The 144,179-nt window shown below is 41.1% G+C and overlaps 3 protein-coding genes across 11 annotated transcripts in view; 2 read left to right on the forward strand and 1 right to left on the reverse strand.

Moving 5' to 3' along the window:
• Window positions 1-4,292: 4,292 nt before the first annotated feature.
• LOC120441240 (cytosolic carboxypeptidase 4) lies at window positions 4,293-77,664 on the reverse strand. Its single transcript, XM_039615576.1, has 21 exons — window positions 77,447-77,664; window positions 37,518-37,726; window positions 35,390-35,552; window positions 33,655-33,719; window positions 30,448-30,564; window positions 27,875-28,046; window positions 26,606-26,696; window positions 25,743-26,009; window positions 24,635-24,718; window positions 23,783-23,863; window positions 23,428-23,576; window positions 21,611-21,698; window positions 20,652-20,784; window positions 17,899-18,052; window positions 10,234-10,414; window positions 9,080-9,209; window positions 8,093-8,224; window positions 7,856-7,918; window positions 7,343-7,456; window positions 5,153-5,307; window positions 4,293-4,952 (listed from the first exon to the last, which is right to left on the reverse strand). Exons 1-21 carry the CDS (start codon window positions 77,526-77,528, stop codon window positions 4,658-4,660), a joined length of 2,925 nt encoding a protein of 974 aa, XP_039471510.1. The 5' UTR covers window positions 77,529-77,664; the 3' UTR covers window positions 4,293-4,657.
• Window positions 77,665-97,202: 19,538 nt separating this feature from the next.
• On the forward strand, window positions 97,203-102,170 carry ska1 (spindle and kinetochore associated complex subunit 1). The gene is made up of 7 exons (XM_031738554.2): window positions 97,203-97,295; window positions 98,520-98,605; window positions 98,702-98,817; window positions 99,279-99,373; window positions 100,012-100,137; window positions 101,056-101,225; window positions 101,820-102,170. The coding sequence occupies exons 2-7, from the start codon at window positions 98,524-98,526 to the stop codon at window positions 101,966-101,968; spliced, it is 738 nt and encodes a 245-aa protein (XP_031594414.1). The 5' UTR covers window positions 97,203-97,295; window positions 98,520-98,523; the 3' UTR covers window positions 101,969-102,170.
• Window positions 102,171-104,929: 2,759 nt separating this feature from the next.
• LOC116319266 (A-kinase anchor protein 13-like) overlaps window positions 104,930-144,179 on the forward strand; it is a 63,672-nt gene continuing 24,422 nt past the window's right edge. For 5 of the 9 annotated variants that reach the window (XM_039614525.1, XM_039614527.1, XM_039614526.1 and 2 more), the window contains exons 1-10: window positions 104,930-105,240; window positions 121,121-121,164; window positions 121,569-121,710; window positions 122,319-122,416; window positions 123,493-123,670; window positions 125,811-126,003; window positions 127,821-128,040; window positions 129,255-129,789; window positions 130,596-133,370; window positions 134,540-134,589. In XM_039614525.1, coding sequence (XP_039470459.1) covers window positions 121,132-121,164; window positions 121,569-121,710; window positions 122,319-122,416; window positions 123,493-123,670; window positions 125,811-126,003; window positions 127,821-128,040; window positions 129,255-129,789; window positions 130,596-133,370; window positions 134,540-134,589 — 4,224 coding nt within the window. In that variant the 5' untranslated portion in view covers window positions 104,930-105,240; window positions 121,121-121,131. Of the gene's footprint in view, window positions 105,241-107,461; window positions 107,482-121,120; window positions 121,165-121,568; window positions 121,711-122,318; window positions 122,417-123,492; window positions 123,671-125,810; window positions 126,004-127,820; window positions 128,041-129,254; window positions 129,915-130,595; window positions 133,371-134,539; window positions 134,590-144,179 lie in introns of those variants that run through there. The other 4 variants (XM_031738546.2, XM_031738548.2, XM_039614523.1 and 1 more) reach the window with 3 other exon arrangements.

A 144,179-nucleotide genomic window follows, 5' to 3' on the forward strand; every position in this document is an offset into this window, starting at 1 on the left:
AAATTCATCAGCACTGAGTCGGAGGATCCAATTGGCCGTCTGTCAAGACAATGGACGATCCTCAACCCAAATTAAGGCCGTTACTGGTGCCGATTGCAGTCCCATAACCATCAGACAGCATCTGAGACTGAAAGGCTTCAAAAACAAAAAACGTCTTCACCACCACATGACAAAGGAGTCTACCACAGCCCGCTACTCTGGCTCATCACCTCCACTGATGCATCCAACCACTGCAGAGTGGAGAGACATCCACCCACATCGCTGTCAGCTCAACATCTTCTCCCCTTTCCAGGAGAGTCGGGCTGATGGCTCCAATATCATGCAAAACCATAATCAGGACTCAAGCCTCCTCTTTGCCCATCAAAAATACAGAACCTTTTGAATTGGAGATTATGTATCAGAATTTCAGGAGCAGGACCACGCCTCCAAACATGCTCCTTCCGGCTGTCATCTATATAGGTTCCCCCAGTTCTGCAAGCTGCTCATTCTCGTTTACGTGCCCCACCCTCCCTCCCTCCTTGTTCTCTATTCTTTAACTTCTTCATTTCTATTTAGTGCATGGGGATCTGCCAGGCCCGGGAGCCATCGCCAGTCCCCTTCGAAGCCTTCCCCAAACCGCAGCTCAATTCATGTCAAAGCATTTACTTTTACCTACTAAAACGCTGTCAAACCTAAAATGAGGACGTGGGCCCAGTTAGTGAAATAAAAAGTTGGTAAGTTTTGCTCTTTGCACTGGAGATGGGGACAGTAGGCAATGAGATGTCCTGTCTCATGGCAGAAAAAGAATTCCCAGCTGGGAGGAGGAACGGGGTTTAGGTCATAAAAGCCCAAACTTGGACACACTTCTTCTGCTTCCCCCACCTAACTTTGTCCATAACAAATAATTAAATTAAAAATCTCCCTGTAAACTTTTTGACCACTTCTGGCATTGCTGCTTATTCATCTCCTGCAAGCGCAGTTTTGACCACTTGTATTTTGCATCAGCAGTTTCACACTGGAGCTCAAATGGATGGATATCAGCTGATTTGGCTTCCTGTGGGTGATCCTCTTCTCACAATAAAATTCTAAAGTTCAAATTGTTTTGTCAAAGTGGAAAAGATCCAATGTGATTTAAAGGTGCAAAATGACTGGAGGCACAGAGTTAAAAATAGCAGGAGCACTCACAGCAGTACAACATGTACAGTATATACAGTACAATGTACACAAAGAGACCACCTTAAAGGGAAACTGAACACATTTAAATCAGGTAGTTTTTGCTTTCTATGAGCTGACTCAGAATATTTTGATCACACCTCATACACATACCTGTGCTTCAAACATTGTCAATGGAAGTTGAAAAAATTCTATTTAATTACTTCCTGTTTAATTTAAATTCACACACCTAGCTTCCCAGCTTGAATAGTGTTTGTTGTATTCCTTGTATGTTCTTTTTATTTTACCTTGTGCTGACTTCCAAGCTTCACATCTATAATCTTTGGAGTATTTTTGGATTTTGCCTTTCCCTAGCTTTGCTGAAGTTATTTGCTTGTTTGCTTTTACTTGGATGTCTACTTTTGGATTCAAGATATAGATTTGGGGGTTTTATTGTGTTCCCTGTGTGCTCTGTGTTTGGATCGTCCATCCATGGAATGCACAAACTGTATAAATGTATAAACTATATCATTTATTGTACACTTGCACAAATTTAGGCTAACAGGCTAACCTGCTGGGTAAAAAAAACTCATGTACTTTCAGAAATTTTAGATTCCATCAGCATAGGCTTGTTTTAGCAAAAAATATTGGGAAAAAATTCTTTCTGGAAAATGTTATTATTTATAATTTCATACATGACACTAGAGAGCAGCATTGTGCCCTTGTGGATTACAAATCAAGCTACAACTGCTGTAAAGGCAGCGTAGATGCAGTTCTGTGATAATATTAATATTAATGTTCTTCTGAATAAATGGGCCATCAGTCATCAGAGGTTCTTTAACCTTTTATGAGGTTTGTTTGTAATGAAACTTGAAAAGATAAAACATGGAGTTGTGTACAGGATGTGTTCCTGGCAGGATATTAATTGTAAAGCAAAAGCACTGATATTTATTCAGAAGCCAAATACCACCCCTTGCCTTACAGTTTACACATTTTAAGTCTATAACATACAGCATAATATTTGAACTTGACATTTTGGTGAGAACATTTTGGGAAACATGCTGAATTCTTTCCTCCAAGCAGGTTAAACCTATTCACCTGTTTTTGTTTTTTCTGCAAAGGTACAGAAGGACAAGAAGTGTGAGGAAAGATAAGTACCAGTCCCCAGTATTTCATGTAATTAATACAACTAAGTTGAAGTTTTACACAGCAACAATCAAGTTTGTTCCAGTTTGCTAATTACCTACTGATAATCAAAGTAGTGCCTACTGTTGTACAGACAGAAAAAAGCCAGTCATAAAATGATGCTGGAACACTAAACCAAGAATTTATCTGATGTTGTGAATATTAACTAAAAGGACTAACACAAATTATTTTCACCCAATGACAAAGACAGGCAAAATGCAGATCACTGTTATTCTAAAGTTTATAGTGTTTGCTGAAAGACTATGTGACACTGGTTAGCCTACAAGGACTTTTAGAAAGAAAATGCATTTTTGTTCACTGGTGATATGTTATCAGTATCATTAAGACTATGCTGATGACCTTTTACATACAAAAATATTCAATAAGAACTGGTTTTAATCCATCATTCATTGAAACTATGGTCATTTCATCTCATAACTGATTGAGTTATGAGATTCCTTTCCTGAAAATTTAGGTCTAAGAAAAATAGCCTTTAGTCTTTAAGTCATGGCTGTACTTGCCTATACAGGTCCTTCTCAAAAAATCAGCATATTGTGATAAAGTTCATTATTTTCTGCAATGTACATTAGACTTTCATATATTCTAGATCCATGACACACAACTGAAGTAGTTCAAGCCTTACATTGTTTTAATATTGATGATTTTGGCATACAGCTCATGAAAACCCAAAATTCCTATCTCAAAAAATTAGCATATCATGAAAAGGTTCTCTAAACAAGCTATTAACCTAATCATCTGAATCTACGAATTAACTCTAAACACCTGCAAAAGATTCCTGAGGCTTTTAAAAACTCCCAGCCTGGTTCATTACTCAAAACCGCAATCATGGGTAAGACTGCCGACCTGACTGCTGTCCAGAAGGCCATCATTGACACCCTCAAGCAAGAGGGTAAGACACAGAAAGAAATTTCTGAATGGATAGGCTGTTCCCAGAGTGCTGTATCAAGGCACCTCAGTGGGGAGTCTGTGGAAGGAAAAAGTGTGGCAGAAAACGCTGCACAACGAGAAGAGGTGACCGGACCCTGAGGAAGATTGTGGAGAAGGACCGATTCCAGACCTTGGGGGACCTGCGGAAGCAGTGGACTGAGTCTGGAGTAGAAACATCCAGAGCCACCGTGTACAGGCGTGTGCAGGAAACGGGCTACAGGTGCCGCATTCCCCAGGTCAAGCCACTTTTGAACCAGAAACAGCGGCAGAAGCGCCTGACCTGGGCTACAGAGAAGCAGCACTGGACTGTTGCTCAGTGGTCCAAAGTACTTTTTTCGGATGAAAGCAACTTTTGCATGTCATTCGAAATCAAGGTGCCAGAGTCTGGAGGAAGACTGGGAGAGGAAATGCCAAAATGCCTGAAGTCCAGTGTCAAGTACCCACAGTCAGTGATGGTCTGGGGTGCCATGTCAGCTGCTGGTGTTGGTCCACTGTGTTTTATCAAGGGCAGGGTCAATGCAGCTAGCTATCAGGAGATTTTGGAGCACTTCATGCTTCCATCTGCTGAAAAGCTTTATGGAGATGAAGATTTCATTTTTCAGCACGACCTGGCGCATGCTCACAGTGCCAAAACCACTGGTAAATGGTTTACTGACCATGGTATTACTGTGCTCAATTGGCCTGCCAACTCTCCTGACCTGAACCCCATAGAGAATCTGTGGGATATTGTGAAGAGAAAGTTGAGAGACGCAAGACCCAACACTCTGGATGAGCTTAAGGCCGCTATCGAAGCATCCTGGGCCTCCATAACACCTCAGCAGTGCCACAGGCTGATTGCCTCCATGCCACACCGCATTGAAGCAGTCATTTCTGCAAAAGGATTCCCGACCAAGTATTGAGTGCATAACTGAACATGATTATTTGAAGGTTGACTTTTTTTGTATTCAAAACACTTTTCTTTTATTGGTCGGATGTAATATGCTAATTTTTTGAGACAGGAATTTTGGGTTTTCATGAGCTGTATGCCAAAATCATCAATATTAAAACAATGAAAGGCTTGAACTACTTCAGTTGTGTGTCATGGATCTAAAATATATGACAGTCTGATGTTTATCAGTACATTGCAGAAAATAATGAACTTTATCACAATATGCTAATTTTTTGGGAAGGACCTGTACATGTTTATGTTAAAGTCTGTTATGAAGTATTGATCATCATTGATCACATGCCTGGTATTTTCAGTCTTTAGTAATACATTCTAGTTAAGCTGGTTTTGAATTACATCCAGAACAGTCTGCTGTGTTTAAAGGACTACAGCTCATATTAGCTGATGCTCTCGTTACTATCATTAAGAAATTCAATTATTAAAAACAAACTTTTAACTTGTGATTTATCATTTTGCAATGCTCAAACCATTACGCAAGTCTCTTCTCTCACTAGGTGTATCAACGGATGGCTGCCAGGTTTGTGGAGGAAACAGTTGGTTCTTTATGCTTGACTGCTGAGACTGACTGATGCTGTCTTGCTGATGTTTTTGAGCACTGTGCTCTTTGTCATCCTCATCATCATCATCAACACGGGCCATGCTGCTGTCAATGTCTGAATCCAAATCACTGCCTTTAAGTGTGGGACAGCCACCAGAGTACTCGATCTCCTCAGCACACGGAGGCTCATCATCTTCAAAACAGCTGCATGAAAGAAGAAAGAATTGCTATGTTAAGTCTCGTTCACTAAAAACACCAAAGTAAGTTTTATGTAAAACACTGTGTAAACACACAGCTTGCTTGCTTTCTAAACATCCTTATTATAGCTCTGGATTCCATAGCCATTACATGTGGATATTTACTGGAAAACCCACGTTATAAGCCGCCCTAGAACGGTAGCTTACTTGTGAGACTTGTGGTCCAGCATGTTGTGATCCAGGTCAATATGGTTGATGAGTTTCCTGCTGTATAGAATCCTTGTGTCTTTGGTTACAGACAACAGACTGTGGCAGAACTTCAACCCCATTTCCTGGTGCTCCTGGGTTCCTGTCTGCAGCCCCTGTAACAACACACACAGGCACACACACAGACACACTCCCCTCCTGAGCCAAGTTAAGTATATTATACAGGCTGAAAATTTCTGCACACTGCCCAATGAGAGACATTTGTTAGGAACACGCTACTGGACTTTTGACAAACCCAATCCAAATAAAAGCTAGGATGCTGTGTAAAAGGGAAACAAAAATTTCATAAAAGCGTATTTTATTCACAATAGAGCATAGAGAATATCTTAAATGCTTAAACTGAGACATTTTACTATTTAATTAAAAATGCTAACTCTTTTTTTAATTTGATGGCCCAACATTCCTCAAAAGTGCCCTTTTGAGGCACAGCAGGAGGAACATTTTACATCAAATTGGAATAACTGACAAGAAGTCAGTAACATAATAGGACATAAAAAGAGCATCTTAGTCAGGCAAAGTTTCTCTGAAGCAAAGCTTATGTTCAATAAGGAAGATCTGTAATCCTATCCTGGGTTTTCAGCTACTAGCTATTCTTTACATTACATTTGTTTTATCATGCTGTCAAACTCAATTCTTACATCACTGCTCTAGCCCAGTCATCTTTTGTCCACCTTTTCTGAGAAAATCAGCTTCGTCTATGCACATTTTTAAATCTCAGTGCTCTTCTGTGGATGTGTGGGGTGGGTGCTTTCTCATCACTGGTGGGATTCTGTTCTGCTATGATGGGTCATTTGAGTCTAATCACCAAATATTTTAACAGAATTGTACAACTTGCATATCTGGAAAGGCTCCAGAAGATTAGCAACAGGTGCTTTTTCGGGGAAGTCCTTGCATGACTCAGCAAGACAACGCTAAACCTCATACTGTGGCAACAGCATTGCTCACTAACAGCAGATGATCTGGACTAGCCTGCCTGCAGTCCAGCCTGGTTTTATCCATTTGAAAACATTTGGAGCATCATATAATAAAAAACACAACAAAGAAGTCAGGGCTGTTGAGCAGCTCGAATCCTCTATCAGACAAGAACGGGGCATCCAAAAGTCCAGCAGCTGCTCTCCTCAGTTCATAGACTTTTATGGCCTGTTGTTAAAAGAAGAGGGCATGCTACCCAGTGCTGCTAAACATGCTAAACATCTCAATCTTTGGGAAATGACCATCTTTATGAAATTTGCATATCATTACATTCTGTTTGTCTAAAACATCAAGAACAAAACAAAGTTGCATACAAGTGTGAACCTTCATATCAGTAATGCAATCCAATGACAGTGCTCCCATAAAGACCTGTCAATTATTAATTAATTAATATGTGCATCCAGCCTTTACATTATTGCTATCGTGCGGCAGCAGTCAGCTATTGTCCCTGAAAACATATTTCAATCTCATAACAAAGTCTAGTTGTCTCTCTCTCTCTGAGGGTGTGTCCATCACCCATTAACAATTACTGAAGCTGGGCAAGCTGAGAGATCAGCAGCTTGTTTCTAGTGGTTTGCACAGTCGCATTGTGAATAAACCCCTGGTCTGTAGTGGTAAACAGAGGAAAGCAGCGTGCGAAGGAAAGTTGGTTTTCTTTGGCTGCTCTGAGATCTGTTACAATCTGGGTTTTGTAGAGAAATACACCTAGCATTAGCAAGTAGATGAGATTCAGTGATTTAGCATCGCAACAGATTTTCCTTCTGCTAACCACCCTTGTTCAACATGTGTCATGTAGAGAAGATGGTGTTTGGTGGTGTGACAATAAAAAAGAGGGGCTGGCAGTTCTGACCGTGTCTGGTCTAATAAATCAGGCAAGTTGAGCAGAGACACAAAGTATTCTATGCAGGCTGACAGCGACACACTTTACCCACTGAGGTATTATTGGCACAGCATGGTCAGAATCTCCTTATCAACACCAACCCTGCAACTCTGGAGCTCTACAGAGCTACAGTTATAAAACTGCTTTAAACTGGTCACATAGTTACTCCCTGTACACCTGACACCAAATGAATGGTAAAAAGTGCCAAAGTGCACAGTAGCATTCTATATTTCTATTAGAGTACCCTGATTCACCCAATCTCATACACACACACACACCTTGTATATTCCCTGGTTGCAGCCATTGTAAGTATTCTCCATAGTATAACTTCTCAGAACTCCCATTTCCCTCCAGACAACCACTCTGGCTGTAGCAGAGCGAGACTTCTCTACCTGACAGGTTAAAATCAGAATTAAGGGTAGGTAAGAGAATATGGCCCATATAATAATAAGAATAATGAATATAACTATTCACACATTAACAAATATAAACACTACACGACAATAACAGTGATAGTGGTGTTGATGAGGTAGGATACATGAAGATGGCTGAGATAATGCTTTATTTAACCTGCTGTCCCAGGCAGAGATATATATTTTATACAACTGACAGTGTTAATAATGAAGTAGTTAACAGTGATAACAAGTACAATTTTGCTTGCAATACTGAGAAGGATAACAATATGAATTAATTAGTAGTTGTATTTAGTTGTGCTGACAACTACGCTGTGGATTTATTATATGCAGTGATTTAATTATTATTAATATTATTATTAGTATTGTAACTTTTACCAAAAAGTTGCAGCTGTTGAAAGAAAAGGTCGGTGCGATACGATCCAAGGTCTTTGGAATGGTCTAGAAAAGCGATGAGAATGATAAAGACAGCGAGAGAGAGAGAGAGAGAGAGGAACAAAACATTTTATCTGGTTTCTCTGGTTTCAAAATTTGAAATACTGCTGCTGGTGAACTAGTAGAACAAAAACAGAAACCCCTATGGCCTGCTTGGCTTTGTGTGTGTGCTATTCTTACCCTATATCCAGGATCCTCTTTCAATCCTACAGTGTCAACTGCAGAGCCAGATTGCCAGAGAGTCTCCTTAATGCTGCAGCCGTACAGGAACACATTCTTTTTTCTAGAGTGCCCATGGTAGTCACAGAAAACCTAGTAAATATGAGCAAAGAAAGAGCTTATGCATTTGGACAATAAAATATTTTGATTTGTGATTTTGCCTCTGAAACCAAATAGTGCATTTTAAATCAAACAATTAATGTGTGATTAAAGTACAGACTTGTGGCTTTAATTTCACTGTTTAGATATTACAGCCATTTTTAAAACGAGGCTCTAAAGCAATTTAATTTCATGACTTCATGGTTAGGTGAGGCCTGTTTGCTAATTATTACATAATAAATTAAGCAGATGACAGATTGAAATTGATTCCAAGTGTCAGTTTGGCTTGTGGTAGCTGGAAGTGTAAACAAAAAGAGACGCGAGTGGAACAAAATGAATTTCCAACTTGTGGTCTTTATTATGAACAACCCTCTAAAAGTAACTGGCCCAGGTATTTGGAATAATCCAAGTCTGGCGTTAACAAAATGAAAAACAAAATCTCCACATAAACCAACATCAAACCAAAAGAAAAAGAAGAAGTAAACAAGCAAGCTTTGATAAGCTCTTCATAAGACTTCCTGTTTGTTTTTTTTAACACATGCTCCAAAGCCTTGGTACAGCATCACTACCTAATACTTAAACAAAAAATTCAGAATTTACAAGACAAGAACTGAAAGGCTGCGAATACTTACATACATTTTTTTTTGTATGGTACATTTTACAATGCATTTTTGATTGTATTTTTTTTTTTGTATTTTTAATAAAGCTCTGTGAATAATTTTTGGATGTAATGTATGCAGATTAACTAATGTGTGAAAGTGTGTCAAACATGCTGGACAGATATTTAGCAAAACCAAAGAGCTTAACATTTCAAAAAGAATACATTACAAAACAGCATGTGTATCTCACCACTGGAGTCCGTCCTATAATGTTGAGGTAGTAGAGAAAGCCTTTGGTGTGGTAGATGGTTGGACTCAGAAGAGGGTCTGGTTTACTCCACTGACGATTCAGATCTTTGCTGTTCAGGTCACAGCGATTTCTGGGGAGACCAACAAAAAAACAAATACTTGCACTGTAATTCATTTTAAAGAACCAGGTATGAGGGTAAATCTATGATATATACCAAATACTGTAACGTAATGTTAACATTCCTTCCACCATGTTTGACAGATGATGTGATGTTTTAGATTATTAGCTGTTTCTCTCCTCCTCCTTACTTTCTGGCACAAGTTCATCTGGGGATCTGCTGTTCATGGGTTGTTTTTTTTTTTTTTTTTGCTGTATTTACTTCCATAAATGCATCCCTTGATTGTAGACTTTGTAGGCTGACCATGATTTGGTTATCTCCTAGCCAAAGTAAAGACGTTATTATTTCTGACCAATTTTTTGTTTACCTCCTTCACTCCTTGCTTCATTTCTTTGGTCCTCATTGTGAAATGAGTTTTGAGTCTCTGAAAATTAAGGTTTGTGTATAGAGATTGATATATTTCTTGAACAGTTAATGCCATACTTTTCTTAAATCCTTTGAATTAAAGCTGATAGTGTGGGCTTTTCAGTTGCATCAGAACTGTTTGTACACCACCACAGTGGATTTCAGAGGTAAAATTATGAGAATGTTTAAACTGTCAGTAACCCGTAAAGCACAAAAATGACAAAAAACTATATCAACAGTGAATGTTATTGTAATATTGTAGGAGTTAAACTAGCATATGCTGTCATCTTGACCATGTCTAAATGCCTAAATATACTGCACTGCTGCCATGTGATTGACTCTTTAGATGTGTTAATGAGCAACTAAGTGTACCTATAATGAAGTGGCCAGTGAGTGTATATCCCATTTTATACATTCTTATCAGTATTGAATACTTATCATCAGCTTTTTATTACCAATCTTTGAAACACTGTAGCTCCAAAAGCATGAACACCTGCAGCATTTCATTATTAAGAAGCCTACTGTAAATGCAGTCAGAGGCCATTATTTTCCGGACATGTTTCAAGTAAAGTAAAAGTGTATATTATGTAATTTTTTAACCATTCCAACAATGTTCCTGCTTCTCACTCACGTGCCATTGATGACTCCATCTGGGTTGAGCATGGGGATGACCTTAAAGACGAAGGCCTCCCTGAGACTCTGGGCCAGCAGGTCATTGCTGCACAGAAACTCCAAGGTGCCCTTCATCACCCAGCTGGCATTGGACTCACCAGGATGCACACGGCTGGTCAGTACAATATAGGGGCGATTACCTAGGAAAATTATTATCACACAATTATCAGTTTGTCTAATGATATAACATATTGAATAAGGAATTTAATTTCTAGAGTTCAAGCATCTTCCCCTGGGTGTAGCCTGTATGAGGTCTGGCCAATAGCATTGCCTTGTTCTTTCTGCTTCTGACAATCTATCACCCTCTTTCTGTAACCAGCTCCTGGGTCTCGTTTCAAGTATTTTTATAAAGTATAATGTATTGAAGCAGATTAGAAAAATGCTATGTAACAAGGCATGTTAATGGCTCACATCTAAAACCAACTAATAATGATCTGTTGTCTATCAGGATAACATAGTTATCCAGATGAGATTTTTAATTTAACAAAATCTTTAGCTTTAGTTTCTGTCAAAGATGGTGAGACCCAGAAGCCAATTACAACTGCTGCGCTACAGTCGTAATTAACATACAGTTAACAAGCTGAGTGTCTGTGACTTTAATGTGAAAGATCTACAAAGAGCAAGCAAACAGATCTATGAAGTTAACAGTGCAACTGGTGCTTGTGTTTTGCTTTTCTACTCTTAAGTACTCAAAGTATGTTTTTTCCTCCAAGAAGGAATTAGAGTCTAGAGGTGAGAGTATGGGCTATGACTGGTAAAGTGAGAAAGGTGGCTGATATGAGATGGAGTGAAGGAAGTTGTATGCTGAGTCAAAGAAGACCAGATAGAGGGGGAACTGAAGGTGGAGTCCAACTGTTGGTTGGAAGATAGGAAGAGAAATGGTGCAGGGTGGGTTTTGATCATCAATTTTTGAAATCGATTCTAGCTTGAATTACGCTATATTGATTCATTAAAATCCTGGATCGATTTTTAAATATAAATTTAGTTTGCCCAAAACGCCAGAATCTCAGGTTAAACCTCACAAAATACAAAGCGCGGACCCGCTGACGCATCAGAATCTGTGAGATGGCGGCTTTCTCACCCGACGACACGGACACGCCGTTGGGGCTGAAAGCTGACAGCTCACGGATGTTATTAAAATTGATTGTGTTATTAAAATTGAGGGAGGATATGTGACATGAGACAACGGATGGCAGCACAGCACACCCAGCAAAGCCACATCAATGGCCCCACCAACTGTGGCCTATGCTACATCCAGCTGCAGGGTGATGAAGAGCAGACCTGTGTCAACTGCAACCCAGGGCAATGCCGCACCATAAGCCAGCACCCATCATCACCGCCGCAAAGGCTAGTCCACCCAGACTGGACATCCAGACGTGGGCCAACCCACCCCATGTGGTGGAACAACCAAGAACCAACCAGAATGGGCATTCCTGGGAACTAGGGCCCCAGACCTGGACCTACCCCACATCTCAAGACTGCAAGACAGCACCTGCACCCACCCCAGCCACCCATCTCCACCAGCAATCGAGGCAGACACACCAATGCCCCAAAACACCAACAGACCCTGCAGGAGACTGTCAGACTTCAACTGACCCCGAGTCCACCACCAGCCACTTGCAAGACACACAGGGAGATGTGACTACAGTCGACCAACCCCAACTAAGCAATGGAATTGATCAGTGGAGATCAGAGAGAAATAAATTAATTCAATTAGGTTTTTAAAGAGGCATGCATTTTCTACAAATGAATGGGATCTAGAAGTACATTTCTACATTGAGTAATACACAAACATTTTTTTTTTTATTCATGAAGATAATTAATGTTACCCAATTGTAGTGGTGTGGTGGAGGTGTTCTGAAATTTACAAATTTACAATTTAGGGGCACAAATGTCAATTTACCCCAGTTAGCAGAGTAGTCTGATATGGATGTGATTTTAGCTTTGAGTGTAATTGTCTTCAGAAGAGAGTGTGATCCCAAGGAAAGTAATACATCATCAGCATATAGGCTTATCATCTTGAGATCACTTGTCCTGACAGACGCATTTGGAGAGGTGTATAGTGTTTTGGTCCAATTTATACGGTGGCCCTGAGAGACCAAACGGACTGCAACTTAATAAAACACCAGCAATAAGAAAAACGCTGCAAAAGCACACAAAAAACAACAGAAATAGGAAAAACGAAAACGGAAATAGGAAAAAAGACAACAGAAATAGAAAAAACGGAAACGGAAATAGGACAAAACAGATTTCCAAACGCACAAGGGAAGTGTTTCTGGGGAGACAATAACCCGACGGACCAGTTGCAGGAACCAATACATGCTCGGTAAGTGTGTTTTAGTCTCATGATTCATATTATACTGATGACGGCTTTTTAGGCTAATAGTTAGGCTAACACACTTGCCTCTCATCTTTTCTTTCCTCACAAAACCGAAAGAGCCTCCACTTCTTTTAAGTGTCTCCCAGCGCAATTCTTAGCATATTTTGATATGAAGCAATAACCTATTACATTAATTAGTCTGTGTGTATTATTGGCTGAGTTTCTATAAAACCTGTTTGATCTGGATGTATTATGAATGGAGTGATTTTTTCTAGTCTTCTAGCAAGGGTTTTGCATTATTATTTTAAGTATTTAAGTATTTTAAGGTCTACATTTATGAGTGAAATTGAGAGTGTGATCATTCTGAATTTGAGTTACCATTCTAAAAAAGTAGGTGCTAGTGTAGGCCAAAATTTTTTGTAAAGCTCTGCTGGAAACCCATTTGGACCTGGGGCTTTATTGTTTGGGAGATACTGTAGGACTTTGTGAAATTTTAGATATTGAAAAAGGTAAATACAGAGTCACAGTCTGTCAATCATTTACTTTTGGTAGATTTATATATTTAAGAAATTCTTCTATGGCAGCGTCATATGGATCAATCTGTGAGGATCATAAACACTGATAGTGATAGAATGTATGTGAGTGTCTGTAATGTGTGTGTGTGTGTGTGTGTGTATGTGTGCTGTATGTTTATGTAGTAAATTGCAGCACTGAATGCAAACGAGATGTATAAAGTACAGGAAGGGAAAAGAAAAGTAATATAAAACAGTGCAGCTACCAAAGAACCATTCCAGTGACCTAAAATCAACCACGATAACAAGACGGAAAAAAAAGGAAAAGAAACAGGCTATGCTGATTAGAGTGGCATTAATTCTTCTATGTAGAGATGTCTTTTATTAAGAAAGGAGAGTGAAAAAAGAGAATCAGAGAAAGGTGTTTGTGTAGATATAGATCACATTACTCAGTACAGGCATTGTGTTGTTTTCTTGTCAGAATAAAGCTGCCCATTGATGTACAGTTTATCAACCACAATGACAGCTCAGGAGCCTCCTTGGATTAACTTTTTTTTTGGATGGGGAAAAGGACCTTGCGTCGCTCCAGGATCTCTTTAGGAAACAGGTCATTCATGCTGAAGTCTGTTCCTTTTAGCTCTCAGCCATGGCTCTCCGCCAGCTCTTCCTGTTTAAAATATTTAAACCCAGACTACAATCGTCATTCTCTCAGTGAGGGGTTTGACCAACTCTGTGAGGGCAGCGTTTTTGACAGCGAGGGTTTCTACCTGCTGTTAGCTGACCTCCACCGACTCACGTAGTGCATGAAAATCTTTATGCAGGATTTCCAGCATGGCCAGGCATGTGTCCAGACTGGATAGTTTTTTGTCTATGGACGCCAGAATGTCCAACATGTCACTGTTTTGTGAGGAAGCTGTTTCCGGTCAGTCTTTAGGTCGGCTTCATTTCAAGGACGTTCCATTGCCGCTGGAGTGAGTTGGTGCCTTGGTACCTGGTTTCCCCATTACAAAGCACTGGAAACACTCATCAGTATACTATGGCAAACTGTCCAGGTCTTCTTTGCGGTCCTCCAGAGTGGTGAAATTGATTGGGATGTAAATACAATTCCTATTTTTGTAAAGCTGTCAGGGAATAGACTGGCAGAGAAAATTAATGATTGAAATGTTTTCACTTAGTGGCGCATCATGTTCAGTGCTGCCAAGATTCTCGGATTTCATGTTATTAGAGCATAGCTGTCTTCACTTGCCTGTTTCACGTACCTGTCACTCATTGCCAGCGTTTTTGGATACGGGTCATATGTGCCAAAGAATCAGCAGGAATACCATAGGGGCAAAATACCAACTACTAGCAGATAGAGCAGTCACCTGAGACCGCAAGACCAGACTGACCAACCTGTGCACCACCAAGAATGCTAGAACAAAGATGATGTGAGCTGTAGTGACTACAAAAAATGAGCTATGCCATAAAGATATGGCCAAGACTTGTTGAAGCTAAGCTAAAAAGAGGTGACAATTAGTGAGCAGCATTATGGCACTACAGATGCAATGTTTGCTTTGAGAGTGAACTAAAATCAAGGTCAGAAGCCAGAGGAATTAGAAGTACTGTGCTGAACCATCACGATTGTGTTTAGGTCTGATGACTGTGGAAGCCAGGCAATCTGGTGCAGCACTCCATCACTCTCCTTCTTGTTCAAAAAGCTCCTACACAGCCTGGAGGTGTGTGTTGGGGTCACTGCCCTGAGTCGCTGCAGGATGCTGTGGTTCTCCCACACCATCACACCTCCTCCTCCTCCATGCTTCACAGCAGGAACCATGAATGTAGAGCCCACCTGTTCACCTTTTTTGCATCACACAAAGACACGACCAGTGGCACCAAAAGATCTCAAATTTGGACTCATCAGACCAAAGCACGGATTTCCACTGGTCTGATGTCCATTCCTTGTGTTTCTTGGCCCAAACAAATATCTTCTGCTTGTTGCTTTTTCTTAGTAGCAGTTTCTTAGCAGTTTTCCAGACTGACTGACTTTAAGTTCTTAAAGTAATGATGGACTGTTGTTTCTCTTTACTTAGCTGACTGGTTCATGCCATAATATGAATTCTAACAGTTGTCAAATAGGGCTGTCAGCTGTGTACCAATCTGACTTCTGCACAACACAACTGATGGTCCCAACCCCATTAAGAAGGCAAGAAATTCCACAAATGAATGCTGAAAAGGCACAGCTGTGAATTAAAAACCATTTCAGGTGACGACATCATGGAGCTCATTGAAAGAAGAGAAGGGTGTGCAGCGCTGTCAACAAAGCAAAGGGTGGCTACTTTCAGGAATCTAACATATCATATTTAGAGTTATTTATCCTTTTTTTGTTTGCTACATAATTCCATATATCTTCGCCGGTTCGAGCCCCGACTCGGACAGTCTCGGTCATTGTGTCCTTGGGCAAGACACTTCACCCGTTGCCTACTGGTGGTGGTCAGAGGGCCCGGTGGCGCCAGTGTCAGGCAGCCTTGCCTCTGTCAGTGCGCCCCAGGGTGGCTGTGGCTCCAACGTAGCTTGTCATCACCAGTGTGTGAATGTGTGCGTGAATGGGTGAATGACTGGATATTGTAGAATTATAGGGATTATTTTACATAACCATCATCTTGTCATTGCATTAATTATCATTTCATCCAAGCATTTATTGAAGCTGCTGGCATTATGTTATAATTTATATTATAGGGGTTATCATAATCAAATATTAACATGTTTATTACAGGTGCAGTTATAACTACTTTAAAATGATTGAGTTAAATATATGTATCATAACTCATATGCTGAGTATATTGGTACAGTAAAATAGTAGCTGAGCAAAGGCCTGAATGTATTCAGCTTCTTGTGGTATTTGAGTTTGCCTAGTTACAGGTGACGGAAGGATGTCCAGTCCATGGTGACCTCAAAGGCCTTAGGTCATCACTATATTCGGAAGAGTATGCCACAAGGAGGAACCTCTATGTTGCAGTTAATTCTTAAAATACATGAATGTTCTGTACATGCAAATTATGTGCTTGTAAACGCAAGAAGGGGCGTTACAATACCCTGATGTTATAAAAGCAATCTAGAGTGTATTTTGGGCAGAGATGTACAACTGCTTTGCAGTTTGCACCTCTCCACGCTGCGTGCATTCATTAAAATCAATTGTTTGAACGGCCTTTTCTGGACTATCATTGTTTTACTCTCATCCTCAATTTCGGACCCGTAACAATATGTAAAGCGCTTTGGGGTCCTTAGGGACTAGTAAAGGCGCTATATAAATACAGGACATTTACATATATTTGATGTCTTCAGTTTGTATCTACAATGTAGAAAGTAGTAAAAAAAAAGAAAAAAAACATTAATTAAGAATGTGTGTCCAAACTTTTGGCTAGTAGTGTAGCTGTCTCTATTCATGAAGCCAGATGAGACACATCAATTAAACTGCAGGAATGTCTTAAAGACATAAAAACCTGGATGATACAATACCCTAGGAACATGTGATTCCTAGGGTATTTCAAAGTAGAATGGGAGGCAGAGCCTTGAGCTTTCAGCCCCCACTTTTATGTAATCAGCTCCCAGTTTGGATTCAGACCTCTCTACTTTCAAGACTAGACTTAAAACTTTCCTTTGGTTACAGTTCAGTCTAGATCAGGTGAGTGTGAATTCTCTCTTAGTTACACTGCAGTAAGAGTGTTTCTTCTTTACTCACCTCTTTTTACTCTCCATGTCTTCATACATCACTCTGCATTTAATGATTAATTGATCTCTGGCTCTCTTTTACAGTGCTTTTTCTTTCTTTTATTTGTTCTGTCCATCTCCCCTCACTCCCAACTGGTCGTGGCAGATGACTGCCCCTTCCTGAGCCTGGATCTGCTGGAGGTTTCTCACTGTTTAAATTGAGTTTTTCTTTCCCACTGTTGCCAAAGTGCTTTCTCATAGGAGTTAGTCTGACTGTTTGGGCTTTGTCTTTATTATTCTAGGATCTTTACAATATAAAGTGCCTTGAAGTGACTTTTGTGGTTTGGCGCTACATAAATACAATTTAATTGAAGAAGACATTTGGTGATTCTTCTGGTTTCATCAGTAGGTGACCTCCACTGGAGCAGTTTGCAGCAAAGTATGAAGCAGCAGTAATGAGAATTATCACTTATAAGTCTGAGGCAATGACTCTCTGCTGTAAAAAGTCAGAATGCCTACTCTGCACATCTATGGGCAATTTAGAGTCACCAATTAATCCACTAACTGCGTGTTTTTGGGAGGAAGGCGGAGTACCTGGAGAGAACCCAGACAGATACAGGGAGAACGTTCAAACTCTACACAGAGGGCCCAAAGGTGCTCCAATATTTTCTCATGTAGAGAAGCATGACAGTATGCATATGCATCTCATATTATAACTCTGACTCTAACAACTGAAAATAACAACATTTCCTAGTGCACACATAACTATAGTGATAATTATATGTGAAAACATGTAAACATTTCTCCACACATCCAGCGTTGGTGAGTGAGGTTGACTGACTTTACTTACATGTATTTAACTTTAAACACAACTGCAACTGCGAATTCCTGAACACAACCTTGAAAAATGTGTTCACCATGAAATTTAAAAATCTGTTATGAATGTGTGACTGGGTGAATGACACTTGTAATAGGAAGTTATTTGAGTGCTCAAATTGAATAGAAAGGTCCAATATAAGTACCAGTCCCTCTACCATTCCAATGTGGCTGTGTAAATACCCAAGTACCCCTGGCACGAGTAGTTCCTGGACTAAGCACTACTTACGCAACTGGTGCAGGTCTTTCCACCTTCTGCTGACTGGACAGGCAGTGATGGTAACTATTGGACAGGAGTTTCCAGCCAAAGTGCTACAAAGAGTCTGCTGCTTGAAAAACACCTTGGCCGGATCCACTGATTTCTGCAGTATTTTCAAGTGAGCCTGACAAAAACAACAAATATATACTTAGGTCCATAATTATTTATAAAACAGATATATTTCTCTTGTAATTTTGCCTCTGTACACCACCAGAGCAGAGCTGAAGTCAAACAATCAAGATGTTTTTGAAATTCAGACTTTCAGATTTAATTTAAGGAGTTTAACAAAAGCATTACCTTAACTACTTAAGAATTACAGCTAATTTGTACAGTGAGGGAAAATAATTATTTGATATTTGATTGGTGATATGTTTTGGTTCATGTCATGCTGAAAGACCCATCCACAACTCATCTTCAGTGTTCTGGCTGAGGGAATGAGGTTCTCGTCTACAATTTTATGATACATGACCTTGGACCCAGAAAAACTGTCCCAAAGCATAATATTTCCACCACCATGACTGACTGTGTTCTTTGGGTCTGCATTTTGTTTCCTCCAAACACAGCACAGCTCAACTTGGTCATATCCTGCATCAGTTTTGATGGATCATGTCATTCATATCATGCCTGGTGAAAGAACTGTATAAATTACTCTGTATTTAATGTTTCACGTTTGTTTCCTCCACAGACTAATGGTCAAGTTGAGGGTTTGAATAGGGTTAAAATGGAGCTCAGGTGGAGACAAAGTTAGAGAGAAAAGGCTGAGATGATCAGGACACGTGCAGAGGAGAACTAGTAAATATATATACTGGATAAAACATGCTGAAAATGGAGCTGCCAGACTGGAAGATTTATGTAGTGAAGAATATGCAGAGAGTTGGTCTGACAGAGAAGGATACTATGATAGGATGAGATGGGGGCAGATGATCTGCTGTGGTGACCCCTAAACGGAGCAGCTGAAAGAAGAGATTTTGTATTGACTAGCCTGCTTGTGACATCTGAGATGGCAACGCATGATCTAAAATATAAAGAAAACAAGAGACAAAGATTTTTCTGGTAATAAAACAGTTCTTAGTAGCCATCATATCTGTCTTTGTAATATAAAATATTGCCATATTGTTCAGGTTATAGTTAAAATAGCAGAGATGGATTCACATTTGAAATTATTTAACTGTGCCATCTGCATGGCTTGATGCAGCTTTTCTCAATATGTGTATCTATATCTGTACACAAAGATTAGAGTAAGATACATACAGTCCAGATAGCAATTATCAACAAATTCCACAAGGAAGGTGAGCTACTATTGAAAAGACTGGCATTTTAAAGCTTATCGGCCAAAGGTTGACTGGAGGTGGAAAGTGTGCTGTGAAAGGATGCACAAGCAACAGGGATGACTGCAGCCTTGAACTGTCTATTAAAGAGCTTCCCGAGAAGTGGACTGAAGCTGGTGTGAGAGTATCAAGAGCCATCATGAACAGAAATCTGCTGGACAGGGACAGCAAATGTCACAATATCAAGAAACTCTTGAGCCAGAGAAAGAACTCGACTGTTGTCTTTTCAGATGAAAGTAAAACTTGCATTTCATTTAGAAATCAAGGCCCTAGAGTCTGGAGGAAGCACGGACAGACACAGGATCCAAAAGGTTTGAAGCCCAGTGTGACGTTTCTGCAGTTTAAGGTGATTTAAGGTGCCATGTCATCGGCTGGTTTTGGTGCTGCTTTGGTCCTCTGTTTTATCAAGTCATTGTAGGAGATCTTAAGGCACTACAAGAGTCCATCAGGTGACAGACTTGGATGGATGTCTTGATGCATTCTCAATCATCCAGGAAAGTAAATCTCCAAAAGTTGAATCTGTTCATCTGGACGTAGCGTTTTGTGGGAGAAACGTTTCGTCACTCATCCAAGTGACTTCTTCAGTCTCAGCTGACTGCAGGTTTCCCCAAACCTTATAAACAGTACATTTGCATAATGACTGGAACTAGCCCACTGAAGGAACAATGGGCTGTGAGGTCAGTTCCTTAATCATAATTATGCAAATTCCCATGACCATTGATCAACAATCACTGACCAAAACCCACTGATCAAAGAACACTGATCAATGGCCATGAGTACCATTCACAGAGAGTTGGGGAATGGCTGCAATCACAGCGTTGTAAGATGGCGAAAGATGTACCCTTAGGCCCCCTCCTCGATTCAGAGATGGTCTTTCCCTTTTCACGTAAATGGCCTCCTTGACTCCGCGCTCAAACCTGAAGAAGTCACTTGGATGAGTGACGAAACGTTTCTCCCACAAAACGCTACGTCCAGATGAACAGATTCAACTTTTGGAGACTTGGATGGATATTCAGGCTTTACTTTGAGTGATGTGAGTGATATGTTATAATCATCAAAATCAAACAATCAAACAAAAAAAGGTGTTGAAATATTTCTTTGTGATAACATGTCACTTTTATTATTTAATTTTCATGAACTTAATTAGATTCTTGTTTTTTACACTATATATGTCACACTTTTACATATGCTAGTATATAGAAGTGTGAATTATACTGTATTATTTAACTGAGACTTGTATGGTTTGCAACTCATCATAGTTTGTTTACATTTTTACACAGCTTCACAACTTTACTTGTGATTGGGTTATAAACATTCTACAAAAACATTAAGTTTAAACTCTGACCAAAGTAAATAAACAGGATTATTATATGAAAAGGAAAAATTAAAAAATACCATCAGAACAGAGTATGTGTAGGGATAATGGTAGGCCAGGTAGCAGACATCCTCACTGTGTTTGAAGGTGATGGTAAAGGTCAGGGTGTAAAAGGTAGTTCTCCTTCTGCCCTGTGCTGGACAAAAGTTGTTTCTGTTGGAGAAAATTGAGAAAAAAAAATGTTTTGTTATATGTAGACTATCTAAATTAGGGAAATTGATACAACATAGAATAGTATTTTGTGAGGTAATGCCGTAGTACACGTACAAAAATATCATGTTTTTCTCCAGTCCACCAGATGGAGCTATTGACTGTTTTTCTAGTGAGGTCAGTGTGACTGAAGCTTGTAAAACAGAGATGGAGGTATGAGAGGAATTCTTCTGTGTTTAAAGAAAACATGTGGCGTTATTTTGGATTTTTAACATGACAAGATAAATGTAATGAATGGATTTTGGAAAGACTGCTGCTTCCAAGTAAAACTGTACAATGGTGCAGCGGTTGGGACTGCTGTGTCAAAGCAAAAAGATCCTGTGTTTGAATCCAGTCTTGGGCCTTTCTGTGCAGAGTTTACATCTTTGCTCTGGGCACTCTGGCTTGCTCCCAAAGACCTGCATGGTAGGTTAAGTGCTGCTTCTAGATTGAGAGTGAATGGTTGTCTGTTTGGATGGATAGGTCTCTGGTGATTGCTACTGCCAACATCTGTTTTAAACAGCAGAAATCAACTGTCATTCAGAGTTAGTCTCAGTGGGGGGGGGTTTAATTAATGAACTTCTACATTTGAAGTCTCTCTTGGAGAATCACACACACAGTTCTGTGCTTGAGCTATGACTAATTTACACAAGTTTCAAACCTGTGTGTCTTTTTGCCCCTTATTAAATGTTTTTCAACCTGCCTTCAGCCGCCTGCTAAAGCTACTCTCCAACACTTGGATTTTCAACATCTCTCTAATTAATGAAAAAAATTTAAAATGTTTTCATACCTGAAATAACAAATTTCCGTTCCAGTTCGGATCCAGTGTGGTCTACCTTCCAGGGCTTCTTTTACTGAGTACAGGACCGGCTGCATTCCTGCAGTACACACACACACACACACACAAGCAAATATGAAATATGTATGTATGTATGTATGTATGGTGGTGTATTGGAGCAGAAAGCTACAGTCTTTGATGTCACATCCTCTACAGAGACTCCGTAAGTTTTAGGCTATTTTAATTTATCTTTCCAAACTTTATTCTCAGTTCAGTGTGAACCTCTGGATATTGTAATTGTTTGCTGAAATATAACCTTAGGCTCAGCCACTGCTCTACTACCAATTAAAAAGAAACCTGTAAAGGTGAAATCAAACCACTTAAAATTTGCCACATTTTCCCATTTTACATGCAACTTGCTAAGCTGTACCTTACCAGCAATAATGAAACCCAGCTGTAAAGTCACAGGAGTATAAACCATGTACTGCACTGTCACGGGAATGACAGTGTGTTCATTTTGTGTTGCAGAAAATTTATAAATGCTTTTATACTTGATTCTAATCTGCTGCTGAGTCTTTGATTATGCTGGAAACACAGAACACACAGCAAGAATACCTGTTTAACCAATCACAATATTCTCACTGTGATCTGATTTATCAGGCTGTGGGACAGGAAGCATTAATGTTTCCATGCTTTAATGTTTTCACAGCTCTAATGTGCATCTGTCAACTTAAAAAACAAACAGCAGCCAGGAGAGTTCACTCAGAAACAAAATCATTCACTGCATTTTCAAATCTTTATTTTTATTATTTGTGTGTTAATCCCAAGATTAATGACTTTCTGCAGCATTGATCTCTTTTCTCATTTGCATCAGTGTTAAGTTTTACTGTTATATATTTATGGCTTTTTACTTTTATCATCTGATGAGCACCCACTGGAGGAAGCAGCATATTTCACATGGAAGGTGAACTCTTTTTACAGATGCATGCCTTTAGTATCTGATAGAGTAAACCAACACAATACACAATTTTGCCAATTGTGTATTGTGTGTGTGTGTGTGTGTGTGTGTGTGTGTGTGGGGGGTATTTTTCAAATTGTGTAAGGGTACCAATAAATTAGTCCATGTCACACACTGAACCTGATGCACAAAAACCAGTGTAACAGAGAAAACTGATAACTGCTGTAAAAATCTCTCTGATCTTTTTGCATTTTTGCTAATGCAAAAAAAACCCCAGCTAGGTCAAAAGCCTCTGTGGAGACAGACTAGTAAACCAAACCTGTTGTTTCATTCTGTAATCGCTGTGTATGGAATATTCTGATTAGTGTTTTTATCTAATGGGCCCTTTCTAGTGTGACACAGTGGTCCAGCGGTTAGCACTGCCTGCTCACATCAAGAAGTTCCTGGGTTCAAATTCACTGGTCAGTGGGTGACTTTTAGTGTATAGTTTCATGATCTCCCCATGGGTTCTCCCTCAGTGTTCCAGCTTCCTCCCACAGTTTAAGAACATGCACACTGGGTAAAATGGTGATACTAAATCAGTTGTGATTGTTAATGACTCTCTCTCCAGCATGTTCTTTCAGCTTCATGGTTGCATAATCATGCAGTGTGGAAAGTTGCAGTCATGGTTAAATGCACATTAGTTTTGTTGTCACACATGAAATGAAATGATGCCACAGAGTGTGTATTTTCTCCACAAACACCTGTGCGCCTATTTGGAGAGTAAATAAGTACCATGTCACATCACTGATTTGTGTATAAAGCAATAATGATAATAGTGACAAATTAAGTTTATAAATGAGGGAACACACACGCACAAAAACCACCTCACCATAGTTGAACTGGCTGTTGCTCTTCTCACAGTTGATGACATTAAAACGGTATGGGACATCAGCTGTCATGTTACTAACTTCAAAGTAAAACCACTGGGTATGCTGGGAAGAGTTAACATCTGGATTCAATATGAGGTCATATTCATATCTAGAAGAGAAGAGAGGACACTGTTGTTTTGTGCTGCATCTGCATTAAAAGTTAACTATGATTTATTTTCTCAATAATTAGTAATAATGAAATATAAGCTGAGGTCTCCTAAACTTACTTTTTGACCTTGTGGTAATTGTGTGTGTGTGTGTGTGTGTGTGTGTGTGTGTGTGTGTGTGTGTGTGTGTGTGTGTGTCTCAACATACCTGCGGACCTGAACAGCCTTTCTCAGATTCCCAGATTCAAACTTGGAAAAAAACCTCAAAGAATCAGACTGAAACTGAAGACTGACAGACGGAGAAACAAAGAGAGACACAGACGGTCTTTAGGACACACACCACCCTGTTCCTATTTGAACACACACATATCTATCTGTCTGTCGCTTGCTGTGATTTTTACAAAAAAGCAAGAAGAGACTATGTCACACCCCCTCCAAAAAAAAAATTTAATTAAATTAAAATTAATGGTTGCCTTTTCTAGACCTGCAACAGACTGACAACCTTACCAAGCTTGTACCCCGCCTTCCTCCTTCTCCTGACCCTGAATTGAATCAGGGTGGCTTGAAAATGGCTTGATGCATAGATAAAAATAAAGTTTCTTTTAGTCTTTCCCAAGACAAATTGTACTAGATTCAAACATCACTCACACTCTCTTATGAGTGGTGAAGGAATTCTCTTAGAACAAAAGCAACAAATACTATAAAACAACACATAAAACTGTATTACTGTCAAATTTAACATTTACAAGTACCAAAATAGAAGTATTTATTTTCCTGAAAAATGCTCCCCATCAGCATTACATTGATCAGTATTACTGCTGAGGATGTTTATGGTTCGACAAACCTTCATATTCAATAAAATCATAGGGTTTGCAGAGGCTGTGCTGTGAGGACCACAACAGCTTTTAATCAGCTCAGAAACACACGTCTACATGTTGATTTAAGGTTTAAGGTTTTAATCTTTCAAGCTCAAATCGTCAACCAAGGTCTGTCCCGGGAAAACAACCAATTAAAGAAAGAATGGAGATGGGGAGCAGGGGGTGAGGGGAGGGTAACTTACTTGCTATCTTCGAGGTCAAAGACAACATGGTTAATGATGTCATCAGTTTTCAGAAAACGCTGAATATCTTCAAACACTTTCTGTCTAATAAACACACAAGCATAGTCAAGCATCAAATATTCGAATTACAGTCCTTGAAATATGTTTAAAAAACCTAGCCTTTATATTTACAGCAGCAGTAAATATCTGAGTCACTATTAAATACTTATTGCTTAAATACTTATATACCTCTTGCTGTGATCGCTATACTTCCTCTTTAGGCTGTAACATCAAGTCAGTCTCTCTGTTCTTTTCTTCTTACAAAAGTTTTTGGTCAGTTTATTCAGTCTGTTAGTGTCACCAGCTGTGATGGTGTAATGGGTAAAGCTAATCAAGTACAAAAGCAAAAAAAAAAAAAAAAATACAAAAGCAATCCAAAATTTCCCCTGCTGCCACCTCTTTCTGTGATTGGACATAGGTGTTTCACATCATTACACCAGGTGTTATTATGTTACATGCTAATAGTTTGCTGTTATCCAGTACTAAAACCCTGTTTTCTCTTTTGCTGCTTTTCTGGGATTATGGACTTCACTCTGAGTAGTAGGCCTACGATTAGTGCAATGTGAAGAAAAACCACTAGCAGACTTGTAAAACTTGACTTTAGAAATATTGCAAAATGAAAAGTACCAATCTTACCTTCAAATAAATGACAATAAGCAAAAAAGTCAACATCATCAGGTGATAAAAACATGAAAAATACTAAATATAATAATAATAAAAAGAGAAATAATAAAAGAAATATTAATAAGTTTAGCTGCCATATTGGCCCCTTAAACTGATATCAAAATGATATTAACCAGGTTCCCATATTTTGTTAGAATGATATCACCTGAAGTGCTTTAATACTGTGCCTTATATTAATCTCATATTGCCATATAATCATATAGTGTAGTATTACACTTTCAACATGAGTACCTGTTAGAACATACCATATTAGGAATACAGTTAGTGGTAAACATGTAGCCATCTGGAGTGAACTCTCCAGTCTTTTCAGTATAAAAATGTTTAGAGGTCTAACTTTCTACGTACCTGTTACATGAACTACATTATTATTGCATGTATCTAATACCTCTGTATGTTGGGTTTGCGTGGGGCCATGGGTTGATGTCCTGGTGGTGGAAGATGACCCCAGAAATCAGGAAAGGCCAGGATGCTAAACTCTGGAATGGATTTGGTTTTGGAAGCTAGGGCACAATACAGCTTGGGATCATGGTGGGGAATACCAGCTCCGTGCCGCTCCAGTAACCTGTCTATTATGGTATGATGATAAAATTCTTCTGTTCCATCTCCTTCATTATCTTGCTCATCTTCTCTCTGACATGGGGAGGCTTCTCCCCTAAAATTAAAAAGGAATGAGGTCAGACTCCTAAGATGATAAATCAAAAGCAACAGCAAAGTCAGAAAGATTTAAATTCTTCCAGTGATGCACACGGAGTTAGTCGCCGAACACCAGAAACCAAACCAAACCAAACCAAATAAAAGTTCGGCTGACGGGACTAGGGTGGTAGTACTGCTGGAAGAAGAATAATGATGTAGCCCATGAGGTAAAACCAGATCCTCTACTAATTGGAAGGTTGTTCCCTGTCTGCTCCAGTCTGCATCCCAAATATCCACGCGCAAGATACTAACCCCAAGCTACTCAAGTTGCAATTCCATTAGAGTATGTGAATGTTAAATAGAAAGCACTTCCGTAGAAAAAATGAAGGTGTGAATGGATGAATTAGGCGAGTTGGATTCGTGCATCATGTCAATAAATGCCAGAGTTCTGGCCTTGAATCTGCCTCATGCCTCTTGTCAGTTTGACAAGCAGTAGATTTAAGTTTTTGACAGTTTGTTTTGCATCGTCAGGATAATTTACATTTCAGTTATCACAGCTTGACAGAAGCTTAGTCCATGCAGTACATGCAGTTAGCATGAAGACTTTGAGCTTACATTGCCCCCCTAACCATGGTCCTGAACCCAGGGCTTGTGCCCAGGATGCTGCTGTGATTGTGGAAATCACACGCTTCTAAATGGGCAGCAGCTGAAGAGTGAGAAAGGGAAAATAATCCATTGAGTTTTTAAATTCCTACAAAACAAATGAGCTAATGCAGTGATGTGAAAGAGTTTTTGAGAAATGAACTTGTAATTCTGAGAAGAGGTCCCACATATTGTTTACTTTGGCAGAGCAAATAAAAATCAGTGGAATTAATGAGAATGAAAAGAAATGTGCAATATTTCTTGCAAAAGAAACAAAATAGATTCATGATAGAGTGAAAAAGACAATAATGTGTTATTTTGCAGATATTTTACCAGTAATTAGTTGCTGGCAGAATTGTAAACTTAGAATTTATTAGCTTAACGCATGGTCAGTAATCAACAGTAATCAGGTTACTAACTCAGTTCACTAGCTGTGAGGTCTTCAAGCAGACGTTTTTCTTTAGTTTTAGAGTCGATTCAGTATTTCATGAATGTCAACTTTTAAACTTTTAATTAAAGGCAATAATTTAATCATTAAAAACTGATTTTAAAAAATCTGTCAACAACTAACAATAATAAAGAATGAATTTTATAGTAGTAATGTGTCATATATATTATTGACCAAATGAATGAACGGGCTGCTGTCAATGCTTGTAGGGCTGGTGCACAGCATGTTCCACTGTAGAAAATTGAATTCTGTGTAAATAAGTTGCTTTAATATTTCTGATGAGGTTGTTAAAACCTCATCAGGTTTCTTTGCTGTGTTTTTTACCCTTTGACTGTACTGAACTGCCAACTTTGCATGTTTAGGTGCTATAAATGTATATAACTTATCGCATGCTGTCCTTGGCCAGGACACTCTTGTAAAAGAGATTTTTAATCTCAAAGGTTTTTTCCTGGTTAAATAAAGGTTAACATTAACAAGCTGTGTTAAAAACATTGTTATAAACATTCAAATATATCAAGGATTTTGCTCTTAAAAGATGGTAAAGAGCGCTACTGATTCTGCTTCTGTTTGTGAGTAGAAGAAGCATAAGCTGGAAATATGCATCACTTTCTCTGTGGGCTGATGTCATTATCCAGAGCTATCTTTTTGTAATTGATCATGGTTTTCAGTTCAATTCAATTTTTTACATAGCACAAAAACACAACAGAAATCTCAATCCAACTTTTCGTAAAGTAGAGACCCTACTTTTGGGCCAGTGTTGCTTTTATATGTTGTGTGTTGAAGCTGGCTCTGACCTGGCATGTCTCTTCTGGATATTTCCATCTCTGAGTAAGAACCATCAGAGGAGGTGGAGGAATCTCGACCTGCAGTAGTCTTTGCCCTGTCCTTGTCAAGCAGCACTACCTCATCATCATCTGATGATGATGCTGTTGAACTATCCCCTGTCTCTGAACTCAGATCCAGCTCCTGAAAAACACAGATATTCCTTTATAGTCATGTCTTACTCTGGCAAAACACCAACTGCACATTGCAAGACCTCACAAAAGATGCTTGATTTTTTCTGAAGAGGCTTTGTGTAAACATGTGGGCAGTTGTGAGCTAACCCAGTCACACAGGCCATTTCTGACATCTGACCGAGTGGTAGCCTATGTACAAACATACCTTGGAGGCCACTTGGTGTTTTGAAACATGAGTGATGTTCAGTTACAGATTCAGTGCTGCATCATTTATTTCCAAGGTGAGGTGAGTGTGGAACTAGCAAATACATAATAGAGAGCCTTTTGAACAAACTGTTACCTGGCTATGTGGCATTACAAGGCTTTGATATAAAGGAAATTATGTGGATAAAGTCTGCAAAAGTGGAAAAAAAATATGTTGAAATCATAATAAGTAAACAAGAGTCTATCTATTAGCCTCCTACTTCCACACTGAGGGTGATGAGATGACATTTCTAGACATCACGTTGTTTGCTGTACACATAGATCATACTATACATATATACAGGTAAACTGACTTTAAAACCTGAAAATACATGTAGTTGTTAAATATTGCAGACAATATTGTTGTCACTCGACAAAGACATTGTGTGGTGACGTCACGGTGACATCAGCTGCCAGTAAGAGCATTTATATAGTGCTTTTCTAGTCGAACTGGCCACTCAAAGAAGGTTCATTGGTGACTTTAAATTGGTCTTAGGCAGGAGTGACATTCTGCCTGTAGGTGTCCACTGACTGGAGTAACTTCATTTGTGGCTGCTGCGAGCCACAAATAAAGCCACAAATTCCACCTTTCCCCATTTTGTCTTATAGGTTAACAACTAGAACAACTAGAAAAGACTCCAGGGGTGATTTTTCTAAATTCATTTTGAGTTCCTGGGGGGAGGTGTTACACCCCTCTGCAAGCCCTACCTGCCTTTAAAGTGGCACTGCAAGTTGACTGGGTTTAATTGCTAATTGTCTGTACTTGACAAAGGGTGGACCTTGTTGTGCTCTCCTTATTGTTTCCTTTTTTCTGTCATTTTTCAGCTTAAATAAAGTTGTGGTTTCAGTCTCCATTTTATGTTGTGGTTTATGAGCCAGGTCATGATATGGCCCTGTGATGGACTGGTGATCTGTAGACAGTTGGCACAGGATCCCTGCATTCCTGAATTGGACAAGTGGTTAAGAAAATATCACAGTTTTTGCATCGATCTGTACCATTTTCTTACTTTCTACTTAATTACTTAGTAACTTATCAGTTTTATGGTTGTGTTTAGAGTTAATCTAGACCAGGGTTTGGCTTCATACAGAAAAATGTCGGCAGTGACAAAAAAAATACACCACACGTATTAATTTTATTAAATTAAACATGAAACCAACATCTTTTTCCTGTTTTTAAAAAAATAAACTTAGCACAAAAAGTAAGTAAGTTTGTCTTTGGTCATTTATTTCTTTGTAACAATGTTTCTTGGCAATGAATATTATACTGTTGGAAAGTCTGTTTATTTCACCTTAAATGGTGCTTGAGAAACTTGCTGAATCGTTGTTGCCAATGCCAAACAGCTTATTCGACTACTTTGTTTAATGTTGTTTATTGAATGGGATGATTGAAGTCCAAAGAAACAACGCATTTTGGGAATTTAAAAATTTATTCATTTAACGAACAGGGGCCTCAGTAGCATGTAGAAGGACCATGCACAGCCACAACAGCCTGCTGCTCCCTCATGCTGGTCACCAGCTTGGTCACTGTTATTGGATGGCATGCTATTCTTCAACCAGCATTTGTTGCAAGTCAGCTGGTGTGATAGTATTGGTCACTCTGGCACGAACAGCATGTCCAAGCTGATCCAACAAGTGTTAAGTGGGGTTGAAGTCAGGACTGTAGGCAGGGCATCCCGTCCTCTCCACTTCCAAATTCTGCAGGTAGTCTCTGACAAACCGCTCTCTGTGGGGGCGAGCATTATCATCTAAGAGTTTGCTCCCAGACTGTGGAGATATTGCCACTGGTTGCACATCTCGTATCAATATCTCTCTGCAATGAGATTGTCTCCAGGACTTGTCAGCACCTGGCACCAGAAGCTCAAAATAAGAGTCAGTAGCAGAATAGTTCTGTCAGGTTTTTCATGGACACAACCCGCATACTCAGTTCTGCTGCTCAACCCACAAAGGAATTTTCCTTATAAATGTGGCATCATTTAAGGGGAAATAAACAGACTTTCCAAGGGTATGAGATTTATTGCCAAGAAGCATTGCTACAACAACAATCAACAAAACACACATTTCCATACCTTATTTTATATAATCCTAGGATTGCTAGGGTTAATTCATTCATACAAACAAATGCACACACACACAAACACAAGACAGAGAGCGAGAGGAGAGGTGCATACCTGGAAATCATGTGACAGTTCAGGACAAAAGCAGCTGTACTGTGTAAGCAGCTCTTTAGGTCTGTCAGGGTCAGGAGGAAGACGAAGTTTGTTCAGGTCAGTCTCCAAGTCATCATCCTGGACACAGACGTACACAAATGCATAGTGACTCATGAATCTTCAATATATACTTACAGCAGCAGATGGCTGGCCCTCTGTGAGCCTGGTTCTGCTGGAGGTTTCTTCCTGTTCAAAGGGAGTTTTTCATTTCCACCGTCGCCAAGTGCTTGTTCATAATGGGTTGTCTCTTTGTTGTGGTTTTCTCTATTATTGTAAACTTAATGTTTGCTAACAACACTGTTACAAGCTTTAAAGGTGTTGGTATTTTCAATATGGAGTTTTTACATTTAAATGGGGGAGATGCATACATGAGGAGAGAGAGAAACATCCCAACTTTAGACTTGAGGCCGTACACAAGATGCTGAAGTGTTCTGGTCATAATTGTGAGTCTTGTTTACAGAATATTGATTGTTGAATTTAGCACTGATTTGGGAGGGCAGGAGGTTTATGTGGTTGGCTACTTAGGAGTTATGCAATTCTTGCAATGCAAAGGTTCAACTGGCTTATTTGAAAATTGAAACTGCCTTATAACTACTTCTCAATCTTCTGATACTATTACTACAATCATATAAAAATTAAAAACAAAATAAAGTCTAGCACTTTATGTTGCTCCACATAGAGAGATTAGCAACATAGACATTGTCACACTATTAGTCATTTAAACTTTGACTGACACTTGTATAGTCAAGTACGGCTTGTAAAGTGTGTAGTTGTTGTTCATATGATGAACAGGGTGCTTTGCCAACCAGAACAATCTTATTCTGATTGGTTGAAAAGTATGTTGGTAGTTTGTTTCATGATGGTATGAGATGTTTCCATTGATCCTGGCATTTAAGTCACCTACAATCAGTGGCATAACAGACTACAAACAACACTGAAGAGTTCCCGGTTAAATAGAATCTCACTCTCTGGCCTTTGCTGAGTCCTTGACTGCTGATGATATGAAGAGTGCAGTGCTGCCAAGATTATAGAAGCAATGCAATGTTCTTGAAGAAAACAGATATATTGACATCTGATTTGAATATGTTCAGCTCTTCTTGTGGAAGGATTTATGAGCAGTTCAATATGACATGATGAGCATGTTGAATGTAGAGAGGTGTCTCGTTAGTCAAGGATCAGAACAAGTTGCTTCTGTGTTATAATGAAGTGATGAATCTCAATTTGAAATGTTAGGTCAAATCTTCATTAATGTGCACTGACAAAGTCAGCAGAGAGGTACAACAGTGAGTTCACAGCGAGTCTGGTTTGTTGCTACATTTCAGCCAGTAGTGCTGGAGATCTTATCAATATTGATGTAATTATGAACACAGAAAAATATGTTTAGATTTAGAAACAACGGTGCAATACCATCTGGAAAGTGTGTGATTGGAAAAGACTTCTTTGTTCTGCATGACAATGATCCCACAATGCAATAAAACATAACTGAAAGAAACACAATGGAACACTGTCAGTCATGGATTGGCTTTCCCAGAGCCTGGACATTACTGAAGGAGTGTGGGATCATATTCACAGAAAATGGAACAAAAGGCAGACAACATCCAGAGCTTTGGATGTCATTCACAAAGCCTGGAGAACTATTCCCGAAGAGATTACAGAAAGCTACCTAAGAGACTTCAGAAGACATAAATTATTGACTCCAAGTTTAGTTCGTGTGTACAAACTCTGTTTTTGCCTTATATAATGAATTCCCATTTATGTTTTAACATGTTTCAATAAATCGCGGCTCCTATTTCTCATTGTCGCAGCAAAAGATAAAGAAAAAAATGCTGGCTCAAGACCTTTGCACAATACTGTACACAATTTGTTAACCATGGTGCTGTGCTTACAAGCAGCCTACTGCAGTAGAGCCTGCGTATTTTGTTATTTTTTTAAATTGTTTTATCACTTACTCGAAAGGAACCAGTCCTGTAAACCAGGAACTAGAGGCCCAGCCTCAATGCACAGTAACCACTGGACAATGGACACTGACTCATTATTCACCAACCTTGGAGGGGAGATTCAGGAAGGAAAGGTTTAATTTGAGATGGCAGTGTGCCCTGTGGGCAGTGACGTTTTTACAGCAGATCTCAAGTTAGTACTGAGGTATAGTACTATGAATCCTCCAAAGTTTCTCTGAAACTGCCAAAGCAGCACAATACTTGTATTGTAGGAGCAGCTCTTAACTCGCTGGGTACTGTTAAAAGCTTATGTCCTGTTGCAACATGATATGAAAAAGGAAAATAAAATGCCTACTGTTTTATTTACATGCACAAACAAAGACTGAAGCAATAGAAGAGCAAATTTTTTCAGGTAAAGATGAACTCTAAGCTTCATAAAACCTAAAATGTGACTGTGAAAAAAAAAAAACATTTATCAACCAAATGTTCAAACCAAACCGTTGTGGCCCATTTAAACTTTGAATAGCATTTTAATTGGAAAGTATGGCAGAGATTAGATCTCCAAAGCAGGCTGAGTTTTTCATTTAAACAGTTTCACATTTATTTCAAAAGTTTTTTGGGTGCACTTTTCTTTTTGTTTTTTGTGATTTTGCGAAAATGCAAAAGAAAGAAAAAGAAAAATTGCTAACAGAAGCCATAACACACCGTTCCCAATCAAGCCGGGCATATTGATATTGCTTTTGTGCAGTACTCTCAAAACTTGGAACGAACATCAGTAATCTCAGAAGAATCCTGGTGAAAAGTATAGAGTGTCCCTCACAGCTGTACCCAGTGCTACACATATTTACTCTGAGCACTCAAAGCACTTTCTGCTACAAGCCACATTCACCCAGTCATAAAAATGCTTTTTATCTAACATTCACACTCCAATGGATGCTTCAACTCAGTATCTCACACAAGGATACGTTGATATTCAGACTAGAGGAGCTGGGGATCAAATCACCAAACTCTACAACCAGTTCATAGATGACACACTCTTCCTCCTGAACCAGCCAGATAAAGTATTTCAAGTGCATGCCTTTGTACTGTGGAAGGTAGCTGCAGTACCCAGAAGGTATGCACAGGTAGTTCATGCAAACTCTACACAGCAACGACCGAAAACCAGGTTTCAAACCATAAACTTTCTTGCAGTGAGGACACAGCCCTAAGCACTCCACCTGCATAGACTCACATAGTCTCTGTTGTTGGCCTCATGGTTATCTTCAGCTTCAGCATCACTCTCATCACTGCTCTCATCTACAACACATATATACACAAGAGAAAACCGATAAGTTAGAGTGACTGTTGATTTCAAAGTAAAATTACAATGATAATGGCCATTTAATTTATATAGCACCTTTCATTATACTTAATCTTAAATTAGGTTTACTTAAACTAATGCACAAGGACAAAAACTATGTTGAAATGTTTTTGTCACACACACACAAACGCATCTACCTCATCTAGTCTATGTTGAAATCACTTTTGTTGATGAATAAAAATTAGATGAAAATGTTCTGGAGAGACAAGATCCAATCAAAACAAATCAAGTTGTGTAAAGAGGTGGAGTGAGCTTGGAAGTGATCCAGTCAGAAGTAATCTCCGTGTGCAGCAAGGTTGGATGTGCAATATTTGATCTGCCACCAATAAACAGGATGGGAGCAGGAGATGCTCCCATGACACCTGTTTTTCATGAAAATGTGACAAAATATCAACGTTTGAGAGGATGAGAAAAGCACATATATGGACACGTTTCATTTCATCTCAAGGAAAATAAGATGGTTTGTTACTTATACATTACACTCTATATTTTAGTCAACTGAATCAACTTCAGATTTAGTCTACTATGATCTTATGATATTTAGTCAACCAAAACTAGACTAAAACTAAAAGAATTTAGATGCCAAAATTATGACTGAAACTAAATTACATTTTAGTCCAAAGACTATGACATAAATTAAATCAGAATTTACTGTCAAAAATTACATTGCTGTACTGAACTGGAAGATAATGAAGTGACTTCAGTACTGGGGTAATACATTTAAATTTCCATGTATGTGAACAGAACTCTGGCTGCTGCATTCGTGCTGCTTACAGTCGTCCTGCAAATGGAGCGTTACAATAGTCTAACCAGCCTGATATGACTGCATGGGCCAAATTCTCAGAGTCATTTTTCTAACTTGAGATATTTTTGAAGTATAAAAAATTACTCTGGAAATGATACTGAGCAGAGCTGCAGTCTTACACGCCTCTCTGCAGCTTCTGTCTGCCTGTCTCCAAAACCCCATCCCCCTAAAGCCTGCATCCGCTCCCAGACAAAAAAACAAACAAACAAACAAACAAAAAAAGCTGTGCATGTTTGTTTGGGCCTATCTCTGTAGTTGTAATGTATAGAGATCAGCTCAGATAAAATAATTATTGCGGGTGATTTTAACATCCATGTAGACACTACACATGACAGGCTCAACACAGCATTTCATCTATTATTGGAGTCAGTTGACTAAAGAGCCCACCCACCACTCATATTCTACATTTTGTTCTGAAATATGGCACTGACACTGATCATTTAACAGTATTCCCCGAAAACCCTCTTATGTCTGATTATTTCCTAATAACATTTAATTTTATTAAATGTTGACCTTGAGGTCAAGGTCACCGGGAATCAATCTTGTTCATTTTCAGTAGATACACCTATGGTATAAATATCAAAATGCTACGTTACCTCCTTCTCAAGTTATTAAATCTACAAACCTGGGTGTCCACGCTGCCCACTCACCCAGTGGGGTGACGAAAATACCCCATTAACCCTTAATGGAATAAAAATGGCCAGTCTCAGACTATATAACATTAACTAAAGATTTAATTGGTCTGTTTGGGCTGCTGAGGTCTAAACAGGTTTTGGAGGTCTATGAATCCTGGGACTTTACCTGGTGTCTCACTAACATCCGGGAAAGCAGGTGTACCAGGCAGCAGAAAGCTATATGCGGACTGATCTGATGTGACTGGTAGAGGAATTCTAGGAAGACACTTCCTCATCAGCTGCACGGATGGCTCCACCAAACACTCCAGATTTTTGCTTAATAAACATGTCTGCACAGAAACAAACACAAGAAAATTGAAACAACATGAAAAACCCAGAAAAAGGTGAGCTAACAGATTAGTTTAATGTTAATTAATGAGCTATATTGTACCAACAGATATGCCAAAACCCACCGTCCCAAACTCACATTTGTCTTTCATTCATTTTGTCTTCTGTATATTACACTTTATCATTTTTATGTGATGTGCTTTTTCTTTGGATTATTTGGTTGATATTCTCCTTTATCTCTATTAAAATTAAACTACTGTAAAATTTGAGCATACTCATTTCTTTGTAAATGAGAAAGCTTACAGATTCCTCAGGGCATTAGTGAATCATTGCTGCCATTGTATAGCAAAAGAGCTTAAATAAATTTAATGGTATACAGTACAAAAAAAATACAATGTGGCAAATCAAATAATACCTGTAGAGAAAATAAAACAAATAGCAGTAAAATGCAACCCGGTTTTTAAAAGGACAGTATTAATGCAGCAGGAAATTGTTAATCTGGTGATTTAGCACACTGAGTGGTAAAAAAACATTTTAATTGTAGTCAATGACTTGGTTGAATGCGCTTCCAGCCCTGCTATTCAGATATAGCTGCAGATTAGACCTCTGAAAATTTAAACTGGATACATTTCAGCATTAAAACTTACTGTCCCACAGTCTGGTAAAGAAGAACCGGAAATTGCTGCAATTTGTCACAGACCAAAGTAAAACTGATGTGACTGGCTGAACAGGTAATCTTAGTGGATGTTCTATGTTTCCAGCAGTGTAAAACAGACTCACCGGCAGATCAGAATCATGTATAAATACTTGATTATACATTAAAATGATACATTTCCTAAATTGCCAAGTTAATATCACAAATATAAATATAAAATTACTGTAGGTGGCCAGGGGTACAACTCAGATGCTAAATTTTCAGAAAACATGACCTCTGACCCCTGACCTTGATGTCTAGGTCACAGAGATTCAAACTAGTCTGAGATTTTTAGTAGCTACACCTATGGTATCAATATGAAATTCAATTAAAAAAAAAAATCCATTAATTTGCTCTTGCATTCACAAACTTGGGTGTCCACATTACCCACCTGCCTGCCTACCTTGCAGGGTGTCAACAATACCCTTTTACAGCTAAGGAGTAAAAAACTTAGTCAACATACAAATTAAATATGAGATCAGCAAGTACAATGTAGGTGTCCTGTGTTAGGATCAGATATTAACCCAATAAAAGTGTTGTGTTTATTGCCAATAAAGTTGCATCTCCTGATGCTAAACATCATCGATATTCACTTTGGCACCATGGACACAACCTTCAACAAAGACTTAAAAATCTTTGGAATTTAGCATGGTCAGTGCATTTAGATTAGGTTGATCAAATACAAAGTTGATCTGATAAAATCTGACACGTATTCACAATTTATTCCGTTTTCAAAAATGCTTAGGCCTTTAAAAACTGAATTATTTGCTTTTGTAAAGAATAAATCTGATGATATTAAATGGAGTCTTTGCAATTGGACCTTCACACTGTAAGGCCCCAAATAAGAATTAATACCATCTACAGTCTACCACAATGTATTGTGTCCCATATCTTTTATACTAAAATTCAATCACAAAGAGAGACATGTTTACCTGTAGGATAATATACAATATACCCAGAGACCATAACTGGAGTGATCATTAGCCTTGACCTTTAGCCAAGACTTTTGTTGGTCTTTGATACTACTCCAGTTATATGTCCCATTATCACTGTTTATGGGGATATGTTGTGTCCACATATTTATAGTCCTTTAGTACCTACTCAGATCAGCCACGCACACTAGGTGTGCCTCAAATTTAATGGAAAACGAGTGGAGCCGAGTCGAGTCGATTTAAGTAGGTACTAATGGAAAAGGGACAATACTAACACACAAGCAGTTGGTTTCTACCTCATCAAGTCAGATTAACTTCACCTAGAAACAATTTGAACTCACCTGTGCAGTTTGATATAGGAGTCTGATACCTCCCTGGGATAGAAAAGCCTGCCTGCCTGCAGTGCTATCAGTGGCCTTAAGGAGGCAGCACAGGAGTGCATGACGGATTGCTATGGCAACATCTTGGGTATCTTTGCTATGCCAGTCCTCATAAAGCCACAAGAGGCCAGAGATGTATCCCTTAGATACCGCAGAACAAACATTTGCCTCTGTGAAGGAGAAACAGACAAAAAAGGCAGGAAAGGACATCAGTACATTAACGTCTTGGATCATTTTTTCTTAATATATACTATATTACTTCAGTAATAACTGACTGGAAGCAGTGCAGATGGAGAACTAGAAATGCATCTGTGTATTCCAGATAAACTAGAAAAGTGAGAATGCCCTTTGAATAGTCTGAACTATTTCTAGTCTTATTACAATGTGTAACTTTGTTCACTTTTAGTAATCAAAACAAACCAACAAACAAGAAAATCCACTTTTCACATAGTGCTGTGTTTTTTGCAGTTCTTACATTGTTTAACAAGACCACTGCAATTCTCAGAATTAGACATGCAGCTCCACATGATTCAATATTAAGTAAAATATTTTTTCTTACAATTTTAACTATTTCAAAATATATATATATATTCTGCTAGTGTGAATGCTTATATACTCTGTTAAATGCTGAAGCACTGAAATACTGTAATCGTTAGCCTAAATATTTTGCCTGAACAATTTGGACTGAGAGGAAAACTGTTTGGTTTTTTACTGATGTAACCTTCCTTTCACCCTGTGACAGTTGGGATAAGCTACAGCACCCCTGAAGTGAATAAGCGGATAAAATTGGGTGGAAGCATGGAAAAAAAAATTTTATGTAAAATAAATCACAAAAAAACTGCAAGCCATCAGGATCTCTGGCAGTGCAGTGACTGTCTAAAAGGCCACTGCACAAGTTCAGTTAGTTACAGCGACTTACACAAATGTAAACAATGACACTTGCTGAACTGAAGTATTGGCTGATTTCAATCTCCACACTGCGGGTTCCAATCTGAACCCCGAATCTGACTACTGAACCTGCTTGAAAATCAAGAAAATCAACTTATACAAACTTTAAGCCTTTTAAAAATATTTATCTGTCAGTGTGATCACAAACCGCACAGTTGTCATCCAGTAAGTGCATCATTCTCCAGTTTACAAGAAAACCCATAATATTTAAGATGCCATTCAGAATGTCAGTCTGTCCTTCTCTGGATCTTTCTGATGCACACATATCACATCTTGACAAACCAAAACCGCACACAGCAGGTAAATAAGCATTGGTCCAACTGATATAAAATTAATCCATAAATTTTGTAAATCCAAAATGTGTAACAATGAGAAATGACACAGGGAAAAGGTATTGAACACATGATGAAACAAAGGTGCAAAAAGGCATGAAAAGCCATCTGAAATCTATCAGTAATTAGAAAGCAATCCTGCCACCTATTACCAAGGTGTCACAACAAGAAATTGTGAATTTTGTGGACAAGAGGAAATGTTTGAACATGTTAGAATGTGGGAATTAGACAGGAAAGGCAAATACTCAAATCTGAATTACAGAAAAATAGAGTTCAATTAAGGATAAAAGAAATATTACAAAAGAAGTAGAGGAATACTCTCAAGATCTTTAAAACCTTATTGATTGCATTGGTTACAAAACAATTTCTGAACTACTGAAGGTTTCAGTGAGCACTGTTGGGGCCAAAATCCAGAAGTGGAAAGATCATTTCAACATAAACCGGCCACAGCCAAGTGTTCACCACAGGATTTCAGACAGAGGAGTGAAAAGAATTTTCAGAAAGGTTGTTCAAGAGCCAAGAGCTACAGCAACACCTGGAATCATCAGGTACAATTGTTTCAGAGGAAAAAACTAAGTAATGCACTCAACCACCCTGTATATACACTCGCCATGCAAGACTCCACAGCTGAAGAAAAAGGATACTGCGAACAACCGAACAACATTTAGACAAGCCTGTGAAATACTGGGAGAATATAGTCTGGTCAGATGAGACCAAAATTGAACTGTTTGGATGCCATAAAATGCACCATGTTTGTAGGTCAAAGGTCACTGCACATCACCCCAAAAACACCATACCAACAGTGAAGTTTGGAGGTCGAAAAATCATGGGGCCGTTTTTCAACATACAGCACTGGTTTGCTTCGTATAATTGAATGAAGGATGAAAGGAAAAATGTACAGAGACATTCTTGATTAGAAATCTGCTGCCATCTTCCAGGATGATTAAAATGAAATGAGTGTGGATGTTTCAGCAAGATAATGATCCCAAACACACAGCCAAGGGAACTCTCCATTGGCTTCAGGGAAAGGAAAAAAAAGCTGCTAGAATGGCCCAGCTAATCATCTGACCTGAATCCAGTTGGAAAATCTATGCAAAGGATTAAAGCTAAGAACTGGAGTTCATAGAAGGAGCCCACAGAACTTTCAGGATTGGAAGACTTATTGTTTTGTGTGGAAAAATGAGCCAAAATCACACATGAGAAATGCTTGTTACGAGTTTATCCAAACACGAGATGTCTTGAAGTTTTTGCACGAAATATTAAATAAATTATTTATAGGTATGTTAAATACTTTTTCTGTGTCATTTCGTTTGTGTGCTTCAGTGTGTTTACACTACAGTGGATTTAAAAAAAAAAAAAAAAAAAACTACAGTGGATTTGAAAAAAAGATCAACATGTGAATGAACTGAACACTTCCAGGTTTAATTCTGTGATTTTTAACACATATTCTATTAACTGCAAAAATTTTGATTAAATATCTGGAATCGTTTACTGTTGAACTTGGAATTGGCAGGCTGGAATTTTCAATGTGAGTCAAAGAGACAAGAAATTCCAATAGAGTGAATTGCCAACAGACTAAACAGCTCACCAACATCATAATCCCTGAAAGACAATCAAAGTGAAAGCAACCTTCAGCTGCTCCTTTGCTTCCTAGGCAAATGTGAGTTTTTGGCCTGCACTATGAAAAATAAAGTAATCAATGAAAGATTACAAATCTTTCACTGATTAAGAGAACGCCTTTCACATCATGTTGGAAATCAAGAACAGTTTTCAGGAGACAAGTATATCATTGAAGTCTTCAATCAAAAAATGCCGTCATGAATATAAATGAAGGGCATTTACGACAAGGTTTAAACCAATGGTTACACTCAAGAACAAAAAGCCTACATTTGACTAAGATTAATTGTGTTTATTGATGATGTGAATGTTGATAAGGATAGCTTGTATTCTGAAATATACAGGGCTATACTCAAAGAAAGAGAATATTCTCCAATTGCCAAGTTAGTCACCTGAACCCAACAGAGCATACGTTTCAGTTACTGAATATAAAACTAAAGACAGAGGCCCACGAGCAAAGCATCTCAAGGGAGGCAGCGCAGCATTTGGTTTCCATAGGTTCTAGACTTTAGGTGGTCAATGACTATAAAACAATACATGTATTTAATAACATTTAAGTTTGTCAAATTGCTTTTGTGTCACATTACTGTTGCTGCTAAACCACTTTAATAAAATATAACGTAATTAAAGTCTAAACTGTGGACATTTACTCTTTTTTTTTCGTCCCTTTATCGATCCCACAGATCGATAAAGGCTACACTAGGAACTGAAAGCTACAGAAACCTAAAACCTCACTAGGGCTGAGAAACACTGGGGAAGGAAACAGATGCTTTGTCAAAGGGACACTGACATAATATATGATATGCATAGGACGGTAATTAGGGAAGTGGAAACACGTGGGAAAAAACACTCAGCTAAACTGAATCTAAAGAATGAGAAGCCAATCTGAGCATAATGCACATGAGACAAGAGACTATCAAAATAAAACACAAAGTAACAGAACACAGGAACACAGACTTTATATGGTAATGTCTGTCCATAATACTACTGTTGACTAGTATTATGGAAATCATTATTGTGGGTCATGGAACCCCTATTCACCCTCTACCTAATCACACAAGCCATGGTGTGAAAACAGGTGTGGGTCACAGTCAGCCAAGGTTTCAGGTGGAGCCATTGTGAAACCTTGCCCAATCCTATCATGTGATTTATTGAGGTCAAATGGCCCAGGATGTGAGTGGATGTTAGTTCATGCAAAGATTTTGTAAAACCCTTTCAATTAAAGCTGAAAGTCTGCACTTCAATCATGTTGATTTACATTTACTGTGGTGGTTTACAAAGACAAAACTTCAAAACATGTTTTTCTGTCCCAAACATAATGAAGGGTACTGTATATATCACTCCACTGTTTCATTTCTCTGATTAGGTGAAGGGTCTTTGATTGTGTAGAGCCATTATCAGCTTTAGAAAAGCAAGTGCACACTTACTTTATCGTGCAAGTCAGATCCTAAACTGGCAAGCACAAGCTTAACTCTAGTTTTAGGAGAATAATACTTGTTTCCAGTCTGAATTTCAGCAATCAGTGGGACTCACCAGCTGCAAAGCCTCCTACCCTTTTATCAGCCCCTGAGGCATTATTTCAGAGAGGTATTTAGCAAAGATCATCCTTCAGTGCTGTTATGACTATGTTCTGGACACTTGGGTAAAGAGAGGGGCTGAGCTGTCAACTGATCACCACCTGGTGGTCAGTTGGATCAGGTGGCAGGGGAGGATGCTGGACACACCCGGTGCACCTAAACGCGTATTGAGGGTGTGCTGGGAACGCCTAGCAGAGGCCCCAGTCCGTGAGATCTTCAACGCACACCTCCGGCAGAGCTTCAACAGCATTCCGAGGGAGACTGGGGACATTGAGTCCGAATGGACCATGTTCATCATCTCCATTGCCGAAGCTGCTGCATTGAGCTGCGGCCACAAGGTGGTTGGTGCCTGTCATGGTGGTAACCCCTGAACCAAATGGTGGACACCAGAGGTGAAGGGGGCCACCAGGCTGAAGAAAGAGTCCTGTCGGGCTTGGTTTGTCACGGTTTGCGGGTGCAAGCCATGTGGGAATTAATTAGGACCAGGCAGCGGCAGCTCAAGTGCAGGTGAGAATTTATTAACAGTAAAGCAAATAAACAGAAATGGCGGGTGACACTAACAGGTAAACCTAAACTGGGAAAACTAACAAAGCAAACCAGAAACGAAGATGCAGGGAGGTCCGAGGAAACACACATGGAGAGATGCAGGGAGATCGAGGGGAAACAACACAGACGAACCAGCAATCACTAAGACAAAAGACACGACTGAAATACACTCAGAGAACACAGGGAGATTACACACAGGTGGGGGACACAGCTGGGAGAGATTAACCTGACGAGACAAGGGAGGCAAACTGAAAACACTCACATCAGACGCAGACCTTCACAATAAAACAGGAAACACATACACACAAAGACACAGACTAGCAAACGCGGACTTAACACAGGAGTAGACGGCAGAACAGAACAACACTAAACAGGAGGAAGAACAGAACCAAAATGACACTAATAGAAAACACAAAACGCTGGGTCAAAAGGACCCAGGATCATGACATGGTTAGCCTGTGGGACTTCAGAGGCAGCTGACAGCTACCAACAGGCCAAGCGGAATGCGGCTTGGGTAGTGGCTGAAGCAAAACTTGGGTGTGGGAGGAGTTCGGAGAGGCCATGGAAAAAGACTTTCGGACTGCCTCGAAGAGATTCTGGCAAACCGTCAGGCGTCTCAGGAGGGCAAAGCGGTGCTCTACCTGCACTGTGTATAGTGCTCGTGGAGCGCTGCTGACTTCGACTGAGAAAATTGTCAGGGGGTGGAAGGAATACTTCGAGGACCTCCTTAATCCCACTGACACGTCTTCCGAGGAGGAAGCAGAGTCTGGGGATGAGGGGGATGACCTGCCAATTTCCGGGGGCGAGGTCAATGAGGTAGTTAAACAACTACTTGGTGGCAGAGCTCCTGGTGTGGATGAGGTCCGCCCCGAGTTCGTGAAGGCTCTGGACGTTGTAGGGCTGTCCTGGCTGACACGCCTCTACAATGTTGCGCGGAGATCAGGGGCAGTACCCCTGGACTGGCAGACCGGGGTGGTGGTCCCCCTTTTTAAGAAGGGGGACCGGAGGGTGTGTTCCAACTACAGGGGGATCACACTCCTCAGCCTCCCTGGGAAAGTCTATGCCAGGGTGCTGGAAAGGAGAGTTCGTCCGCTAGTCGAACCTCAGATACAGGAGGAACAATGTGGTTTTTGTCCTGGCCGCGGAACACTGGACCAGCTCTTTATCCTCTAAATGATACTTGAGGGCACATGGGAGTTTGCCCAACCAGTCTACATGTGTTTTGTGGACTTGTAGAAGGCATTTGACCTTGTCCCTCGGGGTGTCCTGTGGGAGGTGCTACGGGAGTATGGGGTGTCTGGCCGATTGCTACGGGGCATTCGATCCCTATACAAATGTTGCAAGAGCTTGGTTCGTATTGCCGGCAATAAGTTGGACTCCTTCCCGGTGGGTGATGGGCTCTGCCAGGGCTGCCCTTTGTCACCGATTCTGTTCATAATTTTTATGGACAGGATTTCTAGGCGCAGCCAAGTGGCGGAGGGCTTTCACTTAGGTGGCCTCAGAATCTCATCTCTGCTTTTCGCGGATGATGTGGTTCTGTTGGCTTCATCGGGTGATGGCCTCCAGCTCGCACTGGAACGGTTCGCAGCCGAGTGTGAAGCAGCGGGAATGAGGATCAGCACCGCCAAATCTGAGGGCCATGGTTCTCAGCCGGAAAAGGGTGGAGTGCCCACTCCGGGTCGGGGATGAGTTCCTGCCCCAAGTGGAGGAGTTCAAGTATCTCGGGGTCTTGTTCGCGAGTGATGGGAGAAGGGAGCCGGAGATCGACAGACGGATTGGTGCTGCGGCCACAGTGATGCGGACGCTGCACCAGTCCGTCGTGGTGAAGAGAGAGCTGAGTGTAAAAGCGAAGCTCTCAATTTACCGGTCGATCTACATCCCTACCCTCACCTATGGTCACGAGCTGTGGGTAGTGACCAAAGAACGAGATTGCGGATGAGCTTCCTCCGAAGGGTGGCTGGCCTCTCCCTTAGAGATAGGGTGAGAAGTTCAGCCATCCAGGAGGGGCTCAGAGTAGAGCCGCTGCTCCTCCACATCAAAAGGAGCCAGTTGAGGTGGTTCGGGCATCTGACAAGGATGCCTCCTGGGCGCCTCCTGGGTGAGGTGTTCCGGGCACGTCCCACCGGGAGGAGACCTGGGGCAGACTCAGGACATGCTGGAGAGATTATATCTCTCGGCTGGCCTGGGAACTCCTTGGTGTTTCCGCGGATAAGCTAGAGGAGGTGGCTGGGGAGAGGGAGGTCTGGGCTTCTCTGCTTAGGGTGCTGCCCCTAAGCAGAGAAGCTGCCCTGGATAAAACGAAAAAAGTTGGATGGATGGATGGATGGATGGATGGATGGATGGATGGATGGATGGATGGATATGATAAAACCTTACCTTCTGCAAAGCTTTAAGAGGGCAACATAACATTACCATCAAGAACAAATGTGGCTCTACTCTGTTTTCCCACCAAACCCTGGTTGGCACCTGACTGTTACCTTATCAGTACGTGGAGTACTTAAAGCTACATCCACATCAAACTCTCCATCAGATTGTTCTGTCAGCAACAGTAGTCAAATTACTTTAGTCATAGAAGTAGCAGTCTTTAGCTTCTAGTGACTTATCTTGCATGAAGTTAAATAAAGTAATAAGTTTAATAAGTTGTTTTGCCAGAACATTGTCCTAAATTTTCATTCGGATTTTAAAAATTAAGGGAATAATGCTGCTGATAACTGGTTCTAAAGCAGGAGGTGCCATCAAGTATGATAACTGCCCATTAATTTTTCACATCACTGAGAAGGAATCTGGGCCCACTCTTCTTAATTCAGCCACAGTGGAGGGGTTTCAAGCATGAATTGGAAGACTTGTTGTTGTCCAAAATTATTATTATCATTATTATTATTTTTTGAGTCATTTAGAGGTGGACTAGTTGGTGTGTTTTAGATAAATGTCTTGCTTCAGGACATGAACTGATGAACTGATGGATTAGAATTCATAGTTCATCAATTACAGAAAGTCATCCAGGTCCTGAAGCAGCAATGCAGCTCCAGACCCTCACACACAACCACAACCATGTTTCACTGTTGGTACGATATTCTTTTCATGAAATGCTGTGATAATTTAATGCCAATGAAACACAGTCAAATCTTTCAAAAAGTTCAGCTTTTATCTCATCAGTGAACAAGAAGTTGAGTAAATTGTATTGAATCTAATCTAAAAATCTTACCGTTTTCCCTCTCTGTCAACTGCAGGTTGAATTTTATATGGATGTCACCCAAGCCATGGGTCTGGTCTCACTGTAAAACATTTCAGTGTGTATCTTTTAAATAAAAATGTGAAAAGCCATTTTTATTTACAAATTGTAAATCAATCAGCGAAATATCCACTTTTATGCTTTTTGTAATTTTAATTTTCTTCATATCAACAACCATTTGACTGTAATGGATTGAACTGACACCCCCACCTCCCCCCACACAGCAGATTATGGAGCTTCTCAATGGTTCATGAAAGTTTGCTAATAGTTTTGTCATAACTTACTTTGAAATGTAAGACATTTAACAAAACTCAATTGTACATCATCATAAATTAAAGTGGGCATTAAAAGATTACATCATTAGATTTATTTGCATCAGCAACAGATAACCAGTTTTGGATTTTCTTACAGTACTAATCTGAATTGTTAATAATTGGGTTAGGGTCAGGGTTCCTTCCTATTCTTTGTCCTTTATCTTCAGACTGATCCTCACTTTGTGAATGTGACTGAGTGGACTGGACCATATACTCTTACTCCTGTTTCAGCAGTTCCTGTATATATTGTCATCAGTCATGTCAACAAGTGTTTCACACAAATTCAGGTTCAAAAAAGAGGAAGCTTTCATTTTATGCACAAGAGTGGAAACATTGTGATGGCTAGTGTTCTTGCCATAAAGGCCTTAAAAGTTGGCAAAGTGCCTGAGCAGACCAAAGAGGATAATGAACCGCCATAGATATAATGTCATTCTGAAGAGTTTCTGTGTCCGTTGCAAAAGGCAGCAGAAGCTCTTGCTGTTCACTAGTGAGCAGTTTGTCTCATGCCATGTTAATGTGATCGTGTAGAACAGTGGTTGTCAAACTGTGGTACACGGGCTCCCTCTAGTGGTATGTGGGAAGTCTCCAGTAAAATTTTCATGATTAAATAATATACCATTTTCTGCTTGAGGGATTTCTGAAAAATTAAAACATACAGCTATGTTATCACTTCGGACATAAATGGAGACAGGAAACTAAACAGCAGTGACGTTTGTAGGATTACTGAAGTTAGGCTAGCTGGTATATAACGATGTGCTGCATGGTGACTAGCTACACAGCTATGGTTAGCATAATATAAACACTAGCACAGTGAAGATGGAGGATGAACGCTAACTTTTTTCCACTCGATAACAGTTGACGCGAGGGTTCCCGATGGTTAGGGACAAATGCAATCGCATGTCGGGATGATGTAAACGTACCAAACTTCAGTCAGGAGAGCAACTGAGATCATCCATCCACAATAGAGGTTAGTCATTAATATACTGCTGCATGGGCTGGGCTGTAGTTACATATAAGGTTTAAAATAAACAGTGGTAATAAAAACCGACAGAGGCCGACAGTGATCACTGCCTTTTTTAGGGTCTTGTTCAGATTAAATAGAACAAAATATAAAGCATTAAAACATGTTAAAAACACAACAGCCTTGATAAACGCAGAGTAGTTTGGACCCGGAAGCGGGATTCATACGTCATCACTTGGAGACTGCATAATCTACCTGCTGTGAATGTTTTAATGCAGTACAGTTGTTATTATTATCACTTGTCACATCCTGTTTACGACAGTTAAAATAAATAACATTCATATAAGAAATAAAATTGTCTCGTGTAAACTGTATGTGGTGTTAAATAGGCCTATACTACTGTACTTTAATGTTGGTCATAAGGGTGGTACTTCAAGATCCACATATTTTAATGAGGCGGTACTCATTGTGAAAAGTTTGAGAACCACTGGTTTAGAAAATATGGAAAACCCAACAACTCCCCAAAAGTGTCTCTATCGCCCCCTGGTGTCTGGCTGCAGTATAGTTCAAAAACCCCACACCCTCGACGTTAGAAGATGGAATGGGGACAAAGTAAAAGTTCTCCTGAGATAAATTTTTCCAAAAGATGGTTTCAGCAATTATTATTAGTTGTTCTCATTATGTTGATTTGGGTTTAAGGGGTCTCCATTATCATAAGTTTGATTTTAATTTGTTAAATTGATGCGAAACATCATTTTGATTGGCAGCTGCACTTACAGAAAAACTTGCATATATCTCTGTTCGGGTACTGAAGCTAGAATAGAGACGCTAAGCTGAGTTTAAGCATTTACTTTCCAAAACCACAAGTTTCTGTTTCAAACTGATGGCGTGAGGTGTTCTGCAGTAAACTGGACTAGAAGGACCTGATGCATCATTACTGGGTAAGTTAAATGTGTGTTTGGAAGCTAATTAATGTGCTTTACTAGCTAGTTAAGCAGTTAGCTGTCGGGGAAAGTTGTTGTTGGCTAGCTAATTCGTGTACATGAATGAATTTACCCTGACTGAAGAAATCACTGATATTGAATGGTGATTATGTTAGTGCAGTAGCTCAGACAAATGAAATGAGAAACAGAGAAAAGTCACAGAGCTGCTCATTCACTAACACTGTCATTACTTTACTTTTTTATGAGTATCATTGTGTAAGAGTAACAGGCTGTACTCTTCTTCAGTTCCTGTGCAGAGCTGATTATTAAATATGTGCAAACAGCATCATGTTTCCATCTCTCTCCACATCTGCAAGGACACTAGACAGTAACACCAATTTTTTTTCAGAAGTGTGGACTTAAACACCCCCTCATTAGTAGTGGGAGATTTAACACAGCATTAACGGAAGATGAATTACTGATGACTTAAAATGTTCTTATAGTATCCTTCACTTTCAAACTAGCTTTAATATCAATTCCAGTTTCTAGCTGATATTTCAGTTTGTTAACCCAGCTCATGTCCACAAAATAAAAGAAACAGAATTAATGGGCAAAAAACCCCAAAGCCTAATAAATATGTTCTGAGTGAACATATTTGGTTAATATGTGCATTGAAGGAAATATCCTGGTCAAAAAACAACTCAAAGATTCCTAACAGTGTTGCTGGAGTCCAAGATAATGCCATCTAGAGTAAGCATCTGGTTAGATACTGTATTTCTAAAATTTGCTGAGTACAATAACCTCAATAACTACATTCCTGCAATTGGTATTTGTTATCTGGCTTCATGGATAGATAAAACTGGGTATCATCTGCATAACAATGAATATGTATGCTATGCCTTCAAATGATACTGTCTCAGTGAAGGTTGAATAATGTAAGCAGAACTGGTCCCAGCACAGGACCTTGTGGACCTTACATGAACACGCAGAAGTCTAATAGAGAGACATGATTCAAATCACTGCAGAGCAGTACCTTTGATACCTACAGCATCTCTCTAACAAAATATTGTAGTCAACACTGTCAAGCGTGCTGTCAGATCATTTGTAAACTTTACTGCTGTTTATATACTGTAATGAATACCATGATGATCAGTATGTCCAGTTCTGGATATATGTATTTATGTAGTTCAGTGGATTAGACATGTTTTGAATAAGCACTGACATATATAAGGTCCTCTAGTTCACAATTGCACGGCAGAGCACAGCTAAGTAAGCCATAACTTTTAAGGAAATGTCTGTAGAGCTCTAAAAATAATTTTAGCATGGCACAGATCTGGTGAAGGATGCAGAAAAATTTCTGCAGCCTTGACAGTTCCATGAGCACAGTGACCTCCATCAACCATAAATGCAAGAAGTTTGAAGCCACTAGGATTTTTCCTAGATCTGGCTACCCAACCAATCTGAGCCATCAGAGTAGAAGAGCATTAGTCAGGGAGGTGACCAAAAACCGAATTGTCACTTTGACAAAGATCCAGCACTGCTCTGTGAAAAATGGTTGTCCTGCAGCACTCTGCCAATCAGGCCATGATGGTGTGGCCAGACAGAAGCCATAAGCCACATAACAGCCTGGCCAAAAGGCACCTGAAGGGTTCTCAGTTCGTGAGAAACAAAATTATCTGGTCTGATGAAACAAGAATTGAAATCTTTGGCCTGAATGGCATGCATTATGTCTGGACCAGACAACAATTGTCACCTGGCCAATTCCATCTCTACAGTGAAGCATGCTGGTGGCAACGTCATGCTGTGGGTATGGGTTTTTTTCACCATTCAGAACTGGGAGACTTGTCAGGGTCAAGGGAAAGATACATGCAGAAATATACAGAGACATCCTTGATGATAACCTCCTTCTGAGCCCACATAGCAAACAGGTCTGGCCCGATCTGGTATCAAGCCGGCACTGCTGGCTGACTTCTGGCATGATAAGACGTATGTCATTCAGATATGGGCCAGGCCTGGCATAGATGGCACTGTTTATCCGATGGCATGCGATATCTGGCTCGATTGTGGTTTGGGTTATGAGTCCCAGGCTCATGGAAAACAGGTCTAGCCCAGATCTGGCATCAAGAGTGCATGGGGCGATCGTGGCTCAAGAGTTGGGCGTTCGCCTTGTAATCGGAAGGTTGCCAGTTCGAGCCCTGGCTTGGACAGTCTTGGTCGTTGTGTCCTTGGGCAAGGTGGTCAGAGGGCTCGGTGGTGCCAGTGTTCGGCAGCCTCGCCTCTGTCAGTGCGCCCCAGGGTGGCTGTGGCTACAATGTAGCTTACCATCACCAGTGTGTGAATGTGTGTGTGAATGGGTGGATGACTGGATATGTAAAGCGCTTTGGGGTCCTTAGGGACCAGTAAGGCGCTATATAAATATAGGCCATTTACCATTCTGACTGACCGGTGTCATGGCAGGGTGTATGTCAACCAGATGTGGGCCAGGTCTGGCAGTAGAGCTGGGCGATATATCGAGTTTTTTAAAAATATCGATATATTTTTATACGAGATATAAGATGTGACAATATCTTTTATATCGATATAGTCTATGTTACGTTATAATTATAGTTGCGGAGCTGCAAGTTTGCCTCTCTTTTGTCCACTTTTGTCTTTACGCAACGTTACTCGACCTCGCCTCTCCTTCACTGAACACAACTCCCCCTCCTCCCCCATCGCTTCACCTGCAGGCAGCGACAAGATGGACACGGCAAATCTTCGTTAACGAGTTACTGCGCATCGCCCCGTGCGTGGGGCTGGACGGCGTCAACGTGTTAACGAGCTAACCACGCTAACGAGCTAGCCATGCTAACGCCATGCACAGCCTGAAATCCTTTCATTTTCTCAAAAGTTGACTGCGCGCCTTTTGTATGAATTCTGGTTGTGCTTGATGACTGCGAACCGATTTTATGTGATACACAGCGCTCAACAATCTGTCAAAATAAGTTTTAGTTCGACTTTGGTAAGCTACGGAGCTGCACCGCTTGATGGATTGTCGGAGCATTACGGCTACCGAGGAGCCTCGCGGAGTAATACGTACTGTGCTTCAACGTAATATTACCGTATTGTGTGTGTATAAGGACCATAAATGGCACCTGTTCAGGGACATGGTTACGAAGCGGATTTCAAACTCCAGGCTGTCAGTCACGCAGTAGAAGTTGGGAACAGAGCAGCTGTGAAATCTGTCTTTGTTATTATGCTCAGCGTCTTTTAGTTTACATTTTGACTGCACAATTGTGAGCTCTTTGTTATGCACAAAATAACATAGTTTTCTTTTATTTATAGAGCATCATTATTTAATAAATCCTCACAATTTATTTTTGAGTAGTTTTTTTCATGTACATCTGCACTGTATGTTAATAAAAGTGCCTGTGTGACATCTGGGACACAGCTTTGACTAAGAACTCTCTTTTTGTTCTTACTTTATGGCTTCAAAAAAATATCGAGATATATATCTTATATCGCCATCCAGCTAAAAAATATCGAGATATGAATTTTGGGTCATATCGCCCAGCTCTATCTGGCAGTGATGGCACTATTTATGTTCCTATTTATGTTCCTATTTTCCTATTTTAGTTAGAAGACCCAAATGCCATGTTGCAATACTATACTACTATACTATACTGGTATGGTAGCCAATGTTTCAAATGCAGGTTTGAAAGGTTTGTGAGTGTACACTTTTTCCAAAACCTAGTAACGGTTTACTCATCTTTGCCAGTGGGTGGCTGTAGCTCAGGCAGTAGAGCAGGTCACCTACTGATCAGAAGGTTAGTGGCTCGATCCCTGGCTCCTCCAGTCTGCATGTCAAGAGTGTGAATGTGTATGAATGTAGTTAGGAAGCACTCAATTAAGAGAAAGTGTGTGATTGGGTGAATGTGGCATGTTGTATAGAGCACTTTGAGTAATCCAGGAGACTAGAAAAGCGCTATATAAGAATCAGTCCATTCACTGTCTGAACAGAGTTTCGTCATGTTACTTTTGCACTGTTTTGCATGTTCTGGCACATGTTGTTATTACATGGTTTGATTAAGCTACACATTAGGCTGACATCTGGGGCCAGAGCTGAAACTGTGCTGGGCCAGCACAGGGCCAGCAGTGTGTCTACAACTGGCCCATGGATGCACAACACTTACAGATGGCCCACATACCGCAAAGAATGACGGCCCTTTGGTGGCCCAGATCAGGTTTGTCAGAGGTAATCCACACATGGGCCAGCAAAGGACCACCAGTGTGTCTGCAACTGGCCTTGTGCTGGCCCATGTGTGGGCCACCTCTGGCAAATCAGGTCATTCTTTGCGGTATGTGGGCCATGTGTAAGCACATTGTGTGGGCCTGATCTGGGCCATACCAATTCTGCTATGTGGGTCCGTTTACTTTCCTCCTTCCTGCACAAATTAACTGATTGTAGTGCTAGTGCCTATTAGGAAAGAGGCATGTTTGATGGGTTTGGGGGGTTTGTTTGTTTGTTTCATCCATAACATGCTGCATTATAATACATTAGTGAAAATTGTATACTGATTACAGTAATGTATTACTTTGGAATGTGTTATAACTAACAACAGTTAAGAGGCTTGTTTTGGGGTTTTATTTGCTTTTTGCTGTGAGGTCAGTGGGGGAAGAGTAAAATATTATTAAAAATATAATTAAAGAAATAATAACATTGCAGTCTGTGACTGTCCAGTGAGAGATAAATTAAGGATTTCCAGTGGAAGTATGATCTAGTATAGGAATGTTACCAAGGATTGCTAAGTAGACATTTATTAAACACAAGGTAAATTTGAAATCTGGCAACAATATTAGGCAGTGATACTAAATCTGAATTGTAAGTCATAATTTGTAAAGATAATCACTATACTAAAAATTTGCTGTAATTTATAAGTAATCCTGTTATTATATATGAGTAACCTTTACCTACTGTCAGGGCACTATCATTGTATCAACAACTATAAAATAATTATTAATTAACCACTGTAGTTGTAAAATTGTAGCTTCAACAGCATTCCAAGGGAGACTGGGGACACTGAGTCCATGTTCAGCATCTCCATTGCCGAAGCTGCTGCACTGAGCTGAAGCTGCAAGGTGGTTGGTGCCTGTTGTGGTGGTAACTCCCAAACCAAATAGTGGACACCAGAGGTGAGGGGAGCCACCAAACTGAAGAAGGAGTCCTAGTAGGGCTGTCTTGGTTGACACACCTCTACAATGTTGCATAGAGATCAGGGGCAGCACCCCTAGATTGGCCGACTGGGGTGGTGGTTCCCATCTTTATGAAAGGGGTCGATAGAATAGAATAGAATAGAATAGCCTTTATTGTCATTGTACAGGGTACAACGAAATTGGAGTGCCACTCCCTTGGTGCAAAATGCAGTAATAAATATAATAAAAAATAAAAAAAAAATAGTAAGATATAAAAGGTACAATAAAACAAACATAAGTACTCAAACAAAAGTAAGTATGATATTTACAGGATAGCAGCATTAATATAATGACAGTATGACAGTATGAATAGCAGCATAATAATAATAGCATAATATAATGGCAGTGACAATATGGTATGGCTAAGCAGGTTCAATTGTTTTTGTGCTTATTTGCAATGGTGATAGCTCTGGGAAAGAAGCTATCCCTGAATCTGTTTGTTCTGGTTTTATGTGACCTGTACCGTCTGCCTGATGGTAATAGTTCAAACAGTTGATTGCTGGGGTGAGAGTAGTCCTTGATGATATTGCCAGCTCTGCTGAGGTATCGAGAGTTTGCAATGACCTCCAGGCTGGGCAGAGAGCAGCCAGTGATCTTCTGGGCTGTGTTGATGACCCTCTGCAGTGCTTTCCTGTCTGCAGCTGAGCACCCTGCATACCATGTTGTTATGCTGTACGTTAGGATGCTCTCTATGGTGGCTCTGTAGAATGTCACCAGCAGCCTCTCCTCCAGGTTGTTCCTCCTGAGCACTCTCAGAAAGTGGAGACGCTGCTGGGCTTTTTACCAGCGCTGTGGTATTTGCAGTCCAGGAGAGATCATCAGAGATCTGCACGCCCAGAAACCTCATGGAGTGTACCCTCTCCACACAGTTCCCGTGAATGTAAAGTGGGGCCGGGTCTGCTCTTCCCTTCCTAAAGTCCAAGATGAGTTCTTTAGTTTTTGTGGTGTTCAGTTGGAGGTTGTTAACTGAACACCACTCAGTCAGTCTGTTGACCTCATTTCTGTAGTCTGACTCATCCCCCTTGAGATGAGTCCAACCACAGTGGTGTCATCCGCAAACTTTATGATGGTGTTTGAGAGATGGGTAGGGGAGCAGTCGGATGTGTAGAGCGTAAACAGGAGGGGACTCAGAACACATCCTTGTGGAGACCCGGTGCTGAGTGTGATGGTGCTGGACAGGTGGGGGCCGAGTCTGACAGACTGAGGTCTATTTGTCAGGAAATCCTTGATCCAGAGGCAGATGGGGTGGAGAGTCCCAGGTGAGACAGTTTCTGGACCAGGATCTCCGGGATGATATGATTGAATGCTGAGCTGAAGTCCAGAAAGAGCATTCTTACATAGCTTCCTCTGTGCTCCAGGTGACTCAGCGCAGTGTGGAGCGCTATGGTGATAGCGTCCTCGGTGGATCGATTAGTCCTGTAGGCAAATTGGTGGGGGTCCAAAGTGGGAGGCAGACTGGCCCTGATGTGCTGACAGATCAGTCTCTCAAAGCACTTCATCACTACAGGCGTAAGTGCAACAGGCCTGTAGTCATTTGGGCTGTCCACAGCTGTCTTCTTGGCGATGGGGATGATGGTGGAGGTTTTGAGGCAGGGCGGGACGGTGTTTAATGACAAGGAAAGGTTGAAGATTTTAGTGAAGACTCCGGTCAGTTCGTCAGCACATGCTCTGAGAACCTTTCCATGTATTCCATCAGGACCTGCCGCCTTCCTGGGATTCACTGACCTTAGAACACACCTCACTTGATGTTCCCTCAGTGTTAGTGTGCCGGTGCTGGGGGCGGGTGGAAGTGGTGTGACAGCTGAGGGCCTGGTCGTCTCAAAGCGGGCGAAGAAACGATTTAGATCCTCAGCCAGCGAGGCATCAGTCCTAGCTGTCGCCTGGTTATTGCTTCTGTAGTTGGTAATGTGATTGATCCCCTGCCACATTTTTCTGGGGTCGTTGTCAGCAAAGTGATCTTCAATCCTCCTCCTATAGGCAGCCTTAGCTTTCCTGATCCTCTGCTCAGGTCTGCCCTGGCCGCCCTGTACGCAGCCCTGTCCCCTGACTTGAAGGCAGTGTTGCGGCTTTTAGGAGGGATTGCACCGCTGTTCATCCAGGGTTTTGGTTTGGAAACACCCTGACCCTTTTGTTGACGGTGACATTATCAACACAGTTCCTGATGTAGGAGAGTACAGTGTCCGTGTACTCCTGGAGGTTGTGGCTGGAGAATAAATCCCATACAGTAGATGAGAAGCAGTCCTGCAGTTGAGAGAGGGCTCCTTCAGGCCAGGTTTTTATTGTCTTTGTCTGGGGCTTTGTTTTTCTCAGCAGGGGGGTGTAGGTGGGGTGAGGGACATGCAGAGGTGGTCAGATCCAGCCAGGTGGGGAGGGGTGTCGCTCTGAAAGCATGCCTGATGTTTGAATAGACACGGTCCAAAGTGTGTTCACCTCTCGTAGCAAAGTCCACAAACTGGACAAATTTAGGAAGCACAGTCTCACAGTCTGAGGTCGACCCCTTGTCAAATTTTAATCTATTTTGTCGACACTTTATTGAAAATTCAATTCAATTCAATTTTATTTATATAGCGCCAAATCACAACAAAAGTCGCCTCAAGGCGCTTTATATTGTACAGTAGATAGCACAATAATAAATACAGAGAAAAACCCAACAATCATATGACCCCCTATGAGCAAGCACTTTGGCGACAGTGGGAAGGAAAAACTCCCTTTTAACAGGAAGAAACCTCCGGCAGAACCAGGCTCAGGGAGGGGCGGCCATCTGCTGCGACCGGTTGGGGTCGCAGCAGATGGCGACCCCAACAATTTAAATAAACCATTAAACAGTTTCTTCAATTTTAAGCTGCACTTCCAATGTTTTTTGGAATGTAATTTTGACTATAGTAGCAAACGTTTGACAGCTGAGAGACTAAATTCAGTTTTCGCCTGCAGTTTTTAAAATGACACTGCGCAATGCACATATACTTTAATTACCCCTCAAAAGCCAACAACAACAAATTCAGATCATGTCAGTAACTGATCATATGTCATAACTGTCCATTAGAAGATTTTGATGACAATAACTTCTGAAATGTAATAACATTGAATTGCAGTTCTGTTCATCTGTATTTATGCATTTAAATGAACTGCTTAATGGTTCCTGGAAGTTCCGTCAATTTGTGGCAATTAACCAAACCTTTTAAACCCCCATTCATGGGCCTGTCTTAATCCCTCTCTGCAGACTCTGTTGTTCTTGTGCACAGTATCATGCATTAGCTTATTCCTTCTGTAGTTATAATTTAAACACTATCTTGGAATCATGTGGAAAGCTCTTCCTCTTAGGCTCTTCCACCTTGAAGCCACAGATATGAGAGCTTCGAAAGCAGCAATTTTCTCTGCCATTAATTTTTATAAGATTGTGTAAGCTCTGTGGTTTCATAGAGGTGTTGATGCCTGACTTCTAAATATATCTAACAGCTAACGTAAACACAGAATTTATCCAGAGAGGGAATCTGTAGTTCCAAACTGCCCCAATGTATAAGCCTTAAATTTTTGTCAACCAGCTTAAACTCAAGTAAGCATGCAGCTCTTGTTAATGCCTTATTGTTTTTTATTTTGTGAAAGCAGTAGTTTATATTAGCCAGATCCCCACCTGTTAAGTTCTACAGTACATAAAAAAATGCAATATCTATTTAAATCTATTTTTATTGCACTAAATGCTGTGTATGGTATCTTTATGGTATGTCCTTGAAATTAGACACAAAAATCATAAGAAAACAAAATGACCTCACAAATCAAGCATTGCCAATGTGTCCCCGGAGAAACAGTTGTGACATGATGGTAATGAAGACGGTGATGATGAAAATGGAAACATCAGCTGAGGAATGCTCAAGGTAATAAAAAAACTTACTTGTGTACAGCAGAGCAGAAAAGGCATTAATGGCTGCCCTAGGAAAAAAAACAGAAAAATGACGTCTGACTCATTTGAATCAACACCAAATTAAAATAAAAAAACGAATTGCATTTGTAATTGTCAAAGTAAATGTATGAGTAAGTATGAAATTAATTGACTTCTAAAATTAGAAACATCCTGACTCAGTGTTACACTGAAAAATTGATTCATCTTCGTTATTACTTCTAGGCTGGACTACTGTAGTTCATTTTTGTCAGGATGTCCTAAAACTCCCTGAAAAGCCTTCAGTTGATCGAAAATGCTGCAGTGAGAGTACTGACAAGGACTCGAAAGTTAGAGTATTTTTCTCCTGTATTGGCTTGTCTTAGCTACCTGCTAATTCCAGAACTGAATTTAACATGTTCCTTCTTTCATACAAGGTCTTGAATGGTCTTTTCTTAATGACTTCAGAGTACCATATTGTCCCAATACAGCACTTTGCTCTCAAACTGCTGGCTTACTGAGCCTGCCCATATGGAAAAGATATATATAAATCTTATAAAGTTTGTATCTGTCTTGTGTGAAACTTGTATGAAAAGCAAACAAGTGAAAACAGATATAAGATCCCATGAAAAATTATATAAATGAAACTTGTATGTTTTGGATACTTACTAAAACAATATATGAAAGTAATGAGAAACTTTCATGAGTAAATCATATAAGCCTTATATGATTCACTATATGACGCAAGCTAAAGCTGATCCAAGTCTTTTATAAGTTTTTCCTATTTCTTTTCCATATGGGTGTGGAACCAAGTAGAGTTTGGATCTGGGAAAAAGACACTTTCTATTCTTTAAGATTAACCTGAAAACTTTTCTTTTTGATAAAGCATATAGTTAGGGCTGGATTAGTTGACCCTGAATACTGCCTTAGATATACTGGTAACTAAGATAGTAACTATGACTGTGAAAATAACATAGATTTGTGTTCGTTTAATATACGCATTGAAGGACATTCTAGTCAAAAATGGCTCCAAGTGTTACTGGAGGTCAAGGTAATGCCATCCAGAGTAAGAATAATGTTTGTAAAATAGTACAAGAAAGTCAATTTAATCTTAATTTAGAAACAAGGCATTAGAGTCCATCCAGGTCTGTATGTCTTTAAGACATTCATGCAGTTTAACTAATCGGTGTATGTCATCTGGCTTCATGGATAGATAACGCCAGGTATCATTTGCATAGCAATGAGAATGCACTGTATGTTACGGCTTCTACCAATATTGCCTAATGTATTATGCATGTATAATTTAAACAGAATTGGTCCAAACACAGAACTCTGTGGTACTCTGTAACAATGCTTAGTGTTTGACTCTTCATTTACACGAACAAATTAGAGTTAATCATATTAGATAGCTATGATTCAAACTACTGCAGGGCAGTAACTTTAATGCCTAACACATTTTGTAATTACTGTGTTAATATTTTGTGATCTGTGGTGTCAAATGCTGCACTGAGGTCAAGTAAGTAAGTAAAATACAATACTTTTACAGGTAAAAATCACAATATACTTTAAAATAAAACCAGAAATAAAATATATCATAAGAATTAACAATAAAAAAATTCCATAAAACAACAATTTACCTAAAGGTTGTCTGTATGTCTTCAGCTGTTTTTAAAAGAATCAGTGGAGTTTATACAGAGTAAAGGCAGTGGAAGAAAAATCCACAACGTTGCCCAAAAAGTCATATCCCCATGAATTTTTAAACCGAGTATGTGAGGCCAGCAGGAATCTCCAACCCAGTATTACGGGAAAACATGTAATAGACACACCGGTCCACCATGTCCATTTCTTGCTTTGCTGCTTTAAAACGGGAAATGGACACGCATGCAGAAGTTGTATTAATGCATGCAGAAGTTGCATTACAAGCAGGGGGGAGATAATATCTTTAAAGCCTAAAAACACTTCTCCGTGACAGTGTACTGTACCTGGACTATAACAAAATCTCACTCTTTATAACCACCACCCTGCCTGTCATCTAGTGAGAGCTGGGACAGGCTACTGGTCCCACTGCAACCCTTAACTGGACAGGCGATTAAGAAAATGTATGGATTGATGCGGGGCAGTTAAATATTCTCATATATGGTTAAATGCGGCTTGTAGCTTAAAGAACTATGAGTGGTCAGTAAGACCAGTAAGACTATGAGCGGTCAGTAAGACCACTCATAAGAAGAGTGCTACATGTGTTTAGGTTCATAACTGTTTTGACAGTGACACAATTTTATAAGTTTGGTTCTTGATGCCATCACATTGTATTTCAAATCAAACATTCAATATATGATTGAAGTTCAGGCTTTAATTCAAAGGATTTAATAAAACCATAACTACTTATCCAAATATAGCCTGTCACAGTTGTCATTGGCTTTATTTATTATCGCAGTTCTCACCCAAAGGTTTCTCGAGGCAAAAGAAATAGGATATTCTTCCATGTCAGTAACCTGATCTCAGTCATGCTTTTCAGTATTGAAGACAGTACTGAGATCCCTAAACAAGCTGCAACTGAAGGCATCTGCAGTTAAAGTCTACCAGAGCGTCCCAAGGGAGTCCATGAATTCTGAACTTCAGCCAATCGTGTGCTGCAAAAATGTTCATCCAGAACAATTCAAGGGTCCAGCGCACCAGGCCTAGGGTAGTGTCTCGAGTGAGTGTCTGGTGAGCATCTGGTGGCTGGGCCAAAAAAAGCAACATGGGTCCGTCCGCCTGTGAGCCTACCATCTGCAGGAGTGGACATAGGGCTTCAGTGTTAGTGGATCGAGAGGTCCTGGCACTCCGATCCCTAGCTTCCAAAACTGGTATTACAAACAGCTAGCTATAATTCATCAACTATTTCTATAAACCACTTGAATAAATGCTGAAAGTCTGCACGTAAATCACACCTTGATTGTTTAATTTAGAGTCCACTGCGGTACTGTAGAAAGCACAATTACAAAAAATTGTGTCAAAAAAAATTAATGGATTCTGGATGAAAAATTGTTCAAAAACCTGTGGCCCTGACTGTAGCTATATGGTAAAACTGATCAGTTGAAAATGCAGAAATCCCTCAGGATACTTACTTAATAGCATGCAGATGCTTGGTTGTGTATTGAGGAATGAGGCGGTAGATGACATCCAGTCCGTGGTTTTCTCCTATGAGGTTTGCTGTAGAAACTGTAAAGAGAACACAACTGACTTTAGCTCTGTTACCAAGATTATCAACATATAAGTTTAAATGCAGAAACAGGTAAAGCTTCTGAAATACTCTCCCCTTAACATTTAAGGCGGAGGCTTTTCTTGTTAATGAAGAATTCAATAATAAAGTACTCTGGCTGACAATGTGTAAGGTAGGGTTTAGGATAAAGGTAATGTTAGGATTAGAATTTAGAGAAATAGCAGCCATGATTATTTTTAGGGTAAGCCCCCAGGATATGAATTTAACTCCAAGCTGGTGACAAAAACAACTATATTGTGTACCTGATGAACAGAAGACTTGGATCACCCAGAGGCAGGCAGCAGTTCTCCTGGCATGCTGGCCATTGTGTTTCAGCAGATTCAGAGTCAGCAGCACTGCACCAGCCTCTTCTGCTTTCATACCAATACGACGGTCTACATATATATATACATTTCAATGAATACACATGGTGACAGTAAGTATTGTGAAAGTAAGTTATGAAAATTTTAAGAATGCAAGAAGTCAAAATATCCAAAAATAACAGCAACCCCAATGAAAAAGTACTTAAAATAGTAGCATTCAAATATTAAAGTTATATGAATTTTTTCCATCTTTAGAATATTACTACGAGTGTAATTGTGATTATTATTAGCGGTGATATAGTAGCAGTAATAGCTCTACATAGTTACACCAAGCAGTGGTGGCTTGACATGGTGTAACAGTAGCAGATGGCTAAACATATCTGCATTTCTAAATGACGTATTAAGGACTAGCAATGACATGTAAATGATGAATTAAGCACTTGCTAATAATACCTAAGTGCTACCTAAATGTATTAGCAGTTTGCTTTGTATTTTCATTATAGACCTTTTGCTTTTTAATATTGCAACAGTATTGATTTAAAGTGTTGGTCAGACAAATAAGCACAGATATATCTCTATGGAAGCTTTTATTTGTACTGAACCACAAACATAGCTATCAGTGAATCAGAAACCACTGTGCTATTTTTGTTGATCATCTCACCTTTCCTAAACAAACTTTAAGAGTCAGTCTGAGAGTTATCACAATACATGTTGTTTTGTTCATTCCCACCTTTGTGTCCAACTTTAGCTAGCAGGTGCAGGAGTGGTATGAGTATAGTGTAGTTGGGACTGAAAGTGTGGCCATATTTGACCAGTGCAGTCAGCAGAGCCTCACTACCACCTTTCTTGATCATATAGTGGATGCGCCGATCTGTACCTGAACAGAGAGCAGAGGTTAGTGTTTGGCTGAGGGAGAAATTGCACAGAAACAAAGCTGAAACTTGGTGTTGGGAACAATGTCACATATCACTGTGGCAGTCCTGCTTATAGATGCTTACACCAGCGAGCGCTGTATGTCTCTGTGTTCTCAACTTCAGTTTCCAGCTCTCCTCTTTCCAGCATATTAGTAAATTGTAAAGGGACTGAAATATAAATAGTGTCTTTTTTTACTCTCACTGACTATTTAAAAAAATATAAAGGATGCTACAAGCCACATTCAAATGGGCATTCACCAAGTACTTCTATTTATTGCAAAGGACATTACTGCTCCAAATGAAGACTTAAACCTTAGTCATCCTCAGAATACGAGGGGTGTGACAGCCACAGATATCTTCCAAGTGCCCTCACCTTCTATTTCTGAAAAATCTTACTTATCTGATAATAAAATCTCATTTTTTTTCTTCTTTTATTTATTAACTTTTTTTGTGATTCTATTTTATTTTATTTTCCATCTATGTACTCAACTGTAATCAGTTTCCACATTTGATCTTATTATATGTCTATATATAGACATATCATTGCCTTTGTTACCTGCTGAAGTTCAGCCTCTGGCTGCTGGGCTGGGGTCTGAATACACTCAGCTTTGACATCACTGGGTTGTTGATTAGCTTCTTAGCAATCTGTCTAAGAGCCACAGTTCTGTTAGCAGTATACTGCAGTTGTTTCTGTCTTGGATGTTGTTTGGATTTAACCATTGCACTTATGTCCTTTCATGCAATAAAAATAAAATTAATGTCCATATCGCCTCTTCTCAAAAGCTATAACCCATTCCATATTTTTTTTACAAAAAAGAAAAAGTGTGCAAAAAAAAATCTTTTTTTTTCTTTTTTTTCTTTTTATCCTTCCTGGTGCATATATCTGAAAAAACAAGTAACGCAAGTAACAACATAATAGTAACTTTAATGTATTTACAGAATTTAGTACAGTAACGCATTACTGCATTACTGAAAATGGGGTTACTGTCATCCATTAATTTGGCACGTGCTAAACCCAGCCCTAGATGCAAACTGAAGTCAAATGAGCTCTGTTTTCTTCCACCTCCCAATTAAAGTCTAAGACCTAGCTACGGTGGCCGCTGTATGACAAACAACTGTGGCTGATATTTATCTGTATAGACTGTTACTGTGAGTGTGGGTTGCGACTCCACTATTTACCTCAGCTGTCAATATGTTAGTTGTCCGTGTTTTTTTTTTTTACTCATCTAAAACTTAGTGAAAAGTAGCCCCACTTCTGTCCAATAAAAGCCATATTGAAGTGAGCTATTTAGCTTTTAACCAGCTGTCATTGTTGTTTATGTATAAAGGTGCAGACACATATTAAAATTTGCCTCTCAGGAAAAATGCCTACGAGTTGTCCTCTCCTTTGCCCGTCGGTATACTATATTTGTAGCTGGTCTCTAGCCTCATACATAAAACGCAATTAGTCGGAACAGTGACGTTCATCTCGGCCATTTTATTCATGATGATGGGGCAGCACGGGGACTTCAGCAAACCGTTGCCGGCTCCTATATATTTTCAACTCTTTACCCCTTGAAAGCCTAGTAGGAGTAATGATTGAAGAACTTTTCTGAACTGAGGGGTTTCTGTCATATTTCAGACCTGCTTATAGGTTTCTGACTATGCAGCTACCCTTGGAAAAACTTGGAAACTTTATTAACAATCATCAATTCATGTTTTTATTGATATATATATATATAATGAGGAGTCAAAACTCATCTTAAGAGTACAGGGGAAGTCGTCAAATATCACCTTTATGGAGGAAAAAAGGGAATGGATGAATTCTAAGTTCAAAAGATTGCATCTGTTTGTTGGAAGTCGTATTTACACATGAATTTAAGTACAGTTATGAGTTCTTAGTAACTTAGTTGGGGGGGTTTTAGTATATTTAATAACAAAAACAGACTGTGCCTTTAAAGGCTTCGTGTGTTTATTGGCATTTTACATAGCACAACAACTTTTTTTATGTAAGGATGGAAACCGAATTGACAAGTGGTGAGAAGATGATCTTACCAGCTGACAGAAGTTCATCCAAGACACTGAGGATATTTAAGGTGCTCTCCACATCCCCGACATTCTGCAGAGACAACACACACACACAAAGAATATAATACATTTAAACTCACAAAATAAAAGAATAAAAAAGTTAGAATGCATCTAACCTACTTTTTTTTTTTATTTAACCAGGAAGATCCCATTGAGATTAAAAACCTCTTTTTTAAGGGAGACCCGGCTAAGATAGGCAGCAGCAAGTGTCTCACAATTACAAAAATTACTCAATTAAACACAGGCAGCAACAACAGACATGCAAAAATAAATGAAAAATAGAAAAAATTAATGAATTCAATAAAGATAAAATTCAATAAAAATCAAATAAAAATTCCAAAATTCAGTTCAGCATGTCATGGAATTGGTCACAAGGATTCTTAGTTTAGATTTAAAAGCACTTAATGAAATGAATTCAGTCATTTTCCAGTTGTTCTGCAGCTCGTTCCAAGCAAAGGCTGCTAAATGGACAAAAGCTCTTTTGCCAAGTTCAGTTCGGGCAAATGGAACAGAAAGCAACAAGCGGACGAAGAGAATAACGACCAGCATGTTTCATTGCAAGCAGGGAACACATATAGAAAGGCAGCAATCTGAGTATTGCCTTATATATAAAACTGTATAAATGAGAGTTCCTCCGACTGGCCAAAGCAGGCCATCCCACCTGAGAGTATAACTCACAGCAGTGTGTCTGAAATTTACGGTTAGTGATGAACCTCAGAGAAGCATGATACACAGTATCTAAATCAGAATGTGGAATCCATATACAATCCAAACAAACCAGCTGCTACTAATGGTTGTGGTTTTTGCACTTTTTTTAGTGACTGTCGCTACATATTGTTATTCTTGGCTTTGTTTGTTTGTGTTTGGTTTTGTTGAATGATTTCATCACTCAACAAAGCTGATTTTTCTTGCTTGTGTTTATGTGAAAGCGGAATGACTGCGATTTGTTTAGCAAATTCTCATGTTTTGTGAATCTACTTATAATTATCTTCATGTCATCAACTGTCAGGACTAAGGCCTGCAATCCCAAAGTTAAGCACAGTCAGCTGATTATGATCAGATGGAACACGGTGAGTGTAGTAGATGTGTTTCATGGAAATCCTGCATCCTGCATTGACACGTCCTGGAACACAGTGTGATCATAGCTTGCTTCAGGACTTTATATGCAGACAGGGCAGAAAGTGGCGCTGTCCCTGACGTGTTACTGTGAAGAAACGTTTCTGTAGCCTGTTGAAATCCTGGCTGTGAAATGTCTTCATATTAATTGCACTGGGAATATTTTTAGGCCTTTCCATTTTTTCCTACTTCCTGTTAAATTCAGCTCCTTTCATGGAATGGAGCACAAACTGTTCCAGTGGATGACACCATATTAAAAAAAACTTTTATACACACATTTCTCTTCCCCTTATCCTTATCAGGGTTGCGGGGGAGCTGGAGCGTATCGTGGCTGACTCGTGGCCTTATATACATAAAATGTGTCCAATATTTCCAAACTAATGGACGTTAGTATCTTAGTTTATATACATGTTTCTTATGTCACATGTACTCCACATGTACATGCAGATGGATTTTCTCAGAGATTCTCATCCCAAATATTCAAAACGATCCCACTGAGCAGAGGTCTGCTGGTCTTATCAACTACCTAATCTGGCTGATTAAATTCTGCCAATTCAACAGAAATCTTTTAAGGTGGCCAAACATCTCCCTCGTTAAAATGTGCGTTGTATGAAGAAACCTTCTCCAATGTCCAAATGAGGCCTCTGACGAATATCTGATGCCAGATATAAATAACTTAATGTGTTGCATCCAGACAGGCTGTTTAGATGGCCAGCAATCTGCCTGTTCAAATAGAAACTAAAGTCTTGTTTCCGCAACAGGATCTTCCCCTAGGGACTAGGAACCATTGGAACAACCTTAGCTCATGGTCACATTTGAGGTAAAAATATTTTGAGGTCTTGTGGGAGGCTATCTCATGTTTAATCCTCCACATTATTCTGTAAAATTCATAATCTTGAGTCTGATCTTGCCTCACTGCTTCTGCTCATCTATTTTCCAGTGATCCCACTGATCTCATTTGGTATTCCAGTGGAACAGACTGGGCTATACAAGAAAGACTCGAGATTTTTCTTGTGTAGTAGTCGATAAATATGTAAATGTGTGTTTTTTTACACACCACGCGACTAGAATTTTCTCAAATTGCATTGGTTTTTAGTTCTAGATATTTAGGATGAAAAGTAGTAAAATAGTACAGGCTTGTGTAGAGCAAAGATTGCTACACAAAGGTAATAACATCTTAAATAGGATAGACAGGTTATGTCAACTTAACCAGTTGAAGCAACTTGCCACTTTTCACTGCAACCACATGTTCCAATCTGAAGTGGGTGACAGCCTGAAAGCTGTAAAACAAAAGGCTATATGTTTGGTGAGGGAGCTTTGTTTTTGCACAGTCTTTACTTTTTTGTAACTCAAACCCAGCACCTCTCAGTGAAAAATGGGCACGCACAGCAAAGATGACCCATTACTCTGATGAAGAGAACTGAATGAGCCAGTATCTCAGACTGTCTACCCATGAAATATTTCTACCCTTCTGAAGTTTCACATTTTCAGAAGGGAGGAAATTCTGTGACAGTAATTAAATATGTCTGTTCCTGAGACTGTGATGCTCATCTGACAGGTTTTAGAAACTTCCCTAACACAAAATTGAACAATTATGTCTACAGGTTTGATTCTGCAGGAGCTGCTTCAATAGACAGTAACAAAAAATCTAAATATTCCCAATAATCTGGGAACCTTTATGAGGTCATTTGCAAACAACTTTAAGTCCACAATGCTATTATTATTCACAACTGGAAAACGTTTAAGGCAGCTGCTAATTTTCCCAAAGGCAATGACAAATGTTAACCCTGAACAAGGAGGTTAGGAAGGGTTTCGGAAGGGAACATAGAAGCACGCCTTAGGTTTGCAAAGCTGAAACCTGAACAAACTACAAGACTTCTGGAACAATGGGCCTCGTTTACTGATAAATGCATGAGAAATTTCTTACAAAAAAAGAGTTTGCAATTAAAATCATGTTAGATTTATGACATTATTCTGCTGTGTGTATATTAATAAATCACAGTCATTCCAAATCATACATACTGCCTATAATCCGCATAAAGCCACCGCTCCCCATTTGTCTATACAAAGAAACAGGTTCATCTAGAGGTGACGATGTAAGAGAGAAGTGTGGGTCGCTAAGGCAAAACAGAAGGAGAAAGTCTGAGAAGAGGAAGCTAAAAAAGAGGAAGCCAGAAAATGGACAACATTCTAAGTGTTTCCATGAGAGTGATGACTGTTTAAAATTAAGTAAATAACAAAGAATGGCTTCAGCTGATAAAAAAAAAAAAAAAAAGAGGAGAGCTCGATTTCATTTCCCCTACAAGAAAGAGGACAAGTAAGTGTGCTGTTAGCCTGCGATGAGAAATTACCTCAATTTTTTAAAAAAGAAAGAAAGATAAGATCATTTAAGTTAAGATGAGTGAGAATAATGAAATATATTTAAATTAAAAAGATAAAGCCTACGTCTTTACTTTTATCATTTTGTTTTCCTGACATGCTTTGTAATTTTTTTGTGTAATCCTGTACATTTTGTGGCTTATGATGTTTTATAAACTGTATACAATAATAATAATATAATAATGATAAAAACAATAACAATTTGGTCACTTTGGTCAGCCCGGTTGTTGTTTTTAAAAGTGCTTTGTAAATGAAGTGTTATGGTACTGTTATTATTATTAGTAGTAGTACTAGTAGTTTTATTCATTTTAAAGACTTGTCTTTACTTTCCCATAGTTAGGTCTTCATTTGGTTGTAAGTGTGGTGAAATGGACTTAAATGGACTAAATTTATTTGTAAAGTAAAATCAAATTGAGGTATGAAGGCCAATGCCTTTGGACAAACCAAACTGGAGATGCTTGGTGTTAATGGACAACACCACGTTTGGAGAAAACCAAATACGGTCTATCAGGACAAACACCTCATACCAACTGTCAGCACGGTGGTGGAGGGGGGATGATTTAAGCCTGATTTACAGCCACAGGACCCGAGAACGGAGCAGTCACCGAGTCTAACATGAACTCCTCTGTGTACCAAAATATTCTAGAGTCAAATGAGAGGCCATTGGTCAGACAGCTAAACTTTGTCTGAAATTGGCTGAAATGCTGTGATGAGACCTTCAGAGAGCTGCATATAAATGACTGCTCGCAAGCCTGAATGAACGAAGCAACACTGTAAAGAAGAATGGAACAAAATTCCTCCTCAGTGATCACTGAGACTGATAAAGTCCTACAGAAAATGATAGCTTCTGGTTAATGCTGCTGAAGGTTGTTCTACAAGCTTTTGAATCATGGAGTGTGCTTCATTTTTCACATGTTAAATAAATGATGTAATGATTGTCTGTCTTTGTATCCTTTAGCAGTAACAAAAAACAGCTAAGAGCTGCATAAATATGCTCAATGCAAAGCCAATATATTTCTTTCCTCGTTTGTTTTGTGCTAATAGGGGGGTGCTGAAAGAAACTTTCTCTGTAGAGGAGATATCCTGTATGACCACCTTTCATGACTTTTGAGGTTCCCTCAGAGGATCACTTAGTAAAGAACAGTCACTAAAAATTTTACTTTGAATTGTATTATTAAGTATGATTCAGCAACTCAGGGTTCATCTGCAGTCTGCAAAAAGATGGATTAGCCCAGGCTCAGTAGTCAGAATGTGTTGTCATTATAAATGTGAGGTTAATTCCCCATTTTTTTAAAGAATGATGTTGAGCCAGTAGTTCCATATAATGCCACCTGCTGTTTCAATCTCTCCACCCCTCCACCACCCAAGTTTCCAACTGTAGCCCCCTAGGGATGTTTTGTATCATATGTACCATCGGTCCCTTTCACCAATGCCTTAACAAGCACGTAGGTAGGTAGGTAGGTAGGTAGGTAGGTAGGTAGATAGATAGATAGATAGATAGATAGATAGATAGATAGATAGATAGATAGATAGATAGATAGATAGATAGATAGATAGATAGATAGATAGATAGATAGATAGATAGACAGGTTTTCATCACTGCTCCATGTGAGTGTGTTGCAGTTACATGTCTTTTATTTAAAGATCCTAGTGTAATGCAGGACCAAAGTTTATGTCCAATATTATTGACATTTTTTTTATGTCACTCAACTTTCTAAGGATCCAGTGTCAACCACAAACCAAATAATGTGAACATGATACAGCAATACAGCATATGAATGTGGATCAAGCTTGATGTACATTTGATACATGTTTGATGCAGCAATAACCTAATGCAAGCCTGCAAAATATACCACACGCAAAGGAAAAAAAATGCGTGTTTTAATACACACAAACCTCAGATATTCCTCTCAGTAAATCAGCTGAGGCAACCCAAAACATATTTTACTTTTTTGGGGGGTTTTCTCCTTTTTTTTATATCCCTAGCAGACTATTAGGGGCTCAGCATACATTAACGCTGATATGGAAGTTAAGTAACTCTTTTGATTTGTTATTTCAGTGTTTAGAACCAACACATCACATACAGGAGCACATACCTGCAGAGTGGAAAGGAGGACCTCTAAGCCGCTGGAGGAGCTTAAGGTGGCCGTCATACTTGGTCGACCTCGTCCTGTTCCAGTCAACAGATGAACGAATCAAAAGAGTGACAGAAAGGTGAGCAAACTTTTACACAGACAAACGACAAAATGAAACGGGATCATCAGTTAGGACTTGGACAGTCTGAGAGCCGAAGTGTCTCCTCAGCAACATGCAAGCAGTACTTCAAACAAACGCACACAGACACACTTATAGCATCAGTGTGCTTTTCTCTCTGCACAGGCTGTAACGATACTGTGTCTAAACACAGCGGAGTGACACTCACCAGGGCCAGGGAGGGGGCACGCATGCTGGTGTGTGTGTCATGTGCATTAGTAAAGTTGATGTCTTCCTGAGAGTCTGTGTCATTTCTGCTCAGTCTGTTTTACACGATCATAAAACACATGCAAAAACATAACAAAAAACACATCCCTCCTACCATAAAATACAAGAAAAGTATTTTTATAGAAAAGTGATTATATGTGTGCGTTATTGTGTTTAAGTGCGCACACGTGACTTTGCATGTGTAATCCTACCCCTCTAGGATAAAGAGCTCCAGAAAACATTTGTGCTGTGGTGCTGAGAAGACTGCCACTATAAAAAGGCTTTGACAAGACCAGCGGGGCAGCTGCAGGGCACAGACTATATTCAGTACCACCGTACTCTAACCCAGAAAAAACACTACAGTGTATTCACTGCTGCTTATCTGACTCAGTCTTAATAACTTCCAGGATGAAAGTACTCATCTATTGATCCATATAATAATTTATTCACCTTTAGATTTGTTCTACTTACAAAAAAGTGATACTGCACACACAATTAAATCAGAAAGGTGGCCAGTAAGGGAGACCCATAGATACAGAGCATTTTAAGCACAATGTGGTTTTTGACAGCTCTTCTGAAAAATAAAAATTTACAGCTTATAAAGAATGGCGGGTTGTAAACATTGTAACATTCAAATATCTATTTGGATGTTTTCTAGGCAACCACCTCAGTTTCCAGGAGGAGCAGGCTGCCGTACCATTGGTGCAGCACTGGATTTGAAGATACCAAGAACTGTGGAGAAAGAGCCGCTGACCAGAATAAACGCCTGACTGACCAATTAGGTAGCGCAGCCCATAACTACTTCACAGGTCAGAGTTGTTGTGGGCTTCTATGTCCCACCCAAAATCCACACCTGTGCTTTCATTGGTTTCATTCTGTTGTCCTCGTCTACCCTGAAGGAATCTATATATTATGTATCACTCTGTTTCAGTCACTACTTTCTTATCTTGTCAGTGTGTGTCTATGTGTGTGCAAACATATGTGTATTATGACTTCATGAGAAGAGTCAACATGCTTTAAAGTTCATATGGGCTGGAGAGCTGCCTTTGAGCTGGCTGGTTGAAAGTTGGGATTAAGGATGAACATTCTCAACCACTGTGCCCTTCAGCTTGTGTCATTCTGTCTCTCTGTTACTGCCTCTCACTGGCTTGCTCTCTCTCTCTCTCTCTCTCACTCTATCTATTTCACAAACACACACACACACACACACACACACACACACACACATAGGCAATAAAAAAAAAATCACATCAACAACTGAAAAATGCCATAACATTCCCATCAGGAACTCCTAATCCACAGGTGAAATCAAAGACATACTGCTCTCCCAGACAGGATTCCCTTGGCTTGACACAGCCATATGTTGCACACCCACGCACATTTCCACAATAATGAGGGGAGAACCCTGAGTGTTGCTCCAGCTGTCTAGTTTCACTGATGCCTTCAGACAGCAGGCTGGTACACTGATATGCACGTCTTGGCTTTCCATGTATAACTCATTTGAGCAGAGCAGCACACGTAGACGCTCACAACTCACTACTGCTGTTGTTAAACCAGTGGTGGTTTTTTTCATTTTCTCTCAGTAAGCCTGTTTGATGGTATTTAGAAACATTCCATTTAATTTTTTATTTACTAGTTTAGTTTTCAATTAAAACTTATAGAAAAACAAATGTGTTTACTGCTGCAAGATAATAGACTGTAATAGCTAGCTAAAACCTGTTCAGCAAAATGTAACCAAACACTCATGAGCATGCAGTCTATTTCATTTTCTCATTGTAATCAGTGTATAAATTACTGATAACACACAGGTCAGAAACAAGAAACACTATTTGCCCACTTAATAAAATGTCATAGTAAAGTTACATATTTCCAACTGAATAAAAGCACTATTAAATGACAGGTGACAAACTGATTCAGTAATATCATTATTAGGGTTGGGAATTTAACACGTTAATTGTGATTAATTTATTTGAAAAAAATGCATTAAAAAAAATTAACACATTTAATCGCATTCCAAGCAATGGGGAACTTTTGTCAATGCATGATTTCCTGGTATACAGATTACACTGATGCACACAGCTTCAAAAATGGAAGAATCACAAGAAAGCGCGTTGATCGGAGACGAATTTCATTGCAAAAGACTGCTCGACGGAAGCCTTGATAAAAGCGTGGTTTTGTGCAAACTGTGCAAAATGGAGTTTGCATACCACTGAAGCACTTCAACCTTACAGTACTATCTAAACGCAAAACATGGGTGCTGTTAGCGCTAGCAGTTCAAGTACCAACAAAAGGTGTCGGCACCCCAAACTTGATGAAATGACTGGCTTCAGGACCAACATTAGTACGGCTTAATCGATAATATTACAGATCTGCATGAAGTCAGGGAGGGGATTCAGGCTCTGGAGCTAGCTGAACGCGTCCACTCCCAGGTTCCCATGCCCCAGCAGCAGCTGCCAGAGCTTTCCACTCCTGCTGGCCGTGCCTCATCTTTGCCACAGGTTTCCACGCGTGCTCGTTCTGCCTTGTCTCCGCCAAAGGTCTCCTCGCCTGCTGGTTCTGCTTCGTCTCTGCCAGAGGTCTCCGCACCGCCATGTGTTTTCTCTTTTTTGGATTTATGGACGTTTGGTTTCTGCTTGTTGGACATTTGGTTCCCAACTTCACATGAATAAAGGTTAGTTTGTTCATTAAGTTTGGCTTCAATTCTGCATTTTGGGTCCAAACATGCCAGGTTGAGACATCAGTGAACTGATATACTGATGTATCATTTTGTTCCCTCCATTTGTTAAGTTTTGCCTATGATCTTCCACATTATCACCATCCCTTCAGTAGCAAAATGTACCACAATGACACAGAGACAAAAACAAGCATTGTGGTGAGTTATACTGTAAAGATATCTTTACTCCAATCAAAAGACCAAGACCAAGAAGCCCTGAATACATGTGTGCTCTGCCAGAAACAAGCAGGAAAGTCTCCACCAGGCCCCCACCGAGGCCAGCCAGCACATCCTGGGACCATCCACGTAGCATGGGCATTGTTAGGATTCAAAATATTGAGGAGGGATACAGGAGGAAAATCCAAAATAACAACACTGGTCCGGCCGGGTTAAGTCAAACGATGATTTTAATGAACACAGGTGTGGGAGATGTACACTGCAACACATCAGCTGTAGATCTCTCTCCAACAATACACAAAAAGTTATTTTATATCATCAGGGAAATTTATAACGCCCCTTCATGCGTTAAGCAGATACAATACATGCATACATCAAATCAAAACCACAATTCTGTTAACGACTTTTGACATAGTTTGAAAAGAACATCGCCTTGTCCCCATCCCAGGTGTCTTCCTGTCGCCGCCAGACACCCGCTTATCGTCTGGAACATCAGGCACACATTCTGCAACAAATTTTGCAGTCACAAGCAAAATATGATTAAACTTTCACCTATAAATGAGTCTATCTACTGTGTGGGTGTGTATGTGTCGACCTTAACTGCACTCAGTTTCACCTCTCACCTCACCAGCTAAAACTTGCAACCTTTCCACCAGACAGAAGGCCCGCACGTACACAACTGAAACTATATGTGTAACATATTGAATAAATGTTTTAATCAAATGATACCACTTAAAACTTAATCTTCTTCCTAGTATAAAATATAAATGGATAACAGATAATAAAGAATAACATGATATAAGTGTGTTGTAAGCGTGCATGCAATCCTTCCACAGCTCTAGTCAACATCACAGTAGATTGGCTGATCATAACGCCAGCCAAAAGCTCTTGACCCTCAATTAATGGACTGAGCCACAACTCTTTTATAGGCACAGAATGCAATGTGCTTAAAAATTGATTATAACCATTCCTGTAACAAGGCCTACATGTTGCCAGTATGTTTGCGCTTCTCAATATGGTCTGAAGCTATATCTTGTTAATACAATATGTATGCTGCTGGTTATATGATCGCAAAGAACATTTTCCTTAATCCCACAGCATTCAGAAAGAGGGGCCTACAGCACAGAGGGACAGCGAACAGACCCAAAGGAAAATAAAGACACCAGCCAGCACAACCACGTTGGTGAGGCACAGGACTACCAGTCCCACCGATATGTCTGCCAACTGGTCCAGTCAAATTGGCGAGGCGAAATCAAGCAACTGGAGGGAGGTGGGACAGTGGAGGGGATGGAACAATGCCTGCCAGACATATAAACGCAAACTGCATCAAGGTCACCTCATGTCTGGCAGAAGCAATCATGATCATCCCAATCCATCCCCTCCTCAACCCCAAAAAGGGCCAGATCCCACCATGACACATAGATCTGAGTCGCACAGCGCCTAGGTCACCTGACACACCCCACAAGTCCCATCCCTAATTAGCACCCCAGGCTAGGGAAAGCATCCCCAGCCCCTAAGAGGGGCAGAAGCCGGGGGGGGGGGCATTAGGACCCACACCACGAGGCCCAGCCAGGCGGGACCCAGACAGCACCAGCAGGCACCACCCCAGAAACCCTGGGTCTGAACAGGGGCCCCGGGATCCAACAGTGCACAGGACCGAACTGACCGAAACTCCATCAACATTTCTATAATGGTTAAAATGTTAAGAAATTAATGAAGTCTTTACTAGTTAAGGTTGCACGAATTCTTCACTTAACAGAGTGCTGAATTTTTGTCAGACTGACTACAGTGCTGAAGAGAAACCTAGAGCGGTTGTTCTTTTCTTCAATTAGTGATGAATCGTAAGATGTTCTAGCTTTACAGAGGGCTTTTTTTTATGGAGTAACAACTATAGCAACAATTTTCACAGGTTAAATGAAGATCTTCTGAACTAGTGAGATGCCATTTTCTCTCTAGCTTTCAATTTACCTGCTGTAAGATGTTGATAATGCATTTTGGAGTTACACCAGGAAGTCAAGTACTTCTGATGTGTGTCTTTCTTTTCAGTTTTTCAGAACAAGATAATCAGCCTCTCTGGGAGTACAGTTCAGGTAGCTGCTGTGCACTGTATTGGCACATTATTGGCACATGGCATTGAAAAAGATAATAGTGTATTAATTATCCCCCCACCACCACCACACACACATACACACATATTCGCACACACACACACACAAAAAGCTGTTTTGTTAAAAGTGAATAATTAAAAATGAATAATAACAATAACATTAGTTTGTTTTTTGTGACCAGTGACTCTGACTGTTTAAAATGAGCCCTTCAGCCTCTAGGGGCTGATAGTGGACTGTCAGACTTATTTATTTACTCATGATTCAACAGTTCCACAGTCCCACGGCATCTGAAGCATGCCAGTTTTCAAGCCCATGCCACCCCCCACCCCCACCCCCCCAGATGTAAATCACACTGCAATGGAAACTTGAAGCAAAGGAGGCCCTTTCCGATTGAATGTACCTACAAATCACCACCCTTATCCACACGGGCTAGATGATCCAGACTGACAGACAGAGCCAGGGAGAAGCAAAAGGACAGATATGCATTTACACAGCCTCATTTCACATTATAGTAAATGAAATGTTATTCAAGAACAATATTCTCCTTCAGTGTATCTGCATTACCATAGCACTTTTCTAGTCTGACTGTCCATTACTGGACAGTATCTCAAAATTTCATGGTAAAATGAAGACAGCCATACTGTTAGGTGTAGTTGTACCAAGTGAAAGAGTTTTTTTTAAAGAGGGGGGCTGAGAGAGGAGCTCGAGAAGATGTAGAGGGTGAAGACAATGTTTCTGTGGCAATCAAAGCACTCAGAGCAGTGACCCCCAAACTGGGCAAGTGGCTCCAGCAGATCTCAGGAACGACATCCGGGATCTCTGTCCTAGGAACGACAAAGATACTATGCTCTCAGCTCCCAGGCATCTGGTAGTGGACCTCAGGTCTTTAAAGGACCAACAAAGACCGTTTGCAGGATGAGTGGGAAATATATACATACATATACAGGCATAAAATTTCAGCACCTTTGAGTGGGTGGGATAGATTAGGGAGCAAGTGAACAATTTGTCCTTAAAGTTGACGTGTTAGAAGCAGGAAAAATAGACAAGCTTAAGGATTTCAGTGATTTTGACAAGGCTAATTTGTGATGACTAGATGATTGGATCAGAGCATCTCCAGAATTACAGTGGTGGTATAATATCCATCAAAAGAAGTCCAAGGAAGGAAAAGTGGCAAACCAGTGATAAGATCATTGGTGGCCAAAGCTCACCAACACACGTAGCGAGCGAAGGCTAATCCATGTGGTCCAGTTCAACAGATGAGCTATTGTAGTTCAAATTGCCGTATAAGTTAGTAGTTGTTCAGCCCTAAGCATATCCATCTTCTGTTAAGTCTACCAGTGATCCATGACAGAAAACAAACAAAAACTATTGCAAGGCCTCCCCTCAGTTGAAGGGACTCATTCAGTTAAATTCAACTTTATTTCTATAGCACTAAACCACAACAACAGTTGCCTCAAAGCCCCTTATATTGTAAGTTAACATTTCCTCATGTTTATTGACTCATGTTCTCCATCTATAAGAATTAATGATGTGTGTTGAGTGGATTCATCTTCAGTTGTAGTTTTACAAGACTGTCAGTGACACTGTTGGTTTCTAAAATCTGGTGAACTGCGTTCGCTAACTGATAACTAGAAAGAAGTGTACGAGTCACTGACATAATTCTTATGATTCTAGATAACTTATAATATACACAGAGATCTGAGATCATTAAAAACAATATCAAACAGTAAAATCAGACTGTTATCAAGTAAACAGTATGAGATCCTTACCAAAACATTAAACCGTAAATAAGAGTGACAGTTTCCTTGACTACCCTATAACATACTCAAATCACTTATGTGTCATTATCCCACTGGATGCTACTTTGCTCCTCTCTGTTATGCCTCTGATCTGACATCTTATTACTGTGGAGAGTTGACACAGCATGCACAGTAACATTCAGCACATAACAGCCACATAGCAGAGATAGCACTCCAGTCTGACTAGCACTGGAGGCACTAGATCTTTTCAAGCAACCTTTCCATGAATACAGAAGCAAAAGCTGCTTTTCATAACTGGCATTCTTTGCATTTTGACACTCACAGCTGCAGTTTGTTAGTATGACTACTTCTTTCAGTATAAGTGATTGTAATGGTAAATATTATATTTAAATTATTTATTTATTGAGTACCCAATCACAGCAGAAGTCACATCTATGCACTGGTGGTCTGGTTCAAATGTTTATAAGTAAGGAAACTGAGATTTGTCTGTGGAAAAAAGTTAAACTATTTTATGCATTAAAGAATGTGTAATGAATTCCAAGCTGTAGGGTACACCACAATTAAATTTGTCAGCTGCAACTGAACGCTCTTGCAAGTAATGCCAAGTCAGAATTCTGCTTGGCCTTGATGTGTACAAGCATACAGGCACTCATGCCAACCTTACACAGGCTGCCAAGTCAACTCCACCCCCGCCCCCACTCCCTGTCCCTATTCTCATCAGGAGAGTAAGCATAGACATGCAATCCGTATGTTTGCATATGCATGAGAAAGTTTCATTTAATCCTAGATTAATTTTACTGCATTTTAAAGAGCCCCAGAGAGTCACCAGAAGGACACAAGAAAGGACACAAGAACATCCAATAAATGGTATGGACCCCACAAGTTTTGATTTCAACCTCAGAGGAGTAACAGAAGTTCAGTCTTTCTCTTTACTGCAGTTTGCATGAAGTTCATTGACAAATAAAAGCTATTCCTCATAACTTTATTGTCTATGGCTTTTTTTAAAAGGTATTCTTAATTTCAAATGAAAATACATGTGACTGATACACATGTACACAAATACACTTAGTCTTACCTACCTGTGCAGAAGCCTGTATAGCTGCCATGCAGATCTCTCAGAGTACCATTCCAAGTAAAGTGATTCTGGCCATAAACAGACATTGTAACTGCTTCCACTGATTTCTGTTAACAGCTGCCCTGTTTGTCTGGTTATTTATTTGTCAGTCTAATCCACATACGCTGGGATCTAACTGAAAAGATGGGAAATAAAAAGAGATTCTTTCCTTTCCTTTCTTGTTTTCTCCTCTCACTTGGTGTTAGTGTGAAGGAAACCTAGTGTAGTGTGCACTACTGGAGGTAGAGGGTGTGGAGTCAGTAGCACTCATAAGCGCCTGATTGGGTGCCCTTGTGCCCTTGTGTCTTTTGACTGCTGTTGGTTAGTAGCCTAAATGTGAAACAACACACCAGTATGTGCCGAAGGACAGGTGGGGTGAATATATATATATATATATATATGTGTGTGTGTGTGTGTGTGTGTGTGTGTGTGTGTGTGTGTGTGTGTGTGTGTGTGTGTGTGTGTGTGTGAATGATTGCGTGCATGTGTACCTGCGTTACTTATACATGCTGATTTTCCACACTCACACTGAGGATACCCACCTTTGTCTCTGGAGAGAGGTGGGAGATGATCATTGCATATATACATACACATACATATATATATATATATATATATATATATATATATATATATATATATATATATATATATATATATATGTATAGAGAGAGAGAGAGATGATGTATGTGTGTGTGTATATATATATATATATACACATATATATATGTGTGTGTGTGTGTGTGTGTGTGTGTGTGTGTGTGTGTGTGTGTGTGTGTGTGTATAAACTTTGCTTTACTATTTTTTCTTACATTATTTCCAGACTTTTGAATAAAATTTACTATACAAGCTGCACGCTTTTCATTCAAACCATTCAAGACCCTTGGATAAATTTTTTGCTAGAGCTTTCAAAGCTTTTTCTTCCGCAGGTGTTTTAATTGGTCCTTAATCTTTCAAACTTTTTTGGGTTCTCACACTCTCAACATTAGATTTCAGGATTGCAGCCTTTACCTTCTGGGCTTTTAGGATTGCATGTCTTACTTTGTCTGTTCCTCATTTATTTGCGGTTATATTTTTGACACCAGGCTTTAGGGTTAAAGGTTGTTCAAGCTGAATTTGTTGTTTCTTTTCAGCACGATATTTTCTTACTCTTTCCCTTGTTTGTTCCCTAATATAAGCCCATCATTTCTGGTCTTTCACTCAAGTTCCTTCTCTGACTTCTTTCTTTCTGTTGTGTTTCTCTGCAGCTTTGAGTGAGCAGTCTCACCCAGGATGGCATTACCTTGGCCTACAGTAACACTGTGAGATTTCTTGGAGTCGTTTGTGATCAGGATACGTCCTTCAGTGTGCACATTAAATAAATATGTAGGACTTTCTTCCCTTGTGCATTTCTTCCATGCACAATATCTCTAACATTAGAAACATCCTGTCTCCGAGTGATCCTGAAAAACTAGTTTGTGTTTTCATTATTTCTAGGCTGGACTACAGTGGTCCCTCGCTATATCGCGATTCACCTTTCCCGGCCTCGCTGTTTCACGGATTTTTTTTGTGCAATTTTGCATGCTTTTTTTTTTTTGTACAGCGCATTGTGTTCTGCGTCCTGATTGGCTATAGACCATTGTAAATCAATCTCGTGCCATGTCTCCTGTACAGTACAGAATTCAGCTTTTCAAGTTTACATAAATCTTCGATCGCTAGCAGTGTGACTCTGAAGTGCTGTACTGTATGTTTGTAAGTTTTCTCCCCAACAAACACAAAAATGTCGACGAAATGTTTTGCACCATCAAAGGCATCGCGGGTGCCTTTGGTTTCATCCTATAATACTGGACTTAATTTTCTACGAAGGTTTGAACTTTGAGAGTGTTTAAACAAGAGAGAAAAGTGTTAAAATGTTCATGCCTGTCTGAGAAAAGTGTATAAAGTGTGTAGTGAGGGGTTTTACAGCTTTAAAACATCTATAATAACAGTAAAAAATAAAGTTGGCTACTTTGCGGATTTCACCTATCGCGGGTTATTTTTGGAACGTAACTCCTGCGATAAACGAGGGACCACTGTACTGTAATTCGTTATTATCAGGATGCCCTAAAAACTCCCTGAAAAGCCTTGAGAGTACCTGAGAGTACTGACAGGGACTAGAAAGACAGAGCATATTTCTCCTATACTGGCAGCTCTTTATTGGCTCCTTGTTAAATTTTGAATGGAATTCAAAGTTCTTCGCCTTATATACAAAGTCTTGAACAAGCAGACCCCATCTTATCTTAATGACCTTATAGTACTGTATCACCATAACAGAGTACTTTGCTCTCGTACTGCAGCATTACTTGTGGTTCCTAGAGTATTTATTGTAGAGTGAGAGGCAGAGCCTTCAGCTTTCAGGCCCCTCTTTTGTAGAACCAGCTCCCAGGTTGGATTTGGGAGACAGACACACTCTCTCTACTTTTAAGATTCTACCTAAGTCATGGTCCATTCACGTCCAGTCCATGCTTCAATGCCGGTTATGTGTCAAAGTAGAAATATGTGAGTTTCGTTCACCCTCAGTCACTTCTTGGCTACATTCTAGCAGGAGTCCAGGTGAAGACAGACCTAGCTAAGGTTCTAGCCGTGAGGGAATGGCCCACACCAACATCCGGGAAACATCTTCAATGTTTTCTCGGATTCGGTGAATAGATGTTTTAACTCAACCGAAGGGGATCTGTAGAAGGGGGATCTTGGTGGACTTGAGATGAGTGAGCGGTGCGGCTACCTGGCTGTAGTTCCAGATGAAGCAACAGTAAAAAATCTGCGAGTCCGAGAAAACATTGAAAATGTTTCTAGGACATTGGTCTACTTCTACTACAAATGACTTCATGGGATCATGATGAATGAGAACGGGTGCAGTAGAGGTAGACACAGGCGTAGGAGCGGTACTCTCCCAGCCACATTCAAAGCTGCAACCCTGTGCCTTCTTCTCACGTCGTCTCATGCTGACAGAACAAAATTATGATGTAGGCGACTGTAAATTATTTGCAATTAAGTTGGTACTTGAGGAGTGGCGTCAGCTACTAGAAGGAGCCGAGCAGCCTTTTCTTATATGGACAGACCATAGGAATATCACTTAGCTAAGGACCACAAAACAACTAAATGCCTGCCAGGTTTGATGGTCACTGTGTTTTTGTAGGTAGGTTTGAACTTTTTCCATCTCATACCGTCAAGGTTCTCTGAATATCAAGCCGGATGCTCTGTCCCGCCAATTCGCCAGCGACACCGATCACTGACAAGGGGAGACCATCTTACCTGCCACCTGCAGGGTGGGTTTAATTTCCTGGGACGTGGAGAAGACAATTCGCCAGGCCCTCCAGGATGAACCTGATCCTGGCACTGGATGGCCTGACCACCTCCTCAGCCCGTTCCACAGCAATCAACTGGATCAGCACTGCTAGGTTTGCCTGTCATCCCAGCATAGGTAGGACCATTTCATTATTAAAATGGTACTTCTGGTGGGAGACCCTGGAAAGGGATGCCCTTTGTTATTTCTTTTAGTGTTATTTCAGTTACTACATTATATGTGCAGTATGACAATGTCTAAGCCGAAAAAGGAATGAAAATTGGACAAAATATAGCATGTGGCTACTTGTACCATCTGTGCTAGGAGTAAGAACAGAACTCAACAAACGGCAGGATTTTTTCAACCTTTAACTATTCCCCATTGCCCCTGGTCTCACATAGCCATAGATTTTGTCACTGGTTTACCTTTCTCTTCTGGGAACTGTCATTTTGTCCATAGTCAACAGGTTTTCAAAGGCTGCTCACTTCGTCGCCCTGGACAAACTCCCTTCAGCCCTTCAGAATACTAAGCTCCTGGTTAACCATGTCTTCAGGCTTCACGGCATCCCTTCGGAGATTGTTTCGGAACGGGGACCACAGTTCACCTCCCATGTCTGGAAGACCTTCTGCACTGCTCTGGGAGCCAAGGTCAGTCTCAGTTCTGGATACCATCCGCAGTCCAGCGGCCAGACAGAGAGGCTCAACCAGGAGTTGGAGTCTACCCTCCACTGCCTAACCACTTACAACCCAGCGACATGGTCCTCTCATCTACCTTGGATAGAGTATGCACACAACACCCTCATATCTTCTGCAACTGGCTTGTCCCCTTTAGAAGTCTCCCTAGGGTATCAGCCACCCCTATTTCCTGAGGAAGAGGCTGACCTCACCGTTCCCTCAGTCCGGCACCATCTCCCGCATTGCCGTTGCACCTGGGCTCGGACTCGGCAGGCGTTACTCAAAGCCACTAATCATCAATGCCACTATGCCAGTCGGCTAACAGGTATACTCCAAGGCAGCTAAGGATTTCCTTTTTGACAAAGCTAATAGTTAGAGGTGGATCAGGTGACCCTGAATCTTCCCTTGGTTATGCTGCAATAGACTTTATGCTGATGGGGGCTTCCCATGATGCAATGAATGTTTCTCCTTCTCTCACCCATTTTCACTAACCGTGTCTTTATACACCACTCTTAATTTTATTATGAGTTATTATTAATCTCTGGCTCCGCCGGAGTTTCTCTGTATTATTGTAGGGTCTTTACCTTCCAATGTCAAGTTCCTCGAGATGACTGTTGTTGTGATTTCTCTCTATATAAATAAAACTGAAAAAAGTGAAACTATTTGTGTCTTAGATTTGAAGGCGCTCGTATATGTTTACAATGGTGATGTATAGTTTGAAGCCTCTATGGACTGTGGCATACACAGAGAGAGCAGTGAAAGTTGTGCTGTCCCCAGCGAAGTGCTACACAGAAGTTGATCTTTATCCTGGCAAGGGCAGGAGACAAAAAGAAAGTTAGAAGTTGTATATATATGAAATGATACATGTTTACAATATTTGGAATATTCTTTTGTCACAGCAGTTGGAATGATGTAGAAATAATGTTATAATGCTGCTGATTGCCAGCAGGTGCGTGTCCAGTGTGAAGAGACAGGAGGAGCCGCACTGAGGAGAGGTAACCACAAACACACCCACACACACATCAAGGGAGAGAAGACAACACAGAGAAACAAAAGCGAAAGGCTAAGAGACCATGACAGTTACAGTTACAGCAGCAATAATTGTGATAATTATATAGAAGATAAAATATAATAATACTGATAATATATCAGAAAAAAAGCTTTAGAGTCAAAGCAACCACAACTGAATTTTTAAAAGGCAATAAAATATTATTGAAAGAGCAGATAACTCTTCACCAGAGAGACATATTTTATTATAAAGAGTATTTACATGTGGCCGTGGAGCTGAATCAGTGTGTGCTCAATAAGTGGTCCAGAGGGTGGCCAAGAATATCTATGATGCCTAACAGTTTGTTCAGTGACGGCCTCGCCACCATTTGACAGCCAATCACAGAGCCAGCCTTCCTGTGACTAGTTAATCAGCAAACTCCAGCAGTTAATCAGCAAACACTGTGCTCACCACAACTGCCTGATAAAAAGCCTCCAGCATTTTGCTGTACATATTGAAAGAGCTCCCTTTCTTGCACACAACGTCTGTGATGGTCTTCTAATTCAGCCTGTTCTCGATTTTGACGACGAAAGTTGTGTTCTATCCAATCATACATGGTTAAATTCACCCATAAAAGCACTAGAACGCTTGGTGAGCTGACATGTCTCACGTCACACATTACCACTACATCAGATGATGGCTGAATGTAAAGAAGAACAACAGAGCAGACTAGGGTTTAGAAAGTGGGCGGTAAAATGTGTTTGGTCAAGAGCGCCTAATAACTGAAATACTTGGTTCAACAATGCCATTGACTTCTTCGAGAAATACATAAAAGGGTAAATGTGGATGATTTCATTTTTTTTTTTTAAGAATGGCTAAAACAGCTAAAAATGTCCTTCTTCTTATGCTGTACTGGTAAACCCAAAAAGAGACACAAATGAAAGGAGGCTGGTAGCAAATAACTGGATTTGCATTGCAAAGGGTGATAAGAAGCTGAGTGACTGTCCAGAGTGAGAAGCTGCGGTTACTGGTCTGAGAATATTACTGGGTTCCAGTGGAAGGGGTGGGCCAGAAGGAAAGGAGAGCAGGGCCTGGAGGCACTGCAAGAGGGAGGAGAGAGTTATTTCAGGAGGGGAATATCAGCAAGTCCGCCTTGAATAACTAACTAGATCAAAGGATGGCTAAAGCACATTTGTATTGGAGACTACGATCTGGCAGTGAGGTGGTGGCAGAGCTGGATATTTGTAGACTCTTGATTACTGCAGTTGGTGAGGCTCTGCTCCAGTTCGTGGCACCTGTCTCCCGTACTGCAACCAAAGAGCTACACACACACTCACCAGAGTGAGTGAGTGAGTGACTGTGTGTGTGTACGTGCGTGGTCAAATAATCAGTTTTTACTTGAGAGGTTTGCTCACCCTGGGAATACAATGGGGGCACAACTGTGCTACATCAGGACTTTGACATGACTGACGGAGCAGATCGCACCCATTGGAGACATTGTGATTCCACCAGACATGATACAATATGCTTCAGAAGCACATCTACACTCTGCCTCACTAAAAATAGTGTTCGACATAACTGTCACATATCATCTTACTATATTGATATATGCATATACCCTATCTCCTGTTTAAGTAAGGGCCATTCTGAATGAAACCTTCCACAGATATTGTCACACATACAGCGATTATTCACATCTATATGTTTCTTTTTTAAAACAGTCATTAAATCCCAGTTCTTTTAATTTTTTGTATTCATTATTCCTGCAAAGGTTCTCCAGTTGTGTTGTTTCACACATCACTCATATGTAACTTCACAGTCACCAAAATTTGTATGAGAATTTTGTCACCATTAAATGCACGATGAAGACTGCCCAGAAAACTGCCCGTGGGTGGTGTTTGCTACTCGAAATTAATGAAATTTCTGTATCTATAACTTTAAGTGTTTATACATTTTAAACTTTCAACAATATGTTAAAACAATAGACTGTTGTTTATAAATCCCCAAGTGAACTATGAATATTGTGTACTGTAGTAGTACCCTCACTGGCCTTCCCCAAACTGCAGCCTCAATTCAGGCTTAAGCCATCTATCCTTATCTACTAGAAATGCTGTCAAACCTAAAATGAGGATGTGGTCCCAGCTAGTGAATATATATAATTTACTACTCTGTGCTGCTGTTTATTTCTAACATGCCAGCTGCACATTAGATCTCTGAAACTTTAATCTTGGTCCATTTAAACATTAAAAGTTGTTTAGTATAATACAGCTCTGGCTCTGACCCGTAGCCTGGAGATATGGAAATCAGTTTTGTTACAAGAGTGAGAGTGGAATTAATTTTACTGATAAAATATTTTGGTCATAAATGTCCAACAAACTGGTTAACACCTTTCTTATTTGTGCTGTATCAGCTGTAATTCCAAACAGACTTGGCAGCAGATTAGCACAAAACTTGAAAACATTTATGCATTTTCATCAACTGAATATGTGTAAATCCCTGTGATGCAGTTTCTGCTGCTGTAGCTCTGCTGCATGGCTTCCTCCTGCAGTGTTGGTTAGATACAGCTTAACAGGCTGCTTTTATAAAACATATTCGTTCAGCAGAGACTCTGTATAGCATTTAAATTATACTGTAAGTCAACATCAGTGTAACCCTGGGACTTCCAGCTTGAATATAACCTGTTCCAGGTTCTGTGTTCAGCATAAGTTGCTATGGTGATCTAGCAAGATAAAAAGAGAGCAACCTTTGTAACTCTGAAAACTGACTTTAAGCTGAAGTTGAAGAATTAAAGGATGGACAGACTGATGAAGAACATTTCCCAGGAACATATCCAGCACTTTTTGCATATGAAATGTGCCACTTTTATGAACATATGACATTCAAGGACCATTTAAAAACAAAAACACCTTTAGTCAGTCTGACAGTCTGGCTCACTTCAGTGGCTGATAAACTTTGATTTATATTGGACCAACTTGTTGTAAAAGACTACATGTTATGGGCTTGTACATTCCCATCTGTCATCACACTGCAGTGGAGAAAACCTTGTGCCTCGTTTTGTGTGTTCCACTAAAAGTACAAATAACTTTGGTGCTTTTTGTCTTAACTGTAGCATGTCATGTTTGAGTTTTCAGTGGTCTAGGCTACTGAGATAGAGAATCATACAGCTGAATGCCTGTCATCTCCGAGACTTAACAGAACATCATCTTGGCATGTGAACCACGCTCTGGTCTTGTCTCATGTTGCCTGCAGCTCACAGTTTGACTCAACAGGTACACGTCTCAAGTTTCAGTCAGAAAAGTTAGATTAATGATGGGTAAATATGGGGATAAGTGCAGCGATTATTAGAGTAGGGTTTAAAAGCTGTTAACACAATGCATGAATTTCAGGAGCTGCATGACATGATAGATTACACCTAAAGTTAAAGCAGTGCATAGACATCCAAAAGAGTTGTGTCATGAACAAATATCCCCATGTTTACAGTAGGATGTAATACCATAAGTTCTTTCCATGTGTTTAAAATATTTATAATGGAAAAACATAGTGTCCTACTGGTTTCCAATACTTCTCACTGTGCTAAAGTTACCCAGCAGTAAAAATAATTCCTTCCAGTGAACTCAGTTCAGGTTAACAGGGTTGCTTAGTGACAATGTTTCTCACCAAATAGTTCCTATACTGTATGGAGCCGTAAGATGGAGACTAAGTGCTACCACTGGCTTTCAGTATCTGGCATTCTCAGTGAAAGTAAAATATCTCAGTGAACAACAAGAATATAAGAGGTACAGATGGACACATTTATTTAAATGAACTTATTATTTATTTTCGTTCACAGTAAAGCATCATGGTATATTAACAGACATGTTTACTTATCCGAGAATTAAAATGCTTCTGTACTAGTGTAAGTATTTTTCAGGTCCTGTTTTATTGTCCAACAGTCCAGGAGGAAGGACAGAGGTGACACTGCCTAAAATAGCCTTTGGTGTAACTCAGTCCTGGGTGAAAATACCCCACTTCATCACTTGAACTGGATCCCTTTTCAAGTTGCTCAGATAAAGCGGTGTGTGTGCCAACTCTGACAGTTGAGAACACAGACTGAACCAAAGGTGTGTATCTGTATCCAGCCATTTAAAAAAATGACTAATGACGTTCACCTCAGATGTCCAGTAGAATGTGCAGTTTAAACTGGTCTTCATGCTATCTGGGACTGATATAGCTGACAGGGGTTGAACATGTCGCCAGTTTTCTAATATATGTCTAAAGGTGCTATTGACATGAAATTGTAATTGTATGTTAAAAAAAAATTTTTTTTTAAAGGTTTTTGCAAAAGATCTCCCCCAGCAGAGAAGGCCAGAAAGAGACACAAGAAGAAATGGAGCAGCAGTAGCTGCAGGCCTTAAACACACTGAGCCTGTCAATTGATGTCAATTAAATATGACATGTGGCATAACTACATTATCAGTTTTCCATTAAAGCCCGACTACAGCTGAATTTTATTATTTTAAACATAGGATTTACATTTTTTATTAGAGCTATTTTTGATTGACATGACTCCAAAGTTCGATATGATAAGCTATCATACCTTTAAGCATTAAAGGGCAGAAAATGTGATCACACAGCTGAACCTCTTAAGGGTGTTAAGGTTCAAAATTATAGGGAAGTAAATACAGGCGGAATGCAAGTAACCACACTGGTCCAAAAGGTAAAGTCGGACGATGATTTTAATGAAACACGCAGTGTGGGAGCTGAACACTGTACGCCGACAGTATCAGGTCTCATCGCCCAGACTTCAAAATACAATTTTATATGCATCAGAGTATATTTAGTGACGCCCCCTCATTGCGTCATCACAAAACCACAAATGTTCTGTTTGACAACTTGTGACACAATTAAAAGAACATCGCGTCTTCGCCTCCATGCAGATGTTTTCCCCCACACCGCTGTCGCTTATCGCTGGAACCAGCAGATCGGTTTCCTGAAACAGCTCGGTCGCGTACGCCGGCACTCTTACAGTTATAGCAGAATTAAATCTGAACTCTTTACCATAAAATGAGCCTACTACTATGTGTATGTATGTATGTGGTTATGTCATCACCGCAGGTGCACTTTGTCTCACCTCTCACCTTCTCCCCAGACAAAGGCCAGCACATACACAACTGAAACTGATGTGTAATATATTGAATAAATGTCTTACTTAAATGGTACTACTTAAAACTTAATCAAAGAATGTAAACAAATAAAAAGATCATAAAAATAACCTGATATACATGTCTTGTAAGCGTGTGTTGCGATCCTTCCACAGCTCCAGTCAAACTCACAGTAGATTGGCTGGTCATAACGCCAACCAAAAGTTTTTGACCCTCACTTGACCAAGGAGCGACAGCTCTTTAATAAGCACAAAATGTAATTATGTATAAATGATTATAATCATTTTCATAACAGAAGTTCCAACAGTTTCAAGAGTTGCCAATATGTTCGCTCCTCCTAATATAGTCTAAAAGCAACCCCAAGCAAAACAATTTAAACTTTCCCCTATAAATGATCCCTCTAACTAAGTGTGTGTGTGTGTGTGTGTGTGGTTACGTGTATGTCTATGTGCTAACCACAATCGCACCCCATTTCACCTGCCGACTAGCTCCTCAGAATAACTTTCACTCAGACTCTGGTTTTGGTTTCACTTCCTGCAAAGCATGTAACTTCAAAAACATGTAACTTCCTGTCTTATTTTGGCACAGAGTTACTCTTTCACACTGCAGTCTGCATATAAACATTTAAGATTATAAATCCAACTCAACAGTTTAAAGTGGTTATAACTGCACCTGTAATAAAACTTAATTGGGTGCCAATGTGTTTAAACATCTAAATGCAATATCACTATTAATAAATGCGTCAATGCAAATGCTTGTTATATGATTATGATGCAATAGCAGTAACAAAATAATGAAACTAGAAATAGTAAAATGAAATAATAAAAATGGCAGAAAAATAACACCTCAATTCCTCACATTCCCTCTCTTGGTGACCCTTAAAGAGGGTCACCACACTTCATCTGTGTCATTCCTCTGACCCTCTCTAGCCGTCCTCTGGCTCAGCAAATCAGACAACCACCTCATGACATCTAGGTGATCCAGTAATAAAATGCCAGCTCCCCCTTAAGAACACTCCATGGGTAAGGTTAGGTTCTTCCTCGGTCCCTCTCTCGTGGTCCATCAAGCCTCCTGCAAAGGAAACAAAACACCTTTTCCTCCTACGGCTCGCCAACTTACTCTGTTCCTCTAACAAGAAAATCATCATAAACACTTATTCTGTTAAAAGATCAAAGGAAAACAACCATTTTAATCAACTAAGTTTAAGCATATAATCAATCACTCCTGAACAAATTTCATCATAGCTAAAAGCTGCCTAGAAACAACTTCTGTGTGTTGACACTAACTTCATTTTAAAACTCGCAGTTCCTGGGTTATTTCGGTTCTTGGTATAACATTTTATTTCATTTTGCTGCTCTTATGTAATGGTACATTCTAATTATATTTTATCAGACTTAACCAAAATATATATAAGCTTTCCCCCCTTTGCTCCTGGTTTAAAGCAAAAAAGAAAAATCTTGGTCACTTCAGCAAGCGTTCGTTATTCTGTAACTGAATTTATATAATAAGACTCATGTGGAGCTGCATGTGTTATCTCAATATTTTACATGTCACCCAATTTAGTTACAAGCGAAACTCCTATTCGGTTAGCTAAATGGATTTGAGGCCTTTGGCCTGGAATCAATACTATCATGTGTGTTTATGCCTCTTAAGAAACTCTCTCCTCTTCCCTAACAATAAGTTTATGTAATGTCTGTATGTGTAGGCCTACATTATAACCACTTATCCTAAAATAAAAAGAAACCAAACATTTTCTACTCCTAAAATCTTCACTATTTTTCCCCAAAGCATATCCTTTATTCCCACAGTTTCCCTTTAAGTTTTGTATACAGCATCTTATGAACACCAGCATTTTATCTTCTAAACAGAATTCAGTTCATTTTAATCCTTTCTTTAAAAAATAACATTTTCTGCCTCAGCGCTACCATATCTAAATTATCAAAAAACCAAAATAAACGTCATTAAATGATCCTAAAACTTATTTCAATCCCCCTTTTTATTTGGACTTCACCTGTGTGTCCAAATAAAACCAAAAAATCGTCACCTGGGCTTAAGAAATTAAGGGAAAAAGGTTAGTCTTGTCATCTCTCCAAAACACTTCAGCAATCCTCCTCTCAGGTATTTTGCTCCGGCCCTGAAAACCTGTATTTAAAGAATAAAATCAATTTCATCATTATGTCAAATCTTCTCAAACTCCTGTTCCCTTCAAAGTCTGGATCCTTGGAACTTCCTGGAAACAAAACCTATACTTTACATTTCATAACCAACTCCTCCTTTATGATCCAATCTGTGTCATAACAAAAAATAAAACTTAAAACAGAACCGTTATCTATCATGTGTTACTTCAGTTAATGGTAACATGAGTTATATCAAAAAATGTTTCCTCTTTAGCATCAAGCATTCACCCAACAATATAATGTAATATCTAACATAATCTAACCATAATCTATATAATCCATAATCTAACCGCGGTCAATCAAACAGAAACTTTCCCAAAGCAAACATCAGCAACCCAAAAATCAGCATCCCCAGATTTAAGTCTCCCACTTGTCCTGCTTATGGCAAAAGCAAAACAAACCATCCCCTTTCTCCTTCTGGCATGACAAAATGTTTGTCCACATGTATTCATTCCCTCTTTGATCCAGTCACACACATTCACTCACTTTTCACACAAGATGTTTTGCTGATACTGGAGCCTTCTGCACAATTAAACAGATACTCCACATTAGCAAAATGAGTTCATTCATTTGTTTTATTTTGTTTTCTCTTTTTAGGAAAATAGTTCTGTATGCTTTTGTCTGGATTGAATCGCTACAATCCTTTTAGACAGAGACTCACAGCCAATCAGGTCCCCACCGGTAGACTTCTCCTCAGCCAATTATAATCTGTAAAGCCCACCTTATGTTCGTTCTCGGAAATTTTGTCAGCGCTGTTAGTTCACTCTCTTCCAGGCCTGCTTAGAACAAAAATGAGAAAAAAAAGAGAGCTGATTATTAGCTCATCAAAGTACGAAACAAAATCACCTGATAGGTTCTTTAAGTGCACTGTTACAAAAATAATGGGCCCTTTTAGACATGTCCATGTTTATTAAAACTCCCTCTATTAAAATAAACAACAACAGCCTCAAAAATCTGAAACAATCTTAAATTTCACCCGTTCAATGCACCCTGTACCTCATCAAAAGCTACACCGTTCTGCACACAACAATGTCTCAGGCTCAGACTCAGCCTAAAATATAAGCCCATTACAACAACGTATCATCACTAAATTATAAATTTCCTGTCCAAATCTGCACCTCTGAACAGTCCTGACCACCGTAATCAATTATCCTGTTACTTTACCAATATATTTGTCGCCCAATAATCCTCCTCAGTCACTGCTCTGTTTCCTCAACTGAAAGTCTCAGTCACACACGCACACAGGAAGTGTCTTCGTCACCACTCACTCCAGCTAATTTGCATACTGAGTCATATCTCAACAAGTTAACTTGACAAGAGAAATACATGTTTAAACCTTATCACATTATTCAATTATTTTCATTTTCTTTCTATACTAATCACTTGCTTTGATCAATCAGTACAAGAGCACTCCTAAGTCACTCTTATAAAAACTACTTTAATCACTTTTCTTTTGTTTTTTCCATAACTCACTCCCTTGTCATACAGCTTCTTTTGAGTTATTCCTCAACTCTATTTTATCCAAGTGTATTTTCTTCAACATTCACACCATTTTAACACTCGTGAAATTAGCAAGCTGATTTAATTACATGTGTTTGTGTTCTTAGCCAAGTTTAATCACTATCTATGCATTAATCTTCCTGAGCTTGTCTCTGTAAGATTAGTGCATTTTCTGTTTGTATGTATGGTTTTGCATATGTTGCTTTGCAGTATTTCAGACTCCTTCACAATCTTCCACTTAAACAGTCAGTTTTCTCCTTCCCAGATTACTAACCCAAATTTTAATTTCCCACCTTAAATAACAGCATTCCTTGTCTTCAGCCACAAGTCAGAGCTTGCTTGTGACGTTCAGGAACACATGGCTGTAAACAATTCAACCAGAAACTTGCCTGAGCATCTCTAATGATGTTAACCTATAACTTTCTTCCGACCGCTGCTGTGGAAAGTTGATCCAGGTCTGCTTTGCCCCTGAAAATAACAAAACTAAGACATTTTCATTATTATCACGAATGCTTAAACGACTCACTTCTCTCTCTTTCCTGTCACAAATACCACTTATGTCATGTTTATGTCATCAATATTAATATAAGCGTGTTCTTCCTTATATTTCATGTTAATTGAATGTAAGCTGCTTTCTTCGTTGCATATCATGTGATCATGTTAATGAAGTGTAAGCTGCATCTTCATTGCATTAATTCATTGTGTTCTTCATTGCATTTTTATGTATTCATGTTTAATTTATGCATCTTTTCACTGATTTCTGGATTCAAACTATCTCACTTCTGAGCCTTTCCAAAAATACTTTCACATATAACAATTTGTGCATGTGTGTTTTCTATTCATTAATATAGTTGTCAGTTATTTTCTTTCATTATTCTTACCTTTTCTAATGTTTACCTCTTTGTTATGATGTGGTGGACATCCCTAAACCATCATGAGTTCAGGCTTCAATTTCAATCCAATCATATCCTGTATTCTCACGGTCGAACTCGTCCCGGCTTCACCTGACACTGGTCCTTATCCCTTTTTCACAGTGTCCTTGTGCGGCCTTCAAAGCTCCAGCAAACACAGTCTGTTTCTTCTCTGTTTTGATCTTTCAATATTCTTCTTTTACGTTAGGTTCCAGCCTGGCAAAATATCCCATTCAGTGCCTTCAACTCAGTGCCCCCCAGTCATGTGACACTGTTCTTGACCAGCCTCCAGTTCCCCCTGCATGTTTTATCACGTGGTTTCCTTCATTCTGCTTCTGGAGTCGTCAGTCAGTCTTATTTTCATTTGCTCTGTTTTCTTCTCCATTCATCTTTTCAGTCTTCTCTTCCAAGATTACTCCAAGCATGGCAAATATGAAACTCAATGCCCAGTGCTTTCTACAGTTCTTTATCCCAGTGTTCAACTGCCCAGCCGGTTATTCACAGTACATGTTGTCATCAGGTGGTTTTCTTACATGCTGCTGCTTGGGTCGTCCATCTTCGTCAGTGTTAATGGTTCGGTTCCACTGGCTTTTGCCTCCTGTTAATTCTTCAAGTCGGTCTTCATCATGAAATTAACTGTCCTTTAAGCTTCTTCTCAGGGTCCGAACAGAGTGACAGGTGAAGCTATCAACTTTTAGCCAAAAACTGGCTTGTTTTCCCAATTGTGTTGATCTATGCTTTTGCCGCTGTACTCAGGGTTCCAGGTTGAGAGAAGTCCACCTGTATCAACACACTAAAGCATACAATTAATATCCTTTTCATTTCTTTTTCCTGTTTCTACAGATTAATCAAACTCTTGTTTTCCATATTTACAGTCTATAAACCCTCTTTAGTTCTACTAAATCTTCGTCTGAAAACAATACACCCTTATTTCATGCACACTTTTAAATATTCTAACCTCTTTCAGACCTCATGAATCGTCTCACACACTGCCTTTTCTCTCAAACTTCCACCTTTTCACTCACTCAGACAAATCACGCAGAGTCACTCAAATCAAATACTGACAGCATTCACACGGTTAAAATCACTCAAAATACGCTTTCATACGAGTATTTTGGACATGCTTTTCATAATCTGAAAGAGCAAGTCAAAGAAAAACAACGGAAACCTCTCATCATCCTCACAGCTTCTCACAGCACACACATAACTGAAAAAAAAACTAGAACACACCAGCATTTATTGCTCAAGAGAGGTTACTACAGAAAAATATATGGTGGTCTTAGGTACTGTACAATGCACTCAATATATATATATCAAACTCAGTCAATTACTACACATCCACCGTAATGAATTCAAACTCTAGTTATACAATTCTAATAAGCAAAACCAGCATCTCAGTCACAGGCATTTGAGAACATCTACAAACAATAGTTATCAAGCTAGATAACACACGAAACCGAAAGCAACAATCCTCTCATGCGCTCCGCAGCAGCTGCCTCATTTACATGAACACACAATCTAAAAATAAAAATCAACAGGGAGTGCACTGCTTACACAGAGACTCCCTTCACACAAGGATTTCTTAAGTATATTACAAAGACGTCTTTTAATTACAACTGCACAGATTTTAGGCCTTTTAAAAACCTATATAATTTTGACAAATTTAAGTTAACGGTCCAACCGATAAAGTCCAACTTTTTTGTAATCAATTAACCAGTATCTGTCCAACAGTTTCTGGCCCAATTTCTAAGATCCCTAACTCAATTTAAAAGCGTGAACCAACCCAAACTCTGCCTGAAGCTCTATTTTTGGGCATTTCACATCCCAGGCGTGTGATATGAGCTTGCATTGAAAGGCCCTACGCAGGCTAATTCAGTCAAACATTGCTGAATTAGCACCTTCCAAAAGGCATGAAACCCAAGCTTCTCTCCGGGGATACAGTGCACTTCTAAAATACATAAGCAAACTTTGAACCACAGGTAAACAGCACAGCTACCTGTGGCAGCACATGCTAGACAATGTGTCAGAAAAGTGGTGCACAAGTGCTGCTTTGTTCATTCTGCTTAGTAGTTTATAACCAGTCAAATCTTTGGTCTAATTGTTCCTTTGTTGTTTAACAGTACTTTCTTAGCTTTCTTAATAGGAGCAGTACAGAGCAGTATTTGGATAAGTAATATTATATATGGTAATGTTGCATATAAAACATAAATGAATTCAAATGTGTGTGGAAAGGTTTGATTTCTATTTATACATTTTGATTTGTGACTGTGTGCAGAAACCTAAATGTGAATAAGATTTGTACATGTTATAAGAATCCATAAAAAAAAATCCAGCTTTTGAAAATTAACATTGTTTTCTTATGATGGTCTTTTGTTTTATGTAAGATATGTAAGTAGGCATAGTGACCTCTCTTCACTTCATGTATCATTTACACTGTGCTGCGCCTTATGCTATTTCATGGTCTGGGTGCTTCTGCCACCTTCTGGTACATAGCCTGTACAGTTACCAATACAAAATGATTTTCACCATATCATTACATTTACATTACGTTTTATATGTCGGAGTGAGTAGACCTTAGGAATGGCCTCACACATGTATGTGTAGTGTATGCTTTGTTGATTTCTCCTCAGTTTTAACCATGTCTAACCTTATATTTTTTCTTGTATACTTTCTGAAATGCTAGCTCTGTACACAGTGCTGAATGTTGATAAGGAGGTCAAAGTGAATCGCCACCTTATCGTGGTAAGGGGTTTGTGTGCCCCAGTGATCCCAGGGGCTATGTTGTCGGAGGGCTTTTGCTTTGCCCCCTAAACCTACCCTCATCTTATCTCACTAAATTAAATACTACATCAGAAAATATCAATAGATTAGATAAAAATAAAAGATTAAAAGAAGAAGAAAATAATAACAGGCATTAAAAATAAAACACTTTAAGATGCCACCATGTGTGAACATAATTGAAAGGTCTATGTCAGTCATCTGTGTTGGTTACTGAACACATCGATGGCCCTTCGGCCAAATATTAAAAGACACCGTTTGTGTTTTAGAGTGAATATAAGATGTACTATGCTAGATTTAGTTGTTTGAGGATGGGTTTCCAGCATTCAACTGTCTGGAGTAATGGAGTAATGAGCCTTAACCATTACTGTGTGTAGAAATTTTCTTTACTGTGCCCAAGATTTTTTTTTTATGTGAACTTAATGTTGGGTTTATGAAACATGCACTGAGCAGTCTTGTTCTTCAACTGTGCATGTGTTAGTGAATAATTTCTCTTTATAAGGAAACAGATTTGAGGTGCAGCGGAACAAACAGTGACACCATTGCAAGAGAGAAGCCTCTACTGCTACGGAAACAAAGCAGAGAGAAAGAGAGAATGATAGTGTTCAAGGAAGAAACCACATAATAAGAAACTGAAAACAGGTGGAGAACAAGGGTAGCCTGATCTCCCAGCCCAAGAGGAAAGAATCACAGAATTTACTAAAAGAAGTCATCTGTCATCCAACATCTGTGGAACAGTGCCACTAAATTAGACTGGAGTGGGCAATTAATTGTCCCAAGGGGGCCACATGAGAAATTGGGACTGCTGTGGAGAGCTGTACTAATAATCTCATAAAGACATGAAATTAATATTAGGCAGAACTGAGTTTAGCTTTATGGTGAGTGTTTCGTGGTGTGGTTTGTGGCTCAGCTGTAGGGGAGGGGTGGATCAGTGTGAACCCATTGGTGTGGTGTCAGGAGAAGCTGACCCACAAAGCTGTTCTCCATCACCTGGTCATGCCTTCCCTATTTCATTAGGATGCCAGGACCTGACGGGAGAGCAGTGTGCTGCATGGGAACAAGGCAGCTGGAAAGCTGTACAACCAAAAGATATCAACAACAAACTGTAAATAAAAGCATTTGCGTGCCTGTAACCCTGTGTGCCTCGAGTCCTTTCTGCCGCAGTGTGAGAATCCACAAACCCCCACTTCGGATGTGGCCTCTTTTCCCAACCCTGAATTAGACTTCTAAATTAAAACAGATTTTTTTGTCGGGGAGGCGGCTGTTTATCATCCATGAATGAAAAACAAAAATCCATGAACAAAAAAAAAAACCCAAAACAAAACAATACAAAAAATTGCTTAAGTTGCTTCAAATAGATGTAGAAAAAGAACTTTCCCCTAACAGATTTCTGCGTTAAAAAAATGCACACACAAAGAAACAAGTCTTAATCACTTGAATGAATTTAACATTCAGATGAAAGGTCATCTCTCTGTAATACCAGCAAAAACACATGCTTGTTTGTAACACTGACGTCAGGCAACAACAATTTTAATCCAACATTGGCAAGAAAAATGTTCCTTTAAATGTAGCAGTGACAGGAAGTGCACTGATTTTAGCGTGGATTATCAGGGAGGAACCAGTGAGGGTTTAAACTGTCTCTCACAGTCACTGGTCAGGACAGTTTTTTTTTAAAATTATTATTATTTCAAGTACATATACAAATACGGCAATCAGTGTTGCACAAATTCAAAGGATACAATGAATTGCCAGAAAAAACAGTGATTACAGTAACAATGTAACCATATAAAACAGAAATAATGAATGTTTACATCGATATAGATGTGTACACATGACCAAGATGCAAAATTGAGTGAAATGCTGCCTATTAGAGAAAACAAAACAAAACAAAACAAAACAGACAAACAAAAACAAAGGGTAAATGAGTTTAAGTTATTCATTTTAGTGGGAAGATGCTTAAGAATATCATATAGTTTTTGTGGTTTATTTCCTTTAAGTAATTTTAAGCATTTTATATATAGTTTCAATTCATTTAAGAAAGTCACAATCCTGGGGGATGTTTTGGTAAATCTACATTTGTGTATGAAAAATGTTGCTATACATAAAATAACATTATGACATAGTTCGTCCTTCTTATACTGTAGAAAAGGGCCAAAAGATTGGTCAGGACCAGTTGTCACAGTGACAAAACAGAATCGTACCACCCTGCTGCCATCTTCCACACGCCGCTGTTTTAGAACAGCGCATGCGCTGGCCGTGACGTCTCGTGACGTGACATTTGAAATGAGCCGGGAACGTAGCTAGTGAGGAAGACTACGATGAAGTGAGAGCGAATCTTTGTGTGAGTGAGCTTAATAATACACTGCGCAATAATACACTGTGTGTACGGGTATGGGGACGGGATGGCGCTTATGGCAAAGGTTACACTTCCACCTTCAGTCTGTTCCTACTTGTTAATAACTTCATGGGTTCACAAGATCTCTGTCATACGCTCGTACCGTAAACAGTGTACATGCTGTATATGCTCTCATATAGAAAGACTTGTTTGACAGCTCGAGCGTACCGATCACGCGCACGCATAGGTTGTTGGTAGTAGACGCAAACAGGTTTCCGTACATCAGTTAGCTGTAAGTGCACCGCTTACGGCTGGCTTTGATAGCTCGTGACCCTTTACATTTCAGTGGTCTTCTCCTTCCGTGTCGTTGCTCTCTCTCTCTCCTTCACTCAGAGTAATGGTGAATTAATAAGTTGTTGTCCTTGTGTAGCGCTTTTTCTTAACACGTATTTTTTTTGCATTTTCCACAAAGACTTCCTGTAAATGTTTCAGAATAAGATCCTGGTTAAGAAATGAAATGTTTCTGTGTATTGATTGAAACGGTAACGCCCCTTTAATGTGAAACAGCTACCGGAAGTGCCGGGTTTGTATAAACAAACTAGACTGTAATATGGGTTTTTTTGACAGCATGTAAGCAGGAGCCAGACCTTTGTTGGTTTTAGCTGTCCTTTCACCGACGCCTATTAAAGTTTATAAGCTGATCTTTTAATAAGTGTCTGACCTGTTTGTTAATCTGTGTATGGATGTATTCCGATAACTACGAACGGCACATGGAGTAAATAATTATTAAACTGTCAAAATATAACCTATGTTAAGAAAACTCTGACAACTTGTGTATTATTCCACTGGTTTTCTCGTCAGATCTCTCTCATAGTGCAGTGTCACATTCATGCTAGCTTGGCCCATCAAAATTGTGGAAGTGTTTGAATGGAGCCGTGAGGGTCATCAATGTAAAAGTGACGTATGTCTGACATAATGAGATCGCTTAAGGAGATGGATGGAGCAGCAGTCTCACATGTCCCATGTATACAACTCAAATGTTTAAGGTTTTAGAGAGGCAAAGTTTTTCGATCCATTTTTCATTATCAAGTGTGTTGCTTTTTCTTTTCCTTAAGCAGTTTGATATCATCAAAGTTCTACTTAGTTTTGTGCATGACCTTTACCTGCATGCTTGACAGATTAAAATTTGAAGTTACAGCTTTTAATGGTTTTAATTTGTCCCTGTTTCAGGAAAATGGGGGACCTCGAAGATATCAACCACCACATTCATGATAGAATAACTTCTATAAAACACATGCTGGATCTGTCAGTTATTGGTATGATATGTCGAATTGTATGAGACTGAATATAGTGTTTGCATCCATGCGAACTACTGCTAAGTTTTGTGCCATAAAATTTTCCTCCGCATACAGAATTGCCTCAAAACAAGATGAAGAAACTTGGACAAGAACTGTTTGCCCTGGAGAGACTTCTGGAGGAGTTTGAAAAAGGTGTTGACCAGCAGAAGGAGCAGCTGAAACATCTCAAGGTAAAGTAGAGGTGTTTGTTCATCTGTTGGAACAAACGAGTAAACACTCAGTATTTTGCATTCACACCAATAAAGAAGAATAAGCTGTGACCGCCATATCTAATTTTAATTACTGCATAAACCAGTTAGTCATTGATACATGCTTTCCAGTCAAGACCCTGAAGTAATATTCATTTGTAGCATGAATGTCTGGCTTTTCCTTTGCTCAGAGTGGACCTTCAGGGGTGACTACATGCACAAAATAGAAATTCATTTTCTCCTGACAGTTTGATAAGCAAAATATCTTTTATGTTTAGTAAATGAAAAGCTAGATGAACAAAATTTAGTTTCCCTAAAATCCCCTTTGAGGATGCCAGAATTTTGTGAATGCGGTAAACATGACCAAGATGAAAATAATAAGGAATTCGGCAGAGAAAATATTAAGTGAGTGGAGGGTTTTAGAGTTTATTTTTCTCTCTCAGGAACTTGATGAGGTTTTCCAGAAGTATCTGCAGGATGGTCAGCACATTAAGGATAACATCCCTCCACACATGCCCCGGAAGAAGGGCCCGCTCAAGTGAGAATACCATTGCTTACTTTATGTGGTTTCTTTTAAATGGAAAACAGGCTGATTTTATTCTGAATAAAGCAGTATTTCTCTTATGATCTATGAATCAAATATATTGGGGACCCACTTTAGCATTTTTGCCTTTTTTGTTATGTTACAGAACAGAATGTTGTTTGTGATCAATTTCCTACTTCTCTTTGTTGGAAAAATTGGTACTAACTATCCAGCCCGGTCCTTCCTGTCATGGAATGACTGCCTGCTTCTCTGCTCAGACTACTGTTGTAGCAGTCTTTGATTTCACTCAGATGCTGAACCACAACTCCTGGTGTTACCATCCAGATCATGGGGGGCAGCAGGAAGCAGTTGTTTTTGTTGCTCTCTGGAGATCCACCGTGAGGTGGAGAGGTTATTTGCTGCTAACTGGAGCTTAACAATGCTGTGAGCAGAACTGCAGATGGATTCAGACAGCTGACTCCATTACTCTGCTATTCATCAAGAAGTGTTTGGTTGTTTTTTGTTTTTCCCCTGCTTTTCTCACCATAAAAACAAACACCTTATGTATGCTTTCAACTGTTGCTGTACCTTGCGTGCAGAGCCCACCACCTTACAAAAGAAGCAGTAAATGCCTACTATCTGTCATTTTTCAGAGGAAGCGAACCTGCAATAAATCAGAAAGAAGCTGTTGAGGTTCCGCCAGCAGAAAAAAAACACAGCAAGAGTTTTGTCAGAGAGATGGAGTTCGTCACTATGCCAGAGTTTGAGAGCATCCCTCAGTAAGTATAATCGATCACTGTAATTCAAAATTACCTTATATATGATGATCACCTTTGTGAGACCCACTTAATAAATCTAGGGAGGCTAAATCTCATTTCGACCTTGGGACTTCTTGGCACAGATGCTTCTGTATACAATGCCGGCTACTTGGTTATGGGCTTCCATGTATGTCTTGCCTGCTAGGATCTGGCAACGTGTGTGCGTACATGCGTGTTAATTGAATAAAATATGCTGGACACCTCTCTGCTCATTATGAGGAGTTTTCATGTCTTCACATCAGTGGCATCCATTTCCTCTTTATTACAGCTGGGTCTCTGATAACTGCTAGAGAATATGTGATGGCTTGGATCTTATTCCTACTGTTCAGCTGGCTTCTCAGCACCTGTTTTGCTTTCTGGAAGTATTTGACTAGTCTGCCTTCTGTAGCTCCGCCCCTTTGCTCCAGATCACATTCCATTTCATTGCAACCATTCAGCTACACTTATCCAGTCCGGAGGACATCACGATATCCTTGCTTTAGATCTTGGTGTGGTGTGGGTTGATGTCTCGCTTATTCCTGGCCTGTAGGACTAGGCGTCTGAGCTCTGGCTGGATCTGCCCTTGTGCTTGTGCTACCCACCAGAGCTCAGTTAGAGACTTCTTGTACCTCTTATTCATGCAGAACCTGTGTGTCATTTCTGTTAGTGACTGACATCCTTCCTGAGTTCTCTGATTTTATTGCTTCTAAGCGTCATCATAGGGCAGTCTGGCCACAGTCAGCTTAGCAGAAGTATCTGTCATTGGTGGCTGGGCCTCATCTAGTTACACTGCTCTATTCTACCAGGGTTGGCTCGTTATGCCCATACGGCTCACTATTGCTCCCATAATAGCTGAAGACATAACATGAAACAGTGTTTTTCTGATGTGTGTTCATACAGGTACATGAAAGGACGTGTGACATATGAGCAGCTCAATGCAGCAGTGGAGAGCATCAATGCTGCTGTAGCAGCCAAGTACAAGATTGTGCATCAGTCCATCAAAACACTCAACAATCACTCACGAAAGCTGCACCAGCGCTTTAAGGACCAAGAGACCAAAGATACAAAAGGTATCCTGCAAGCCAAAATTGTTTACTACTTGTGCACATCTCAGGATGACAGAATGGCCGTGTAGGTTTTCAGTCATAGAGGTCATGGTAGTCCAAGGAACTTTCTTTCTTTCCAAGCTCCTCAGTTTGCAACAGAAGTTTTCTGGCTTTAAGATCACATTTTAGAATCATTGTGAAGGTTTTGCTGATCACTTTGAAAACATCTCTGGGTTTTCCCCCCCAAGACAGTGAAAATGTTAGACTTCAATATTTGATATGTTGTCTTTTTAGTGTTTGCAGCTAAGCATAGGCTTTAAATGATCCCAGACCTTTCTTCTGCCATTTTTTTTTTGTTTGTTTGTTTGTTGTTAAGTATTCATGAGTCATATAAAGTGATATAAAAATCAGTTTGGACTAAACAGAGCAAACAAAACTGTCCTGAAAATTAATGTTATAATGTTATACTTGCTTGTTTTTCTTTTGCTTAGATATTTGAGATCACTTTTTTCAACTGGCTCTTTATAAGTGCATTATCACATCCATATTGGTCAGTTTCTGAGAAAAGATTGTTTGTAAAACACAAAAGCTTCACAGTTGTACTTAAATGTTTTGCAGGTCAGTATTTTGTTGTGGAGGATGACATTCGTGAATTTACCCAGATGAAGGTGGACAAACGCTTTCAGGGGATTCTGAACATGCTGCGACACTGTCAGCGCCTGCGGGAGCTCCGAGGGGGAGGACTCACCCGCTACATGCTGTTATGAAAAAGACGCTTTCAGTTAGTTTTTCCTTTTCTCTAGTACACTGCCATATTTGTAAATGCTTACATGGGTAAATGTCAGATGTTGTGATAGGTAGACATACCAAACATTTCACACGCTTCTGGTATATATATGTTTGCGTACTTAAACTTCTATGTGTATCTTGTATTGTCATATAGTGTCATAATAAATACTAGTAATAATAAATCACACATTTTCTCTTCTGTATCATTATGTTGTAATAATGTAATAATATCTTTACATGTCTGAAAGCTTGGTTATGATGAAATTGCTTTTTGTGTCTTTTGAGACTTCATTCAGAGATTTATAGCCCTTTTCCACTAGCACCTCTGCTCAATTCCATTTCAGTCGTTTTCCATTACAATTAAGTACCACCTATTGTGTGTGAGGTCGTTACAGCAACATCGCTGAAAGTCCTGCGATATCATTTGTAAGCAACACAAACATCACAAGACTGAAAGAGGCCGTAGCGATGGTCGCTCTCAAGACGCCATTGACTGGCCAATCAGTGGCATGCAGTCTGCTGACATCACATTTTCATATGGCCTCAGATCGCTTGGAACCCCAGGTGAGTGGGTACCAAAAAAGTTCCTGGTACCAGGTACCGCCCAGTCAAAAACCCTGAAAACCAAGTCAAGCCACCTCAAACCTCCACCTGGACCTCAGCCTCCCTGGTACTGCCTCCTGAGCCCACTGCACCACCCCTCCACTGCAGCAGAGCCAAAGACCACACCCCTGCCACAAGGTACTACTAGACAAAGGGTAATACTGTCTGTTCTGGGACTACCCCAGGGTTACTTGGTAGAACGTGCCCAAAGGGTTCAATCAAGGAAGCATCCTATTTAGATGCCAATCATTTTAGCCACTTGTATCAGAGATCATATTCATCCTAACACTACTCTCCACTCCATAGAAGAGTAGGAGCTTGAATTGAGCACTAAATCAAAGGTTTGATCTTCATACTGTGCCCTACTTACTACAACAACCCGGTACAGCATCTTTTTTCCTGCACTGATCTAGTGGGGTTTTCCACACAGCCACCTCACAGAAAAATTGTTCATTTCGTTCACTAATAATTTTAAAGTGGCCACATGTAACCTAAAATGATCCAGCTACAGAAAATGGTGTGTAAATTCAGGAATTAAAATGTAATGATTATTGTTAGGATGGTTGTTATCTGAATAAGGTGTGACTTTGATGACAGCTATACAGTGATTTAGGGTGCGTTCAGACGTCTTCACTCTCCAGTGCTTTATTGTGATTAAAGATTTAGTTTTTCATTCAAAAATTCAATAAAATGTATTTTTTTGTCCATTCATCACCACGCAGTAACTTAAAATGCATTTTGAAATGAGAACATTTTTGCAAACCTATTGCAAATGGATTAAAAACTGAAAGCTTTAATGAAGAATTGCATGGAATACTTTTGCTTTGGCCATGCAGATCGTAGTTTGATGTTTTAATAATTCTTAGGAAGCCTTACAGCAAACGCGGGCTGAAGGTCACCACCACACTTTGATTTCAGCTAACTCTTGTGGCTTACTTATATGATTACGCTTACCTCACATGAAAAACATGTCCTGGATTAAAAGTGGTTTATAAAATAAAAATTATGGTCCACACTGAAAACTTCATATTCCTGAGGCCGCTGGATTAAAATGGAGGCTCTGCTCTTTGTTGAATCCTGGTATCATTATCTTCTACAGGACTGACATCAGAATGTCATTCGGACTGGAGAAGTGTAGTTGGACAGTAACAAAGAGAGGGAAGGTAGTCAGAACTGAGGGGATTGTAATACCGGACAGCTACAAGTACCTGGAAATCCTAGGCAAATTGGAACAGCAAATAGGCCACTAGAAAAGCTGCAACCAGCAAATAGCTGCAGAGAGTGAGGCAAATGCTGCGGAATCAGCTGAATGGGAAGAACAAGATCTGGGCTATCAACACCTACGCCCTGCCAGTGGTCAGGTATCCTGCCTGGATAATAAGCTGGCCAAAGGAGAAGATAGAAGCCACTGACATCAAGACGAGGAAGCTCATCACCATGCATGAAGGGTTTCACCCCGAGTTCAGCACCCTGAGACTGTACGCTAAGCGGAAGGAAGGATGACGGGGACTGGTGAGTCCAGGATGAGACAATGAACATCCACAAATACATCAGGAAAATGGCCACAACTGACTGCGTGCCTAGTGAATACCACAGGTGGTAGAACCCCGAGAAAGAAGAGGAGCAAGAAGAGGAGCCATCATGGAAGGACAGGCCCCTGCACAATATGTAGAAATGGCAGATACAGTACAAGATCCATAGAGGCTTCTACCACATCAGGCAAGACCCCAGGTGCAGGCTGTGCAAAGATGGCCCTGAGACAATCCAGCACATAACAGCAGGGTGCAAGATGCTTGCAGGCAGGGCATACATGGAATTCCACAACCAAGTGGCCGACATAGTATACAGAAACATTTGTGTGAGTATGGCCTGGAAGTCCTGGCCATAGTGAATGTGATATTATTTGCTCTGCTGCTTGTGTAACATTTTAATAACAACTTTTAAATACAATTCATTTGTCTATGCTGAATTTGAGATATTTTATTTTACCATGTAATTATTATTCGGTATTTTTATTTACGCTTATAATGGATTAGTTTTTATCTTGACAAGATATTTGCTTATTTTTCACTTAGCTGAAATTTATGAATATGACCTTAATATATAAGTATATCCCCCAGCATGCTGGGGCAATATGAACATGCAGAGGTCAGAGAGACCCAGGCTTGTTTTCCATCCTTGAGCACAGCGTGTGTTGTGTGTGTGTGTTCACTTTAATGTGCTGAGTAAAGGCACACTGTGCAGGCAGTGTGCTCTGGTGTACTCTGGTTCGTGTACCACGAGGGGTCAGTCTGAGGAGCTCTGCGCCACAAGTCCCTGCATGTGTGCCCCTGTGGGCAGTCTGCTTGCTCCCAGTGTACAAGCCCACTGAACTGAGCTGGAACAACTTGTCACAGCTCATTACTGATCCACGAATCTGAGCAGGGTCCCGGGGTACAGCAGGAAGAGGCTCCCCTTCAAAGTAAAGCAGTTCTGTGCGTCACAGCGCTGTTTGTCTCCGCAGTGATTTCACTCGAAGCTGAGTTCAGGAAACCGCTACAGCACAGACTCCGTCCTCATGGACCTGGAAACAGCTCCGCACAGTGAGCCGTGTCTGTCTCTGTGAAGGAGCAACAGGCTGATTTCTGCCTCAAACCACCGCAGCGAGGTAAGCAGAGCCGCACAGCAGCGCAGCTGTCCGCAAACAACCCGCTTCTCCTGGTGTGTCCGTGTCTGTGTGTTTGTTTGTGCGCACTGTTTGGTTCTCGGTCATCCAGCCTTCAGTTCAGCTTTCAGCTTCTCCTGTTTTGGAGAAGCTGAAAACAAATATTACAAAGCGTCTTAGTAAGGTATTAAAAAGGTCATCTGAAAATACGGAATACTTACTATAAAAAACACAAATAATACGATAAAGTAAAACAGTACGGTAGAGCACAGTAAACCGATTAGAGAATACTTAGGAAAATGTAAAAGGTTTAAAATAAGATGCAGTAAAAATATATATGAGGAGTGAGGAGAGAACAGGAGTCTGCTGGGCAGATGTGTCAGACGAGGTATGAAAGAGTTCATGTCCCCGTGAAATGCAGGTTTTGAAGAGCTGATTACTGACACACACACACACACACACACACACACAGCTATGCTCTGGGTGTATGAGGCCTGATGGGAGGGAGCTTTGCAATCTGGCCATTCTCTTTCCAGCTGTTAGCTTTTCTCTCTCAGTACAGTTGAGCTGCTTGCTCAGCACAGGCATGCTTCCATTCATGCCAGCCTTTCCTGCTCCAACCCGCGGAGGTGGAAAGATCATCACCACCATCGCTCATACTCACTTTATTAAGCCGTTGTTCCTCTCTAAATCTGTGGAAAACTGCAGACAGTTTCTGTCTATTCATTTGGCAGAAATTTTTTAATTAGCAGTTCTGAAAGTGGTAGAAAACACCCTCTTCCTTTGAGGACTAACCCCACAAGCATGCTGATGTACTGGTGCACTGTGTTAGTGCTCCAGGTGGAGATTGAGCATCCTTTGGTCAAACCAACTCAGCGTGGCTTTTCTTGTTGCTATGTGTCTCTCACAAATCACCCCTGACACTCATTTCCACTCACTCCACCCTGCCTTGACTCTCTTCTTCACCTCTCTTGTACACTGTCCCTTGCTTTAAAAGGTTGATTTCAATGATTGTAGGGTCTGTCTTACAATATAAAGCATACCTCCGCCTCTCCAGGCTCTCCTCCACCTGCTCTCTATTCTCACTACAGATAGCTATGTCAAACATCACAGATCCACATAACACCTACCTGAGCTCATTTGTCACCTTATGTGTCACTTCTGACTTCTGAGTTGACCAAAAGTTTACAAAGTGAATTCGATATGTTATTTGTTTGGACTCAAAATGTGTGACTGAGCCTGTGAACTCATCAGAGAGCTGCTTTCACGTAGAGTTGTGTAGGATCAAAAGTCATACTTCAGTTTCAGGTTGTTCCCTGCTGACCAGCTTTAAGGCACTTTCATGTTGGCTTCACTTCTCAGGTCAAGAAGCTGTCCATCTTTTATGAGCTTGTGTTTATGTAATTCATATGAAAAATTAGTGTGCGGCTCACGTTGTCCTTTTGAGTTTTCCTTCAACTCATCATGTTTTCCATCAAGACAAATTAAACATGATTAGGAAAAGACAGATGAGGGAATCTGTTGATGAGCTAATGGTTAAGAGGTTTGCCACAGAAGAAGAACCAAGTAGTGACATCACCTGTTGGACATTCTCTGTTCTTGCTTTAGAGCCTAACGGAGGGACCGTATTGATGATGTTGAGTCTTAGCTGCTCTTCCACACACAGTTAGTGAGCAGCTGGATCGTCTGTCTGTTTCAGATCAAGTGTGGAAACCGGGGAATCTGGAAAATGAGCAGGGATGTGTGGATATTTTAGAAATCTCTGAGAACATGTGGCTGTCAAGCACTCCTGTTTAGAGCTTTATCTTACAGGCTCTTTAAAAGGGAGAAGCACAACTGTTGCTTTTCTCCGGTCTGTCTGTGGCTCTGTCACACAGCAGTCAGCCGTGCTATGTGGGGTTAACCAGTGCTGCATGCTTTACTGTTGAGTCATGCTCTCTCACTCTGCTAGCATGTCTTCTGAACGCTGTATTTGTTGTTCTGAGTTGTACTTGTTCAGGGTGTTGTGATGCGCAGCAGTGCTGTGTGCGCTTTCTTAAATAAATGATTGCGTGAAACATAATGCAGTTGAATGCTACTTGCTTTACTTTCTCGTTAGTGTGACCTTGAAGCTGACAGAGGAACTAGAGAACAGAGTACAGACTAATGTTCCAGCTGCAGTCCAAGACAGTGGAGTTCGAGTCCATCCAACCACAGGAGGACAGACCGTGCGGAGAGGCAGCTAGGTGATATTGAGGTCAGCCGGTAAGAAAACATGAGATGGAAACAGCTGACTCCCTGATATATTGGCTGTTCTTCATTTCTAGCTTTTTATCTTATTTCTCTCGGGCTCCTTAGCTGGTTAGCAGCAGCTAAAATATCTTAAAAGCTAAGTTGATGGCCAGTGACGGTGTTCTCTCAGATGGATAAAAAAGTAGGAATTAAAATGCTGATATGAGATGTCAGAAGGTGCCGGTGTACATGACTGTGTGCAGACAGTCCACACAGGCCCAGCTGTTACTGCAGTCTAACACAGCGTCTCCCAGAGCTGTGCTTTTTGACTGATCCCACTGACTGATTCAGTTTGTTTCCAAAGAGATTGTAACCCAGGTTTCATTTCTCTGTACACAATTTACAGATGCCCCCTGAATGCAGCACAGGCGGGTGGTGACAGAAAACAAGTTCAGGATTGGGAATGCATTCGTGCCAGTGACCACAGGAAATGCACAGACACAAACGTTATTAGAATGTTGCGAGGTCACAGTGAGCAGACGTGTTTCCTCTCAGGCGTCTTTTAAGTGAACTTGACACTGCCGGAGCACTGTTGATGTTTCTCAGGAGCTCCTGCATAGCGCTTGTATGTTGTGCTGTGACTGCAGCAGTAATAGAGAGAAACAGTCTGAAAAGAAGCTCCCTCACTCTAAAAGCTTTCTGTCTTTTCCACATCGTAACTGTTCCCATAGCGAAGCAGGACAGACAGAGGTTGTTGCTTTGTGCTGTAGGCACTTTGGAGGTCTGACAGAGACATACATGAACAGCTCTCATTAAAATCCTCTTTTTGGGTTTTTTGTCTCATGCTTCATTTTGCTGAAAAAGGCAAAGGTGTCAGAAGCGTCTGCTCTGCAGTCTTATAAGAGTGTCAATGTCACTGAAAGCACGTTCTCCTGACTGCCATGTCACCATGCTGTTCACAACACTACCAAAGCAACACTACCACAGTTTCAGGAGAAAACTTGGTCCATAAGCAGCCATGTTGTCTCAGTGATGATTCTACGGGCTGATCTGTGCTCCTAATGAAGCCACTGTGTCACGCCTGTGGAATTTGGCACATGTATAAATATCTTTGCAACAGTAATTGCCTGCAAGTGACAGCAGCCAGAGCTCAGCTGTGTGATTGCATCTGAGGTCAGGATAGTTTGACTTGAATCACCCAGACACGTATACTTATACGCCAGTTTGTGCTAACATGAAAACAAAAAGTGAAGCAGAGACGTAGTGGATGGTGTGTAAGCCTTCACAAAATCCAAACCCGTGACTTATAAAGATTCATAACAACTGTATAAGGATGATTTTTTTTAAATCACTTGTATTTTCACATGTTGTGAGATTTGGATAAACTTCAGCGTGTAAATTATGGGCTGTGAACATCTTACTGCTGCCATTCTTCCCCGGCAGCAAGAGCGCCTCCCAGAAGTCCACTTCCACAAAAGTAGGTCACAATAGTCCCAGAGATGCACCCAGCAGCCACTTTGTTAATCACTGCCAGTTACCACAAACACTCGAGCACAGTCCTCTGTCAGTGATCAGGGTTAGGGAATTACTTTTTCACACAGGACCAGGATAGCTTTTTAATTGATGAATAATCAATTAATAATTGCATTTGGTGTTTACTCAGGTTATAGTTGACTAATATGGAAATTGGTTTGATGATCTGAAACATGGAAGTGTGACAAATATGCAAATAACTAAGAAATCGGGAAGGGGCCAATAGTTTTTCACAGCGCTGTCTGCAGTAGTAAACTCTGCTGCCATTGGCTGCATCTCTCTGTTATTCTGTCATTGTTCCTGAGGGCGGGAGCAGCAGCAGTCCCAGGTTGATTTAAAGCTCCAGACACTGAAACAGTCAGTTAGAGCCCAAAATCACAGTCTGCACACACATGTTCACAGTACGGTCTGTGTGCAATTCTTTCTCAAACTTCAGATATATATTCTCGGCACCTGTGACACTGACATTAGTAATTCTTGGAGTTATAGGGGCTTAAAGTCTGCATCATTAAGTGGGCGTGGCTTCTTTGACAGGTGCATGGTGTCAAAGAGTCAGAGTCCCAGAGCTGGACCTCTCATCCATGTTTGTGCTCTTTGTGCTGTTTTTGTTGCAGTTCTCTCACAGACAGTACAACTTGCTGATAGACAGTCAAAAAGTCTGTGCTCGACTTTTTAGTGAACTCCTGACTCTTTGTTTGATCCTCTCACTCAGTCTGTGCATTGCACCAAAGCAGGCTGTGGATGTTGCTTGCTAACCAAGCTAGCCTTGTTAGCTGATCACTTGGAAGAAGTGTGTTCCAATACTGAATCACATCATTGAACAACAGAGCTGTAGCATGGGAATACTAATAAAAAGAACGAGGTTCATTATTGTTGTTGCTTTTTGTCATTAGAGTCAAGTCATTCTGGATGGTATACCTGCGTGCCATCCAAGCAGCTTTGGTTCAGTGCAGTGACATAGTGGTATATTTTTTGGACTTGTCACCCTGACAAAAAATAATAACAGAATAACAATATGAAATAAAATTTATACAGAGACCATAGTTTACATGAAATTTGTCCAAAATATAGTTTGTTTATTTCATTGCATTTTATTTTATGTCCTCATCCACTAAACATGCTGTAATGTCCTTCTCTTTAAACTGAATTATTTGTCCTGTTCTCTGCCTAATGTGATGTTGTACGTCATTCCAAAATATTCTGGCATATACACACTGTTAAAAATAGATGCTGAGTAGTTCCAGTTTATAATTAGCAGAAAGAACAAGAGTAGTTAAGCTTAGACCTCTCCAGTGTCTTTTAACTGAGTATATATTATGTAGTATTTTAAAAGGAGCTTCCATTCTTGGCCAAGATACTGAACCCTGATTTGCCCCTAATGCATTCTCTACAGTGTGAGTGCGTGTGTGAATGTTAAACAAAAGTTCTTGTATGGATGTGTGTGACTGTGGGGACGAGGCTTCTAGTAAAGTGCGCAGAGTAGAAAAGCACTATGTCAGTTCATATATTAACCAGTTCTCCTGTGTTTGTCTGGACTTGTGTTCACAAGTATGAATGTAAATGATGAACAAAATATAAAGATTACGTAATATTCCCCTCTTTACCGTCTATCAAATTTCCTAAGCAGCAACCCACCCTGAGGTAGAGAGACGGGGTGGGCTATACCTTAGACAGGTCAACAGCCCTGAGATGAGCTGTGGACACACTTACATATTGGCCTGTGGCCACTAAAGAATCACCAGTCTGTCTTTGGAATGTGTGACGAGGCACCCGGAGGAAACCCCAGCAGGCACAGAACATGTCCACACGGCTGCTTTGAAGCAGGCATGATAAGCTGCATATATAGTATGCTGTTGAAAGCACAGTGACTCGTAGGACATGCACAATTGCAGTGAGTATAGCCTTGACATTTCCTATATTGTTGCCGTACATTGTAAAATGATTAAATAAGGTTGGTTGTTGAGAGATCCATAGACAGACACAAGTGATGAAACTCCATGATATTTCTCCATGTTGCAACATCACACTCAGACACAATATCCTGACGTGTCCTGGCAGGCTGGCCACTAAATGAGTTTAAGGATGGACTGGAACAGTTGTAGACATGACCCGCTTCCAGTGGAAGCTATACATGACGACAACACGAAAACATAAGGTTTCCTGCACCGTGTTTGACAGATGATGACAGATAATGAGCTGTTCAATGCTTTTCTCTTACCATCATTCTGGTACAAGTTAATCTGGCTGTCATCTGTCCACTGATTGTTTTTCCTGGAGGGTCTACTCTGGCCTTCTTCTTCTTGAGTCTAACCAGTGGCTTGCACCTTGTTGTAAACCATCTCTTGTACACTTATTCACTCAGGAATTCTCTTGTTAGATGTTGTAAGGGCTTTTCTTCCCCAGGAAATAATTCTGCGGTTGTGAACTTTAGCTGTTTTTGTTGACTTCCAGGCCTGTTGGTTTTCCTTGGCTGCCCGGAGCGTTGCTTCTTTTTAAGAATGTAACAGATTGTTGGTCACTCGTAAGTTGTTTTTAGTCTTTCTGCACTGACATCAACTCTTTATGGACCTCGTGTTGTGAGTTCCAGTGAACAGATCTTTAAGCTGCTTAATTTGTCATTGAATGATTCATTTTTAATAACTTTATGCATTCTTGTGGTTAGAAAAGTGGTGACACTCTCCTCTCAAATATTTAATTACTTGAACAAAATGACTTTTCCAGAGTTAGCTGTAACTGAGAAAGTGGCATCTGTGCTGGGTTGTGACAGCGGTCACACTACAAGTGTACAACTGAAATATGCTAGGCCCACCTCTTCATGTGGGCCAAGGCTTAGTTTACTAAACTGTGCCCAGGCAGGGCGGCAGTCCTGCCTGGGCAGACACCAATGAGTCACTGGGGTGTGTGAGTAAGAGGATTGACCACCACTGCAACTGTAGCTCAGTAGCTAGACCAGCTCATCTAACAGTGTACTGGAAACATTCCAGTAGAGTTTTGGTCAATGTTGAAATGATTCCATCACACAGTTGCTCCAGATTTGTAACAGTTTCACCACATCCCAAAGGTGCTCTGTTGGATTGAGATCTGGTAAATGTGGAGGCTGTTTGAGCGCAGCAAATATCTCTTTGAGGTGATCTGAGCTTTGAGATGTAGCACATTATTCTGCTGGAACTATACACTGGGATGCACATGATCAGCAGCAATACTCAGATAGGCTGTGGGATTTAAACACTTCTCAGTTGGTACTAAAGGGCCAAAGTGTGCCACCACCACACCACAACACAACCACAACACAACACAACCACAACCACAACCACATTACCTGCAGCAGCTGCCGGAAATGAATAGACCAAGCGACTCATGTCTTCAGTCTGGCCTCACTGATTGCCCCACACACAGCAGGTTACTGAGAGATGTATGATAAACCAAAATAGCACAGTGCAAATACAGTTTAATAATGAATTAATAGATTTCCATGAATCTTCTACACCAAATTCTCAAAACCCCCAAATCTGGCTCAGTGTTGTGTTTGTTTTCATCCTCTGCTGTTATCTCTGGTCCTTATAATCTGGGCCTTGGTATTTTATTCAAGGTGAAAACCTGTAAAAATGTGGGTTAAAAGCAGCCTGAGCTTTGCCAGAAGCAGCAGCTGATTGGCTGTGGCTGAGCTGGTGTGTTGTGATAAGAGCCCAGCCTTTTGCAGCTCCACTGTGCAGCCAGAGGAAGTCTGTGACGGAGTGAAGCACAGCACCCCTCACTTCTTCCTTCCACTCTCTCTCTGCTACTCTGTCATTCCTGCCATACCAGACATAGCTTACCACCAGCTGAGGTAGGCTCTCACTGTAAATTTTTGGAAAGAACAGCCGGAGTCAGCATTCAATCTTAAAACACATAATTACAACACGTTGTGGAAACATGCCCTCTCTCTCTGTTTCTGTCACCAGAGCCAAGTGTGTGTGTGTGTGTGTGTGCGCGCATGATTTTTCAGTCTTTATATGTGTTTGACATACAATGGCAGTGTGTGTATGTTTTCTGCAGTTTAGACAACACATGTTGGAATGCTTAAAACTAGCAGTGAAGCTAGTAGTAATATTTCCAGTAATTAAGAGGAATTTTGGCCCACCCATCTTTGCAGAATTGTTGTTATTCAGCCACCCTGGAGGGTTTTTGACCATGTACCGCCTTTTTAAGGTCATGCCATCCATCCATCCATCCATCCATCCATCCATCCATCCATCCATCCATTTTCTGCCCCTTATCCTGGGCTGGGTCGCGGAGGCAGCAGGCTAAGCAGAGAAGCACAGACCTCCCTCTCCCCTGCCACCTCATACACGTTGTCCAAGGTGAACACCAAGGTATTCCCAGGCCAGCCGAGAGATATAATCTCTCGAGCGTGTCCCGGGTTTGCCCCGGGGCCTCTTCCCGGTCGGATGTGCCCGGAACACCTCACTCATGAGGTGCCCAGGAGGCATCCTTATCAGATGCCCAAACCACCTCAACTGGCTCCTTTTGATGTGGAGGAGTAGCAGCTCTACTCTGAGCCCCTCCCAGAGGGTCCACCCAATCTCTAAGGGAGAAGCCAGCTACGCTTTGGAGAAAGCTAATTTCCACTGCTTGTATCCGCGATCTTGTTCTTTTGGTTACTACCCAAAGCTCGTGACCATAGGTGAGGGTAGGGACATAGATCAGTCGGTAAATCGACAGTTTTGCTTTTACACTCAGCTCTTGCTTTGACCCACATGCTTTGAGATGGTCCAGTGTTTTGCGACCGGGCTGAAAACCTTATTGTTCCTTCTGTATCCGAGTTTGACTAACGGAGCCCCAGCCTGCTGCCTCTCACCAAGGGAAACTCCAAACTGAACCAGAGTCCAGCTCCTCTCTGGGAGACTGGTTCCAGAGCCCAAGCTGTGCACTGAGGTGAGCCTGACTATCTACCTGGTACTTCTGAACCTCATACACTAGCTGAGGCTCATCCCCAAACAAAGAGGTGACATTCCATGTTCCAGTCGCTAGTCTTGGTAGCTGAGGATTGTTACGCCGTTTTGTTCTGTCAAGTTTGTATGTCTTAGTCCTGGTCTTAGTGTTAGTTACTTCCTGTTTTATTTTAATAGCGGGACAAAGGACGCAAAGTACACAACTTTACAAGGTACATGAATGTTTATTTACATTGGATTTTCGCTCAGTCTTTTTGTACAGCTTTCCAGCTTCCACACTTCTGTTCAGGTCTTGGTATCCAACCTATATAGAGGAGGCATGATTAGATAATGGAGGTCAGCTGTTCTGGTCAGCCTCCCCTGACACCACTCCCTGAACCCACTGCTTCATCTCTCCCCTGCAGCTGAACCACAAACCACACTCCACCACAGATAGTTTCTTGTGTCAAGTGTGTTGTGTTGAGATTTGCATCTCCTTGTCTCATTAGTTAGATTTTGTTTAGCTTTGTGCTGTTCCTCAGGTGTCTAAACTCCTTCCTAATGTCCTCTTGTGTATTTAAACCCTCAGTTTGCATTGGAGTCCTATTTCTGCCTTCCACATAGCATTCCATGACACTTTGAGGCTCTAAGAAAGGATACAATCAAGATAACTCTAGAGACGAGTTATCTGTTTTACCCTTATCCTTTTTTTAGCTTCCTTTCTGTCCCTGCATTCTGACTCATACTTTCACACATTTAATGCTTCCAGGTGGTTTGGGATTTTCAGTAAAATCATTTTATTTCTTTGCTGGAGTTTAATAAAACCATCCGAGGCCTGTAATACAAAGCCAGATTTTTTTGGCTTGTTGAGATAATTTTAGGGTTAACCCTGGGTTTTTTGTACTACAAAGGTGGTTGACTTCTTACTGGAGTAAATTACAATGGTGACTTAAGCTGCTCCGAAGCTTCGTCGCACAGGCGAAGGGCCAAACAGTTGTGCATTTTACTGGTATATTTTTATAACCTTTTGATATTTTTTGTTGCCATTTGATAACATTGCTGGAGTAGGTAGTAGGTAACCCTGGGTTAACTTAGCGATTTGATAACCAACTTTGTATGACCGTTTATCCTGATCCCCAGTGTTAAGATAAGTGAATCCAGATAACTGAAAGATACCCTGGATATGTTGAACGAGCTTCGTAGTGTAGGGCACTGCTCATCTCACTAATCAGAAGGTTGGTGGTTCAATCCCTGCCTGCTCCAGTATGCAAGCCAAAATGTACTTGGGCAAGATACTAACCTCAAGTTGTGCTCCATTGGAGTTTGAATATTAGAGTGAAAGTACTTAAGCATAGGAAAAAAAGTGCTTGTATGAATGGCTTTAAGTGTGTGTATAAGAGGCTTGTTATATAAAGAGCTTTGAATGCTCAGGTAGAGTAGAAAACCACTATTTGAGAACCAGTTCATTTACCATTTTACCTCTTGTATTCTAAGATCTGCTTTCTCTTCCAGCTGCTTTAGCTTCCTCATGCTGAATCGTCCTTCGTTTTGTCTATATGCTATATGGAGCAGTCAGTACAGCGGGGAGGACCAGGTCCTCGGTTACTTTTTCCTTTTGAAAGTCATTTAAAGTTGTTCTGCTGAGTTCCCTGGGTTTACTCGGCCCTGTAATGAACTCTACATCAGGTGTGAACTAGGTGTGGGGGAAAAAATCGATACTGTGTAGTATCGTGATATTTTGTTTGCTAATAATGTATCGATACAGAGACAGCAGAAATCGATATTTTGTTACAAAAAAAGTTTTTGTGGACTGGAACATGCTCTGACTTCAGAGCATGTTGATCAGCTCCTTTTTCTGAGCAAGAATCCTGACATTCCTTCACTGTCCAAATGTGTTTAACTTTTTTTATGACAGCAATAAACATGACAGTTTACTTATTTTAATTTAAAACATGTTTTATTTTAATTAAGTTTGAAACTTTTTTATTTAATGTAAAATTATATTTTGTTTTAATTTACTTTCAAATTCTTCAGTTGCTGAAGGGGCTGCATAGTTTTCACAAATTGCATAGTTCAGAATAGCTATAATTGTACCAGATGGTTATGTTCAGTTAAGTTGGACTAGACTGTAATACAAACCGTTCAGTTTGTCAACAATAAAACTGACTGAAATGAGAGAAAGACTGAGTGTGAGACTTTGTTATTAGATAAAATGAATATTGATAAAGTTTACCTTTATGTACAGAATCTGAATATCGCAAAATATTTTTAAAAATTGCAATAATATCGTATTGTGCGTTAAGTATTGTGATAATATCGTATCGTGGGATGTATGGTGATTCCCACCTCTAGTGTGAACACAGAAAAACAATCAATTTCCTTTTTTTTTTTTTCTTCAAAATTCTAACAATTTCTTGGGATCTCTCACCCGTGAAGACAATGTGGTCTTCTGATGAAAATCCCAGTGTAGTTGGTCTTAGCACTTTTCAGGGATAATCAGTCCATGTCCATCTCAGACCCCACATGCCAGCCAGTCATAGGATCCCATAGCTGACACCAAGGTCGTTGTGGAAATATGAAATGAATTGAGGTGCACACAGCACAGAAACAGTTTTTTTATTTTCTCTTGCAAAGGCGTCAAACAGCAGCACAGGGCAGCAGTCTGTATGCAGTCTGTAAGTCTAGAATATTTATAGAGTGTAGTTATCTCTCTGCCATGGTCACAGAACACTGTGTAACAAAAGATAACTCGCTCATCAGCATGTGCTATAGCTGAACGAGTAGATGGAGACACAATTTGACCGTTTGGAGCCTGCCATTCATTAAAGTCGGCACTGAGGATTTTAACACAGAAGCAGAAGAATCCTAAAAAAAATCCATGACAAATTACAGCCATTTATATAAAACTGCAGCTGTGGGTTATTTTAGTAATCAAGTACTCTGACAAGTATCCCATATCAGTGATGTTCCCATCCAAAAACTGACTGCTGTGTACAGTGGAGTAGACATTAAAGTCATCACTGAATGGGAGAACCAGGTTCTTCGGGAATATTTCTTAGTCAGAACTGTGAGTTTGGTGAAGATAAGTGCTATTGTGGCAGCAGTATAAATTCTGTTTCAGGCTCTTCCATGACAGCTAGTCTGCCTAAAGCTATAGTACAGAGGTCAGCATAAATGCACTTTCTCTAAAGTCATACTGCCTTAGTGTTGAACACAGCCAACTTTCACGGACAACCTATGTTGTCCGCGACAGTTCCACATTGTAAAAGAAGAGAAGCACTAAAGTGCTGACTGTCATCATTTGTCCCACAATGAGCAGTAAGATGCAGCGCTTTAGTGACAGACTTCGGCCTGCAGCATCACTGAAAATGACTTCTTTATATTTGAAGAGCTGAATACTGCTTCCTTTAACTCAGACACTGAAGTTATTGAATATTTGAGGATCCCGAACTTTTTCAGGATAGACTCTATCCATGAAACACAGGAATACCCTCGAATGTGCCTGTGGAGAGCCTCTTCAATCTGGGGAGTCTTGTGCTAACTCAAAGAACTCAAAAGAGGAACATATTGGATTTAAAACTTCTCCTCATGAGGATAAGTCCACTGATAAGCTATTATTTGGTAAATGAGCAGCTTTTCCCCAATTTTTAGTGTTCCATTTTTTTCTTACACATATATAACAAGTCTGTTTCTTTAGCTAAAATTTCTCCATCTGTTATTTGACTGATTTTGCTGTGACCTGTCCATAGTCGGATCCAATGTAGAAATAGGTGTAAAAAGGAAATCGAATGAACAGCATTTAACTCTCATGTGAAATAATTAAAAACCTGCACAGTGTATTTAACCTTCTACAGCCCACTGTTGCCCTCTGACCCTAACCCAACACAATCTGAAACTGAGGCGTTAGACCTCCATATTACCAAGAGATATGAAAGCAGACATTATGACTTTTCTATTAATGTCCACACTTATTAATAGACACAAACAAAATAATAGTTACTAAAGCCCGAGCCACCAAAATGGAAAAACGTCTCTGCGTCTGTCTACCCGACCAATTCGACTTTATGAAATCCACAAATGTGCAGATTGTAAAATTGGGTCAGCTCCCAGTGTTCCACACTTCACTAGAAACCAGAGAACAGACAGATTACCTGATTCGTCTGCCTTTTTTTCTTTTGTTATTTAAATTCTATATTATAGTCTACTTGACATGTCACTGCAATGGATCAGCGAGTGGCCATTAAGTCTGGGGGTGACTGAAAAATGCAGAAATTGTTCTAAATAACTATAAAGAAATGATCATCTACAACATGCTGGATCCAGTTTAAATTTTTTGAGAATAAAACCATGCTTTTTGTGTGTGTTTCTTCTTCAATTCTGTTTTCAGTATTTTAAAAGCAACTTGGGTTGAGATCAGGTGACTGACTTGCGAGAATATCTTTGCATTTCTTTGCCTTGAGAAACTCTTGGGTTGCTTTTGCAGTTTGTTTTGGATCGTTATCATCTGCACTGTGAACCTCTTTCTGCTCAGTGTTGCAGCATTAGTCGAAATGTGAGCAGAGTGCTGCCCTGTACACTTCACAGTTCATCCTGCTGCTTCTATCAGGAGTCACATCATCAATAAACACCAGTGACCCCCTTCCACTGGCAGCCATACACGCCCTTACCATAATGCTCCCTCCACCATGCCGACAGATCGTGTAGATGCTTCAGATTATAATCTTCCTTCTTCATACAGTTCCTCTCCATCATTCTGCGAGTTTCAGTGAACAGACTTGTGGATTGACTCCAGATCTTTTATGGGCCGTGAAACAGTTTGTCATCAACTGTCCACTTACTTTTGAGCCTCTGGAAATGGGAGACTGTAAAAATGGCCATAATTCCTAAAGAGTGTATTCAGTTCTTTGTTAAACCCTTTGAATTAAAGCGGATAGTCTGTACTTAGACAGCCGCAGAGCAGAATCAGTGAACAGACTGATGTCTAATGAGCCCCTGCTGTGGGATTGGGGGGGTGAGCAGGCACACACAGATTTATACACACATTCACACGATGCATACATACATCCATGGGAGGGTGAGGATTATCTTTGCAGGCAGAAAGACAAGAGGATCCGGTTTAGCCACTTAGAAGTCTCTACTGAGCGAGCCTCTTTACCCACTAACCTGGAATGAAGTCTCTAATTGACACACAAATTGTCATGCTAAGGAAATGCTTGCTGCTTTTATATAGAAAGCACAGACGGCTGTCATTTACTTTCTTCAGTAACAGTTTAAAAGTGACTTTAAAGATGTTCATGTTCAGCAAAGGAGAACTCTGCCACTAAGGTACCAGAGTATAGTGGCATGAGTGGAAAGCATGAATCAGCCTCAGGGCAGAACTCTTCAGCTCAGGAATGTGAGAGCTCATTAATCACTGCAAGCAAGACTGAATATCGAATGTAAAAATGCAGCAGAGCTGCAAGTGTGTGTTGCTGATGTCCTCTTTTATGTTGCAGCTTCACTGCAACTCTCAGAAGTTGGGCACAGTTGTGATAAAAGCTAATCTAAAATTCTGTTAAACAGAGCTTGGCGTTTGTGGCCAGCCAATGAGAAAAAGACTCCTTGCTACACAGACGAATAGTCAGATTTCTGTCTTGAGTGCAGAGTAGTCAGCAGGATTCTTTACAGCTTGGTTAAGTAGTTCATGAATGAGAGGCTCTAAAAAGCTCTGTTATACAAAGACTGTGTGTGTGTGTGTGTGTGTGTGTCTGAGAGAAATAGTCTTGTCCTTTGGGTGTGTAAGGATTCCCCTGTTTCGTTCTGACTTCCTGCTTCCTGTCTGTGAAAGGGCTGACCAAATCAGTGCATGTATGAGAGCTGAATGCATCTTTGTGTCTCTGTTACTTGTCAGTAATAAGTGTGGTTTGAACAGTAAGTGAGTCATGCAGACTGCTACATTGTCAAGTTAAAGCTGCAACAAGTTCTTGCCATGTGCTGAGCAACACTCTGTCCACCTGCACGCCTCCACAGCTGCTGCACAGTGACAGACTGTGCCAGACTATGGTGCTGCTGTCACAGTGCCACTCCTATTAAGTCTGACATTCAAACTGCTGCTCATTCTAGTAATTCAGCTACTGCTAATAATGAAGTGTATGAAGCACTCTAAAAGCTCATATTAAAAACCAAAGACAAAACATTCACAGCTAAAAAGTGTTTTTCTTTTCAAACAGATAAAATAATACGCTGAAGTAGAAAAGTCTTTTTTCCGCACACACAGAAGGAACATATCGCACATGCTCCACTTCCTATTAATCCACTGCTTATTTAATGTTTGCGTCTGGAAAAAAGAACATAACCCTCTTATCAGGTCAGGCTGAGTAAACATCTCAGTACTCCAGAACATACAGCATGGTTCACTTGAAGGAAAGGACGTGGAAGTGTGTGTTAAGCTTCATTTAGATTAGACTAGAATGTAAGCCATCACCAGTTTGTCTGTTTGTATCTGGAAGTCTCACAGAATCTTACTTCGGTCATTCCCAACCACCCATTTTGACTTCCAGGCCGTACTTGACACAGATGTTTCTGTATACTATACCGGCCTCGGTTATGGCATTCCATGTATGCCCTGCCCTCCTGGCATCTTGCACCCTGCTGTTATGTGCTGGATTGTGTCAATGTCTGCAGTGTTGCCTTCTGTTGGTACAGTCCCCTCAGTTCTGATTACCTTCCCTCCCTTTGCTACCATCTACATTTCTCCAGTCCGAATGACATTCCAATCTTACTGCTGTAGATTCTAATGGTGTGGATCAGTGAGTAGATGTCTTGTTCACTGTCATACAGCATATAGCAACTTTCCTCTGTGTTGCCTTGATCTTGGGCTCTGAATAATAAGGCTTTTAACACAGAAGAAGAAGAATAAAAAATAAACTAAATGCAAATACCTTTATGTGCTGCGTTGGTTCAGAATTTCAGTTGGCGCATCTCTATAAAAACTGCAGCAGTGTGTTAGAGGGAGGCAAGATGTTACAGTCTTTGCAGACATGTTCATCAAGCATGTATGTAATGTGTGGATGATGATGAAAATACAGTTTGTCAGCGAACACGTCCTAGCAGCATGTCATTTTCATGAAAAGATAACTGTTTTTCTCTTCAGCTGTTACAGAACTTTCATGTTGCAGATCTGGTATACTTCCTGGTGTATTTCCTCTGGCACAGTGAATGTTACATCTCTGCTTTGCCTCTTCTTCTAGTGTCTGACACCATGAAACTGAATCCACAGGAAGCTCTGCTTTATGTAAGTATCTGTTGTTCTTTATAAGGCATCATAATGAGCTGTAAAGGAGCTAGAATGTCTTATAAAATTTGCCTGGTGTGGCAAATGCACTTTAAACACCAGCTAGCCGGCTGATTAGCAAATATGCTACCAAACATGCTAGGAGTCAGCAGATGGCACAGACCCAGGTCTGTCACATGCCATCATTTCTGTTTCGAGTGAGGTTCCTTTTGTGAAGCACAGGGGCCATACCATTTGAAAACATCATACAGGCGTTTTTCAAGCTTATATGTCCGTTTTTCCATCTATCATCTGTGATAGAGTAGCTGATGTGAGGTAGTGTTTACTTAGCTGACTCTCAGCAATCTGTGAGCATTGCTGCAGTCAATTGCTGATGCCATGTTTGTGACACTGTTTTCTGTCAGGGAGACTGTGTGCTGACAGTGCAGCTTGATGAGGACGAAGAGAAGGAAGCAGACTTTTACCTGATTTTCTCTGGGTCTACACAAAGGCACGTGAGCAGCACACTGCGAGTGAGTCATGTCAAACTGCAGGCCATGTGTCCAGGTATAACACACGCACGCACGCACACACACACACACACACATGTACACATGCATGCACACACTCACACTCGCGCGCCTGGTTTAGTGGAGTTTTGAAATGCCAGAGGAGAGAGTGCAGAAGTTTTGCAGGTGGATGAAAGTATGTGTGTTCACACACAGAGTGGAGCTGCTACAGAGCCCTCCTGCTTTCACCATCCACTGAAGCAGTTCTGTGTTGGTTCCACTAATCCAGACTTGAGCTCCGTTATGTTGGGATCTGGAGCCTGGGACCATCTGTACAGACTCACAGTGTGGACTCCTGTACTCTGCTCAGTTTTTCATACTTCATGCTTTGGTGAATTTGTTTGCTCTTTAATTGTCTTATGGATGAACTGAGGTAGATAACTTGTTTGTGAGTGAGTGATACTTTTGATGCTTTTGTTGATGTGTTGTTGAAACTCCAACATGTTTCCTTTCTGACAACTCCACCCATAGATCACACATTAGCACACATCATGTATCAGGTTCTCTGCATGTAGATCACCTGCCAGAAACTGACTGTGTGTGTGTGTGTGTGTGTGTGTGTGTGTGTGTGTGTGTGTGTGTGTGTGTGTGTGTGTGTGTGTGTAGGCCATAATGTGTGTGAACAGGTCTTGGTGACACTGTGTTTAGCTCGCCCCGATGGATCAGTGGACACGCACTCTCAGCAGACCTTCTCCTTCATACAGGTAACATTAAAGAGCTCCTTTGGTTCAGCCCTGTCATGATGTCATGTGACTGGTGGGATGGATGGAAATGATATGAGACTACTGCAACAGCTGATCACTTCCAATATGAGCACAAGAGTGTTAAAGTTTGGATTGTACGTGCCTGACAGCAGAGAGCGGCACACGTCTTCATATGTTGAAGAAAGCAGTCAGCACTGTGAGGCAGCAGGCCTGTTTGCAGTGCTGACATACACATGAGCCAGTTTTATTCCTAATATGATTATTATTTATTAATGACTGCCATCCACAGCCACAAGTGTACCTGACTGAAACCTCCATCAAGGGACAATATTAACAACTGTACTGCACTGAGACTACTTCAGAGCACCACACAGTGAGCCAGAATATTAGGATGACTGGATCTGATACAGTTCAGAAATGAGACACAAGGGTTGGTGCTCGTAAGCATCCAAGGGAGAAAGACTTGGGCTAATGCTCCAAAGCAGCCAGGATATGCTAGTAAACCTGTAGCCTATTGGCTGATGTAAAAACAAATATACTTTGTCAAGCAAGATAAAACCTAGTACAAATTCAGTTTCAGGATCCAGAATCCTTGGTTAAGGATTTCTTAAAATATATATATATTATAAAATAATCTCCACAGTTTGAGAACATGGGGCACCTTTGTGACATGTGTGTGATGAGTGTGTGCTGCAGGTCATGTTCGCAGTTTCCACAATGGAGGGTGATGTTTTTTTTGTTCATCATGTTTAATAATGATGATTAAGCAGCAGAAAGATGTGTGACACACTTAAAAGCATCTGTGAGCTGTGAGGAAACAGGCAGATGTGAGCAGATGTACTTGAGTTGACAGCTGACAGGTTTCACGAAGAACATGTAGTAGTGTATCTGAATGATGACTGCAGTGTGTGGTGTGCAGCACACATATGCATTCCTACTGAACCGTGAGCAGGTGAGTAAGAAGAGACAGAGGGGTCCTGAAGCTGCTGGTATTTGGAAGGAAACTCAGAGATTGAGAGTTTTGGAGAAATGTCTCAAGAAGTGCTCAGAGCAGTGTGCCTCTGTTTGTGTGGTAGAGTCCAGAGGAAGCTGAGAGCCTGGCCCTGAAGCATGACAGCCAGCCTCACCACAGGACTGCACCACAAGCACCCTGCAGCACACACACAGATGTGCAGAAGGGAACGGTCACAGTGACGGACACACACAGACCCGACACACAGATGGATGTCTCCTCATTTTGGAGCAGCTGCCCTGGTGAGTGAGCATGCCTTTGCTGTGGATTTCTGTGCAAACTACTGCCGTGAGGGTCAGCCTCACCTGGAAGAGGCTGAGAACAGATGGGTACAGGATGCTCCAGCAGGCTCAGTCTTCTTCCTTCTTCCTTGTTAGCTTCAGTTCTCAGACTGTGACAGATTTTTCCAGCTCAGATGGCGTCTGCTATGTCGAACTGTCATATTGTGTCGTTTTAAAGGTTTGCTATTTAATTTTTTTTGTATTCATCAAGGTGCCGAGCCAGAACCCACAACACAGTGTCCCAGCTTCAGAACATTTAGCAGGATATTATGAAGGTTTATCTGGTTCCACCTGCAAACATGCACTACACACGTATGATTAGCAGCCACGCCGGTCTGAGGAAGCTGAACCTTGTGATCCTCATACACCTTTTAGGACAGGGGTTTTATCTCAGTATGCACCAACACAGCACTTAACCAAAGAAGACCAGGTGTCCCACCCACAAGTTCCTTCCTCTCCATGGGGAGCCCGTGTGCTTCCAGATTATAAGGGGTATGTAATCCCTGCAGCATAATCTTTGTCTGCCTGTGCTCTCCTCCCAGCTGGACATGTCCAGAATGTCTCCCTGTGGTGGTGTGCAGGTGCCATTGTGGTTGGTGGCTCGCACCCAGTGCTGTGCGACTTCACAGACACCACTGACAAAGTCCTGTGGCCATAATCTGCACCCACAGCTCATTGGTAACCTATGAAGAAGATATGGACCTAGAGTAGCCACAGCCATGGGTTTGTGAAGTTACCTTTTTAAAAACTTGAGATGGTATCATCTTGATTTTGAGGCCAGAAGTCTCCGTACTGTGACGAGAGGATGGAGATTTTTAATGAGCTGCATCCATGGGCTGTATGAATGGATCACAGATAACTGCTAACATCCACCAAAACTGAAGCACAGCCTTTTCTTATGGTCTGTTAGTACAATTAACTGCACTTGAAACTATATTATCTAATAGATAATTGCATTAAAATGATCCAAACACCAGCAGCACACACACTGTCCAGAGGGACTCGGGGACTGCAGTGAATGCCTAGTTGGAGGCCACCTGGATAATAAAGCTTAACTTTTAGACTTGTTTCTATAAAAGGTCACAAGAGCAGGCTGAGGAGAATGCAAACAGAGGTTTGAGTCGTGTTCAGTCAGTCTGCGTTTCATTCTGCCAGAAGGAAAAGTCTCTGTTTATAACAGTAAACACAAGCAGAGCAAGCAGGTTTTTCTGTGTTACAGCACCAGCAGTGGTCCTCAAACGTCACACACAGCTCACGAAGGACTCTTCAGAATCACTCAACCACCTTCCTACCGAAATACTTCAACTTTGCCGTTAACAGTGAGATTTCTCTAACACATGTCAGATGGTTCGTTGGATTTTGTAGCTTTAATAATGAAAGTCTGAATGAATGGAGACAAAAGCACCCTTGTTCTCCTTGTTTACACTGAACGTCACTGTTGAGCGGAGTGCCGTGTCCTGCTGCGTGACTTCCAGTCAGCACCAAGTTGCTGTTATAATCTTCACTACGGTCTAAGTCGGCATTGGTTTAGTGTTTGTACTTTTCTGCCCACCGAAGCTTTAAACATTTCATGAAGCCTTTTAGGTCCACTAAATATGAGCCAAGCCTGTTTTTGCTGCTGTTTGGCAGCAAAAACAGACTCAAAGCACTGCTACATGACCCACATACATTTCCTTTTCACTATTTCTGCTTGTTGTTTTCAGACATTTCATCACACACACGACTCTTAAAGCTACAGAGTTAGTGGTAAATGGGCCGGCTTTTATATGGTGCTTTTCTATCAGAGCACTCAAAGCATTTTATACAAAATGCCTCATTCACCCAAGCACTTTTTTCTATATGAGTGCTTTCTAACATTCACAGAACAACTTGAGGTTGTTATTATGTTGCCCAACTTTGGCACGCAGCCTGATATTTGGCACACAGATTGGAGCATCCAGGAATCAAACCACCAACCTTCCAATTAGCAGATGACGAGCTCTACCTTCTGAGCTACAGCCACCCTTGCGCAGTGGTACTCTGTTCTTCTCTGTCCACCAGGAGCTGTTCTGTTTTCAGTTGAATCCAACCATCAGATTTTCTCTTGTTTCTTCTTCTCCAGCTGTGTGTGAGCACCAGCAGCCCTCCAGCCTGCTGCAGCTCGCAGCCAGTCATGGTCTGAAGACAGCACCGGCATTCCTCCTGCAGCAGCCCGCAGGGAAGGAGGCATTGCGAAGGACGAACACTCAGGGTTCAGCTCCAGCATGTCTTGCAAAGGGCAGAGGGAAGCAGCCACTTCTGGAGCTCTTCACACAGTGAGTACTGCTCATTAACGGGTGCTAACTGAGGTTAAAGCTCAGGGGAGTTCATCAAGAAGCTTGAGAACTGAAACACAATGACAACGTTCTGCACTCTTCTGTACACACTCTGGCACACAACAGGGGTCCAGTTGGCTCCCCCTCCCTGAGGGGTTCTTCCTGTTAAAAGGGAGTTTTTCCTTCCCACTGCTGCCGAATGCTTGCTCAAATGGGGATTTTTGATTGTTGGGGTTTCTCTGTGGGTCTTTACAATACAGAGCACGTTGAGGTAACTGCTGCTGTGATTTGATGCTATATGAATAAAACTGAATTGAAATTGAACTGTCTTCAGTAAATCTGGTTTGCATTAAGTGTCAGAGAAATATGGAGATTATTCATATTTTTATTAGTACTTTTAAAAGCATGAAAACTTCGATGGCCACCATTGGGAGCTGGAAGGCACCAGGACAGTGTGTGTTTTGTCCTGTGTTGTGATCAGTCAGTGCGTTTATCGCTGCTGCCCTCAGTCTTCAGTGCGGCCACTAATCCTATTGTCCTGTTGAGCTCTGCTAACAAGCTCCTAATATATTAAAAGGGATCCAGTGAATATGTGCAGCACCACAGATGTTAGCTAGAGATGATGTTAGTGTTTTTAGCTCATGCTTTGGATGAAGTGTTGGGTCCCTTTTCAAAGCCTCAGCAGCTTTGCTAAAGAGCTGGTGCAAAGACTGTAGCAGCTGAGGACACAGTTTGGTGCTGTGTTTTTGCTGCTGTGTACCCAGGCCTCTCATAGCTCTGTCACCGATGAGGACAAGACACTGCAGCTGGCTGTCTGCAGGTGAACTGAAGCGTTGCATTAAATGACTGTTCGGAGGAAGCAAACCCCACCTAAAACTGTGCCGTTGCCCCACCTTACTGTTTTTCGTTTTCAAAACATCTGTTTTCCAGACCACAGTTACCACAGTGTATGCACGAGTGCCATTGTGGCTGTGAGGCAATAAGCCGTGGTGACAATGATGTGTTCATAGCTGTGTTCAAACACACAGAGTACCCAGAACTTTTATCCCCCAGCACATTCATGAGAGAGCAGGGCGTCATTTTTGCACAGGACAGCGGAACTAAATACATATATACTAGCCCAGTGGGTGGCAGTATTGCAGATGGATGTACAACAACAATAGCAGCATATAAAATAGACAGACACCTGCAGCAGGCATCAGAGGGCAGGTGATTGTGATTTCCTGTTGCTGGGGTCAGAAAGTCAGTTCTAGGAAAGAGACAAGCAGTAGATGCAAGACCCCGCTCTCCCAAACACAAACACACATATACATGATAACAACATGTTTGGGCCCCTGTTAGAGAGTTAGAGATCAGATCCTGTCCCAGCAGCAACGTTCCAAGTTCCTGGAAAATGTTTGTGTGTTTGAATCAGAGGGAGGGAGCTGGCAGAGTTCACAGAAACATGAGGCATTTATTTTGTCACTGAGAAGAGCACAACACATCGAAGTGTGTGTGTCTGTGTGTGTATCAGTAGCTTTGAGCTCTGTGATGTGATCTGGCTGCATGGTTAGGGCTCCTCCTCTTTAGGGAGGGAATGGATGAGTTGTGTGTCTCAGAGACAGGAGGTGAAGTGTGTCTTTATTTGAGCTCTTGCACAGTTTCCTGATTCAGCTCCTCCCTCATTGTGACTTTACTTTCTGTTCTAATCATTCCTGTGAGCAGGTAGGAGCCCTGGGGTTGTATTTCTCTGTGTTTCCTGTTATCCTGGTATCTGGATCTGTGCACGTGCACTACAGAGAAGAAACCAAGAAAACTCATTGTCGTTGTCATTGCAGCTATGCAACGCTCCCAGATGTTCAAGTGGAAGCTGAGGAGACACTGCAAGTTTACCCCAAAGGTCAAGTGTTTCAGTACCATGCCAGTGTAGGTACCTACACGCTAACCTTCCTCCTGCAGAGGGAGGGGGACACAGGGACAGACAGCAGGGGGCGCTGCTGTTTACCAGAGGAAGTGATGGAGCTGAGGAGGCTGATGGAGGGTCACAAATACACTGTGGTGAGTAGATAACATCAACAGCCACAGTGTGCAGAAAGACTGCTGCTGTTTTTTAGCAGTACTGTGCAGCATGTCTGCTCCTCCGCTTCATCCTCCGCTGTCACAGCTCTTTCCTGTTCCTGGCTGCTGATGGACTTTGGCTTGTTTCTTTGCTACTTTGTAGCTGCATGAGGCTTTCATTCATTATTGTATTTAGATTCTAATTGTCGTAGCTGTGTGTGTGTGTGTGTGTGTGTGTGTGTGTGTGTGTGTGTGTGTGTGTGTGTGTGTGTGTGTGTGTGTGTGGGAACTTCTTATAGGGTAACTAGGTGAGTGCAGATGCTATTAAGCAGTGTCTGTAATATGACAATGGGATAATTAGGTCAAACACACCTTTGCCATTGTTAAAGGGAAACTCCCAGAGCTCAACATGCTCACACATGCATCATTTCCAGGATACAAAGTGAGCTTGCATAAATATGGGCTGTGCTGCAGAGCCAGCCATCCTAGACAGGTGACCAGCAGAGGAGCATTAAGCTGTTTATACTGCACAGGTGTGGCATATGTGGCATGCGTCATGGTTTCCATGAAGCGGTAACAAAAATCTGAAGTGGTAATGAGGATGGTGAATAAAACAATAAGACACCCAGTGGAAAACCTTACAGGAAAGCTTGAAGTAACAGAGTACTTTGTCCCAGCCAGCAGGTGTCACAGGCAGACCAGAAGAGTGAGAAGCTGGACTGTGAGCTGGTGTTTCCTGCAGGTCTGTCAGCCAGAGGAGTGAAGGCCAAATGAAACAAAAATTCCCAAAAGTGTCTCCTTTATTCTTCAGGTTTTAAACCTATTTTATGCAGCTCACCTGCCAGTTCATGGCTGGCCTGAACATGTGAGTGAATAGCCAAGATGGCTTGTTTGCAGTGTAGGGATCAGTTCCACATACAGTGGGTTGCTGTGGTAGGCATGCGAAGCCTTCGTTTCCTTAATGAGTGGGTGAACTGTATGACTACCAGCAGCTGTAGGCACTGATGGCTGTGACAGATCGGCTCTTCCGTACGTCACTCTTTTGTTAGTTTTGAGATTAGCTTCGATCACCCTTTCAGGTAACATCCATCCATCTGCTAATGTTGTCTGACAGCTTTCACGCATGCTGAACAAACGATGTGCTAAACTGCTTAGTGGGTCATTTCTGCATGTTTCCATATATGATTCATTTGTATTTCTGTTCCTTTTTTCAGAGTTCAGGCTTCCCCTCGCTGGAGGAGAGAACACAAGGGGACGACTCTGCTGCTGTCAGTCAAACATCCTGTACCAGTGGAGGTCTTTGTCAAAGAGAGGAAAAAGGGTGGGAACACCAGGGCAGAGCAGCTGCCCGCACTGGGAGGAACAAGAAAAACAAAAAGAGAACCGCCAAAGTCACAAGACCTGCAGCAGAGTCTTCAGGAAACCAGAACCGAGAAAGTGCACGGAGGCCCCGCACGGCAACAGGAAGTGGAACTCTCTCACCAAGACAACGAGCAGTGGCGACTGTGACTAATGTCGGAGGAACACAAGAAACTCCATCACCCATAAGGCCAGTATTGGGACCAGGTGTTGAAAGGAAGTGTGCTGGCAGGAAAGTGGTTGCCTTGCCTACGGCCAGTGTCGTAGATAAACAGGAAGGCCAGAAACAGGAAGTGGAGCTGCCGATGCGTAAGCTGGTGTCAAAGACAGGAAGAGACACACAAAGTGTCAGCGCAGAAATCACAGTGGAATCAGCTGCAGATGGGACAGGTACGTCCTGTAACTGAATACACAACTTTATTGTGCTGTGCGTCGTCTGAGGTGTAGGCAACGAAACGCTCTTTAACAAGAAGTGCAGGCTGTGCAGAGAGAAGAAGAAAAGGAAGGATGAGCTTGTGAGTTTCTGGCTGTTCAGTTACTTAAAGACTCAAAGAGTAACAAACGAGACATCTGTGCATCTGTGCAAACTGCTATTTGATGAAAACGTGCATACAAACACAGTGTCTGAGCTTTTTCATGTTTATGAGGTTTTTTTCTGAGGTGTGTGTGTTTGGTCCTGTTTCCTCTGCAAACAGCTTGCTCAGGTAGAGACATGATGAGCAGTAAGATCAGACTCCACAGAGCTGAAGGTGTTGTTGCTGTGTAGGGATTGTGTTGTCATCACTAAAGACAAAAACCCGCTGCAGTCTGAGATACATGAAAAAAGGAAAATGAGGTTCAGCAGGTCAGTCAGAAATCCATCCCAGCTCATCATCAGTCTGCTCGCCTCTGTCTGAAGTTGCGGTTTATCACAGCTTTGCAGGTAGTCTGTGTCCGGCCTGTTCTCACCGCTGCAGATGCAGTGTGTCTGTTTTAGGCGGGGTTCAACAAACTATTAACCGCTCTATCTGACATCACAGACCTGAGCTGGCAGGTCAGGGGCTGTTTCATGTGTTCGGCATGCAGCTGTGGTGTGTAATGTCTGCGCTGGGTGTGTGATCCAGATCAGAGTAATCCATTTGATGAGTAAGAGTTAAGAGTTAAGCCATGATAGACCTGTTTGTTCTGCAGTCCCTAATCTCCTCGTCTCCTTTCAGTGGCCATGGGTCAGGAGCAGTCCCAGGACAGTCAGACAGAGCAAGAGGAGCCAAGCCCAGTCGGCACTATTAAGAAAAGTCCTTCATCTGACACGGGAGCCAGCCCTGAGTCCACACACGCTGAAAGGAAAGGTAGGAGAGTGCTATGGCGGGATGGAGGTTGGACCGGAAGCAGAATGGGACCAGAAGCAGCAGGAAAAACCACCTGGTATGAGGAAGAAAACTTCGAACAAGTTTCCAGTGAAGATTCCAGGAGAACAGAAGTGAACTCGCAGTCAGTCTGGTACGACAGTGGCACCACGGGTGAGAGAATCCCCGGACAGCAGGAGCAGGGAGTGACAGAGAAGAGAAACTGCGATACGAGCTCACCTCAAGTTTTAGGTCTTAGTTCTCCACAGCTGTTAGAGCAGGCGCTGTCTGCAGCCCCTAGTCAGTCACATGCTGCTGGAAACCTGCCAGCACTGTCACATGGGCCACACGCACAAAGACGGGAAGTGCAGCCAGAGGAGGAAGTTAGGTCAGACTGGAAGAAGGCAGGAGTGGAAGGAGACAGAGAAGAGGCCAGTAACAGAGAGACAAGTTTCAGCAGAAGGATTTGTGAAACGGCAGGCGCTGAAGAGGGAGGAGAAAAACTAGCAACGAGCAAAAAACGGAGGAGAAAAAAGAGGGGGAAGAGAGGAGGTGGAGAAGCCAAACTTAGCTCCTGCTCCAGTACAGAATCTCAGGGTTACACAGAGATTCAGACAGAAAGCCAACAAGCAACAGAGCCCGGCATCCAGTCACAGACACAGACTGGGAGGACAGACGGTTGCTGCCTCCCTGATTCTGAGCCGGCCTGGAAGCAGGAAGCTGATGACGATGCCATGCACCTACCCGGCCACACGGAGATCCAGGCCCGCAGCGCTTGTGGAGCTGGCGGTGATGTTACAAGCTCAGACTGTGGTTTCATGGCTGAAGAGCTCAGTCACGCTGAGCATCTAACAGCACACTCCACTCCAGTTACAGCTTCACACACAGAAAGAAGCAACGACTCATCAAAGGATGAGACCGTGAGCTCAGTCTTCATCGCTTCAGAACTCGGTGAAGCAGACGTCAGTACAGTGGACATAAAGACAAATACAACTGTGCAGCCGGAGGCAACACAAGGACGTGACCCTGGAGAGCTGGAATCACAGATGCCTGCCATTCCTGTCCAGCCAGCACCGGATAATGCTGATCTTAAGGCTCTGCCACCAAACGAGGATCTGACCGTTACTTGTACAGCCACAGAATCTGGGATCCAGATCGGGTTAGCGAACTCCAAGTATCCAAAGGAATTTGTTAAACAGTCGGAGGATACAGAGCTCAGGGAGGAAAAGCCAGGACACTCTGTGGATCCCACAGGAACACCAGCAGGACTTGTTGAATCTGTGCGTCCCACAGAAGCTGCTTTTGTACCAGCTGACGATAGAGCGGATGTTGCTCCCCTTCACATTCGGGAAGGAAGCACTGAGAGCACTGCGAGGGAATATTTAGAGCATTGTTTGGCCCCTGAGATGCTGAGAGGTCAGCTGAACACGGAGAAAATGAGACATAACATGCGGGTGGGCGTAGAGGGAGGAGTTGAGGAAAGAAGCCAGAGTGGCGACGAGGACAGTGCCACAGAGGCGTGTTCTATGGAGCAAGGGCGAGTGGTGAAGCAGAACTATGATGAAGACCTGGTTGCTGCAGCAGTAGCTGTTGTAGCAGTAGCAATAGCATCAGCAGTGGTTAGCATAGAAGTGAGCCAACATTTAGTAGACAGTATGTCAGAGAGTCAAGTGTGTGCTGGCAGAGAAGCAGGAATCAGTCCATCATTAGCACAGGGGAGCGGTGCAGTCAGCCTCAGCACGGCTCAGTGCTCACAGCTGTCTCCACAGCTGATCGCCAGAGCTGACACAGAAAACCAGCCTGCAGCACACTCTCACTCTCACCTCACTAACCACATCACCTCTATAGGAGAAGCGTGTGTTCACACAGCAGAGGAAGCACCTTCTGCAGAGATATCTTGTATAACTACTACAGACGATCAGGCTAACAGTGACCTGCCTTCATTTGCTGACGCTCTTCAGTTACCAAAACATCCCAAAGAAGAAATTCAAAAAGAAAGTCTGCACAGCAAAGTCTTTAAATACTCACCACCTAAAGAAGAAGATAACAAACCTTTGCCAGAGGTGATGACAGCTGAGGCAGACGGAGAGAGCCAGTCCCACTGTCAGAATCCACTGCTAACAGAGCACAGAGACCCCAAAGATCAGGCTGCCTGTCCTGAAGAGGGAGATGGACAGCAGCACTTTCAAACAAGAGAGATCCCCGATCAAGACACCGGTCACTCTGTGGAGTGCAGAGATGCTGAGTGGCAGGATAGATCAGAAGATAGTGAGTACTGTGCAGACGGTTTCCCAGACCTGTCAGCCTCACACTCTCACACTCCAGGAAAGGAGAGCCAGCCACAGCTGGCTATAATGCCACATCAGAGTAGTTTAGCACTTCCTGTTACCCCCAGTAACCCAGCTTCCCTAGCTAGTCCCACTCCACAGGAAACGACTGCTCCTGTGGAATCAGCTGAACTTCTGTCATCAGCAAACGGCAATAGTCTTACTGCAAGCCCTCCTGAAGCTGAAGGTGGCAAAAACCAAAGAGAAGCTCATGACTGTGTCTGTGTGAACCCCAAGGATGGTGTGTTTGAAGGGCTGGATACGGTGGAGAAAGGAGGAGAAGTGGAGAAGCTCACAGTGGAGGAGACATCCCACACAGGTAACTCAATCTAACACCCACACACACACACACACACATCTTTGTTCATGTCTCTTATTGTCACTTTGATCTCTTTTATTTCCTGTCCTCGTCACCTTCCTGTGCACCATCATTCATCCTCCACTCCCCCACAAACCTCTTCCTTTGCTTCAACAGAATCGTCATAGCAAAATATCTCATTGCACATTCTTTAGACAGAGATAAATGTTCTTTAAAATTCTTTCTTACTTTTGAAGAGTGTGTCTGTGGTCTAGTTATGCTTTGAAAAGATAAGTTAGTGTAGGACAGAGCTGTCGCATGAGTCTTCCATAGTTCTCTCCAGGTCTGATGAAGGAGTGACTGGAACGCATCAGTCACGACATTCCTTCATTCGTAATGAGACTGAGTGGAAGCAGGCCAAGAAAGGTGTGTGTGTGTGTGTGTGTGTGTGTGTGTGTGTGTGTGTGTGTGTGTGTGTGTGCTGTGATGGTGGCGGCGTTGGTAAGCATTAGCTTTTTTTTGGTTTCGGAGGCACTGTTTATATTTTGCATTGTATCCAGGAAACGTGATGATGTAATCAACATCATAACATCATAACAGTTAACTGCAAAACTAGAGGTAGGTGGAAATATGGTTGTGGTATGAGTTCTGTTCCCGTGTGTGTCCAATCCAGATTCTGATCCATTGAGCAAAGGACACGAAGGACAGCGGGACATTAAACCATTATTATACTATTCAACGCTAAGTTAATACAAGCACTCGCACTTTAAAAACATACCTGACCAGTGCTAAGGCCCAGCTAGCATTAGCACCAGAGCTAGCTGACAGAGGCCCAGGCTAATAATTCCGCCCTGCTAAGACAGAGAAAACCTAGCCTTTACGTGTGCCTACCACTGCAGTTTTGTTCCTTACATACAAAACACACACCTTGATCACTTTCCAGTGAAGTGTTTGCTCTTCCTGGAACAATGACATCACTTCCTTGTTTTCAGAGGCTTTGGAGTTAATGTGTGTGCAATGACTGGCCTGTTTGATCCTACCACCTCATGTTGTTGTTCTCATCACTGATTCACCACCCTCTAAATTTAGCTGTGCTCTGTGTATTGTGGATGATATTGTAGCTGGCTGATGCGTTTGTCGAAGCCGGTGAGTGTCCACGCTAACCTGATGGTATTTTCTGTTGTGTGCAGGAGCAGCAGAGCAGGAGCAGAGAGGCTGGGACAGCGCACATACTCTGCAGGTGAGCTGCTGTTCAATGGAGTGACTGTTTCATGATGTCACAGGCAAGTCTGTCCTATTGTCTCACCTGCACACACTGAACCTGTCAACGATTTGCGAAGCAGCTGTCCAGATGTGATGTGATCATTGCAGGCTCTTGCAGGACTGAAGTACTGAGACTTTCTGGAGAGTAAGTTAAGGCTCCACCCCCTTAAAACCCTGTTTTTTGACAGAGCAGACAAGGGAGCACCCAGACCGAGCAGCTAAGGCAAATACACCAGCTCAGTGCCACACTCAGGTCCCGCGAGCCCACCTCCCCTCTCCTTCCTGCAGTGCATTAGTTTAGTTTTGCTCTCTGTGGTTTTGGGGTTAGATCAGAGCAGGCCAGGCCTTCTCTAATGACTCCTGATGACGCACTGTTTGGTATCGTAGAGCTGCAGGTCACAGTGGGAGGCATGGGAACCTTGAGACCTGACCCTGGGGTGTTTGCAGTGTAATGTCAGAGTCAGGGAGGGACAGAAGAGGGAGGTACAGTACACAGAGCGGTACAGGAGACCCTGCTTCATTCACTTTCATGTAAAACTTTGCTACCTTGTTGAGAAGATGCTGAGCAGGTCAAGTTTGGAGTCTTAGAGAAACTGCTGGATTTCCATGTGTTTGATTCAGATGTTTGCCACTTTGTTCTTTTATCTATTTTCCATAAAACTGATCATAGGACTTTGAAATCAGTTATTGAATCATGTTTGTGCAACTTTCTAAAGGATCCCGGATTCCACTGTGTCCACATTTGAGTTAGTTTTTGTTTGATCTGTTGGTGCAGTCAGGCCAGAGCTGATACAGTCTCACATCTTACACGTACAGGTCAGTGACAAATTAAAGGAAAATCCTGACTCTCTGAACCCTGTAGTGAAGCGACCATCTTTATCACCTTTATTCCATGAGGAAGCTTTTCTGTGGTGATGGGAGTGCTCTCTGCATCCAGAGGACATGAGTTTCATCACTGTCTCGGGTTGATCTAGTTCTGTAGTGCACCGCTTTTGCTAAGCTTGAAGCTATTCCTGCAACAAGTCTTCCTGTCTTCCTCTTCCCTGAGTCTGGTTTTGCTGGAGGTTTCTTCCTGTTAAAAGGGAGTTTTTCCTTCCCACTATCACCAAAGCACTTGCTCATAGTGGGTTGTCTGATTGTTGGGGTTTCTCTGTGTTACTGTAGGTTCTATACCTAACAGTATAAAGCACCTGGAGGTGGCTGCTGTTGTGATTTGGCGTTATATAAATAAAACTGAATTCAATTGAAAATTGAACCCTGTGTTGTCTTTGTGTGCTGTCTGCCGCAGTGTGTGTGTCTGTAGGAACTCACTCATTTTCGGGTATTCTTTGTTGCCCCCGTGTGGTTTCAGTAGGTATAAAAAGATCCAGATGTGACCGTCTCTCACTCTGTCAGAGCTGGGTGGTGTTCGGCTGTTACCGTGGTTACTGCTGTGTTTGTGTGCTGCTGATTGGTCACAGGTTGTGCTGATTTCTTGCACTTACTGACTATAAGTTAGCTCTGTGTTGTTGAGAGAGTTCTTTAATTTATTAAAAATGACTTTCATCATCTTATCAGCAACACACGCGCGCACACACACACACACACACACACACGTGTTGTTTTTCAACCAACTTATCCATTATACTGCACATTTTTTGCCAAAGCATTGTGGGAACTGTAGTGTGAAAAACCAAATACTGAAAATATGAGGCATGCCAGAAATGAATTTGATTTCTTTATTTTTGTAACTTCAGCACGAGAACTGTGTGCTGGTGCAGTGTTGAGCGAGTGCTCTGATGTCAAGCCTGTTTGTGTGCTCTGTGTGTACATATGTGGGTTAACTGTGATTGAAAATGTCCAGTACGTGTGAATGGTTGTGTGTCTTTTTGTGTTAGCCTTGCAACAGATTGGCGGCCTGTCCCTGGTGTACTCCTCCTCTCATCCATTTACAGTGGCATTAACTGCAGGTGTCTGTTTTCCATGTTTACGTCACCCTGATGTGGCAGCGATTGTGCATGTGGGTGCAGCAGCACGTATGACATTATCACTCAGCACAGGGCATAGTTACTATTTATCCACTTCTGCTGCTCTTATTTGGCTCCTTTGATGGAGGGAGTGGACAGAGAGAGAGGGAAGAAGGCGGTGAAGGAAAAAGGAAGAGGGTGGATAGGAGGGATGGAGAGGGGGCTGGTGTTATAAACAGATGTGTGCAGGAAGCCTCCTCGTCAGAGCTCGCAGGCTGTAGAGGATTACTCTGAGTAGGAGCACACTGATCTGCATTAGCTGTTCTTTCACCGTTTGTTTAAGTGGATTTGGTTTTGATTCCCTCTTCTTATGTCGCTAATTGGATACACTAACTGTTTTCTTGTTTTGTGAAGTTTTCTCGTTTCACCTCAAGTAAATCAGCTGCCTGTAACTACACAAAGTTCCAGTTGGACCTTTTTCCTTCGTACTCCTCCCTTGGCTGTTTCCATCATTGCTGCTGTGACAGATTTGCAGTCGGGACAGACAGTGGAGAACGGGGCGATAGCTGAGCTTTTGCCTGCAGTATGTCTCGCTGTCAGCATGTGTGTGAGACCTGGATTGTTAGCAGCTGAGGGTGAAACTGGCAGCATGTATGAGAGGCACAGGCGAAGGTACAGCTTCTGTGCCAAAGGAGAGCCCACTGTGGATGTGCTGTTGATTAAGGTAGGAAACAGCTGGTGATTTGATGGCTGAGAGTCCTGCAGAGTCACTCATGTCTTAGCTCCATATTTGTACTTTATATACAGTGCTGTGCAAAAGTCTTGAGCCACGCCTCATTTCTTTATATTTTGTTAGGAAATCTGTGCAGTGATTTATAAACATGAGCGAGCGTCCATGTAAATATATGCATGTTCCGGGGTCCGGGGGAGGCCAGTCCATGACTGATGGTGTTCCACTGTGTGTAAAAACAGAGTTTGTACACTTCTAATGAGCTTCAGACTCAGTATTTGGTATGAGCACCTTTGACCTTCAGCACAGTCTGAACTCTCTGAGGCAGCTTTCTGTCATTTCTGTAATTAGTCTTCAGGAAGTTCTTCAAGCTTCATTGAACACATTCAAAGCTCTTCTTTGAATGTTGCCTTCCTTTTGTTTTGTTCTGTTAAGACCTCACTGCTTCAATAACGTTGATGTCCAGGGTCCGGGGGAGGCCAGTCCATAACTGATGTTGTTCCACTTTGTCTTTTTCTTTCCAGGAATGCGTTTACTATATTTACAGTATGTTTGGGATCATTGTTGTATTTACATTGTCGTAAAATGAAGATGCTGTCAGTCAGATTCTTTACAGATGTTTTTACACGGTGGATCAAAATCTGTTGGTACTCTTCTGCATTCATAATTCCATCGATTTTGACAAGATGTCGAACACCACTGGCTGAAATGCAGCCCAAACCATGACAGAGCCTCCACCGTGTTTTACTGCAGACACTCACTGTTGGACCCTCTGTCCTGCCCTCCTCTGTACATACACTCAGGGAAATCATTCTGTAATTTCCTGCTGAATTTGTAAGTTTGCTCACTTACAAAAAAATGAACACTCCCTTTTTTTTTACTTCCCTTTTATGGTAGAGTCATTTTAATGGAGAGAACAGAATATGGACCAAAAATCCAGAAAAAACATTACATAAAAGTTCTATACTGATTTGCATGTCACTGAATGAAATATTGAAGTATTTGATCCCCTAAAGCCAGCCAGAATTCTGGCTCCCACAGAGGTGGCACACACATGACAATCAGTGAGTTACAGATACTCCTGATCTAAACTCTCAGTGTGTATAAAGGACACGTGTCCACAGAATCACTTTCTTCCATTCTAACTCATACTAAAAAAATCTAATTTGGGTTGATCACTCCATCAGAACTGTTGCCACTGGTTTTCAGTTCAGTTCTTGTGTAATGTAGGGTACCTCAGCCTTTTCTTCCTGTTTCCCTTCATTAAAAATGGCTTCTTGATAAACGCCCCTCCACTGAGAACATTTCTGATCTGCTCCTGTTCACTGAAGCCTCATCAGAAATGTTCTGTGCAAATGACCTAAAGTCATGTCTTTAAGAAACAGGATTTTTCCTGTTTCTTAAAGACATGACTTTCAGATACTGATCATCTGCTGTAGAAAGTCTTAGACCTGCCAGTTATTTTGTCCTGCGCTTGTCCAGTTTCAGTCCAGTCTGTCGCAGGCTGTTATAATCATATATTTACACTGAGAAAATGTTCTATTTGTCATGGCTACTGGACGGACTCACGCGCAGACAGTTCTTTCTTTGTGAACAAAAGGAGATTATTTATTTACAACAGGGGATCACCTCAGTGCTATATACATGTACAGTGAGTTGGGAGGGGGGGTCCAGGGCTCCAGGGAGTGAAGGGGGGGAATCCACACATACACTTCCTCTTCCACACAGTCACCACCACAGCTCCTCCGCACACACGCACTCCTCTTCAGCCGCACTTGCTCCAAAACTCCACACACGCAGCCACACCCGGGCAGGTCCCGTGATTTGGTCCAGAAGAGGGATATCTACACACAGAATTCAACGTTAGTTTCACAGCAAAATACATACAGGGATTTCTTTTGACAATGCCGAGAGCACGAACTCAGGAGGTTCAACGTTCCAGCAGTGAGCTGCTCTGTGCCACTGCCTTAAATAGCAGCTGGGGAAATCAGCCAGATCAACAGCAGGTGGAGACAATCACACAGGTGCGTGGGCCAAGAGCGAGAACCCGTAACCAGCTCCACCCAGGCAGAGAGGAGGAGGAGGAGAGACAAAGAAAACAAAAAACAAAAAAGAACAACAACAACAAAACCTGTAGCCAGCGTGAGCCAACCAGAGAGACACGGGGACCGTGACACTATTTTGCAACAAGGTTTTGCTCACTGTGAGTTTAATGGCAGCAACATGTCTCCAAGAGTTGTTTCGACTGTGCATCCCTCTGCTTTCAACATCGGTCTGTAAATGTCTGTGAGTTGAGGAGGGAGAGGGATGTTGTTGATAGAGGATTCTAGCTGCTCAGCTGTCCTGGCTAGGGATGGGTATCGTTTAGGTTTTATCCGATACCGGTGCCAAACCGGTACTTTTGAAACGGTGCCGGTGCTTAAACGGTGCTCAAACCGGTGCTTAAAGAATGGAGAACACAAAATTGGTCCAAAAACCTCTCATGTTCAGCTGGTTTTTTTGTAAAAAGATAACAATGTTAGCCTTTTCTGCAGCTATAGGGCATATATGGTCTCACTCTTGGCTGGAAGCAGTGCTTAAACAATGGAAAAAACACAAACTTTGTCCAAAAACCTCTCATGTTTAACTGTTTTCCACTTTTTCTTTGGTCATTTTAGCCTTTTTGGCCAGGGTGAAGGGAGTATCTGCCATCAAACAAGAAGACAGCCGCATGTAACTACGACGGTGTTTGCTAGTTCACCTTACATGCATTAATGTAATAATATGGTTAGCGTATTCAACGTTAATTACACACGAACAACATGAAGCTACTCACGCAGAGGAGAACGGCTGCTGCTGCCATCATCATCCGTCATCATTTCTGCTACGCTGACAGGGCTAGGGGCCAGGACTCTACTCTTCGGGTTTTTGGGGGATGTTGCTAACTCCAGGTCCGATAACAGGCACCACACCCGCAGTAGATGTGCACAGTGTGAGGTCTCGCAGCAAGCTATCAAGCATTTCTCGGCTTTTAAAAAAAAACGCTATGCGTCGCCAGGTGTTTCATCAGATTTGAGGTGTTACCTCCTTTGACAGTATCACAGTATCAGCTTAAAGCACTTGTTGCAGGCTGCTGAGTTTGCATCTTTTGCTGTGAAGTACACCCAGACTTTTGATCGCTTCGCCTTGGGCATTTTTAATCTGTAGCTCTGCTCTAAAAGAACGTACGTACCTGGGCCCGCCTACTATCCTCGGAAACGTAAAATGATTGGCTAGAATTGGCTCAGGAAAAAAAAAGCACCGAAATAAAGCACCGAAATGTGCGCTGCTTTTCGGTCTGGTTACTACCGTTTATGTCAGAACCGTTGCCATCATGGCACCGGACACCGGTACCCATCCCTAGTCCTGGCTTCTTCTTCTTCTTTGTCTCATCTTTCATTTCATGATGCTCCAGATGTTCTCAGTTGGTGAGGGTCCTGAGTGCAGGCAGGCAGGGTCGGCATCCGGACTCTTCTCCGACAAAGCCATGCAAAATATGGAGGGTCTTTTAAGAAAGGTGTCATTTAAGAAGGGTAAAACATGTATATACCTTTCAGCATTGATGAAGCCTTTCCTGATGTGCCAGCTGCCAATTCCTTTGGTCTTTAGTCAGGAGGATGTGGTGCCCATGTTTTCCAAAAACAGTCTGGAAGGGTCTGACCTCAGAACAGTTTCCCACTTTGCCTCAGTCCATTTTAAATGAGCTGTGGTCCAGAGAAGAAGGCAGGGTGTGTGCATCATCCGTGTTCACTGGCATCTTCTTTGCATACACACGCATATACAAAGATTTGTTTACATATAAGAAATATGATCAGTGTTTCGGTGATAGTGTGGAATTGTCACACCCACAGCCTTTATGCTGTCACAGAGGGTAACACAGAGCATGGTTTGCACTACAGTTTCTCTGTTTTTACTCCTATTCACACAATTTCCAGAGCAATAGAACTCCAACTTCCATCATGCTTTGGTGATGCAGAAATGAAATCCTGCTGAGGGGGCTGGTTTGGCTTGCTTCTTACGTATCAGTTCTTCCCAGCAGAGATGAGAGCAGAGCAGACTTTGTGACAGCCCCCAGCATTAGATGACAGCACTGCTGTTAACACACAGCATCTCAGCTGTATCAGCTGTCCTGAGAGATGATCTGTGCAACTATGTGAGAAAGAGCTCCGTGCTCCTGATACAGATCTGTGTTGTGGTAGAGTGTCACAAACTGTGATGCTGATCATGCTGATTAAGAAACAGTCTATTACTGACAGATTATAACAGACTGTAACAGCTAATAGTAGTCTGTCAATGCTGCGACTGTCCTTTATTAATTTGCTCAATTGTCCAGTTTCTAGAAGAGGCATGCATTGTGTAGTAATACTGTATATGTATGTTAGAGACAGTAAAGCCTTCTCTTTATCACAGTGATGACTTTAAGCTGGCCTGCAGTGGCCTTCAGAACGTGTTTCTGTGATGGAGTTATATAATGTGCTGTTGTAGTTTTAGCAGAGATGGTTTCTGTGTTTGGTGCTGCTCCTCTTCAGATTCTTTTAGAGGAGCTCATATTTACCATGTTTTATATCCAGGACTTTTTCAGTCATTTGCAAAAAGGACAAAAACAGAGACTTACAGATGAAAATGACAAAACATATTTCCCACAACGTGACACGCATAGCAGTCTGATGACACCGCACAGAAAAAGTGCATACAGCCACAGAAACAGGCAGGTGGAGACAAACGTGGGTGGAGGAGCTGTGTGAGGAGCTGCTTGAAATTCAGTTCAATTCAAATTTATCTATAAAGCACCAAATCATAACAAAAGTCGCCTCAAGGCGCTTTATATTGTAAGGTAGACCCTACAATACTATATACAGAGAGAAAAACCCAACAATCATATGAGCCCCTATGAGCAAGCACTTTGGCGACAGTGGGAACGAAAAACTCCAATTTAACAGGAAGAAACCTCCGGCAGAACCAGGCTCAGGGAGGGGCAGCCATCTGCTGCGACCGGTTGGGGAGAGACAAGGAAAGAAAAGAAAAAGAAATATGTTTTCTGAGATTCACTGAAAGCATGAAACACACACACACACACACACACCAGCTGGACAGATTGCCAATCGGCATACACAAACATATGTTTTATTTGCACATGTAAATTATTCAAGCTCATTAAACTGGGGTAGAACAGTTCACATGCTTCATACATTTCATTAAATGTACTTATCTTTGGTGATTTAAAGTGAGCGTTCATCAAGTGTGCAGCCTTCAAACAACTGTCCAGCATATGCTGCTTGGGTGCAGAGTGACAAATGCTGCCTGTTGTCTCCTACATGTTGGAGAGTTGCTCTTTTGTGTGGATCTTTTTCTGCAGCATGTTGACAATAGACAGTGCAGGAAACATGGAGCTAAGACAACAGATCCATTGAGACAGTTGTCAGCGAGACAAAGGAGTCATTGGCTTTACTGATTAACCATCACACAACTAAATATGAGATCACTGCGATGGCCCAGCCTACAGCAGTGACAAAAGTAGTAGGAGTTACACAATTCATTGCTTCACTCACATTAATATCCAGCCCTTAGATTTCAGTCAGCCTTTGTCTAAACACGCACATTTATTTTAAAGATGATATCAGAGAAGAGAGGTCTTTGTGGTCTTTTGTTCAGTCTGCCATCGTGCAGTTTCACAGTGATTATTTCTGTATCCTAAACACAAAACATACAATTGTGACTTGTACATTCCATCAGAAGCCACGAGTATAAAGAAAGTCTGTCAAGTTCTTCCACACCAAACTCTCTCATCCATGTCTTTACGGGCTTTGCTTTGTGCACTGTTATGCACTCATGTTGGAACAGGAAGGGACCATTCCCAAACTGCTCCCACAAAGTTGGGAGCATGAAATTTCCAAAATGTCTTAGTATGCTGAAGCATTAAGTGTTCCTTTCACTCGAACTAAGAGGTCAAACAGCCCCACAACATAATAGCTCTCCACCAAACTTCACATTTGGCACGATGCAGACAGACAAGTACCGTTGTCGTGACAACCGCCAAACCCACGCTCCTCCATCAGACTGCCAGATGGAGACGTGTGATTCATCACTCCAGAGAACACTTCTTTGCATTGTGCTATTTGATGTAAGGCTTGGATGCAGTTGATTGGCCGTGGAAACCCATTCCATCAAGCTCTTACTGTTTATGAGCTAATCTGAAGGACACATGAAGTGTGCAGTTCTGTAGTGATTGACTCTGCAGAGAGCTGGGGACTGTGCACTAAGTACCTCAGCATCCGCTGACCCTGCTCTGTAATCTTGCATGGCCGACCACTTCATGACTCTGTTGATGTTCCAGTCAGTCCCACTTTGTCATAACATCACTGACAGTGTGGATTGTGGAATATTTAGTAGCAAGGAAATTGCTACTAAACTGGTCAGCTGGATGGCCCAAAATGTTAAAAATCTAAAGAGATATGCGGGCTGGAAAAGTGTTGTTCAGGAGGAAGTGTTGAGCAGTTCAGAGCAGCTGATGTTTGAACAATTGCAGAATTGCACCCTGGTAAAGGAGCCTTCCTACATCGGCCTTATGTTACACTGGACTGCTGTGTGTGGAACAATCATTCTCTATGTGTTGGATCAACATGTAACACACAGATGCAGCACACACAGTACGTGGGTGAACGGCTGTTGCCATCAGTCACGCGTGGATCCCGTGTTTGTGTGTGACAGTGTAATATTGTTTTACACTGAGAACGCTCAGAGAAAACTTCTGCGAAAAACTGAGGATGATGCTTAATTCTTCCTCCTTGTTTCAGAGTGCAATACTGCGTGCTCAGCACAGAGAACCTTACAGGAAAACCCATGTACTGCAAACAGCAGCCTCATTCTGCTTTC

Source organism: Oreochromis aureus, linkage group 7, assembly GCF_013358895.1.
Source record: "Oreochromis aureus strain Israel breed Guangdong linkage group 7, ZZ_aureus, whole genome shotgun sequence".
Taxonomy (NCBI): Eukaryota; Metazoa; Chordata; class Actinopteri; order Cichliformes; family Cichlidae; genus Oreochromis; species Oreochromis aureus.

What these genes read in the sequence shown, in the direction of transcription:
- ska1 (XM_031738554.2), top strand. Translation starts at nt 98,524, where the DNA reads ATGGGGGACCTCGAAGATATCAACCACCACATTCATGATAGAATAACT. An exon ending in CGGAAGAAGGGCCCGCTCAA is followed by an intron (nt 99,374 to 100,011) that starts GTGAGAATACCA and finishes GTCATTTTTCAG; the next exon opens with AGGAAGCGAACCTGCAATAA. An exon ending in GAGTTTGAGAGCATCCCTCA is followed by an intron (nt 100,138 to 101,055) that starts GTAAGTATAATC and finishes GTGTTCATACAG; the next exon opens with GTACATGAAAGGACGTGTGA.
- LOC120441240 (XM_039615576.1), bottom strand. Translation starts at nt 77,528, where the DNA reads ATGTCTGTTTATGGCCAGAATCACTTTACTTGGAATGGTACTCTGAGA. An exon ending in AACTGTCACATGATTTCCAG is followed by an intron (nt 28,047 to 30,447) that starts GTATGCACCTCT and finishes TGTGTTTTTCAG; the next exon opens with GAGCTGGATCTGAGTTCAGA. An exon ending in CTGGACCACAAGTCTCACAA is followed by an intron (nt 4,953 to 5,152) that starts GTAAGCTACCGT and finishes TCTTTCATGCAG; the next exon opens with CTGTTTTGAAGATGATGAGC.